The following is a 122,443-nucleotide window of genomic DNA, read 5'->3' on the forward strand; positions in this document are numbered from 1 at the left end:
TTAATTGGGTTAAAAAAAGAAAAATTGACTGAACTGCTTTTGTTGTATTTTAATATACACAACTTTAATATTCTTAAATACCCTGTATGCCCTTATAACATTGTGTTTTGTTCATATATAGATTAAAGGGTTAACATTAAAGCAGCATGCCTCCAGATGAGCCAAAATATTTCAAGAGAAACTTGACAAAAATGCACTAAGAGTTTAAGAAAAGTAAAAAAATTAAAGATTCAAGAATCTAGAAATAATTTACATGTTATGTGCCATAACTGACAAGTTTTTGCAGTGTTTATCACTATATTTCTACTGCATGACTAACACAGAAAAGGCTATTTTTGCATATTTAATCCTTTTTTGGTAATTTAAGCAGATTATAAATGCCACTTGTGATGCTAAAGTTATTTTCTTTGTTTATTTCAAAAAACATTATCAAAGTTAGTATGAATCTCTAGGCATGCTGCTTTAAATCACAGATTACTCAAGAAATAAATTACTCTATTTACAAATTACATAAATTGGCCTTGCTTTGTACATGACCAGTATTTAATATAGCTTTGGATAACATTATGGTACTGGCAGCTACAACAATATCACTAATTATAATCATATTGTTATGACATATTTCTCTGGAGGTCATTATAGAGTTACTGGTCTAATACTCTTATAACAGTTATATTAATAACTTGATGATTATGGGTTTATAATATTCTTAGTTCAACTTTCCGAATTTCAGCAGACCAAATGTCTATACCAATTTCATTATACAGGATAAATGTCAATACCCATCTCAACAGGTGAAATGTCCATACCCATTTTAACAGGTTAAATGTCCATACCCTTTAAAACAGTTCAAATGTCAATACCCATTTGAACAGGTTAAATGTCCATACCCATTTCAACAGTTCAAATGTCAATACACATTTCAACAGGTTAAATGTCCATACCCTTTTCAAAAGTTAAAATGTCAATACCCATTTCAACAGTTCAAATGTCAATACACATTTCAACAGGTTAAATGTCCATACCCATTTCAACAGTTCAAATGTCAATACACATTTCAACAGGTTAAATGTCCATACCCTTTTCAATAGTTCATATGTCAATACCCATTTCATTAGTTCAAATGTCAATACACATTTGATCAAACCTCAATGCTCATTTGATTCATTCAACAGTCCCGTCAGTTCTGTTGACTTGCTATTCATAATCTTAATAAATCTTTCACAATCTTTATGAAACAGTTTGGTTGGTTGTTGGATACTTCATAATCATTTAGCTTAATGCAAAATAATGGACACATGTAAGGATTAAATAGAGAAATTGTGAAAAAGTTACAGGAAAATCAAGCTATGATCAATCTCATTTATAGCATGTAATATTTTTTTGCCAATTTAGATGAAAGGAGCCCTGTTGTCAGGCGTTCAATCCTGACAAATCTGAGATTAAATCCCTATCGCATTCATACATTTTCACTGTTAACAACTATTCAGCCATTAAATCATTAAAGCTTAATATGATTGCAGAAATATCACGCAGGTATACAAGTTTTTGTGAACTACAACAAAGAATAATGAAACTGGTTCTTTTAAATTTTCTATTGTGACATTAGTCATCTTTACTAGCATTGTCAAGGTCGCAGTTAGTGTTATCACTGTTAAAGTCACAGTGAGTGTTATCATTGTCAAGGTCACAATCAGTGTTATCACTGTCAAGGTCCAATGAGTGTTATCACTGTCAAGGTCACAATCAGTGTTATCACTGTCAAGACCCAATGAGTGTTATCATTGTCAAGGTCACAATCAGTGTTATCACTGTCAAGACCCAATGAGTGTTATCACTGTCAAGGACACAATCAGTGTTATCACTATCAAGGTCACAGTGAGTGCATATATATGAATATACCTCAATAAAGCAGTCATCGTTATATTTTAACACAGATTATTTGTTAAAAAAGACTCATATCTTGCTTTAAGTGGCTACAATCACAAGTTTGACTGTAAAAAATAATGACAAACATTTTTTTATGCAACTTAAAGAATTTTGAAACCTCATTTGGCTTGCCCTCCCGGATTATTTTTTGCTATTTATAAACCAATTAACACACTTCAAGAAGGCTATTTCCTTACAGGCCTGTAATAATATTACAATATCAATTGCAGATTAGCATTTATTTAATATCACTTGCAACAAAGCCTGCTCCAAGCTAGCATATTACTTGCAGTTAAAATGCATAATTTACGCATAATTATACTTTTTTTGCACATTGTATTTATTGTAAGATGTAAATAGTTTCATTATTTAATCATGAAAAATGTTATGTGATCTTAGATTTGTTACTGTGAACTATTTTTGTGACTGAGGCTTTAATTGTTTATCTGTTGTATGAATAAACTATTGTTTAAAAAAAAAATAAATGTACTTCTATTTTATTCCCTTTAAAACTTCCATTAAAATATGAATAATAATTATGGTGTCTTGCTTGATAATATATTATATCTTTTGTTTCTAAAAATTTTTTATTCCAAAATCCATATAATTCATTATTACCCAGTATGAGATATGATTTTACAGTAATAGGATTTCAATGTGGATCATGTATTCTAATTAAGTTGATTTTGTAAGCCATAATCCTATGACCAATCAACTCCTAAATAATCGCAACTACAAATGTACTACTATGTTTGAGCATCTGCATGACAGTCACTAATAAGAGGTCAACTTCTCATGACCTTTCAACCACTCCAGCCAATCAGTGACTACTATCGCATTTTTGAAAGTGGATCAGTTTCTATTCCATTATTAATGGCGATTGTGATTTTCATGAATTCAATATATTATGGATGCATAAAATTACTCATAAAGTTTTTGTGGTGTCTTAAAAATAAAACAAACTAGAACTATCACTAAATGTGATTAATACCCCCACAAGACTGCTTCGGAAATGAGGATGTTACTAGTAACAGAATACCTTGTAAAAGAATTGAATATAGAGTTAAGGATGTGGGCAATTAAAGATAGTTGTGGTTCTTGTATATTGCATTTCCTTTCAATGTGGTTGGCCATTTATGAAGTTTTATTGAATTACTCTGTAATAAGTCCAGAAAGACAAAGAAAAGGAACAAAGGGCAATAACTCTATAAATACTGAAGATGGAGTTATAGTTCTTGTGCACTGCACTTCCTCTTTTTGTGCTTGACCATTGTATGAAGTTGTTTTGAATTTCAACCACTATGTTTTAAGTTATGCTCCAGACAAGGAAAAGTATCAAAGGGCAGTAACTTTGTATTTTGTCAAAATGGAGTTATGGCTCTTATGCACTGCACTTCCTTTTAATGTCCTTGACAACTGTATAAAGTTGTATTGAATTCCAAACAGTAGTTTTCAAGTTATGCTCTGGACAAGGAAAAGTAACAAAGGGCAATAACTCTGTAATTTGTCAAGATGGAGTTATGGTTCTTGTGCACTGCACTTCCTCTCAATGTACTTGACCATTGTATGAAGTTATATTGAATTCCAACCATTAGTCTTCAAGTTATGCTCCAGACAAAAAAAGCAATGGAAAAGTAACAAAGGGCAGTAACTCTGTAATTAGTCAAGATGGAGTTATGGTTTTTCTGCATTGCACTTCCTCTCAATGTGCTTGACCATTGTATGAAGTTATAATGAATTCCAACAATTAGTCTTCAAGTTTTTCTCCGGACTAAAGAAAGCAATGGAAAAGTAACAAAGGGCAATAACTCTGTAATTACTTTAGATAGAGTTATGGTTCTTATGCACTGCACTTCCCCTTACTGTGTTTGACAATTATATGAAGTTGTTTTGAATTCTAACAAGTAATTTTCAAGTTATGCCCTGGACAAGGAAAAGTAACAAAGGGCAATAACTCTGTAATTAGTCAAGATAGAGTTATAGGTCTTGTGCACTGCACTTCCTCTCAATGTGCTTGACAATTGTATGTAGTTATATTGAATTCCAACCATTAGTCTTCAAGTTATGGTCCGGACAAAAGAAAGCAATGGAAAAGTAACAAAGGGCAATAACTCTGTAATTACTTTAGATAGAGTTATGCTTCTTGTGCACTGCACTTCCCCTTATTGTGTTTGACAATTGTATGAAGTTGTTTTGAATTCCAACCAGCAGTTTTCAAGTTATGCCCCGGACAAGGAAAAGTAACAAAGGGCAATAACTCTGTAATTAGTCAAGATAGAGTTATGGCTCTTGTGCACTGCACTTCCTCTCAATGTGCTTGACCATTGTATGTAGTTATATTGAATTCCAACCATCAGTCTTCAAGTTATGGTCCGGACAAGGAAAATGCAACGGACATCTGGACCGCGACCGACCGACCGACCACCGGGTGACTCCTATATAACTTCGTATTTGGGGGTATAAATATTGAGCAAGTGCAGGAACAGACAGCATGCTACACAGAGATGTAATTTTGTTCAGGTATCTTTATGACATTTAATGATGTACAAACTTGACTGTCTTAATGATCTAATCAATGTTCCTGATAATACAAAATTAATGAAAGATTAGCATCAATTAAGCTGGAATAAAACTGTTATTGTACTTGTCATGAAACTGGTCCTCTCTCGAAACTGGTTCACAGTCAGTATATATATCAGATTATATATATATATATATATATATATATATATATATATATATATATATATATATATATATATATATATATATATATATATATATATATATATATATATATATATTAAAACGTGATGAATGTTCCTTGTGCAGTGTTGAAATATATAAAATTATAATGTTTAAGAAATAACAAACTCTATATGTATATATATTACATATAGAGTTTGTTATTTCTTAAACATTATAATTTTATATATATATATATATATATATATATATATATATATATATATATATATATATATATATATATATATATATATATATGTATTTAAATGATACATTATAGTCTTTCATCTCTTAGTCATTTTTTTTGGTTAAATTTTTACTGGTGGAGATGACCTCAGGTACCCCCTCTGTGGATTAATTCACCAAGAATTCAATGTCCCTTGCAGGATTCTAACCCACCACAGTCAGGGACATGTGGTTTGAAGTCAAAGACATTAACCACTTAGCCACAAACACCCCATCTGTAAGTTATGTCATAGTTATAAATTGATATAGATCAGTGCCAGTCTTATAACCTTCAAAAGTCTTATCATAGAACAAAAGGTTGAATCAAATAACAAAGCTGATATCACAGACTAAAGGTGATATCACAGAACAGAGTTAATATAATAAAACAAATAAATATCAGAGAACAAAAGTGATATCAAAGCATAAAGGTGATATCACAGAATAAAGCTGATGTAACAGAACAAAGGTGATATAACAAAACAAAGGTGATAATAAGGCATAAAGGTGATGTCACAGAACAAAGCTGATATCACATACCAAAGTTATATCCAAGAACAAAGGTGATATCACACAACAAAGGTGATATCACAGACCAAAGTTATATCAGAGAACAAAGGTGATATCACACAACCTTTTCAAAAAACAAAGGTGATATTACACAACATTATAAAAGATCAAAGGTGATATCACTCAACATCATTAAAGAACAAAGGTGATATCATACAATATTATTAAAGAACAAAGGTGATATCATACAACATTATCAAAGAACAAAGGTGTTATCATACAACATTATAAAAGATCAAAGGTGATATCATACAACATTATCAAAGAACAAAGGTGTTATCATACAACATTATAAAAGATCAAAGGTGATATCATATAACATCATCAAAGAACAAAGGTGATATCATACAACATTATCAAAGAACAAAGGTTATATCACACAAAATTATTAAAGAACAAAGGTGATATTACACAACATTTTTAAAGAACAAAGGTGATATCACACAACATTATTAAGGAACAAAGGTGTTATCAAGCAAAATTCTTTAAGAATAAAGATGATATCACACAATATCATTAAAGAACAAAATTTATTAATGTGTTATCACACATTATTCTTAAAGAACAAAGGTGTAATCACAAAACATTCTTAAATAACAAATGTGTTATCACACAATAATATAAAAGAACAAATGTGTTATCACACAACATTCTTAAAGAACAATTGTGTAATCACACAACATAATTAAAGAACAAAGGCATTATTTCACAACATTACTAAAGAACAAGGAATTTATCAAACAACATTATTAAAGAACAAAGTTAATATCACACAACATTATTAAAGAACAAAGGTGATATCACACAACATTATTAAAGAACAAAGGTGTTATCACACAACATTATTAAAGAACAAAGGTGTTATCACACAACATTATTAAAGAACAAAGGTGTTATCACACAACATTATTAAAGAACAAAGGTGTTATCACACAACATTATTAAAGAACAAAGGTGATATCACACAACATTATTAAAGAACAAAGGTGATATCACACAACATTATTAAAGAACAAAGGTGATATCACACAACATTATCAAAAACAAAGGTGATATCAAACAAAATTATTACAAAACAAAGGTATTATCACACAACATTACAAAAGAACAAAGGTGATATCATATAACATCATCAAAGAACAAAGGTGATATCACATAACATTATCAAAGAACAAAGGTGATATCACACAACATTATCAAAAACAAAGGTGATATCACATAACATTATCAAAGAACAAAGGTGATATCATATAACATCATCAAAGAACAAAGGTGATATCACATAACATTATCAAAGAACAAAGGTGATATCACACAATACTATTAAAGAACAAAGGTGATATCACATAACATTATGAAAGAACAAAGGTGATATCACATGACATTATGAAAGAACAAAGGTGATATCATACAACAATATCAAAGAACAAAGGTGATATCACATAACATTATTAAAGAACAAAGGTGATAGCACAAAACATTATTAAAGAACAAAGGTGATATCATATAACATTATCAAAGAATATATGTGATATCACACAACATAATTAAAGAACAAAGGTTTTGTTTGTTTGTTTTGGGTTTTATGTCACTTTGATACAGCATAGGTCATAAACCGAGATTCCAGCTTTACTGGTGGAGGAAGACCTCAGGTGCTATTCCGTGCATTATTTCAGGCACAAAAGGGCACCTGAGTAAAATCACCGACGTTTGGTAAGCTAGCTGGACAGCTTCCTCACATGAAAGAATCCAAAGTCCATGTAAGGATTCAAACCCACAGCGGTGAGGGGCAAGTGGTTTGAAGTCAACAACCTTAACCACTCAGCCATGGATGTCTTAAAGAACAAAGGTGATATCACACAACATTATCAAAGGACAAAGGTGGTATCACATAAAATTATCAAAGAACAAAGGTGATATCACACAATATTATCAAAGGACAAAGGTGGTATCACATAAAATTATCAAAGAACAAAGGTGATATCACACAACATTATCAAAGGACAAAGGTGATATCACACAACATTATCAAAGGACAAAGGTGGTATCACATAAAATTATCAAAGAACAAAGGTGATATCACACAACATTATCAAAGGACAAAGGTGGTATCACATAAAATTATCAAAGAACAAAGGTGATATCACACAATATTATGAAAGAACAAAGGAATGATCACACAACAGTCTTAAAGAATAATGGTGATATCACAGAACATTATTAAAAAACAAAGGTGATACAATGAAGAATGGTGATATCAATGAACAATCATAGGATGGAATCACAAAATTAAGGTGAAATCAAGGAAAAAAGGCAAAATCACAGACCTATAACAATTTAAGACAGGTAAATATTTCTCAAGAATTAATTAATCCCTAGAAGCCCTTGAATGTGGATTAGTAATGAATAACATAGAAATTGCTCTTTAAACATTCCTCCTTTAAAATTATATTATACTATGTAAGTGTATCAACCTTTATGCAATAGCTATTTATGTATAGGATATCGACCGAGTACGAGGTCTTTCTGTTTAGGAAAGACCTGGTCACGAATTTCATGTGACACCGAGAGCGCGAAGCGCTCGAGGTGTTTCATGAAATTCGTGACCAGGTCTTTCCTAAACAGAAAGATCGATGTACGAGGCCGATATCCAACTTACACACCGTCAAACTATTGGCTTGAGCAATGGCTGATCCGAAACATTTGATGTAATGCACAAAGATAATTTTTAACACAGCGCATAAACAGGTAAGCTTTTATCAACGTTCTGCTTTTATATAGTATATATTTTGCATTTAACTTTGTTTTTCAAAATAATAATAAAAAGGCTAAATGTGTAATTTGCCAATAATAAAGTGAATGGGTCTGTAATTGAATTTATGTAAAAGAATGAATAATTATATGTTGATAGTATTTCGTATCAGACATTTCAAATTCTAGAACATTTGCTCCCCCCGAACAGTTGCCCTCTCGGACGTATGCCCCTTTTTTTGCTTGTAACTTGTCAGAGGTCATCTCGTGTATATATTTTATGTATTTTATTTTTTTATTTATGGATGCTAATTTTAAGTTTTCACAAATTTGCGCGAGATTTTTTGTTTATTGAAGCAAAATGGAATTTCGACAATAGGCGATGAATTTTAATTTTTGTAACAAACAATTCAACAATTAAATTTTTTAACATTTTTAAAACATGGGGGTGATGGCAAATGTCCAAACCTTCCAAGGATATGGGGGGGGGGGCAAATGTTCGCCACTGCAAAAAGGGAGCAAACTCCGAGGGGGCAACTGTCTGAGGGGCAAATGTCCGATACCCAGCACACCATGAAAGACTTACATATGTATATTGTTGCATGACAAGTGTAAGATGCATGATCCGAAATTATATTTTATATAGCAGATTATAAAGTGTTCTAGAATAAAAATAATGAAAATAAATTTTTAAACTAAATCACTTATAACTTTATATTAACATTTCTTTTTCAACATTTCTTTTAATAATATTCTAATCGTTTTTGTTGATATTTTAATAACTAATGGGAGATGTGTGTCCATTGTAGACCAATCCACTTTGAGTACTTGTATCTGCATGTCACAATAAGCAAGGTTTGGATTATATCTTTAACGTTCTTTGAACCTAAGCCCTGGATTCGAAGGTTTTAGTTTAAACATATTTATTCCCGAAAGTATATATAATGTACATACAAATATATAACAAACAAAACATTTATACACAATGGAAAAGGATGAGAATGAAAGACAAGTCTTATAGAATTCTTCTCCTTTGGCGAACTATATGGTTTGTCTTAAATAAGTTTATAGTAAGTATATACTAGACGAGGGAATAAGTATTAATTATACACACATAAAAATATATATTAATAAAAGAAGAAAACAAAATAGTGGGAAAGAGAAGAAAGAGGGTGAGAGAGGATTATAGTCTCAATTAGAATGGATCTAAGTAAATCATTTCGTTTTTTCTATATAATTTTGTGCATTTGTAAATATAATAACGTTGTCCTGGTATGTAAGAGATGGGTCACCATAGAGAAGTTCATGAAGGTTTATGCTGAAGTCTTGCAAGTTAAGGAGGAGTGTTCTGCGGACGGCATCGTATGCACAGCACTCGAAAAAGAAATGTTGGGTAGTTTCAATTTGCCCACAATTACACAAAGGGGTAAGAGAAATGTTTTTCAGAAACAGGTGGTGATTTAATGCGCTGCAGTTCGTTCGAAGCCGAGTGTGAAGGACCTGCAGTTTACGACTACCTGTATAAAAGTATTTTGGTGTATATTTTCTGTCCTTGTTTAAGAAAGTTTTAAATGAAGATATTGTAGGGCTGTTTCGTATTATAACAGGCAAGTTGTTCCAATCACGAATAACTGATGGCAAGAAAGAATTGTGGTACATGGGGAAATCAGTTTTGATTTTTCGCGGGTTGAATAGAAAGGTAGGATAAAGCCAAACTAAAAGAGGGGGTGGGGACGGGTTAACGGGGATTTAACAATCTGATTGATCCTGAGGGTTGGAATGTAACCAGGGACTTTGCTATGAACTGTCGGTAGCTGCGGTTTCCTAGGCAAAGCGTATATCAAATGGACGTAATTTGAATCACAAATGAGACGGACATATTTATGTTATATTTTTTCGATATGAAAGTTTGGTACAATTTTTATTTACTATGAATTTTTTGTGGATTAGATGATTTAGAATCGTGATAAGTATGCGGTCAGTGATAACTGTTATAGTTTCATAGAAATGAACTTAAAGCACCCATTTTTGTTATATAATATTGTGAAATTAATGACAGAAGAAGCGCTTAGATTACTATTATTTTAAAAAAATGACGCGATTACAAAAATGTTAAATGTTTCCTAACTTTGATATGCTATCCATTTATTTCATTCAAAGATTTAATATAGAAATGTTGGAATAATTATAAACATTTTCTTGTTTAAAAGAATGTATCCAGATTTTGTCAGACAGGAATATTATGACAATCATTTATTTACATTTTATTTTCATTTTTTGATTGCATTTCATGTTTTCTTTATCTACGCATAGGCAGGTCTATTTTTTCACGTGTTTTTCATGACCGGGTCTGTCTGACTAGAACAGACCTGTGCACGTGCAAAAGATAGACCTCATAACGGACTTTCTTTTGTTAAAACAGGTCTATCCGAAAAATATAGACCTGTCACAAACAATAAAGGAGGTGTGTAAGTAATGTTTCAAAACTAGTTTCTTTTAAACATTTTCATGAAAAAGTCAACAACAACACATTAATGTAACAATACTGCAGAATGAGGAACTAGTTTCTGCTCTGGTTTTATCTGGAACAATTGATGCTGTTCACCAACCGATTCTTGAAATATAGCTATATATCTGTGTACATTGCAATCAATGTAAACAAAAAAGGCTTAACACGGAAGAAGAATGGTAAAAATTGAGGAAATGTTAAAAAGTCTTGACAAAATTGAAGTAGACTAGAAAAGTTACCAATTATTTTACTCCAGCTGATTTGACAGGGAAATTTGAGATTTATCCTAAAAATGTCTCCCCTTAATGTTCAATCCATTCATTTAGATATGAACTTTCAACACTTAATTACTTTGTCTTTGCTATATATTTCTTGAAGATTTTCTCTGCATCTTGTTTGCAGAATTTTACTTGCAATGAAAATTGTCAATGGTTGCAAAAAGCCGTTGACTGAACAATTATATAAATAAAATGTCCACTTTCCAATAGCGTACATTTGCAGGGGGGAGTATTAAAATTCAGCATTATGTAAAATGAAACATCATTAAGTCTTTAGGTGTAAGGTAGCCCCAGAATTTTTCCTTTGAAGCTATGATTTAGTGATCAGGTTTTACTACAAAATTCAGGAATTATGATTCCTCTCTACCTCTTTCCAACTAAAATTACTAATAGTTTTTCAGATGAAACTTACAACAACAATCATATCTTAAAATAAACAGAATAGTCTGTCACCTCTATATATGATTATTGTAACCTTTCATTTCCTGTTTTTGTTTTGCCATTGTTACACTTTGTACTTATATGACAGGATGCATTTTAACCTTCAATTTTATTTTGGTCATTTGATTGTCCGTTATCTGGTTTTATTGCTGAGTTTTACTCAATTATGGTCAATATCTTGGCAGTCAACCCACCTAACCAGATTTCGTGGACAACTAATGTCTCTGTGAGTGACTATATTTTTGTTTTAACAAAATCACACTGTTTTTAAATTTTCTAAAAAAATAGCTTTATGTCAAAGAGCTTTAAGGGATTAGAAGAAACATTTAACTGAAGTGATAGTGCCATGTTTGATTATCATATTCTTTTTATCCATGTTTGAATATCATATTCTTTTTATTATTATCTAATTTTGTCTACATAATAAATAACGTGCCAATGAGCCAGTCTATAGTCGATCGTTCTAAAACTTAACCGTTGAGAGAGGTGACAACTGAGGCAGTGCCACTTACTTCATTTGCTTCGCCTTTGTTGAAGTTCGGCTCTGCCTTAAATTGTCATATTAAATTTGATATTATGCTCCATATGCTAGCATTTAATCTTCGTTGACGGGTAGAAGGGAACCAGGACAACTTTGATCAATATCACTTGTCGAATCATTAAGTTACAAGTTACAAAGCTTAAACCACGCTCACTATCAGAGAGGCCGTTCTCACTCAACCTTTAAGAATGTACAACAAAACAATACGCTACGGCCTGTAAGGGGAGATCACTGCAGAAAAGTTTGTCCTCAAAATCAATCGAACATTATGCAATTCTTACCAATATTTAAATGGGTATATTCTCAGCACATATTGTCTTGAATTTATTTTAAGTATACCAATTTTTTCAATTTTATTTGTTATCCAATTTATTTTGATTCGACCATACGTTACAGTCTTTGTCGCAGCATACAAACATTTAAGAATTTCAGACCTGGCATTATTTTGTGAATTTATGCATTTGGTTCTACTTTTTCACAAAAATATGCAACTTTATTATTAAACAATGAGCATATACCAAGAACATGGAGAAAAAATTGATTTGTGCTTCGGATATTCAACTTTAATAGAGAACGATTTTCAATGCTGATTGACTGTTCACATCATTTGGCGGCGTCTTTGATGTGCAGCATCAACATTTAACTTGTTTTTACTGGTTTTTGTTTTCATGACATGACTGTTGTATAGGAAACAAAAATTACCATTCAATCAGAAACAACAAGGGAAAAATTAAGGTGTGAAATTAGACCAATGGGTCTTGTAAAAAGTGGAGTGGCCAACTTTATAAGCAATCTTTATTTAGGTACCTCCTCAGGCTATTGTACTAGAAAAAACCGTTATCAACACTTCTTGGTAACACCTCTGACCATTGCCTGATGACCACCTTATGTAAATCAAGGTTTAAGTAATTAAAGATTTATAGAATTTGCAGACATGTGCAAAAAGCACACAAATATGTAAGGTGCTATTACTTGTCATCGTTATAATGAATAAAATGTAAATCTGTAAAATGTGTCATATTAATCAAGATTAACTCAAAGCATCGGGGAGCTAATAATCGCAATGTTCTCAGAAGGGATAATAGTTCCCCAAGCTAATTATTTTATATCAGTTGAACTCTTTATATTGTGTCCGGTGGGTCATCTCGACATTGTATTGTACATTCCTATTTAATGCATGTGCACTAAAAGACAACTACATGTAAATACAGATGTCACTGGTAGTCCAAATCAGTTAACATTTAGAAATTAAGCTGCTTACTGTATCCTTACATCATGATCCAGCGCATTTAACAATATTATTTCTTTGTAATTGTATCTTTGATAATTAAAATACTTTCTTTAATTGTCATCCATTGTTATGATCTCTGAAAAAATGAAACCATAATGATGAAAAGTTTAAGAATGACGGTGAAAAGTCAAAACCATGAATGAAAAGTTGAAAGTACGATGATAAATAGTCGAAAGTATAATGATGAAAATTCAATATAATGTTTTGAGGAATCTGTGTGTTCTGATGGCCCTAAAGGTGTCGCAATGGCCACAGGACTCCATTTGTTATCCCTCTCACTAATTTTAATTTCTGGCTTGCTTACTATTGTAACAATTCTACTCTGAATCTATGGCTTTCCATACTTTAGAAAACAAACTGAGAAGGGAGTGAGTGTTTATTGCTCTAAACAAATTAAAATGTTGCCTGACAAATACATATATATAGAAATTAATACATGTCACATATTTATCTTTTCGATATTTTTTTCTGCTATAGTGATGTCAACAATGAATTTATATTACATTAAAATGCCAAACTACCAATTTATATCAGAGTTTACCTCAATTCAGCTCATTAGTCTAATTGTCTCATGAGACAGTGAAATATACATTGTACGAGCCCACAGTCATGTCAATATGCTGAAGCTCACACTTTTAATACAGTCTCGTAGATTTCCCCGGAGCTCTGTTTCTCCACAGTTGCTAATAAAGTTAATATAACATGAACTATTGTGAGTTTGAACTATTGTTATCTCATTCGGAATGACTATGATAACATCGCAGTAGTAATTATATAAAAGTAGTAAACAAACAAATAACAAAAATAGTACGAACTTCAGAAAATTAAGGATTTATTTTTGGTTACAAAGCTCAGCTTAGCTATTGTTAGACTGCTCCTGCCGGTGACTAAATAATTGTAGACTTCATTGTTGAACAGAAAATTTGAAGTATATATGTAGTTATTTCCTGATTATTAAATAAAATCTAAAATTTCAAATTAAATTCAAGGAAAAAATATTATGTTTTTTTTTTCTGTTTGTGAAACTTTCAAAAATTTTATTCAGATACCAATTTGTTTGATACATGTTCTGTCTATCTACAACACAAAAGTGAAAATAAGCAATGTTTCTCTATTTGAACTATCTTGTATGTTAAATGCAAGTTCTTTTAATTAAGAACTGTATGGTTATGGTATTTGATAAAGATGCCATGAAAAAACAACACATGTTGAAATTCACTTGTTTCACCTATAAATGTTTTTTCTGTTACCTTTGGTAATAAACACACTGATAATTACACGTGATTTGACCTTTTTGTTCTTGAAACAGGTGTTGAAAATATAATTATGAACTTCAAAGGCATAAGGCAGTTAACAAGCACTCCTGAATACCCATGTTTTTGTTTTCTTGTTGTTTTCGCTTTCAAATTCCAGTAAAAAGTGTAGCAAATCCTTTCTGAAGCATGACTGCTCCATAAAAATTCACCTTGCCTCATTACACCCACTGTTAAAAGCTTTTGTTCTTTGGTGTAAGAAAATTATACAGGAATTTGTTTATTTAGATATCAGACATTAGGTATTTATTTGTATAGTTTGTTATTTTCACAGACATTTTTTTCTTATGATATGCCTTTACATTTATGCAATAAACTTGCCCAGCTTTTACTTTGGAACTGTTTATTGTAAATTTAAAGTAAATAGGTCTATAAATTTGGAAGGTGTCTGTTATACAATAAATAATTACATTGATAGTATTTAGTTAACAAAACAGGGAAGAATAATAAAATTATGGCAAGTGTGAGATACTTTTACAATATTACATAAATTATACCGGTATTCATATAGCAAATAATTACTAGTAAATGTTTTTGAACAAAATATTATTATTCCTTATATAAATGTTCATTCATACTACATGTACATTGCTTAAAACTTTATCAACATTTTCATTTCAAACATATCCAAAAGATATATCTTCAATTTCTGATCGAAGATCAGTAAATACAAAGCTAGCATTCAAACTCTGACACAGAAGTTTCACGAAAAACCTAACAACAAGTAGTTCTCAAAACAGCTTAAAACTAGCGATTTAAAAGAAAGACATATTTTTATTTTGTTACAAGTATCCAACAGATTAAGAACACATTCAAAGTTTAAAAGTAGCGTTGGCTTATACAATTGTCAATATATGCACAATCACAAATTACGCGGATGAATATGATTTTTATCAATGAAAATGCTATTTTTAGCGATGTCGATTACCGAATACTACACAAATAAATCTGACTGCCGAGTAGTGGAATATATAGATTGTACATGTTTACTTCAATTTTAAACAACAGGTTTAACCATGAACAAAACACCTTGAAATTAATAAGGATTACAAACCCGAAATGCAATGGAAGTTCTAAATTTAGAATGACTTGATTTTATTCAGGCGTTGTTTGTATAACTTCTCCGTGGTGCAGGGGTAACACGCTCGTTAAGTGTGTGAGAGGTCTGGATTTCAAATCCCAGTCGAGGCAACTTTTTTTAAAATTCTTTTTTAAGTGTCTTTGTTAAGGAAGTAGCCATGATATGCAAGGATAAAGTGTGGCTGTCATAAAAAAATGAACATTAATGATTTTTTGATGCAACATAGTTCCGTATGTATCAAACTCTGGTGCCTTGCAAAATGAATTATAGTACATAAAATAAACTTACACAGGAAACTACATACATATATACAGTATGTTTTAGATTGAAAAGATCAGAAAATACCACAGAGCTTGCAGCCCTTTGATTTTTTATTAATATTTGAAAAACTTATCGAAAACGTGCCTACAGCAGACCAATCCACTTTAAGAGATTTCAATAATTGTTCAGCCAGCAGTCTATATAAAAGCTTAGTCTGAAACTGCAAGAATGCTCAGGAAAAAAACTGTTGTCAAGGGAAAGTTTTTGCTCAGATTTAAATATTGTCATATATGTACATGTATATTTAAGACTTATTGTGACAGTTTTTGAAACAACTAGCAAGTATAAATAAATCTTTTATTTGAAATACATAACAGTAATCTAAAATTTAAAACCTCAGATACCCAAATGCTTTTATTAAAAAAACAACAGTTTGTCCAACTTTGAATTTGATACTGTCAGAGACGTTATGTATTGTATGTCACGTGGATCCCTGGAAGATGCTTTGGTAGTTTAGCGCGGAGGAAGGTAGTCTAGTACTGGTGTAACTCTCCAGGAACGATGGTTAGGATACTACCCGCCTATATGACTGAAATACTGTTGGGAAAAGGCGTAAAATGAAACAAACAAACAAACAAAAAAACGTATTGTATGTATATGTCTCTGATACTGTCCATTGTAAATTGAGGGTACTTTAATATCAAAAGAAGCATGATCTGCGGAATTATAGTAATGTAACACTCTTATTTAAGGTACTTATATACTTCCTGAATAACAAAAATTGTCTGACAGTTAAAATGGCTTTGACACAATATATTTATTTTAATTAGTCATGGGAAATAGCATGCCCTAAATGTTAACACATAAAATGATAATAAAACTTGGTCATTCATCTTAAAAGCTGTTATATAGATTTCCCCCATGCACAATTTTTCTAAAGGCCTGTTAATAATGTATTAAGTTTGTAATTCATGTATATGACTTTATTGTCATTTCTGAATATGTAGTGTCTGTTAGCTAATAATGTCATCTAATGGACATGTAATTTTTAGTGTATGCTTCTAACTGTTGTTCCATTTACATACCATCACATTTAAATATCTGTCATATTTACATACCACATAAAGTAAATATATTGTCAGTTACATACCTGGTGACAGTTACATATCTGGTGATACATGTAGTTACATACCTAGTCACAGTAACATACTGTACACAGTTACATACCTGGTCACAGTAACATACCTGGTTACAGTTTCATACCTGAACACATTTACATACCTTGTCACATTTACATACCAGGTCACAGTTACAATCCTGGTCACAGTTACATACCTTGTCACAAATACAATTGCTGGCCATAGTTACATACCTGGTGACATTTACATATCTGGTCACAGAAACATATCTGGTGACATTTACATTCCTGGTCACAGTTATATACCTGGTCATAGTTACATACCTGGACACAGTTACATACCTGGTCACATTTACATATCTGGTCACAGAAACATATCTGATGACATTTACATTCCTGGTCACAGTTATATACCTGGTCATAGTTACATACCTGGACACAGTTACATACCTGGTCACATTTACATATCTGGTCACAGAAACATATCTGATGACATTTACATTCCTGGTCACAGTTATATACCTGGTCATAGTTACATACCTGGACACAGTTACATACTGGTCAAAGTTAAATACCTGGTCACATTTACATACCTGGTCACAGTTACATACCTGGTCATAGTTACATACCTGTACACAGTTACATATCTGGTCAAAGTTAAATACCTGGTCACAGTTATATGTCTGGTCACAGTAACATATCTGGTCATTTGTCATATTTTAATTCTTGTTACATTTACACTTTTATCTCATTCACACATCTGTCACATTCGAACATCTGTCAAATTCACACAATCTGTCACATTCACATATCTGTCACATTCACACATCTCTCATATTCACACATCTGTCACATTCGTACATCTGTCAAATTCACACAATCTGTCACATTCCCATATCTGTCACATTCCCATATCTGTCACATTCACACATCTCTCATATTAACATATCTGTCACATTCACATATCTCTCATATTAACATATCTGTCACATTCACACATCTCTCATATTAACATATCTGTCACATTCACACATCTCTCATATTAAATTAACATATCTGTCACATTCACACATCTCTCATATTAACATATCTGTCACATTCACACATCTCTCATATTAACATATCTGTCACATTCACACATCTCTCATATTAACATATCTGTCACATTCACATATCTCTCATATTAACATATCTGTCACATTCCCATATCTGTCACATTCACACATCTCTCATATTAACATATCTGTCACATTCACACATCTCTCATATTAACATATCTGTCACATTCACATATCTCTCATATTAACATATCTGTCACATTCACACATCTCTCATATTAACATATCTGTCACATTCACACATCTCTCATATTAACATATCTGTCACATTCACACATCTCTCATATTAGCATATCTGTCACATTCACACATCTCTCATATTAACATATCTGTCACATTTAACACCAGTCAATTTTACATGCATGTTACATAAATGTAACATTTACTTGAAGGTATGTCACATTAATGTTAAACATCATGTTCATACCAACATACAGGAATGATGCTGTTTTCTGTAAATGCATGTAAAATAACATCATGGATGGCCAATCTGCCAGTTCTTTTATGATATAGAAAAATGGAAAAAAGGAGTTTATGGAATCAGATTAAAAAAAACTAACCGATAGATCAAGGGGAATGTTCGTTTATACAAAACAGTGGTAATTAATATATGACTTTTATTAGCATAAAAATGTCAATGACTTTTAATTCCATGAAATAACAGAACTTATGCTTATTTAAGTAACAAATACATTACAAATATACAAAAGTGTAAATAATGCTAATCTTTATGAAATCATTTAGGTGTTTGTTTGTCATCATCTGTAAATTTTCTGTTAGCGCCATGTTGTCATCGATTAATTATTATTATTATAGTACTGACAAACATGTTCAGGTAAAATCCGGGTCCATCCAGTTCCAAGAGAGAAACAAAACAAAAATCAAAATAATTCAAACATTAAAAAATTACCTTTACATTTTAATAAAAAATAATGTATATGATTATTCACTATGCATGAATATTCAAATATTAAAGGGACTCCACTGAGGTTTTTTGACATGTCGGTGCTGAGATTTGTGTTCCAATTCTGATGCAGATCTGGACCAATAATTTAAGTACAAATTTTCAGATTATTTTAAAATCACTTAATTTATGGACTTTAAAACTTTTTTTATTTAACAAATACAACATATTTTAAAAATTCATAAAAATAAGCAGCATTTCTGGAGTTGTGTTGCTTTAAGGTTTTGAAAGAAATTTACAAATTAAGGTTTCACACATGTACAAAGTTTGTTTTTCACAATTATTTTAATGTAAGTAACCTAAATGTGGTTTTTTATATTAATCCCATATTCACATATGTTTTATATTAATCTCATGTTCACATATGTTTTATGTACCTTTCAAAACAATTTGTTTCATAATTACCTGTAATTTAAACTCGTTTGTACTAAGATATTTTGTTGAAAATATAAAGGAGATGTATTAAATGAGTTTGACATTAAACGCAGATTGTGTTAAACTTGAAATAAAACATTGAATGTTTCTGTTATGAACTACTATTATCACAGATACATAAGAATTTAATGTTTCTTTATGACTGAAGAATCATGTCTGAAGAAACAAGCCAGTTTGTAAAAATGTAAAAACAGTATCATTTATTATAATTGATATTAAAAGCGATTTTTGTTTTTTCTGATCGCAAGATCAGTAAATACATAGCTAACATCCACGGTCTAAGGCCGTGTCTACACCTATTCAAGTTTCTTACATGTCACATTTAGATAAGCTAAATAAATGGCCCTTTGAACATTTTTTCAGGCACAATTTTTACTGAAATGTCTCATTAAGATAGCCCAGGATTTATACCTTTGTCTTTGCAAGACTATCATGTTTCTGTAAAATATGTGAAAAAAGCGGGAAAATGATGCAATTAGCTAAAACAGAATGGAGTAAATGAAATGCTTTGTTCATTCATTTTAAAATTGAAAAAATGTGACAAAAATTTATTTTGATGCAAATTCTTTATTTGATGAAAGTTATTCACTTAATGAACAAGATCATTTTAAATCCATTTTGACTCTACTTGAAAAAGAGCTCTTTTTTATTTTTTTACAATGTACAGTAGAACTTCTATGAGTCGAACTTCGATTAGTCGATTTTCTCGATGTGTCGAATAAAAATGAAAGTCCCGACTCTCCTCCCTATATATTCCTTATAAAAACCTATTTATGAGTCGAAATTTTATGTGTCGAATTTTTCGATGTGTCGAGGTTTTTTCGTGGTCCGTATAAAGTAAATCTAGTGCAATTTACCACAAATAAGTCGAAGTCGTTGGATTGTTTTGACACCTTTGACCTCGAGACATTTTTCACACCTTATCTGGCTGCGAAGACGATTTCCAATCAACTTGTGTGATAGGTGTTAATAACACAGCCGTGTGTTCAAACAGCCTTTGTTTGCGATAAAATATGTGATAAAATGCTTTAATCGTATCTTTTTTAATTGCCGTAGTGGTATTTGAAAGTAAACAGTAAGAACTACTTCACTACTTTCATTTGAAAACATCCTTGACCCGGTGTCGCGTGAGAATAACACGCGAAATATTTACTATAAGCTGGTTTAGTTATCGCCCTTTCGTAATCATACGCCTTTTGTAACTCTTTGGGTAGTCGTGAAAAACGTAATTTGACATGCTATATTTATCATTGTAAAAATTAAAGATAAGATTAATGATGGAAAAACATGAAATATGTTTCGTTATAGAGCTTATAATTAGGACTAGCCACGGGTCGAAATTTTGTCATGGAATTGAGAGCGATTCATGAGTCAAAGTCCCGATGTGTCGAAGTTTTTACGCAAGTCCCTTCAACTTCGACTTACCGAAGTTCTACTGTATTTATTTTTATTTATTATTATTATTTTTTTTGCTCTTCTTTGTATCAGCGTATTGATTTGTTCGTTTGACCAATACATTGTAATCATTTACTGAAATTCAAAGGGCAAGTACACTAAATCAACAACAAAAAGTCGGAAAATAATAAAATTAACAGCACTATCAAACCTTCGGGCACATGTTTTGTGTCAAACTGGTGTTATCAGTGTCTTGACAGCCAAAAACTTGTAGAAAAATAGAAGTGTTCTAACTTTCTTGCAAGGAATTATCTTCTTGGATGTCACATAATTTCTCTTTAAAACTCATTCAAGTAGGGTGTCTACACTATCCAATACAAGAGAATATGATACTTGCATTCAAGACTTGGATAGGTGTAGACGGGCTCTAACACAAAATTTCCTCACAGACCTAACAACGCAAAGTAGTTCTCACTCAAAACTGCTTAAAAACCAGCAATTTAAAAGAAAGAATAATTTTTAATGTAGACATTTAAGGAATTACAGTGCATTAAAAGTTTAGATTAGTCAATAGAAATATGAGGTTACAATCACAAATTTCGCGGATGAATATCTTTTTTACCCAATGAATAATGTTCGACTATTTCCGTAAAGCTTAATCAATGAAAATGATATTTTTAGCTATGTCGATAACCGAATACTCCAGAGCGTAGTACACAAATAAATCTGACTGTCGAGTAGTGGAATATATACATGTCGGACTGTTTTGGCGAGAAGATTTTCGCTAAATTATTTTCATCAGTGTTTAACAACAGGTTTATCGTGAAAAAAATACCTCGAAATTTATAAGGATTACAAACACTAAATGGAAATTCTCAATTTTAGAATTACAATGTATTTGTTTTTATTCAAGCTACATACGTATTAATTCACCCTGGTCGCAGAGGTGGCGCGCTCGTTTAAGGTGTGAGAGGCCTAAGGTTCAAATCCTAGTCGAGGCAATATTTTTTTTGAAGTGTCTTTTTTTAAGGAAGTAGCCACGATATGCAAGGATAAAGTGTGGCTGTCATAAAAAAATGAAAAATGATTTTTTGATGCAACTCTAGGCATGCAAAATTCCATATGTATTAATCTCAAACTGTTAAAGAAATAAATCTAAACGCAGTCGCTGCGTAAGATGAATTATAGTATATAAAAATAAACTTATACAGGAAAGATCAGAAAATACCACAGAGCATGCAGCCCTTTGATTAAGTTTTATTTCTGTTACATTATGTTGGTTGCTGTGACCACAATATTAATAGGTTAATGGCAAAGGAAGGGCTGAAATGGATTTCTGGTTATCATTGATAAGCTTACTATATAACTTTAAAAATCCCAGAATTGCTTACATTGGTGAACATCAATGTGATACTTTCTGATACAGAAAAAAAACAACAGAAAAAATATTGATGAAAGATGAATTTTAAAGAGTTCCTTTAAAGCATATTTTTACCAGCAGACAAATTGATTGATTTCTAATAATATTAAATGGATGTTGAGTCATTTGTTATTTTATAAACATCAATTTATTTTGTACAGGACTAAATATTCATAGCTAAGAAAAGCATTTGTTTTTATTGAATGATAATAATATAAATCATTAGCAAATACTATATATATATGATTATTCACTATGCATGAATATTCAAATATTAAAGGGACTCCACTGAGGTTTTTTGACATGTCGAGTGCTGAGATTTGTGTTCCAATTCTGATGCAGATAACTGGACCAATAACTTGTGTGCAAATTTTCAGATTATTTTAAAATCACTTAATTCATTCACTTGAAAACTTTTTTTACTTAACAAATACAACATATTTTAAAAATTCATAAAAATAAGCAGCATAAGCAGCATTTCTGGAGTTGTGTTGCTTTAAGGTTTTGAAAGAAATTTACAAAGAAAGATTTACTATTACAGTTTCACACATTTTTTCACAATAACTTTAATGTAAGTAACCTAGATGTGGGTTTTTGATATTAATCACATATTCACATATGTTTTTCATTTAATCCCATATTCACGTATGTTTTATATTAATTTCATATTCACATATGTTATATGTACCTTTCAAAACAATTTGTTTCATAATTACCTGTAATTTAAACTCTTTTGTACTAAGATATTGTGTTGAAAATATAAAGTAGATGTATTAAATGTGTTTGACATTAAACGCAGATTGTAAGTGTTAAAATATATGTTTATTACTTGAATGTTTCTGTTATGAACTACTATATCACAGATACATAAGAATTTAATGTTTCTTTATGACTGAAGAATCATGTCTGAAGAAACAAGGTGGGATGCCAGTTTGTAAAAATGTAAAAACAATATCATTATAATTGATCTTAAAAGCTACTTTTAAGTTTTATTCCTGTTACATTATGTTGGTTGCTGTGACCACAATATTAACAGGTTAATGGCAAAGGAAGGGCTGAAATGGATTTCTGGTTATCATTGATAAGCTTACTATATAACTTTAACAAGAACTGTCGGAGGACAGTAACGCTCGACTATTCGAAAATTTGTCACAAGGGTGTTTCATTGAGTATAATAATGCTTACCTATATGAATACATAAAATTGTCCGAAAAGGTACAAACCCTTCAAGTTTCAATACATTCCCTTCAGTAGTTATGGAGAAACAAGCTTACACACAAAAACTTAACCAAGAATTTCTAAGTCGAAAAAGGGGCATTATTATGTAAAAAAGCAAATCAGAATTATGGGACTTGTGTCAATCATCTAAGAAAATCACAGAAAACAAGTGTGTGAAGTTTCAATCCATTCCCTTCAGTAGTTATGGAGATACCAGCTTACACGCAAAAACTTAACCAAGAATTTCTAAGTCGAAAAAGGGGCATAATTATGTAAAAAAAGCAAATCAGAGTTATGGGACTTGTACCAATCATGTTAGATAATCACAGAGAACAAGTGTGTGAAGTTTCAATCCATTCCCTTCAGTAGTTATGGAGATACCAGCTTACATACAAAAACTTAACCAAGAATTTCTAAGTCGAAAAAGGGGCATAATTATGTAAAAAAGCAAATCAGAGTTATGGGACTTGTGCCAATCATCTTAGATAATCACAGAGAACAAGTGTGTGAAATTTCAATCCATTCCCTTCAGTAGTTATGGAGATACCAGCTTACACGCAAAACTTAACCAAGAATTTCTAAGTCGAAAAAGGGGCATAATTATGTAAAAAAAGCAAATCAGAGTTATGGGACTTGTACCAATCATGTTAGATAATCACAGAGAACAAGTGTGTGAAGTTTCAATCCATTCCCTTCAGTAGTTATGGAGATACCAGCTTACATACAAAAACTTAACCAAGAATTTCTAAGTCGAAAAAGGGGCATAATTATGTAAAAAAGCAAATCAGAGTTATGAGACTTGTGCCAATCATCTTAGATAATCACAGAGAACAAGTTTGTGAAGTTTCAATCCATTCCCTTCAGTAGTTATGGAGATACCAGCTTACATACAAAAACTTAACCAAAAATTTCTAAGTCGAAAAAGGGGCATAATTATGAAAAAAAGCAAATCAGAGTTACGGGACTTGTACCAATCATCTTAGATAATCACAGAGAACAAGTGTGTGAAGTTTCAATCCATTCCCTTCAGTAGTTATGGAGATACCAGCTTACATACAAAAACTTAACCAAGAATTTCTAAGTCGAAAAAGGGGCATAATTATGTAAAAAAGCAAATCAGAGTTATGGGACTTGTGCCAATCATCTTAGATAATCACAGAGAACAAGTGTGTGAAGTTTCAATACATTCCCTTCAGTAGTTATGGAGATACCAGCTTACACGCAAAAACTTAACCAAGAATTTCTAAGTCGAAAAAGGGGCATAATTATGTAAAAAAGCAAATCAGAGTTATGAGACTTGTGCCAATCATCTTAGATAATCACAGAGAACAAGTGTGTGAAGTTTCAATCCATTCCCTTCAGTAGTTATGGAGATACCAGCTTACATACAAAAACTTAACCAAGAATTTCTAAGTCGAAAAAGGGGCATAATTATGAAAAAAAAGCAAATCAGCTTACATACAAAAACTTAACCACAGGGACGCCGACGCCGACGCCGACAAATGGGTGACTGCATTAGCTCGATTATTCTGCGAATAGTCGAGCTAAAAATCTCAGAATTGCTTACATTGGTGAACATGAATGTTATACTTTCTGATACAGAAAAAAAACAACAGAAAAAATATTGATGAAAGATGAATTTTAAAGAGTTCCTTTAAAGCATGTTTTTACCAGCAGACAAATTGATTGATTTCTAATAATATTAAATGGATGTTGAGTCATTTGTTATTTTATAAACATCTATTTTTTTGTAGAGGACTAAATATTCATAGCTAAGAAAAGCATTTGTTTTTATTGAATGATAATATATAAATCATCTGACTATACATGTAATGTAAGATCTTTTTATGAATAAAGATAGGTTTAGACATTCAAAGTTTTCCAGAAAAGCCATAGGTTTCATAACCAAATCAATTAATCTTTTAAAATCACTTAAAACTACATGCCTCCAGATGAGTAAAAATATTTCAATAATATCAAACTTGAAAAAAATGTTGTAAGATGTAAGGAAAAGAAAAAAATAAAGATTCAAGTAATATTTTACATATTATGTGCGATTAATGACTGATTTTTCAGTATTAACAACTATATTTCTACTGCGTTACTAACGCAGTAAAGGTTATTTATGCATATTTTGACCACTTTTTGGTTATTTACATGGATTGTAAGTGCCATTGATAATGTGTTAATTGCTTTCTTTTGATTACATGTTTAATAACTCAATATATTGTATAAACTTATTTAAATTATCAAAAAAAAATCAATCAAGAAAAATGCTAAAAAAAAGAAGAAGAATAAATAACATCATCACTGGCTTGGTATATTGGTATATTGCTCACCAGGGCTTTTCTGCTCTAAATTTTGTCAGAGGAATAATTGCTATTGTGACCAAATGACCTATTTTCTATTTCTCAAAGAAAAAGTTGCAATCTAATAAAAGATATAAACAAGTCAAACATTCTGGTTAATAGGATATTCTGGAATTTTGAGACATAATTTGTTAATGCAGCTGAGGTAACAAGCCTTTCATTTAATTTGACAAAGTTTATCCATTTTCTGACCACATTGACCAATATTCTATCTTGAAATGAACTATATTTGATCAAGACAGTTCTGACTTACTTTCATTAAATTAAGACTGAATGTGTTAATGAAATGTTTATAAAATTTGACCTGATGACCTCATTGTAGTTGGTATATGACAAAAAAGTAACAGTCTGAACAAGTTTCATTTAGACTGAGTCAAAGCTTTAACTTGTAACCTAATACCAAGGTTTTCACATTGTTTTACCTTGAAACCTACTTTTTGACCTTAGATCTTGACCTATATTTAATCAAGATTGGCCAATGGTTGCCCTTGTGACCTTGACCATCTTTGAATTTGACATATAACCAAATAACTCTAGCATTCTGACAAAATGTCAATAAGAAATTGTAAAGTATGTCACCTAAGATTATTTACAAAGCATTTTATAGGATTTGACCTAGTGTCCTAGATTTTAGATTTAGGTGATAAAATATCCAAACATACAAATTGTGATCTTGACCAATTTTTTTAAGGATTCATACAGTTTGTGACCAACCTATGGACAACCTAGCACAACACTGGATGCTGGACATGCTGAGCAATCCTCAAGGTTCAAGTATGTTGTACATGTATATTACTAAAATCATATTTTCTCACTGCTGGACTAAATATATTTATTTTTACAGCATAACAAGTGAAATATTTGATGTTTTGTGATACATAATTACAAGAAAATGCAGACACACTGGTATCTACCTGATTATAAAATGTCACAAGAAGACTGAGAGCATGGTCACACAGACAGTATAATCACACCAAGATTACTTCTACAATCAACATAAAAATGTTCATATAAGTAGTAGACTTCTATTATTAACTATTTCTGATTATACACTTTTTAGCGAGGTGTGTCAGCGACTGCTTTTAAATTATATTTCATAATTTTTGAACTCGAGGTAAGAAAAAAATATCTCTTATTCTACGAATGCCAGTGACAATCTAAGTACTGAAGTACTGATGGAAGGTGATGTTCGGATTATGTAAAATTACCTATTGCTATATTTAGCAATAATGTTAAGCGGGATATGTCCAACTGAACTCATTAAATAAAACTTCTTGATTAACTGTACAGATCAGGGGAGTTAACCGTTGTGAATTGAATATATTCTTTATTTGACTATAAAACTCACATAAATTTGTTTAAGAACATATATTTTTATGCAACAGCTTTAAAGAAATTGATGGATTTGTACTTATTTATGAAAGATTTTTGTTCTGACTTTAAATAGCATCAAACTATATTGTTACACATATGCTGTATTGGGCAATACAATATTTCTTATGAGGTGAAAATAACAAAATCTCTTCCTGCATTCTTAATTAGGCCTAATGTCATGAGTCTCACTATGGAGTAACACATATCTATGAACTCTGAGGAGGTAATCCAAATCTTAATTATTTTTTTTTACCTTTGTTATTACTGAATTACTGAAATTCAAAACGAGGCAAATGTGCCATATCAATTTAGCAGTGTCGGGGTTGAATAAGAACTGAAACTCCATGCTGTTGTTTCTAATAAAATTTTCACATCACATAATTTTTTAAAGTTTAATTCAGTGCTTGCCAGTGGATACAGTTTGTTTAATGTTTATCTGTTTATGTTTATAATATCCCTTACGTAAAAACAAAACAAAAACAAATTTGCTTCCTGTGTTCTTAATTAAAACACAGTTCTCACTAACTGCTATATTACCAGGAGTATCATGCATAAAAACACCTTAGAGGAAGTATTCTAAAACTTTCATTTTTTGTACCTTAAAGGAACTCCACTGAGGTGCAAAGGCATAAAAACATAAAATTTTAAAATCTTACAAATATCAAGTGGAGCATGCATGTAAAATCAAAAAATCTACAAAGGATAACAAAAAAAAATTAAATTGAAAATCAATTTTTATGCAATATTTAGCCGGATTTGAGTGACAATGTTGCAATGTTTTTCATTTGTTGGTCCTTTTGCATGACAAAAATGATTGTTCTGGAAAAACGAGGTAAAGGAATAAGCTGAAAATGTGAAGACCTTTATCAATTTGTACATTAATCTCAAAAAAAATAAATTTTCCAATCCCTTCATGTCAAAAAACCTCAGTGGAGTCCCTTTAACAATTCAACACTTGTTATAACTAAAATATTTATATTTATAGCATTAAGGTTTACTTTTCAGCTCAACTGGTGGTGAAAGATCTCTGAGTAAGGTGACACACCATGCATGGTATAAGGCACACATTGTCATATGCCGAGTCTCAACCACCAGCCGTCAGGAAATCTGCTTGATAGCTTCCCAAAATTAAACTATCCTTGATCCATCATAAGATTCATACCACAGCAATGAAGAGCAAGTGGCAAGAAGTCCTTAACCTGAACAACTTCCAGTGACTTTGACCTTTGACCTGAAAATCAGTGTGGCAGGTAGAACTCATCAAGGAGCCAATTAGTCAATGTAGGTAAAAACAATGTGCGTAAGATTGGTACTCAAATGTTCACCTATAATACATTTAACATACAGAATTTTTTATGAAAATTATTACAAACAAATCAAAGATTTGCCAGATTATGTTTACGTAATACAATAATTTTATTGCTTAGCCTCCAAACACACCACTTAAATATCTATAATCACTTTTTCAACCCTCATTTTTAGAACACAAGGGTCATAGAACACAGAAATTATTTTTTTATTTGATAGATAAAAGATTAATCTACCGGTAATGTTAACAGGTGAAGTCGTGTTTATTAATATATGTTTTATGGCAAATTTATCAATAAAAAGTCAAGCAGTTAGGATGTGTTATAAGGAATGCTATAAGGATACATGTAAAATCTCTATTTACTTTCTATGTAATTCTTTATTGATAATCAAAGCACTGAAGGCACTAAAGTTATCAAGTTCAATAAAGAAGACTTTATGTTTAAATGATAACCCTTCTGAATATAACAAATACTTTTATTCTTTAAAAAATATAAAAACCATAATTATGTAACTATAAACATGTACATACATTCTAGATTATTACAGAAAAAATAAAATACCAAAGTTAAACACATCTCTACAATATTGAACCACAAATGAATATCAAATCTGTATTGCTATTACTAGCAGTCTCAAGAAATAAATTGTGCCACTGAAAATATTACTATTCATCATTTTTTATAAAAAAAACATATTACTTTTTATGTTTATGTAATTATGAGGCTTCAAGCAGACATGTTTGTAGTTTATATTAAACAACATGTTAGAGCTTTGTTCTGTTTCATCTACTTAATTTGAATCTACCTGCTATTCTTTAAAGTGGTTCTAGCTCTGAAATATAAAGCTAAAATACTTTTTGTAGTTTGAAGGTTACATACATGTACATATCTGTTGGCAATTGGCTGAATGTTGAAAAATCACCATAATTTTTTTCATACCAAGCAAAAAAAAACCTTGTCAAAGATGATAACAGATTTAATGGTTTGATATTACAGGAGAAGACATAGAGAATAACCATTGAAACTTTACTGAGGCAATTACCACAAAAAATGCCTAGAAAATATTACCGCTATCATAGATATATCACTATTTTCAAATCTTGGGTTTGAACAAGGTCACTTATTCTGTGCTATCCAGCTGAAATGAAAGTACTATTTTACAGTTTAAAAACATATAAAACTAGAACTATCACTAAATGTGATTAATACCCCCCGCAAGACAGCTTCGGAAATGAGGATGTTACTAGTAACAGAATACCTTGTAAAGAATTGAAACAGAGTTATGGTTGTGGGCAATTAAAGATAGTTGTGGTTCTTGTATGTTGCATAAATTTCCTTTCAATGTGGTTGGCCATTGATGAAGTTTTATTGGATTACTCTGTAAGAAGTCCAGAAAGACAAGGAAAAGGAACAAAGGGCAATAACTCTATAAATACTAAGAATTGAGTTATGGCTATTGTACACTGCACTTCCTCTCATTGCGCTTGACCATTGTATGAAGTTGTATTGAATTCCAACTACTAGTTTTTAAGTTATGCACTGGACAAAAAAGTAACAAAAGCAAAAACTGTAATTAGTCCAAATAGAGTTATTGTTCTTGTGCACTGCACTTCATCTCACTGCCCTTGACCATTGTATAAAGTTTCATTGAATTCCAACCATTAATTTTCAAGTTATGCACTGGACAATAAAAAGTAACAAAGGGCAAAAACTTTTAAATTAGTCAAAAAAGAGTTATGCTTTCTGTGCACTGCACTTCCTCTCAATATACTTGACCATAGTATGAAATAGTTTTGAATTCCAACTAGTAGTTTCAAGTTATGCTCTGGACAAGGAAAAGTAACAAAGGGCAGTAACTGTGTAATTAGTCAAAATGGAGTTATGGTTCTTGTGCACTGCACTTTCTCTTATTGTGCTTGAACATTGTATGAAGTTGTTTTAAATTCCAACCAGTATGTTTTAAGTTATGCTCCAGCCAAGGAAAAGTATCAAAGGGCAATAACTCTGTAATTTGTCAGAATGGAGTTATAATTCTTGTGCACTGCATTTCCTCTTAATGTGCTTGACAACTGCATGAAGTTGTATTGAATTCCAACCCGTAGTTTTCAAGTTATGCTCCAGACAAGGAAAAGTAACAAAGGGCAATAACTATGTCTTTAGTCAAGATTGAGTTATGGTTCTCATGCACTGCACTTCCTCTCAATGAGCTTGACCATTGTATGAAGTTATATTTAATTCCAACTAGTAGTCTTTAAGTTATGCTCTGGACAAAAAAAGCAATCGAAAAGTAACAAAGGGCAATAACTCTGTAATTAGTCAAAATGGAGTTATGGTTCTTGTGCACTGCACTTCCCCTTATTGTGCTTGGCCATTGTATGAAGTTGTTTTGAATTCCAACCAGTAGTTTTCAAGTTATGCTCCGGACAAGGAAAAGTAACAAAGGGCAGTAACTCTGTAATTAGTCAAAATGGAGTTATGGTTCTCATGCACTGCACTTCCTCTCAATGTGCTTGACCATTGTATGAAGTTATATTGAATTCCAACAATTAGTCTTCAAGTTTGAGTCCGGACAAAAGAAAGCAATGGAAAAATAACAAAGGGCAATAACTCTGTAATTACTTTAGATAGAGTTATGGTTCTTGTGCACTGCACTTCCCCTTATTGTGCTTGACAATTGTATGAAGTTGTTTCGAGTTTCAACCAGTAGTTTTCAAGTTATGCTCCGGACAAGGAAAAGTAACAAAGGGCAGTAACTCTGTAATTAGTCAAAATGGAGTTATGGTTCTTGTACAGTGCACTTCCTCTCAATGTGCTTAACCATTGTATGAAGTTATATTGAATTCCAACTATTAGTCTTCAAGTTATAGTCCAGACAAAAGAAAGCAATGGAAAAATAACAAAGGGCAATAACTCTGTTATTACTTTAAATACAGTTATGGTTCTTGTGCACTGCACTTCCCCTTATTGTGCTTGACAATTGTATGAAGTTGTTTTGAGTTTCAACCAGTAGTTTTCAAGTTATGCTCTGGACAAGGAAAAGTAACAAAGGGCAGTAACTCTGTAATTAGTCAAAATGGAGTTATGGTTCTCATGCACTGCACTTCCTCTCAATGTGCTTGACCATTGTATGAAGTTATATTGAATTCCAACAATTAGTCTTCAAGTTTGAGTCCGGACAAAAGAAAGCAATGGAAAAATAACAAAGGGCAATAACTCTGTAATTACTTTAGATAGAGTTATGGTTCTTGTGCACTGCACTTCCCCTTATTGTGCTTGACAATTGTATGAAGTTGTTTCGAGTTTCAACCAGTAGTTTTCAAGTTATGCTCCGGACAAGGAAAAGTAACAAAGGGCAGTAACTCTGTAATTAGTCAAAATGGAGTTATGGTTCTTGTACAGTGCACTTCCTCTCAATGTGCTTAACCATTGTATGAAGTTATATTGAATTCCAACTATTAGTCTTCAAGTTATAGTCCAGACAAAAGAAAGCAATGGAAAAATAACAAAGGGCAATAACTCTGTTATTACTTTAAATAGAGTTATGGTTCTTGTGCACTGCACTTCCCCTTATTGTGCTTGACAATTGTATGAAGTTGTTTCGAGTTTCAACCAGTAGTTTTCAAGTTATGCTCCGGACAAGGAAAAGTAACAAACGGCAATAACTCTGTAATTAGTCAAGATGGAGTTATGGTTCTTGTGCACTGCACTTCATCTCAATGTGCTTGACCATTGTATGAAGTTATAGTGAATTCCAACCATTAGTCTTCATATGCTCCGGACAAGGAAAATGCAACGGACCGCTGGACCGACCAACCGACCGACCAACCGACCCACCAACCAACCGACCACCGGGTGACTCCTATATACCCCCCCCAAACTTCGTTTTTGGGGGTATAAAATATGTCTATACAAGCAATATCAGTGTAGCCATTCCACATGGTATACAGTGTTATTTTGCAAACTGCAATGATAGGAAGGAAAATTTGCTGTTGATATTTCATTTCTTTATCAAATTTAATGGGATACAGTGAGTACCAAGTAGAAAACAGTTTCTTGCTCAGCTGTCGTGATAACCTGATTCTCAGATATCAAAGCTACATGCCTCCAGGTAAGACAAAACATTTCAATAAAATTAAACATGAGAAAAATGTACTAATATTTTAGGAAAAGTTAAAAAATCCTGAAGTAAAAACAAAATTAAGGAATAATGTGGGTTTTATGTGGGTTTTCAGTATTTATAACCATATTTATGTTACACATTCAATATTGGCTCTGCCATCTTAAAACAATTTATCACACACCCGTGCCGATTTTGCGACTCCGTAAATATGGTATTACACGGCCGTGCATATATTTTGACGTGACGTCATTAGCGTTATACAAACATAGTGTAAAGACGCGCTAAATATTAACGTTATACTATAGGCGCGTCAGTGAAAAATGATTCCTTTTCATTTTAAACAGTCTTTATATGGGGTATGTGATAAATAGAGTTTTATATTGGTGTAGATTCAGGACTGAATACTGAACTCGTTTAATAAAATAATATTATGCTCGCCAGAGGCTCGCATAATATGATTTTATTCAACTTGTGCAATAAATTCAGTATTGAACTTACACTCATTCAATATCCTCTATTTATTATACCCATACAGCTTTGAAAAAATGATATTGCTGTGCATATGTTTTGATGTGACGTCATTTGTGTTATACAAACATAGTGTTAATACATTACATGTTTGCTTTTTCAGTGAAAAAATGAACATTTTTTTCCACTAAGTGTGCATGTAATAAATATAATAAAATTATTATTATATTTTTGTATCTTAAATACTAAATTTATTGAACTCTTTGAATTAAATTATATTATGTTGGCCAATGGGTTGCATAATATAATTTTATAAAACTCCTTTCATGAATTCAGTTTTGAATCTACACTTATTCCTCTGTGTTTCTAATTCAAATGTTTGTTTTTTTTAAGTTGAAGATGTAAAAGTCTCTTTATCCATCAAAAAATGTCAATCAATTTCTAAATGAGATGAAGAAAATGCACTTTTTTCAATAAACCATTATAGTACAAATAATGTGCCAATATATTTGTACTAGTTTCACTTGATGTCAAAACTGATTCTTTAGATAATCTGGATCAATGCATTGAATTAACTTGTCAATTTACTTGTGGTTTATATCAACTTTACAGCCTTTAATCTTTGCTCTTTTTTATTATTTACATCAATTATTGTACAGTCCCAGATTTTCCAATCAAATCAACAATTATCATTAATTTCATGGTGTACCATGGATTATTGAAAATATAACTTCAAGATCATATCTTGGTGTGCTAACTGATGTGGGAATAAACTGGAAATTTGATAATGCTTTTGATTAAGACATTGAGGGAGAAAAAAATCAGATAATTATGTAGAACATTGGGTATATTGTTGTAAATCATATTGAAATTCAGGTTGATTTGGTACAACATTTTTGCCTCATATATATTTATATCAAGTGGATAATCTAGTGGTCACTAAGGTTTGGTGATAGTTCAGATACAAAGATTTTTCTATAGTCTGCATTATAACAAAGATTTTAACCTTTTAAACCTCAAAGGAAATGATAGGTGAACTGAATACCAAAACTCATTTTTGAAATTCAGAATTACACTTCCCATATTAATCATGTACCTTTTCAATAACTTCAATAATGTAACCAGTTTCAGTTAGCTCAATAGGTAGAGAGTTGGACAAAGAATCAGGTGATCCAGGTTCGATTCCAGGACGGTGCAGGTCACTTTCATTGTGATAGATCATAAAATCCTTTCTACAGTCATTCACACCGTACCTCTGTCCTGGCATGTACAGATGTTAATATTTCCTTGCGAAAGTGAAGGGTTAACTGCTTGACAGCCTGCCCAGGACCAATGCGGTGGCTGAACTGTGCTTTGGTAAATTCAATGTGACTTAATGCCGTGATCCAGATTGAAAACTACCAACACCACCACCACTACAATAATGTTCAAAGTAAGCTATAATGACACATGGAGATAATTTCATATTGTAGTTCTACAGTCTGCTCCGGCAAACAATTTCCAGATTAAATTCTAATCACAACATCAATGAATACGATAGACTATCAGTCAAGCACCAATTTACATGCAAATTCAACAGTAATTGAGCAGATATTGCCTATATCAAGTAAACATAATCTAGATCTAATTTCTGAAAATTGATTTCATATTATTCAATAAAATCTGGATACAGACAGGTATGAGCTTGTGGGGAAACATTATAGTCCTTACAGTTTTCATAACAAGTGCTATAAAAGTGTTTTCCAATCTTCAAAAACAAATGATAAACAGAAAATGGCATGTTTTTATATTCCATTTTAATATTGGCAAAGAAGCCAAATCAGGCACTGTGACTGTCATCAAAACCGATAAAAAAGAATATTATCTATTATTCAGAGTTAAAGCTGCAAGTTAGCCAATATATTTCAAGTAAAATGTACTAAAATTTTAAGAAAATTTTTAAGATTCAAGTAATAATTTAGAAGTTGTGTGTGATTATGTGTGCCATATTTCTACTGTGTCACTAACACAGTAAGGCCTATTTTTGCATATTTTCCTCCTCCACCAGTAAAGCTGGGAAGTTGCCATTTGACCATTACAGTGTCAGCACAGCTTTAGAACTCAAAGTAACTATTACCTGGCATGACCCTTCTTTATAAAAGTAAAATAACTTTATATACTGACAAAAAAAGATTGCCATATTACTTCCTAGCTTTAAATCATAATAAACACACATTTACTTGGGTTCATATATAGTTTAATCCAGAAAATCTTTCTCCATTTATCTATTGCAATAATGATTAAATATTGTCACAGGTGTAAAATATATGAATGAAACATGATTTGTTATTAGTCAAGCTAACCTTAATGACTCTCACAAGGGAAATACTAAAACAGCATTTACTAGCGACTACAGGACAAGATAGAAAACCTCACTGAAACTCCTCTCATGGGACACTGGCTAATTAACTACAAATCTAGTTAGAGCACAACAACATTGATGACATCAATGGAATCTTCTTGTAACCACTTTTTTACAGTTAAACTATAAAAAACTTGTGTCACTGACCAACCTTTCAATCTGTAGACTAATGCATAGTTTGACAATCAATCAGACAAGCTTTTTGAGGTAAAGGTCACAGTGATCTTGACCTCAAATCATTAAGGGGTCACCTTCTACTTCTGACCAAGCTCTCCATCATATGTGAGAGCCATTGGCCATAATGTCCTTCAAATACTGATTGGATAAGCTTTATAAGGTCAATGTCACAGTGGCCTTGACATTAAACCAACTGGACTCAAACTAATAAGGGTCATCTAAAGGTTCTGACCTTACCTTCAAATCTGATGACTGCCCCCAAAAGCATTCTCTAGTTATTGATTGGATCAATAAAGGTCTGGCATACAGACCAACATTTTCAAAGCAATTAATCCCCATCCAAAATTCCTTGAATATGGCATAAAAGATAATGCCAATTAAGGGGATAGGGCTTGTGGAAGTTTACAATACATATGGAGCATCTACAAGAACAGTCTTTAGTCCATTTATAGCTAGAATGATTTTTTGTTCATTTAATTTATATGGCTGTCTAAATGAAGACATGTACAGCTATCAATTAAGTTACACCAGATAAACTAATTGCTATATGATATCCTAAATTCTCGAAATACAGGCTTTTAATTGATTTGTCTGGTTATCAGTAATTATTGTCAATATAATTGTTGATAATCTCTGATACTTCAATCAATTACATCATTATCTTACAGTGGCAGCACCCATCTCCATAATTAGCAAAACAATTAAAACATGTCAATTATCAATAAAAAAAATCATAGAATTATTTAACTTGGGAGATATGTCAAAGAAATGTTGAAATGAAGTGATGAATTGTTAATTGCAATATTGAGAAAGGATATGTCAACATTTTACAATTGAATAAAATGTCTTGACACTAATGGTTTCTTTTTGTTTTGGTTGCTATGGAAACAAGGGGCAATGATGAGGTAAGTCAGTAATTAGTGCAAAAAGTAAATATAGACGAAATTAAACAAAGTTGTGCAATAACCATCAAGGTTGGTATAGATAATGTAATATGAATGGAGGCAAAGCCTTATGAACAGGGAAGTCATATAAAACTAGAAATGTGTCCATAGTACACGGGTGCCCCCACCGCGCCACTGTTCTGTCAATCTTATGACTCTGGCTCAAATATTTTTTGAAAACTAAAAATCTTTTACTAAGTAAAGGGCAAGAACTTTTACAAATACTGAATAAATCCACAAGCAAACCCCAAGGTGCATAAGTACACATGCTCACCAACATTCTTGTAAACTTTTAGGCCTACAAGTGAAATACTTTTTGAGCTATGCATGAACAAGTTGAAAATTGCAAATTTATACTACTGTAAGTCAAGGGCAATTACTCTTATAAAACTGAAAAAAATCCACATGCAAAGTCCCAGGTTCATAGCTTCACAGTGATGTGAATCATTATTCCTGTAATTTAGTGATGTGGATCATTAGGTGGCTTCAATTTCAAGTTCCAACTATAACACCCCAAACAAAAGGTGTAGTAAAATAATCTGTGATTCAGTATTTCAAGACGGTCATCCCAAAATTCTACAAACAATTTTTCCTTAATTTTCATTCATTAGTTTAAGAAAAATATCATGTCAAGTGTTGTTTTATTTTTCTTAATTTAAACTCAGGTGCAACTTAATTTAAACTCAGGTGCAACTTAATTTTAACTCAGGTGCAAAGATTGTGCTGATGAGAGAGCACTATTCACAATTACTACACAATTACTAAGACAAATATCTTGTAATAGAGCCACCAAATGTTCTTACGAAAGAAGTTTAAATGGAAGTTCAGAAAGGTGCTTGTTATAAGTGATACATTTGACAAAGGACAATCAAATGCTGCTAAAATCAAAATTGATGAAGATCCATCATATAAATCTGGAAAAGATGACATTTTTAAAAAGTGTCCTGTAATTTTAGTGAAGATGCCTGGAAGGGCAGGGCTTCAGACAAGGAAGAAGAGAACTGTTTCACTATTATCTTGCTTAATATCTTAAAGGGACTTGTCAATCATTCATCATTTTTAAGAAAAAATTCGAAATGTTTACTGACTGAAAAGTGTACAGCGCAGACAATAATAAGATGGCACGGATGTTCTGCACTGGTCACATGGGTAGCAGCAGACTTCCACGGGTAAACAATGTAAGCCAAATTTACAGTAACCTCTGGCCCATGGTAATTAAGAAAAACCTTACCCCATAGTTATGATGGATGAAAGATCCAACAACCTTTAATGCTCACCTGATTCATCTACTTCATTTTCTTAAGACTAAAATTTATTTTAATTAAATATTTTCTTGTATTTGTTTCTGAAAAAAAAAATTTGGAAAAATATTTTTTTCTGAAATTTATACCTTTCCATCATATCTGTATCAAAATTGCAACAATTTTTAAAATTAGATAAACACATTTTTTTTTCATAATGTAACAATTTTTAATAATTTTATTTTAGGAGCAAACATTGGAAAGCAGACATTTCTTAGAGGTTTTCAGATGGGAATTTCATGTTTTCAAAAATAAACTTGATCCTGATTAATGATTGATCATTTGTCACATTGATCTTTAATCTTTACAGGGCTTGTATTTTTACCTTGTCAGGATTTATGGCACTAACATTTTAAACAATGACAGTTAAAGCGGCCTACAGCTTTATTTTTTGTTTGAAAAACAACTCTGTGTTGTTTCAAACTTGGTAATTTTTCAGTATCATTATCTCCGCAAAATGCATCATTTTAGCCTACTTCAAAACAGCATACCAAGAGTTATTTATAGGGAGCCAGTGACGCTTGTATCTAAAAATAAAAGATCGGGAAAACGAATGGTCTGCTTTACTAACTTACATATAGAGAACAGACCGGTAGATTAGAGGTATTAAGAGGTTTCCTTATTGTTTATGTATTTTATCTACAGCAAATTTCAATTTCCATCTTAATTTTTTTTATTCGACAATTACATGAAATGATTTATCTAAAAATAACATATTTTAACCTTTAGTAAAGCTGAAGGCTGCTTTAATAATGAACATGTGCATCACGTGACTGATCGCCATAGATAATCATGGCTTTATTTAGGGTAGGCCATGTGGCGTCTTTACTAGTTAAGGTAGACATCATGTGCTCCTTCATACATTATTTCCAGCACCCTAGTAGAACCATCGGGCTTCTAAAAGCTAACTGGATATCTGCCTCACATCACCCAACATTAAGTCCCTGTCCGGATTTGAACCCATATTGGTGATGGGTAAGTGATTGTTAGACAGCACTCTCGACGTCAGACTGACTAAGCCATGCAAGTTTTGGCTTCAATTTTTAGTTGGATTTTAAATTAAAGGTAACAACATAGCAACTTTCTGCTTTAACTGGTCAAAGAAGACCTCTAAAGTCCCTTTTTGACTTTCTTCAGGCACCAGCAAGCACTTAAGTAAAATCACTGACCTAACATTTTTGCAAGCAAGTTTAAGATAGAAACTAAAGTCTCTTAAAGGATTCGAACACACAGTGGCGAGGGACTAGTGAATTAAAGTCAGCAACTGATACCACACTGTCACAGAGGCATTCCAACAATGTATGGTATGATATGGAAGATAATATATTGAAGAAGAAATAATAAATTATTTTATAATAATGATTAGGGAAGGTACAGAAGGATGGTCTGGAGTAACATTATGGAAGTTAAAATGGGATTACACAGCGTGAAACTTCTGCAAATATAACCAATGCTTACCAGTCTTAATCAACTGCTATCTTTTCAACATTATAAATATTTAAAATGAAAAGGATTGCCTTAATAAAATTACGATCAATTTAACATTACATAATTTGTGTAATGGACTTTCCCTGCTTGGAATATGGAACAGTCCATTCATTATAAAAAGCAGGTACTGTATAATTCTCTAATAAATGCACCTTGATGTGTTAACTTTTACAAAAGGGGGCTAATTTTAGTACAAAATAATGTCAAAATAAAAAGGAATATTTATTGTTTTTATGTTAATTTTCTGAATTATATATACTATATACACCAGCATGTTTAAATTTGTCCTTGTTTCCTTAACTAGAGTTATGTCTAAGTACATTGTCACTTAGTTTTATGTCAAAAACAGTGCGGGAGGAGAGGCCTTTATTAGGGGAGGGGCATTTATAAAGAAGTTCATGATTGTGGCTAGAATTAAAAGTTTATCACTTTTCAATAACTTCAATAATGAACAATCTAAGCAAATGACAGATTGGGATAATTTCATATTATAGCTGCAGCAAAAACCCCTCCAGAATAAAATTCCAAACACCACATCAATGAATACTTTAGACTATCAGTCAAGCTGTAATTTACAGGCAAATTTAACAATAATTGAGCAGGTATTGCCTATATCAAGTAAACATAATCTAGATCTAATTTCTGAAAATTGATTTCATATTATTCAATAAAATCTGGATACAGACAGGTACGAGCTGGCACAGTAACAATGCTTAGTTTTCCTTACTGATGCTATCAAAGCTGAATTTGCTACCTGAAGGAAAGTTATCTTCTGATTTGTTATTATTGCACCTAATTGTGATATAAAATTTATGTTTTGCTGATTTGACAAAATTTATAGGTATAGATATGGATTGTAAGACTGTTAATCTAACTTTTTGGGGGAATTATGGGTAAAACATTATCTTTAGGTTTCCTGGACAGACTTCTGCAAACAGCTGAGGACAACATTATTAAAGTTGGAAAGTTGATCAACCAAAGTCAGGCTGCATGCAGTCTTTATACTGGTGGTGTAAGACTACAATACTGGTGGTGAAAGACTACAATACTGGCGGTGAAAGACTGCAATACTGGTGGTGTAAGACTACAATACTGGTGGTGAAAGACTGCAATACTGGTGGTGAAAGACTGCAATACTGGTGGTGTAAGACTGCAATACTGGTGGTGTAAGGTGGTGAAAGACTGCAATACTGCTGGTGTAAGACTGCAATACTGCTGGTGAAAGACTGCAATACTGGTGGTGAAAGACTGCAATACTGGTGGTGAAAGACTGCAATACTGGTGGTGAAAGACTGCAAACTGGTGGTGTAAGACTACAATACTGGTGGTGAAAGACTGCAATACTGGTGGTGAAAGACTGCAATACTGGTGGTGAAAGACTGCAATACTGCTGGTGTAAGATGTGAGCGGTGTAAGACTGCAATACTGGTGGTGAAAGACTGCAATACTGGTGGTGAAAGACTGCAATACTGGCGGTGTAAGACTGCAATACTGGCGGTGTAAGCCTGCAATACTGGTGGTGAAAGACTGCAATACTGGCGTTGAAAGACTGCAATACTGGTGGTGAAAGACTGCAATACTGGCGGTGAAAGACTGCAATACTGGCGGTGAAAGACTGTAATACTGGCGGTGAAAGATTGCAATACTGGTGGTGAAAGACTGCAATACTGGCAGTAAAAGACTGCAATACTGGCAGTGAAAGACTGCAATACTGCTGGTAAAAGACTGCAATACTGCTGGTGTAAGACTGCAATATTGCTGATGAAAGACTGCAATACTGGCGTTGAAAGACTGCAATACTGGCGGTGAAAGACTGCAATACTGCTGGTGAAAGACTGCAATCCTGATGGCAATGAAAGACTGCAATCCTGATGGCATAAAGACTGCATAAGCATTATTCATTTGAGAATTATTTGAGAGGAGCCAATTTTTGCTTTTTTTGCTCTTGAATGTACATTGTAATAAACATTTTAGGGATTTTTATAGTGTTTTATATTGTTGTCCAAAGCAGAAGATATTGAAGCTTTATTGTCTGGGTTTGACATTGACACTGTTAAGGTTTATATGGCAACTTTGTAGCTTTATATGTCAAGGATCACCTTTGGTTCTTCCATTCATGCATTGATTTCAAAGCAAAAGCAAGCTCCTGAGTAGAATCGGACAGCTTCATGTTAGCATCTCACATAAAAAAATACAAAGTAACCTCGGTAGGAATTCAAACAAAGGTTAGGGTTCTAGCGCATCCTTCAGTCTAGCGATCCCTTCAGTCACCGAGGCTTTTACTGAAGAATCTAGGTATACATTGTACAAAGCCCGTTATAAACAAATTCCCTCATAGAAATTTGACTGTTTGAAAAAATTTAAAAAGATTTTTACACTGGTAATTTTATCATGAACCTGTTTAATTTCAAAATAAAAAGGAGGGAAAAAAAACTGCCCCCCAAAATTTTTAAAAATGTTTACTTGGGCATGGCCCAAAAATAATGAAAATTTAAATGGGTTTACTTTCAAAAAAACAAACCAAAGAATCAGAGGGAAACCCTAAAAACTGGATTTTTCCATTTTTTTTCCAGCCAAAAATCAACAACATCAAAAACAACCTATTCAAGAAGATCAAGACACTTAAAGTATAATTACATGCAGGTGTTTCAGATTCTGATTCAAAACTAAGAATATAAATTAAATATAATGAGAAATTTATGAGACATTTTCCAGTTTAAATAAATTTAAATGAAAATATTGTTACAATTATATAGACTATTATCAAAATCTGTTATAAATGAATATCTAACCATATCTGACCCATCCCTATATCCAGATTAAATTAGATCACCTAGAATAATATCATTATTTTTATGACATGTCGTAAGTGGTGAAAAATGGGGGATAAATTCACAGAAAATGCAAATATCAATAAATTATATGAGAAAAGTGATATTAAATTGTCAAATATTCTCCAAATGAGTTACAAAAGTAATGTTTTATTAATGTTAAATGTCTAGAAAATATTTCCATAGATATTTGACATTTATTTACCAAAGATTCTTGAGCTATGGGTGTAGAGTAATATATACATATCAATTAGTACAACATACAATGTATTTATTATAGCTCTATAATACAAAGGTTTTAAGAGATTAGATTTGGATGGGACTGGATTTTTTGTTGCTGTTGTTTCTTGTTGTTGTTGTTTTTTGAGATTTGCTTACTATTATCTGATGGAGGTTTTTAACTTTTAACCAATACATGTACCTTTGTGCAAAATTTCAGATCATTCACTCACTCTTTTTTTTTCTAGAATAATATTTTTTTATGTAAAATGTAAATGCATGAAATGAAAAAGTGTATGTTTTTTTTTTTAAGTATTAACCGGTTTTAATGTTTTTCACTCAAATTGGGCTATTAAATGCACTAAGTATCAATTTTCAATTAAATTCTTAGTATCTTTTAGCCTGTTTTACCAACAACCAAAAACAAATCTTACAAACTTCAAATAGTTAAAAAAAAAACAAACAGGCTCTTTCTTGTATTATGGCTGTATTAAATATAATAGGAAGTTGATATTAACAATTTTCTGACATGCAGGAAGTTGAAAATAACAATTTTCCGACATGTAGGAAGTTGATATTAACAATTTCTGACATGCAGGAAGTTGATATTAACAATTTTCTGACATGTAGGAAGTTGATATTAACAATTTTTCAACGTGTAGGAAGTTGATGTTAACAATTTTCCACGTAGGAAGTTGATATTTACGATTTTCCGACATATAGGAAGTTGATATTAACAATTTTCTGACATGCAGGAAGTTGATATCAACAATTTTCCGAAATGCAGGAAGTTGATGTTAACAATTTTCTGACATGCAGGAAGTTGATATCAACAATTTTCCAAAATGCAGGAAGTTGATGTTAACAATTTTCTGACATGTAGGAAGTTGATATTAACAATTTTCCGACATGTAGGAAGTTGATATTAACAATTTTTCAACATGTAGGAAGTTGATATATTAACAATTTTTTCGACATGTAGGAAGTTGATATCAACATTTTTCCGACATGTAGGGAAGTTTATATTAACAATTTTAACATGACATTGCAGCAGATTACAAAAGATTGGATTCTTATCTAATTACTTAGCTAATTATGTATTCAGCAGAGCATAATTAACAGCTCATTTATAATTAATTATAGTCAAGACAAGTATATTAGACTGAAGCAGTAACAAGCTTTTTTCTCTAAATAACCCCCCCCCCCCCTTCTTTTTAACTAGTACAGTCCTGTTGACCTAAGAAATAAGACAAGAATACTTGTTATACTACATGGTTCACTTCAGCTGAGCTAAACAAGAGGGAGCTGTAGCTATAGGGTTTGGTCTCTTCTTGGAATCACACAAACTTCCAGGGGATCAAACTCATGCTACCTTTAAATGAGATTCCAGGATTCAACAAAAATTCTGGAATCACACAAACTTTCAGGGGGGTCAAACTCATGCTATACAGGATTTAACAATAATTTTGGAATTACACACATTTAAAAGGAATGTAACTTCTGCAACAGTTATCAATAAATCTCACGCTTCACTTATTTTGCTAAACATTGGGTCTGCCATGTCAAATATTCACAGATTAAAGATAAGCAACTGCGATTTTAAATCTGGATTATCAGAACCTTCAACACATAACTTAAATTCCTATACATCAAATAGACTTTTTTTTTTCACTGGTAACCACAGTGCATATCTACATATAAACTAAAAAAGTTGAGCTGGAATGTGACAACAATGTGGATAAGGATAACTGTTGCAAAATAGCCAGAGCCTGTACATTTTCATTGACTTTTTGATTTTTCTAAATCAATTCATCAATTGTTGAAATAAAATAATACTAATTGTTTGATTTTTTATACGAAGAAACAGTTCTTTTTGTTCATACAAATGTTACTGGTATATCTAACACAAAGTCTGCTGGAATTGTTAAGTTTACAGGTATACAATTTATTTTAGTCTGATCGTGTTGGAAGCTATAAGCTTATAGAAACACTCTCGAATCTGTTCCTGGAACCAACCAATACTAAGCAATAAATGTAACGTTTCTTGCTCAAGGAAACAATGGCTTGCCCCTGACATGCTGAAATTGTCGTCAATCACTCTTACTTTCTAATAATATAATAACTAATAAGAACTTATAAATAACCAAATTCTTCCACATAACAGCTTGTTATTTGAACTTCTGCTTTTGAGTAAGGCCCCCACGATTACACGTTTAAACGGGTTCGTTTCGATTTTCATTCATAAACGTTTACGATATTGTTTACCGTTTAATCGAAATGACCATATTGTCTTACAAAATTTCTTAATCATTGCCTGTAATCATGGATTTTATCAATTCTAGTGGTTTATTCCAAAGTAAACAAACGGAAAATATGTGTTTACAACCCTCCACACAGCATTACGGTGCAAAATTGCTCGTGACATAATACATTTTTGGTAAAAAATGGGGTTACAATGCAAAAAATGTGTGCTGACTCAATCGTGATGAGCCCTGCACATTCTTTATTTGTACATGTATAAAAAATAGAAAGAAAGACATCATTTGGCGACTTAAATACATGGTGTGTATAGTACATAGAGGTACCACCGTTTAAACGGTATCGTTTCGGTTCTTAGCAATCGTGTAAACGTTTACAAAAAATTGTAAACGTGGGAGCCTTACTTTTGAGTCAATACTATATACATGTACATGTATAGCGCTTATGATTTGTCAAATACAATGTATAAAAGTTCTTCTACTTTCAACATCTACAAACTGTGTTTTTATTTCTAAAACGAAATAAAACTGAAATAAAATTTACCTGGTTCAGTTCATCACACTAAGATTGATATACTGATTGATTGATTGATTGATTGATTGATTTAATAAGTCAAGTGTATGTGTGATTTGGTGAATGACAAGAAAGTGTGTGTGAGTGAGCCAGTGTGTGAAAGAGTGAGCCAGTGTGTGAAAGAGTGAGCCAGTGTGTGAAAGAGTGAGCCAGTGTGTGAAAGAGTGAGTAATTGTGTGAAAGAGTGAGCAATTGTGTGTAAGAGTGAGCAAGTGTGTGAAAGAGTGTGTGACTGAGTGATCTTGTGACTGCATCAGTGAGTCAATGATAAACTGTTTTTCAGAAATATAAAAGCTTTAAAAAACTTTTGGAATGAGCAATATACAAATTTACGTTCAGTTCAAACATCCCGTTAAAACATGACATTGCCCAGACGAGTAATTTATTTCATATTTGAAACACCAAGAACAACTCTCACTCAGCAAATAATATATTTCATCTGATTTAAAAATTATGCCAGACAATTTGAATCATTTCAGAGACCACAGAATGATAATACTTAACTTTACTAAAAAAATTATCACAATATTTTACCTTCTTTAGACCTAAATATGAAGGTTATTGATAACATAGCATATCTAACACTAAATGAAACACCTAATTATCTGAATTTTGATAGTGGCAAGGCGTTCTGATAAAAACTCCATTAGCTAATGTTAAACAAACAATCCGACTTCTTGAAGACTTTATCTGATCAGGATAATTGATAACTTCCAGAATATTATCATCGTCAACATCAATATAATATCTCTAATATAACATCGGCACTTTTAATGTAAAGATAATAACCACTTGAAAACTAATGCTCATTAAAACCTTATCAATGTAAGAAAACAAAGAAGATTTTATTCGAAGAGTAGAAACAAATTAAAGTTTCTGAGAAATTGTGCGTACCTGATAAATTTCATTTGAATAGACCCTGTGACCTTTACTTACTGTTTGTTCTCATTTTTGGACGCAAGGGATGAAGAAAATAAGGCAGATCATGACCTTTACGAAACGTTTGATCTCATTTTTGGACGCAAGGGATGAGAAAAATAGGACAGATCAACCTGTCAGTACCAGGTAGCCTTTTTCTGACATGAATTCAAGAATATCATACAATATTATGTCATAGTTACCGGACAATAATTCCATATATATTCATAAAGGCAATAAACACCTAGCTGCTCACGTTTCACCACCATATACTTCTTATTTTGTAATACATTACGCAAAACTAACTTCCTTTTTTTAACTACATGTACCGTATATAAAAAACGTAACAGAGATCTTAAACTCAAGTTTAATTTATTTCATGTTACTTATTCAGATATAACCTTGTCATAGATTAGTAAAAATGTCAATAAGTTAACCATCACTGGTGCGATATAAGGAATCTCCAGTTACGCTCGTGCCCAATCAAAACAAACTAATAGGCTACTCTCCTCTCTCTCTCATCCCCAACCCTTTAATATTACTAAAAATGTAATACGAACATTTTTGAATGGCATAAAAATGACAACAGACTAACTTAACAAGGTTCAGAAAGGTGCCCCCACTATTTTGTTACTATATATAGTAACAAACATAAGAAAATATGTTCTTATTCATCTACATGCGTTTGCGACCAGCATGGATCAAGACCAGCCTGTGCATCCGCGAAATCTGATCAGGATCCATGCTGTTCGCTATCAGTTTCTCTACTTGTTATTGGGTTTGTAAGCAAACAGCATGGATCCTGATCAGACTGCACGGATGTGCAGGCTGGTCTGGATCCATGCTGGTCGCAAACACATTATGTTAGTTTTGTCATGGCGCAGCTCAAATATTGATGATAAATCAATATAACAAATACTCTTCATTTACATTCTACTTGCACACAGACACCTGTTACTCACACATTTTAGTAAAGTACATGTACTGACTGCATAAAATTATAATGTACAGGTATAAAATGGCGTCTGCTGTTTTTTTTTCTTCTGATCATCCCTTTTGTCATCAGTATTACTATAGTTTTACATATGTCCTTTTTCAGAGGGGATGCATTTCTGTTTCAGCTTAAGTGAAACTTTCGTCAATTTCAGTCATATGGTGTTCATATGAGAAAATTAAAGATTAAAATAAATATCCCTTAAGAATTGACCAACAGGAAAAATATCATTATTATCGAACTACTTTCAAAAAAACCCAACAAAACCAACGAAAAAATGCCAGCATTTTATCTGAGGGAGTTAACTTCAATTGACAATTTAGAGTAAACTAAGTATGAGTTATCTATAGTTGAATTTACACTAAACTGAATATAAAGACCACTGGTCACTCCTGAGCAGTTATTAAATTCAGTACAGTATTGCAGCTCAAAACAGTGATCCATATCAATTTCCATGGTGTATATAAAATAAATATTAACACCAATGAATATATAAATATGTTATTCTACAGACTGGGATTGGGTTTATAATTTATACCTGAAATGTTACAAGTCAATCTAGACCATATGTTATTGTTGATATTTCCTACAGAGCTGTCATTTGCATGTTATGACATTTAAGACATAATTTATATATATATATATACATATGACACAAAAATATAGCTCTAAAATAAAGAGGGCATGTAATGATTCTGAGAAAGTCATAAATAGAATAAAGGTTGGTTGGAGCAAAAGTTAACAGTTCAAAATAGAATCCTCAGTAAACAAACAATTTAAAATTCACAAAACTGATGCCCATTCAGTGATTGTAACAGATTCTTGCTACATTCAAAATTGCACAACACTATTGAAGGCAACTGTTATTGTAATTACTGGAGCTTGTAATTGCTCATAATTATTTCAGTGTACCATGTAAAACACGGCAACTAACATCATAGAGACAACATCATGAATGTTGCTTCAAAGAAATCCAATGCTTCATTTAGCTTTAAAAGTAAATAATAACTTCATCACCAGGCAAGACTGTACCTGATGACATTTAGTGTTTTTGATAATATCTCAGTGCCCTCTGATGTTCTGAAATAAAATTTTTATGTCAACTTCTGATACAAAATTTTATTAAATGGATATACAGTACAACCTCTGCAAAACAGCAACCTTTTGGGAAGCAAAGATTTTGGTTGTTGTAGAGAGGGGTTGGTCTACAGAGGTTAAATTCAGTGTTTAATCTTAGCGTGGGAAGATTTGATTCTGTTGCTATAAAGAGGTTCTTTCTCTACAGAGGGCCTGCTACAGAATCATGTGTTGTTGCAATTATAATCAAACCTTTGATAAAGACCATGCTTTTATTCAAAGCAAACATTTCTACATTTATGAAGAATATTCAACAAATATAGCAAACATTCAACATTTTAAGAGAAAATTTCAAAATATATACAGACTGAATAGGGGACAGTGCAGACCATGATCAAACAGCACAGATGTGTCACCTGATCTTGGTCTGCACTGGTTGTCCTCAACAGGCTAAGGGGTAATCATTAAAGGCAAAGTTCAAAAATGAAGGAACTTTCATGAACATGTCTAAACTAAGATTTTTTAACTTTACCAGCTGTATTTTACAACACATCAACACAAACTGGTCATATACTGCTAAATTGAACTAAGGTCTCTAACAATTGAGTCCAAGGTTACAAAGAAATTTTCTAAGCTCAAACTCAGATCTACCATATTTAATTGATCAGAAACCAGCTCAGGATGTACACTGACCAATGAAAATCAAGAGATTTGAGACTGAACTCATGAAAATGTCTTGAAACCTTGAGGACTGGTGTCATTTATTGTCCACCTACCTTCACATGATATCACAGGTATGTTAAACCTTTTTATCATCCTCAGCAATTGTTCTCGAATCTCTGTAGCACGCACCAGGCCTTTAAAATTTAGTAAGTTCTCATGACACCATTTTGCTGATTTATCATACTGCAATGGGAAATATATGAATATTTATATGTTGATGTTTAAAGTCACAACCATACTGTTACAGACATATGGTGACTGTTAGCTGTTAGGAGAGCAGAATAATAAAATATGATCTATTGTGCAATATTCAGTATATTTACTACAGTGGGTATCTTTCTAAAGAAGAAGGCACTTGTGAAGAAGCTAATAAACACAGGCACCTTGATAGGAGCTAGTAGTAGCAGTTAAATTGTAGCAGGGTAGTAAAAGGCATATTGGTAGAAGTTGTTTGAACTAGGCACCAGGGTAGAAGCTGCAGAACCAGGCACAAGGGTAGAAGCTACTAGAACCTATGCAGAAACAGGGACCTGGGAAGAACTGGTAGCATCAGGAACCAAGATAAAAGCTGGTAGAAGCAGGCACCAGGGTAGAATCTGGTAGAAGCATGCACTACGGTAGAATCTGGTAGAAGCAGGCACCAGGGTAGAATCTGGTAGAAGCAACACTACGGTAGAAGCTGGTAGAAACAGGCACCAGGGTAGAATCTGGTAGAAGCACTCACTACCGTAGAAGCTGGTAGAAGCAGACACCAGTGTAGTAACAGGTAGAAGCATGCACGAAGGTAGAAGCTGGTAGAAGCAGACACCAGTGTAGTAACAGGTAGAAGCATGCACGAAGGTAGAAGCTGCATGCACGAAGGTAGAAGTTGGTAGAAGCAGACACCAGTGTAGTAACAGGCAGAAGCATGCACCTAGGTAGAAGCTGGTAGAAGCAGACACCAGTGTAGTAACAGGCAGAAGCATGCACCTAGGTAGAAGCTGGTAGAAGCAGACACCAGTGTAGTAACAGGCAGAAGCATGCACCTAGGTAAGCTGGTAGAAGCAGACCCTCGGAAAAAGCTGAAGTCTAGGCAGAAGCTGGTGGAAGCAAGCACCAGGGTAGAACCTGGCACCTAGGAAGAAACTTGAGGAAGCAGCAGCCTGGGAAGGAAATTCTTTTTGTAATCTAGCTGGATATTTCCTTTGGAAAAACAATCTATATAATATTGAAATGCAAAAAAATTTAGAAACTTGAGAATTTTTAAAAAAAAAGTTATGTAAAAAAAACATATATTTTCAAAATAAAACATAATATATCTCTGTGTTAATCATGGTAAGTATTAATGTTAAATCTAGACTTATTACAAAAACTCACCTTAATAAAAGCTCTGTATACATTCACTAATGATACATGGTCCCCTTCTTCAACTGAAAACTTTCTTCTGATTCGATTCTATATCAAGAAATAATATTACATACATAATGCATCAAACATATATAAATAAGCGTTTCATATTAAAACACCTTTCCTTTGTCTGGGACCGATAGCAAATGTGTTTGTTTCTTTATTTCCCTAACATCCTGGTAGCACTCCTTGATGAGTTACATACTCAAGAACAAAATTTCTTTTCATTTAAATCATTAAAGTCTTTTCATGAATTAATAACTTCATTTTTATGGCAAATCAACACAATAATATTATATGAACATGGTATTGAATGAGCCAAACAAAAACAATATCCTTATGCATAACAACATATTTTGAAGCCATTTAAGTAAATCACAACAATACACTTCTAGTAATACTAAAAAGTATACAATGTAAATATATAATCATTCAAAATTTAAAATTGCCTTCCATCAGTACTTTAAGTACTTTGATTTTATTTTGATATTCAAATCCCGTGTTACAGAGAAAACTGTGCTGTCTGAACTTGAGTAGAACCCAGAACCATCAGAACACTGTTCCTCCACTCTACCAACTGAGCTATCCAGCCACTTACACATTTTCCCCACTAAATAGCAAACAGTTCTTATCTATGACATACTCCTCCCTGCATTATTGAAAATCATCCTTAAATTTCTCAGGGTTACAAAGCAATGTGAAATAAACCCTTGAGCTATAACTCAAACCCGGGACCCTCAGAATACTGTTCTGCGGCTTTACAGACTGAGGTGACCAGCCACTTGCACATTTTTTGCTCTTTCACTGGAAAATTCCATGTTCATAACAGAACAAATCTAATATACAACCATGGCAAAGTAAGGACTATCAATAGCCAATGGTTAAAGCAACCAAAGTCACATGACCACTGAGTACCATATCAAAATGTCTAGGAATAATCTTACAGCTGTATGTTTCTGTCCACTAGGTGATACAAACACATTCTGTATCTGTGACATGGCCGCTATGATAACCGCCTCCTCTGAACAACCAAACTCTCCTGTAAACACAATTATTTATATATGTTAATATTTATTCATAACTACAAAATAACAGTCAGGACAATATAATTTTATATCATGAATGAATCTAACAATTTGTTTGTGTTGTGAATACATAAACTCATCAAAATATCTGCTGAATATTTTGTTATAAAATATGTTATTTTATCATATTATTTTATTTATAAAGCCTTATGTGACATCAAAGGAAGACTTTCTGTAATGAGTCATGGAAACAATAACTAGTGTTTTACTGGTTCAACTTACCTGAGACAAGCAACATCTTAGAAAACATTGGTGTAAGAGGAAACTCCGCCATTCTAAGACCCAGCGGAGATGTTAGATTGCCATTGTCATCTAAAGCTGAAAAATTATGTTTGGACAATACAGAATTCTAACATGGATTACTATGGCTGCAGTGACCCTTGAATACATGTTTTTATAAAAGACTATTTAAATAACTGTTTTAGTTTCAAGAATAAAAAAATAAGAACCCTGCACCTGATGTTAACACTTATCTGTTCAATATCCTCTTTTGATAAAAAATTTAAGTTAAAAATGGAATGTAACTCCTTGAACTATGCTCCTTGTCTAACAACTGCACCCTGCCACAATAAGAAAACATTTCAAGTTTCATATTGATACCTTTAAAACTTTTTGAATTATGGGCTTTATTAAAGTTCCAGCATAATGATGACAATGATGTTGATGCTGTAGCGATCATAATTACTCAACTTTTTCTCAGAAACAGACGAGGTAATAATACTCCTTGAGTTAAATTAAACAGGAAAAACAACTCAAGAGAGGAAATGATTATACATTGTTTATAAGAATTTAATGCAAAAATTCTTCTCTTTAACCTGGATTTTTATGTCTTACCTCCAAGTGCATACAACAGTTCCAGGCCTCGCACCATGTTCTGAGCTGGGGGTGCCTGTAACATTAAATTTAATTTATAACCATTATCATTGAAGAAAATACAAAATTAATTATCAAGGTACCATATGCAACAGCTCAAAAAACATTTTGTTGAACAGTTATTTAAACATTGCCACATACAACCTGTCAAAATTCTTTATAAGTAACATTGTAAACATAAACTATTAGTGCGAATGATAAAAGAAAAACAAGAGCTGTCCGTAAGACACTGCCCTTGACTATTACAAGTACTTGCCTGGGAGTGGACATGATGGTCACTAACAAGTATTTAAGTTTCAAAGCAATGCCTGAAAGTGTAATAAGAAATAAATATTGTGGAACGAAAAAATTTAACCAAAAGTGTGGTCTGGACGCCAGTGCCCGAATAAGTAGGATAGCTCTCCCTACAATATAAATATAATAGTCAAACAATAAAAGAAAAGAAACTTTCAATATAATATTAATAATTAAACAAATACTTTGGCTTACTGATAGAAAATGGAACCTTAACACATTTGCAATACCCAAAGCTTTGAGCTGGAGTATAACAGGAGCCAGGTCTGATCTCTGCATCTCTGGCACTGTGGCCTCCGGTAATTTATCATAATCAGCCTCTGTAATAAATACAACCAATATTTGATGTAAGAAATTATATCAGGCTTTATACAGCAAAATCTGTTAGATATGACACAGCCTACAACTTGACAATAAATTATTACAAAATAATTAATTGTCATATTAAATGGGTTTTATGTCACACTGGTTTTAAGTGTCGCTACACTGTTTTTAAGTGACACTCTGGATTTAAGTCACATGTGTTTTATGTCATCCTGGTTTTATGTCAGAATGGTTTTATGTCACACTGGCTTCAAGTCACACTGATTTTATGTCACACTGATTTAAATTACAACAGTTTTATGTCATCACATTGGTTTTAAGTCACACTAGTTTTAAGTCACACTGGTTTTATACCAATCCGGTTTTAAGTCACACTGGTTTTATGTCGCATTGGTTTAAAGTCACAACAGGTTTATGTCATCACACTGTTTTTAAATCACAGTAATTTTAAGTCACACTAGTTTTAAGTCACACTGGTTTTATGTCACACTGGTTTTATGTCATACTGGTTTTAAGTCACAGTTGTTTTTATATCAATCTGGTTTTATATCAATCTGGTTTTAAGTCACACTGGTTTTAAAGTCACACTAGTTTTATGTCACACTGGTTTTTAGTCACACTGGTTTTATGTCACACTGATTTTAAATCACACTGGTTTTATGTCACACTGGTTTCAAGTCAAACTAGTTTTATGTCACACTAATTTTAAGTCACAATGGTTTTATTTCACACTGGTTTTAAGTCACATTTGTTTTTATATCAATCTGGTTTTAAGTCACACTGGTTTTATGCCACTCCGGTTTTAAGTCACACTGGCTTTATGTCAAATTTGTTTAATGTCACATTGGTTTTATGTCACAACAGGTTTATGTCATCACACTGGTTTTAAATCAAAGCAGTTTCAAGTCACACTAGTTTTAAATCACACTGGTTTCATGTCAAACTGGTTTTAAGTCACATTTGTTTTTATATCAATCTAGTTTTAAGTCACACTGGTTTATGCCATCACAATTGTTTTAAATCAGACTAGTTTCAAGTCACACTGGTTTTATGTCACACTGGTTTTAAATCACACTGGTTTTAAGTCACACTGGTTCCAAGTCGCACTAGTTTTATGTCACACCGGGTTCATGTCACACTAGTTTTAAGTCACAATGGTTTTATTTCACACTGGTTTTAGGTCACATTTGTTTTTATATCAATTTGGTTTTAAGTCACACTGGTTTTATGCCACTCTGGTTTTAAGTCACACTGGTTTTATGTCAAATTTGTTTTATGTCACATTGGTTTTAAGTCACAACAGGTTTATGTCATCACACTGGTTTTAAATCACAGCAGTTTCAAGTCACACTAGTTTTAAATCACACTGGTTTCATGTCACACCAGTTTTAAGTCACATTTGTTTTTATATCAATCTAGTTTTAAGTCACACTAGTTTCAAGTCACACTAGTTTTAAGTCACACTGGTTTTATGTCACACTGGTTTTAAGTTATATTTGTTTTTATATCAATCTGGTTTTAAGTCACACTGGTTTATGTCATCACACTGGTTTTAAATCACACTAGTTTCAAGTCATCTTAGTTTTATGTCACACTGGTTTTACGTCACACGGGTTTTAAGTCATAATTGTTTTTATATCATTTGGTTTTAAGTCACACTGGTTTCAAGTCACACTAATTTTTTGTCACTCTGGTTTTATGTCACACTGGTTTTATGTCACACTAGTTTTATGTCACACTAGTTTTATGTCACTGGTTTTATGTCACACTAGTTTTATGCCACATTAGTTTTATGTCACACTAGTTTTATGTCACATTAGTTTTATGTCACACTAGTTTTATGTCACACTAGTTTTATGCCACATTAGTTTTATGTCACACTAGTTTTATGTCACACTAAATTTATGTCACACTGGTTTTAAATGAATATACAGCTTTACTGATTGAGAAAGACCTCAGGTGCCCTTCATGCATGAGAAGGTAGATATTTCTACTCAGGTGCCCTTCATGCATGAGAGGGCACCTGAGTAGAAATATCTACCTGATATAAGTTAGGTAAAAACCATCCTAACATACAAGAAAACAAAAATTCACAAGGGATTTAAACCACAGCCATTAAGGACAAATGATACAAACTTAGCAACCTTAACCATAAAGTCATATAATACAATTTAAGTGCTAAATGTAATGCTCTTTGATGTCCCTTGTAAACATATGATCAAAACTACATGTTATATTTTAGAAAAGATGAATATAACGAGAAGCACTTTATACCAATAAATTACCTGTAAACAGTCTGTAAGCTTTGCCTGCCCGTACACGTCCTGCCCTACCAGCCCTCTGATTGGCAGATGCCTGTGACACTGGTACAATCACTAAACTTTCTAAAAGGAGGCAAGGACAAATAAACACAATATAGTAAACAAATAGATCTGAAATCGCAGCCGCAGACCATTATCAACATTAACTTGGAAATATTTTTATTTAATGAATCGGAAATATTTTTATTTAATGAAATACAGAGGTTGAAATTAAATATTTAATGACAATACAGAGGTTAAATGACACACTTTTTTATGAAAATCTATCTCATTTATTGTGTAATGGTTAGTTCTGATGTTTTCTTATGCTTTAGCATGCTGTCAGTGACAAGTTCTAGCAATGCCAACCGTGCAGACCATGATCAGCTGACAAATCATTGCAGTCTGATCATGGTTTGCACATTTCATTTGACACACAGTTGTAATTTAAAAGTTTTCCCTAAAAATGATGAACGGTTTTGTCCAGATTTAAAGATTTTTGACAAATATATTAAAGATATTTAGCATGGTAAGTGTTAATGAATGGTCTAAAGTCATACACTAGAGATGCCATCATAAAATCACAGCTACTACAAAATGAGTAGCCAACAATTAAAACACCACACCTGGCTGCTCGACTACTGATCTAATGCTGGTAAAAAAAATATGCCAACTTTGTCACAATTACTTACAGCAGAAAGACAACAGTAAATATCTAAGTATCATTCTTTTAAACAAGAAAATGTACTGACCTATGCCTGTTTTTGGATGGTATGTCCTTATTTTCACAAACCCACAATCAACAACTGAAAATGGATGAAAGTAAATGATATATTATATGTATACTTATAATGATTAAGCACCACTATTACTGACATTATATTCTAAGAATTTCAAGTAGAAGAAACAGATATTATCTTAAGAAATTTTGATATACATTAACAACCAACAGTATCAAGCCTGGTTCGACTACGCTAAGTGCACTGCTGGTGGCATAGAAAATTTAGTAACGCCACTAGTAAAATTATGGTTGAAGTCATAACGCCAACACTATAGGGAAGGGTTACCTGATGCATGAGCAGACTACTCAGGCTCTGCACTGGTGAAATACGCCTATCATTTATTACAGTTTTATCTTGAAAGTTACAAATAAAGACTTACTATACACTATGCCATTTATTGTGATAGAAGTTTCCGCTATGTTGGTAGCTACAACTATTTTACGACAATTCTTTGGTGTCCTTTCAAAAGCCTTCATCTGAAAGCAGAGAAATATTCTATTTTATTAAATCACATTACCAAAACTCTATTATCAGAAGGTATTACTTGGCTGCTGTTTGCTTTTATGCTACTATAATGACCCAAAGATGTCCACAATGGCCGGGGGGGATGGGGGGTGGGGGTGGAAAGGGGGCATAGGCTAAAAGACATTATGGTTCCAATGCATTCACACACATGTTGGAAAATTGATAACTATGTTACTATATATAGTAAAAAAAAAAATATACCTTTATACTCTTTAAGTTAGATGTTGCTAAAATATATGCTGTCATAAAAAAAATACAATAAATAACATTAAAAATTGAACCTGTTCTGCAGCAGGCAGACTGCCGTGCATTGGAACTATTTTCATTCTCATTGCATCTGGTTTCTTCAGCAACTGCTTTGCTTCTTCTCTGAAATATAGATCATAGTTTATATTTGGTCTCAAAAAATCACTTTTGAATAAAGCACAAATCATGTACAATAATGCTCTGTCGGTGTTTATTTTCATAAAGACAGACAAAACAAATGTTTTACTGGATATACTGATCTACTTAATGAAGTGGACCTACAGGCTGTTGCATAATGCAGGATATATGACTTTTCTCACATAAAGTTTTTTTTTTTTAATTACCGATGTGGTTTTTTTTTTCAGTTTTGCGGAGTCATACCAACACTTTAAAGATCATAATGTGACTCTCCAACTTTAGTGGTGGAGAAATACTTCAGGTCCTTCTCCATGCTTTATTTCAGGAATGAGAGGGCCTCTGAGAAGAACCACTGACAACTCATATTAAAGCTAGCTGAATAGCTTCCTACTGGAAAGAATACAGATTTAAAATGAGCCGCATCATGACAAAACCAACATAGTGCGTTTGCCACCAGCATGGATCCAGACCAGCCTGGGCGTCCGCGCAGTATGATCAGGATCCATGCTGTTCCCTATCAGTTTCTCTACTTGTTATAGAGTTGGTAAGAGTCTGATGCGCAGGCTAGTCTGGATCCATGCTAGTCGCAAACCCATTATGTTGGTTTTGTCGTGACGCGGCTCAAATATTCTTACATCAGGGGCGTAGCTTGAAAGAAACCAATGTGTTGGCACTTGTGTTAGGGGGGGTCCGGGGGCATGCTCCCCCGAAATTTTTTGAAAATCTACATTGCCATAGCTGCATTCTGGGGCATGTTAAGGCATGTTCTGAAGGAAGAGTATTCATAATTTTGCTGAATTTTGGTTACATTTTTTCCATCAATTTAAAGATGAGTGACCATACTTATATCTGACACTAACTCAACGCAAAGCTACTGTGACATTTTAGCAAAAAGAGCTTTTTTCCGTATATAGTTTTGGGTAATAATATATGAATCCAGAACTATACATTTAAAAAGAACAAATTTATGTAATTTTTGTAAGCAATCATCAAAATTTCAAAAATCAAAATAAGGTTGTCTAAATATATAATTAGAAAATAATGAAAACAAAGATCAACAAGATCGAACGCCATTAACTAAATGCACCCCTATACACCGGACAATCGGTATTTAAATACCAATTGATGATGAAATATCTAATGTCACACAAACAGCGTCGAATACATTTTTTTCAATAAGATTTTATGCTCCCATAATTCATGAATGAAAGCCTTAGTGAAGCATATATAAAACATAGAATAGACTGTTTACGTGAAGTCAAACATATAAAGAAAGTAAAGACAAAGCAAACTTACACCTCCAGTACGTTACCTACAGTAATGTAAGAAAAAGAATTCCGAAGAGCTTTTATTATCAAACATTTTTGTAATCTGAATGAGCTATTTCGCACGAAGTAGTGTTAGAATGTTCAAAAATCTATTTCACAATTGTAAGAATTACTTTCAGTGTGAATGAATTTGGCATGTCAGAACGCTCATATTCATTTACATGTACATGTTTATTTTAAGAACTAAAAAATCGGATATTTTCAATCATGTTTTTCCTTACATTCTTCCTTTCTTCTAATATCTCCATAAGTTACCTAAGTCTCTTTATATTGATAATTCAACAATCAATTATTCTCTAATTTTTCGTTGTACATTCAAAGAGCTTACATCTATCCGCAACTTTTTGTATCTTTATTTTGAAAATTACTTTAGCTGGAGAGGTATTGTATTACATGTTTTCCAATCCAATCTGAAATACATTGTTGTGAAATGTTTGTAAATGTTACTTTAAGTGCAATTTAATGAATAAAAAAAGTTTCATTAAAGTATAAAATTGCATCGCTAGCGTTAAATGTACTTGTATATGTGAATGACGATGAACCGATGTGTTCAAGTCAATTTTGTTGAATAAATTTAACTTCTGTTCTGTTCTGTTAAAGACAAACTCTCCACCACTATGCTATTTAATGCAGATTTTGATGTGTATTCGAACACATTACTTGTATATATTATAAATAATTTAAATACATTTAAAAAAAAATGTAATAACACAGATTATGTTTCACGTTTACTTCAAATCGACTTTATGAACTTGACGGAGATGCAGTTTGAACAGAATAACGAACAAATAATTAAATCATGAATACCTTAAAAAGGGAAGAGAATATAAAAGACAAGATGTCTAGCCTTCAGCTTAGCTTCCTCATCAGTTGTATAAAGCTAGCACTACCGATATCTGGATATGGCCGATCATTGTCGTGCATACTTGTAGATTCTAATATTTATATTTTGAATCGAAGCGTTCAAAAACTTCATCCGTCTCTGATAGGTTTTACCACAGAAAAACTTTATAACACGGCAACACTTTCGTTATGAAATAAAACTCGATATTAAGAGTAAAAAACTCGATTCAAATAAGCAAGGTGACAGGTCATTTTCTAATATTAGGACCTACACATGATCTACCGCCCTTACCTTAAAATTGTAATAATTTAATTTTTCATTTTTGAGGAAAAAGTGTAGGCACGTGCCTACAGTGCCTATAGGAAGCTACGCCACTGTACATATTCATTATCTCAGCTGTGAGAGGCTAGAGTCTTGACCATAGTAATTATGTACATGCATTAAGATATTTGATTTGAAAAGTTCATTTTGATCCAGCCCTTCATCTATGTCAGCATTGATCAAAGTCATAGGGTAAAGTTCAAAGGTCAGAATCAGATTTATTGCATGCTTAACTTAATTCAATCAGTAATACTCACATCAGCATTCTTGTGACTGTGCCAACTTCATCCTATAAAGTATGAACAAAAATTTATATTGTAATTTCACCTAACATCATCCATAGTATACATTGCCTTGCTCTATTTACTATTTGTAATTTTTCTAAAGTGTAGAAACGAAACTGGCAGATAACAAATTACCACCAACAAAACAAGAGACGATGAGTTGTTTCCCTTCCTTCAATTCTGGTCTTATATACTTAACAAGTTTTCAAGACATGAGGTTTCTTGTGTGGATACTAAGTATTCCATACATTCCATATTTTAAATTTCAATACAAAAAGTATAACATTGTATCAGTTCCATGACAAATGCCACCTTATATATATCTGATGGTATATTAAAGCTTACCATTCCTGTGAGGAAAGCGAGAACGTCTCCGGGTTTCTCATTACGATGAAGCTTCACAATTGTATCTACAGTTGCCTTGATATAATCTGGTACTGGACTGAAACAGAATAGAAAATACAACTTGTATAAGATCCTGTATAGATCTTTTACTTAATATTACACTGTTAGATAAATGTTAACAATCAATCTATAACATATAAACTAGCACTAAACTCATCTTGCTTAAGACTCCCTATATAACACTTTTAACATAAGTCTATATGAAAATACAACTTTTAAGAATCTATATAGATCTATTACAGTCATGATATTATTACATTGCCAGATATATGTTTAAAATCAACATGTTACTTACTCTATGGTATAATGAATATCAACAGGAAATGCTCTTCCTTCTATACTTAGAATAGCTGCCGTGTCTAGACTGAAAATGTTAACATACATCTAGATTTTTAGCTGATTACTATAGAATAAACCATGAAACCGAACACAACAAATTATAAATATATAACTCATCAAAGGGAAGTTATTCTCTGTTAAACCCAGAGTTGTAAGTCTTGATCACTTTCTATATATGTCATGTGTAGATCTTGATCACTTTTCCTCATATGTGAAGTTTACATCAAATACTTTCAGTAGTTGTTGCGAAAGAAGTTGCAAGTCAAAATTTAATCAGGAATTTTGCAAGTTCATGAAGGGGTATAATTCAATTAATATGTTAACTCCATGCCAGAGTTTCTTGGAGACTTAAAAACCTTAACTAAATACATGTTTTACCAATGTAAACTCAAGGGTGAGAAGGATTGCCCCTTTCTCCAATACTGTAAAATTCATCTTTGTGAAATTTTGGTGACATCAAATTATTTCTTTTTTCAAAGAATGGGCACACTGCTTTGCCAAGTACTAACAAATATATTTAAGAGGAAGTGAAAGATTTTCACTATCTTCAATTCTAACACAACCTGCATTTTTCTCTATTGAACATACACATACCGAAAGTGTGTGAGAATATGCAATAAAATCACTGTTGATGGTCTATTGTTAGACATGTGACGTCACAATTAAAATGTGACACACTAAAAATAAGTACAGAAACAAATTAGGCATAATTTAGCTTGATATCAGGTAAAGCAGCATTTATTTGATGATGTTGTGTTAGAATCAAAATAATATGTCCAAAGCAGTGATTTTATCACTTTATAAAATCACTGTTTGTTTGCTACAACCTTGTGATATAATTCCATCTGAATTCCAAGAAATAATATATCCCAAACTGTGATTTTATCGCTCAATAACATCACTGTTTGGAGTTCGGATGCGAGGAATTATACAGTAAACTCCGCTTATAACGAACTCACTGGGACATTCAAAACCTGTTCCTTATATCCGGAGTTCCTTGTAAGCATATAGCGATTTAGTTCGTTGTATCAGGAGTTTATATAGCGAACAGTTTTACATATAACGAACTGATTGTTTACCATTGTCCGCCATTTTTGAAGATAATTTGATTAAGAAATAGAAATATTAGTCATTTATTTATATTTTAGACACACTACCCGAGAGCGTACCTTTTGGAATTCGAAAATCATTGCTATTTCAGTTTTAGTTTTACTCCTTATCTCAATTTCACATAAAATATATTATTTAATTTTACCCATGAAATATGGTGCTATATCAGTCAAATATATTTCATATTTTTTAAAAATAAATATGAATTATAAATATGAAAGTGGGCGGAGTCAAAACTCATATTTATTTTAAGGGACTTCTTTCGCCGGTTTGTTTAAAAAATCTGATAAATACAAAACAACTTTTTCTTGAATTTTGTTTTGAAAACTATCTAGCATGATAGAAAATGGTCTAACTAAGAAAATTAATCCGCACACCAATATCTTTAATTCAGTAATTAACGCTGTACAGACGTTTAAAGAGTTGTTTACATGACGTCACAATTTAGCGCCAAACAGCACATGCTTACGCATAAATTACTGCGCGCTGTACAATTGCAGTTGGTAGCAAGCAAGGGAATTCGTTACCATTTTCTTTGATAATGAAATTAAATAAAAAGGTTATTTTTTCGTTTTTCGTGAAATATGGTACATATTTTCACTCAACATGATAAAATGCCACATTACAAAATATGTGGCATTTTATCATGTTTCGTGAAAATATAAACCATGTTTCACGCAAACGAAAAAATATCCTCTTAATATTTTGTTTCTAAACTATTTTCGTTTTCTTTCCATGATTGAGAATAAACAAGATTTTCGATTTTTCCTTCCTTTTATATTGAATATCTTATAATTTAAGGGTGACTTTACTAATGTAAGATATATATTTCTTTTCATTTAAATCAATCGTACTTTGCAGTTTGCAATGGATCATGCTTGCAAGCATGCATGATTATGTTGAAAACCGATTATAAATTATTATAATTATTTTACTCGAGCAAAACTATTGAAGAAAATAAATAAATAACCGTTTTATCTTGGTGAAAAGAGCTCATCCTAAAAATATCCAAAATAGAAAACTATAAAAATTCATTTGAATAGATGCATTGAAGTACATACAACGATAAACGGTACATTCGCCCGAGTTTTAATCCGTGCGTTGAAAATGCGGGATCTATTTACGGATAGCCAATATTTTGGAGATCGCTATATAGTGTAATTTTCTGTACTATTAACTAAATTGGGACTAAGAAATGAGTTCCTTATAAGCGATAATTCCTTATAACTGTGTTCGCTATAACCATATATTTTTATATTAAATAAAGAAGGCCAAAATTCGGGCCAAAATAAATTGTTCCCTATAACCGGAAGTTCGCTATAACTGTGTTCGCTATAAGTGAAGTTTACTGTATAATGATGCGCATCTGAACGACAAACAGTGATGTTATCCAGCGATAAAATCACCGATTTGGATATATTATTTTGATTCTAACACGACATTAACAAATATATGCTGCCGTACCTGATATTAAGCAAAATCGCGCCTGATTTGTTTCCGTACTTATTGTCAGCGCGTCGGATTTTATAGTGGTTATGTCACATATATAATGATTACGTCACATGTCTAAATATAGAACGTCAAACAGTGACTATATAGCATAACACACACTTTCGGTTCTTCTATGTTCAATAGGGAAAAATGCGGGTCGTGTTAGAATTAGCGATAAAATCACTGTTGGGGATATATTATTTCTTAAATAAAGTGAAATATTTTCACTATCTTCAAGTAAATGTAAAATTTCACTTTGTACTACCTTTTGTCATCTGTTTCATTTCTGTTGAAAAAATCCTTGATTTCCTGAAAATCAAAAAACACAACAGAATTTTATCAGCTGTTACATTAAAGTATATTACTGCATCTATTGTCTCAAAAAATACCTATTTCTATAATCCTTTGAAACACACTGAAAGATAATATTCAACAAGATTTCGTTTTAATTGTTTCTCTGTAAATCTTTCTGGCTCAGCTTATATCTTGCAGCGAATTGCAGGCATTTTTAAAATATAAAACCCCTGTTTTCCTTGTATGAACAAAAACCTTCATAAAAACAAAGTACAAAATTCAATGAATTTTTTGAACTACTAAATTGTATTAATCATTCATTTAACTGTGGAATTAGATAAAAACTTGATAATTTCAAATACCTCAGCATCTAATGTTGCAGACGCCACTATAACATGTAAATCTTCTCTCTTCTGTTGAATCTGCATAATAAACAGAGAATATTGAATTAGTGTAAGTTCAATGCAAAATTCATTTCACAAGTAAAATAATAAATTGCTCACAAGTCTATTCCACAAGCGCAATAAATTTAGTAATGAAGCTATATGAATATAATACTTTATTGATCACATATCCACAATTAAAAATTAAAACAGTAAATAAAACATTTTTTCATTGATGCACTTACAGTACACTGTATTATTTAGCATGTATTATGCTGTTTGTATAATGCAAATGATGTCAAATCAAACTAGAACTTTCACTAAATGTGATTAATACCCCCGCAAGATTGCTTCAGAAATGAGGAAGTTACTAGTTACAGAATACATTGTAAAAGAATTGAAATAGTGTTATGGTTGTAGGCAATTAAAGATGGTTGTGGTTCTTGTATGTTGCATTTCCTTTTAACTATGGTTAACCATTGAGTTTTATTAAATTACTGTGTAATAAGTCCAGATAGAGTTACAGTTCTTGAGCACTGCACTTCCTCTCATTGTGCTGGACCACTGTATAAAGTTCATACAACTGAATTTGCATTGAATTCCAAACATTAAAGTTATGCACTGGACAAGGAGAAGGAACAAAGGGCAATAACTCTGCAAATACTTAAGATGGAGTTATGGTTATTGTACACTGCACTTCCTCTCATTGTGTTTGACCATTGTATGAAGTTGTATTGAATTCCAACCACAAGTTTTCAAGTTATGCACTGGACAATAAAAAGTAACAAAGGGCAATAACTATGTAATTAGTCCAAATAGAGTTATGGTTTTTGAACACTGCATTTCAATTCATTGGGCTTGACCATTGTATGAAGTTGTTTTGAATTTCAACCAATAATTTTCAAGTTATGCACTGGGCAAGGAAAAGTAATGAAGGGCAATAATTCTTTAATTACTATAGATAAGAGTTATGGTTCTTGTGCACTGCACTTCCTCTTATTGAACTTGACCATTATATTAAGTTGCTTTGAATTCCAATAAGTACTTTTCAAGTTATGCTTTGGACATGGAAAAGTATCAAAGGGCAATAACTCTGTAATTATTAATAATGGGGTTATGGTTCTTATTCATTGCACTTCCTCTCAATGTGCTTGACCATTGTATTAAGTTGTATTGAATTCCAACTAGTGGTTTTCAAGTTATTTTTTGGCCAAGAAAAAGCAATGGAAAAGTAACAAAGGGCAATAACTCTGTAATTACTTAAGATAGAGTTATGGTTCTTGTGCACTGCACTTCCTCTTATTGTGCTTGACCATTGTATGAAGTTGTTTTGAATTCCAACAGTAGTCTTCAATGCTCCGGACAAGGAAAAGTAACAAAGGACAATAAGTTTGTAATTAGTCAAGATGGAGTTATGGTTCTTGTGCACTGCACTTCCTCTTAATGTGCTTGGCCATTGTATGAAGTTGTATTGAATTCCAACCATTTGTCTTCAAGTTATGCTTCGGACAAGGAAAATGCAACGGACCACTGGACCGACCAACCACTGGGTGACTCCTATATACCCCCCAAATTTCTTTTTGGGGGGTATAAATATATGCACCATGGTGTATTACTGTTTTTTTTACGAAGTCGTTGGACCTTCAGAGGTATAAGATAAAGTAATACAATAAGGTTTTGGCAATGAACAATTACAGTACAACCTCTGCTAAGCAACCACCTTTGGGAGATGAAGATTTTGGTTGTTGTAGAGAATTGTTGCTCTTGAAAGGTTCAATTTATTGCAATCTTTCTTCAGTAATAACTGAAACTGTTGTTGTACAGAGGCAGTTGTTCTACAGAGGGCAGCTCTGTATATCTTACATATTTTACATGAATTATAATTATTTTTCACACTAAAGCTACACACTACATATATATTTTCTGATAAAAACATAGTTAATACCTTTCTTATAAGGCCAAGAATTATATCTGTATACAATGTTCTCTCATGCACCTCATCTAACAGTAGCACACTGAAATATAACATTTACATTTTTTTATTTCATAATTATGCATGTGCAAATTTAATTTCCTTTCCTTTTTATTTTTTTTCAACAGTTCCAAAAGCTACATACTTGTATGTATATTCTGAATGACGAAATCTAAATTTTTTAAACACTTAGTTTGTGAAAACATTACAAAATACAATTTCAAGTAACTATAGAAACATGCTATTAGTCCCAGAATCTTGATTTCAAGCAAAACTGGATATAAAGCTCAGTGAACTATAGCAATAAATATTAATTTCAGATAACTATGAAATGAATAATGAAGAATGATATTTTTTTTGGGTTTGGTTTTACATTGCATCAATACAGTTCAGGTCATATGGCTATTTTCCAGCTATACTGGTGAAGGAAGACCTCAGGCATCCCTCTATGCATTAATTTAGAAACAAACGGGCACAAGAGTAGAACCACCAACGTTCTGTGAGCTAGCAGGATAGCTTTTCTCAGATGAGAGAATCTGAAGATACTTGCGTGATTCGAACCTTCAGCAGTGCGAGGCAAGTGGTTAAAGTCAATGACCATAACCACTCTACCATGGACACTTTAGTAGTTTAATAGCTTAGAGCTAAGAATCTGTTCAGACTAAGCGGGTTTTCCAACTAGCATAACTTTATGACTATGCAGTCGCAGGTTAAGCACAGAAATGTTAATTAGTCTTAAAACCAACCTGTATCTTGATAACAATGGGTCTTTCATTATCTCCCTTATCAACATCCCATCTGTCATACACTGAAAAATTCATACAAAAATGATCAAAAAATATATTTCGATCATTCTACTGCATATTTATTTGTGTTTGTAGTTATTCTTTTAGAAACAACTTGCTATATGATGTTTAAGTCTAGCTTCTATTGACAAAAGAACAAACAAAAAAACTACAAAAACAATTGTATTTCTTTTATTTATGGCTGACATTAGAAACCAAAATAGAAGACCACTCTGAAACATGGCCATCAAGATCAAATCTATTTAAGAATAAGATATAAAGTTTTCCTTTCTTAAATACCAACTAAGTGAACATTCACAGTCTAATCTAAACAAGTTCTAGTAATATAAGTTGTAGAAGTGAACAATTTCTGTAAAATCATTTTTATTTGCGGGGCGACTTTTGTAGAAAGGTCAATCTACAAATTTACAATCAAACGAAATTTCATTTCATCTGCTGCAACATTATTTTGCATTACATTATTTGCATTAAACTTCTTTTGCAAGAATATATTATCCAAGAATTTTAAAACCCAAGAAAATATCCTTTGTCAAATTGTGACTAAACCACAAAAATTTTCATGCCCATGAAATTTAGTAAATTCACAGTAGTTCAGTTACATTATATATTTCATTTCAGTTTACTTGTGATTAAAGCTAGTAGCTCAAGCTTACCTCTTGTTAGTCAGCTGAGGACAAATGGTTTAGACCCCAGGTAAGATTCGAATCCATGATCCATGGAGTTGAGAGGCAGACACCTTAACCACTAGGTCAACTCCCTTACATATGAGGAATTAGACTTGGAGTCAAACTGTGGCCAAACACAATATGCCATTCCATAATCAATGGACATAAAAACTTAGAAATGAATCAACATACTATCAATATTAAGAGTTTGAATCCTTTAGTAGACTGACAAGAACAACACATTTATTACTATACTAGTTAACAAACCTTTACGCTAGTGGTTTCATCACAACAATCATCAAATCTGATAAGATAACCAATTTCTCCACCCAGTAATGTCCCACGCTCTTCTGCTATCCTGCTGGCAACCTGAACACATAATACAAGAATATTTCAGTACATCATAATCTAATTGTGGGAATTGACTGCAACAACTTCAAACACATAAAAACTAATGGATGGCTAGAAGAGTGGGTTCATACATTGTTGTTTCCTTGAGCAAGAAACTTAAAACTTATTGCTCAGTACTGATTGATTCCAGGAATGAATTTGAGAGTGTGTCTACAAGCCTACAACATCCTTCACAATCAAACTCAATTAAAGTCTGTTTAAACTAAAGAACCAATTCCCTATGGAATTGTAAGCTGTTTTATCTAAAGTAATGCAGATAGGTGTTCACCCATACATAAAGCAGATAGGTGTGTGCCAATAGGTAACACAGATAGGTGTTCACCCATACATAATGCAGATAGGTGTGCACCCATACATAATGCAGATAGGTGTGCACCCATAGATACACAGATAGGTGTGTGCCAATATGTAACACAGATATGTGTGCACCCATATGTAACACAGATAGGTGTGCATTCATACATTATGCAGATAGGTGTGCATTTATACATAACACAGATTGGTGTGCATCCATACCTAATGCAGATTGGTATGCACACATACGTAATGCAGATAGTTGTGCACCCATATGTAACACAGATTGGTGTTCATCCATTCATAACACATATTGCTGTGCATCCATACCTAACACAGATAGTTTCATTTATCTAATTTTAAATACTAACTGTTATAGCTGCTACTCTCCTAGGCTGTGTCACACCAATTAAATGGCCTTCCTTACACCAACCTGCCTCCAATAAATACTGTAATAGGAGATAAATAACTGTAGAGCAATTTATAAAACGAAAATTTAACACAAAAACTTTTCTACATGTATCTTTTGAGCAATGCTTATCCTTTAAACATACCGTAAGTAATTTAAGGACTTGCCTTGCCAAGAAATTCAAATGACCAAGTTTTAGAGACTTGCCTTGCCAAGTAATTCAAATGACCAAGTTTTAGAGACTTGCCTTGCCAAGTAACTCAAATGACCAAGTTTTAGAGACTTGTTTTGCCAAGCAATTCAAATGACCAAGTTTCAGAGACATGCCTTGCCAAGTAACTCAAATGACCAAGCTTTAGAGACACATACCTGAGGAATCTGAGTGCTTTTACCACAACCTGTTGATCCAACTATAACCACAGTCTGATATTTCTCCACAAGGTACAAGATATGGTTCCTCACCTGAAACATGTGAACTGTAAGTAACATAATTGGCAAAAATTGTAAGATTCTGGTATATTCAAAGTCAAATAAAATGAATGATCTTTAACCCTAATACTTATCATCTTATCACACGACACCCTTGTTTTCTATGTAATATAACTTTGACAAAATTTCTTTTTATCAAATGTTATTGCTTGTTTTACAAGTCATATATCAACTATTTCTTTATATAACACATGGATTACATTATGGATGTAATGATGTATGTCATGTATATAAATACTTTATGAATATAATTACGTCGTGTACATGTATATACAAAGTAGTTTTTTCTTATATTTCAATTGAAAGCTGAAAAAAGCTGTTAAAGAGTTAAATTAAATTAATTAAAAAATACACAGACATCCCTTTGACATCTTACTTTAAATATGGGAAGTTTTTGTCTCTGCTGTTCAATGGATAGTGATACATTGGGATTATACACAGCAACCTGGCTGTCAGTCTCTTTTCCAGACTTTCTTTCTTCTTCGAGACTTTGCCCTGGAGCTGTCTCTCCTATGAAACAAAGAATTGTGGTTGAAAACATAGGATCAGCATGTAGACCAAGGTAACATTGTAGGTAAGCATTAGTAAACAAACATTTAATTTGATGAGGTAGTCTAAGACATAAAATTACAAACCTTTATTTTGTAGTCACAGAATCATGCAATAAATAAATACTTATAGAGCAGTGACTGTATGTTTTTTTGTTTGAATTGCAACATGTTTTAGTTCTGCAATACACACAGGAAACGATTAACCTAAAAATTGTCGAGTCATGATCAACTTACAACTTTTCCTCTTCCTGCCTAACTTCTAATTAGATAAAATATGTACATTCTACAGAACAGTATACAAATAATGTCAGGTCAACTAGACCCTTGGTCAACTTGTCACTATTTTAGTAAATTTGTTCGTAACTTTCAGTTCACTCATCACTATTAAATATAAAAACAAGTCAGAATAAAATGGTTTAAAATCGATTTTTATTTTCAAGGTTTTATATTAAAAATGTACACTGAAATCTTACTGAATTGTAATTGGTTAAATACATTGATAAAATAATGTATGTAAATTGATATATTATATCAGTGACACTGTATTTGCAATACTTTCAAATTATACAAATTTAGGTGACATGCATTTTAACTGATCACTAAACACACATAGCATAGCTTTGATATAATATTACAAAGACTTCCTATCTAAAAAAAATAAAATAACAACAAAGATACTTTATCCATTCTATTCAGTAACTAAAACAAAATCAAAACACTTCTTTGGCCAGGGCATTTTTAAAAAAAAAATATGAAGGGGCCTGGGCCTGTTCATTTCGTAAGAAAAGGGCAATATGTCATAAAATTGTAAAAAAATGACATATAACTTGGCAATTCGCGACATTTTGAATCCGGAAACGGTTAATCATAATTTCTGACCTGTAAGTCAATACATTAACACGGTTAACATGTGCAAAAACCATTTAACTTGATTAAAACTATTTCAGTGTTATTGCAAATGGAGTAAATCAAGTTTTACCGGAAGGTAAACAATGTATTTCGAAGACAAAGTCCAAATATTTTGTGAAATTGCTTTTGAAATTGTGTAATTTTTTCTGCCACTTTTTGAAAAAAATTGCAATTTTGAATTGTGAAGGGGCCTTATATCGGCCCCTGTTATAGAAGGAAAAAATGCCCTGTTGGCAAATTCATTCTAAAAGAAATCTGTATTTAACGGTAAAAGTAAATCGAGCTCGCTTTAAGGATTTGCCTTTTTCATATTAGTTAAAATTGATATATATAAATGATATTGGTACACGAGGATAGAAAATAGGCCGCATTTAGTAAGAAGTAACCATAAATATGATGAAACTTCAATTTGAAGTTCAAAACAGTCGCGAAATCTAGTTGCAGATAAGATAGAAAGGAATAACCAACCTGGTTTCCAAAATTTCGGCTTCTTGATCATTTTACTTGAGAGATATTTTAACTTTCTGCCCGTTGACAATTCGAACCTTTCTCATAATAGCTATTTTATCCTTGTCAAATGTTGTTTTTGTGTTCAAAAACGTTTCCCGTATTTTTTTGAAGGTGCGTGTAAAAATAATAAACGTGAAAATCACTCTTCATCCCGCAGACCAATTAAAATCGCACCTGTCAAAATATATGAAAAATAGTCCTTAACTCAATTGCAATACAACATTCAATACGTCCATCAAAAAACTTCATTATATTTATTGGATGTCAAAAATGTAATTCTGTATTGAATTTTAGGCAGAGTTTAGTTATTTTTATTCAATGATTTGAATTGAAATTCAAGAACGCGGAGGAATAAATACATTGTCCGTACAATATTCGGCTTCATTTGGCCTGGAGTTCAACAAGGAAAAGTGATTCACGAATATACAGTGTGGAATTTGTTTACATTTTTAACGTTGTCATTAAAACAAAACAAAGTTATCGGTCAGAGTTTATTCTTTTATTTTAATATTTCAGTTGTAGTGTGTTATATTATACTCTGACTTTAGTTAGATCTTTAAATTTATTGAATTCTGTGGAAAAACTGGAAATTAATTATGAGGGGTGTTCTCAAAGAAGGCGACAGTGATAGAGTGTTTCTATAACAATGGCAAATATGAAAAATCAAAATATCAGTGGATATCCTTTACAGGGCTCTGAAAATGTGTTTGTAGGATACGGCAAACATCAGGTTAATGTCAGTGTTTCTGAAAACAAGCCTCCAATACCAGCTGGAATGAGTAACTCAACATCTCATATGTTAAGAATGTTTGATAACAATGTGAATCAAATGCTTCATGTGCAGCAACAACCCCAACTTCAGACAATTCAAGGCCGAGAGATCATGATAGGGGGGCAAAGACTGGCAGGTCCTGGCATTGCCAGTCAAATTCATAGCCAGGGCAGTTACATTACTATTAATGGAACTCACAATCCAGTTAATGGAGGGTCTGAATATTCAAGTCCAAGATCTAGTGTAGGAAGTGCTGGAGATTCAAAAAATTCAAGTCCGCGTTCCAGCTTGATACATCAATCACAACAGGCACCCCCACCCCCATATGATGCAAGATTTAGGAATAGTATAGCTAGTAATTTATCAAGTATAAGTCTCGATTCAAATAGAAGCTCTCCAAGAACAAGTTTAGCAGGAGGGATTATTTATGACAGATTTCCAAGTCCTAGAAACTCTGTTGTTTTTCCACATGATGGTGGAAATATAAATATGAACATAACTCATCAAAGTTTAAATAATCGTAATAGATTCAATGAAGCAGCGCCACCATTTCAGAGTTACATTGTGCGTCCGCCAGTCATGAATGGTCAGATACTTATAAATCCAACTGCCGGAACTGTAAATGTTCATCATATTCCTATTACTCAAAATGGGAATGTTCAGGCAATGGTAGCAAATACCACACATCTTAAACCAAGGACTAATGCGTCTCAAGTATCACCACCTCCAGCAATTCCAGCTAGAGTGCCAAAAATTCAACCAGGAATTCCACAATCTCAATCAGAATCGGAAATAGCTGCTTTGACGAAAAAGCTGGAGCAAGATCTGCTCATTTCGATGAGTCCGTCATCGTCACCCTTGCCTCGGGAGCCCCCGCCACCATACCATGGGCCACATAAGACGGAACCAATGCCAGGTCTTCCACCAAGAAATACAACCCCTAATTCTTTAAATCGCAGTAATGCACAAGTTCATATTATGAGTGGAAGTGTTCCAAGGACTCAGTCTTCATCATCAGTACATCCTTCAGTTGTTAGTAAACTTCAATATCAAGTAACACCGCCGAAACAAAAGGGACCAACAGAAGCTGAGCTGAAATTAAATGCTCTCACTCAGCAACTTGAAGATGAAATGGAATCCTCCTCTGCTCAAGGGGAATATTTTGGTAAGTTATTAAGCATAAATGGACAGAATATAAATATTGCCTGCTGCACAGTAAATGGGCCAATTTTTCAAAAATACATGTAATGCAGGCTTTTTCAAAAAATATATTGCATTTTCTATTATTTTTTTGTGTTTTTACAAAGGACTTATTGTAAAGCAAATGTGCCCAAAATTTTTTTGGGATAGCATTACCCAAAATAAAGATACAGACATTTTTATGCCCTAAAAATGTCCATTTTTACATGTAATGTGTTAGCATCTGTTTTTTTGGTGTTTTTAGAATTAACACCACTATTATCTGTTTTAATTTATCACTTAAATTTTTTTTACATGCACATAGAAAATTTAATAACCTTTCCAGTGATATATAATACTTGGTATACATCATCCTGGTTTTTATCGTTAAGATGATTTTAGTAAAATCAGACTTTTGTAATGCATCAGTTTTTTCAAAATTCAGTTGTTAAGTAAACAAGTATACCTTTAAGCAGTTACAAATAAAATAGTACTTTATTGTCTAAATCTAATGAAATATGAATTAAAAACATATGTTAAGTGCTTTCAATTGAAATTTTCAAACATTTTTACCATAGTAGGCATTATAGTGGTAAAAAAAATTTTGTGATGAAAAAACTGTAACATCCGTCCCCCTCTCATAAAATATCCAATTTTAAAACAATACTCATACAAAACAATGTTTCTGGTGCTTAATGATAGCCTTACAATGAAAATGTTACAAAAATTGCCACTTTCTATGTTTATGAGAAAAAAAAATACAATAATATAAAAGTTGTCTGTAACATCCGTCCCCGTAACATCCGTCCCCCTATATAAGGTGCTTATTAAATCTCATATAAACTGTAACTGAAAAGGGAATTTTACACTAAAACACCAAAGTTACATTGAAAAATGAAGAAATAACAGAAATAAAGCACTGAAATGATGTATTTATGAAAAAAAAAATATTTGTGAACACTTAATTCCTTAATTTTGAAAAAAATCAGTATTTTTTGCTCTGAAATCAAAATTATTTACTTTGAAATAATATTTATATGTTATATTTTAACCTCAAGTGGACCAATGAGTTTATTAAGATAATATTTAAGCTTATATGAATTTATAACAAATATAATCTTTTGTCATTCTGTGTTTACAAACTAAGAGTACAGAAGGGGACGGATGTTACAGAATTGAACTAAAAATTCTTTTTACAGTAATACAAAACTTATCTTGTTCTTATGATGCATGATAGAGAAGTAGTAAGCTTTGCAACTGTATAGGAATGTTTCACACAACAAATAAAATACAATTTTAAAAAAAAATAGAAGAAACAAACACAAAATCCATAACAGGATATATAGAAAAAGGTGCAAACGATAGAGATGTTGAAAGTATCTTTGTGATTAAAATTGGTCAATTGTTTAAACATAAACTCTTTAAGCCTTAAATAGTTAACAAACCATGTATCCCAGCCCCTCATAAAACAGTGGGATATGGATTCTAACTATATACACACAGAAGGGACTGGCACTTTATTGGAAGTTAACGAGCTGTATATTGGGAGCTGTGTATATCGTATATTGGGAAGTGTGATATATTACAAAACAGTAGGGGTGCCAATTAAGGGTGATATATATTATGCTTAAAAACTGTGGGAGGGACTACCATATCTTATTCAAGAATGTCTGTCATTAAGTATTGAAGTTGAAGATCAATTAAGTCAAAGGATTTATTAAACTTCAAAAATTTATAGGCTAAATATGTAGTCAATGAAAAATAAACAAAGAAATATAATTCAACACCCTGATTAAATTTTTTAGATTTTTTTCCCCCAAAAAATCTCAAGCACATTTTTATACAATTTGACCCATTTAATTATTGTTAATAAAGTGAAAGAAACTTGTAAGTAAAGGATAAGGTAAGGATTCTTGTAATGAAAAAGTTGGAATAATTGTGAAAATTATTCTGTAAAAATTATTTTGCACCTATAAATTTTATTGAATGACAAATTAGTTTATTAAGTTAAGCAGTTCATGTACACTGAAATGTTTACACAGAGAATTATTAAAAGTTAGAAATAATGAGATTATGATACTGAATCATAATGAAATCTTTGGATAATGCTGCTAACATTCCACATTAATTTACTTAAAATTTCATCAAATCGATAGAACTTAATTGCAACAATTTAAAATCTTATAATTTTAATGAAAATTTTTAATTGAGTATAATTAATTATTTATGCATTTAGTAATGAGAAATTCAAGCTTGCATATGTTTCAATCTGAAAACTTCTTATTTACTTCACACTGTATCATATCTTTTACAAATATATATCTTATTATTTAACTTAAGTAATTTGTAAATAATTTCATGTATATAAAGGTACCGTTGGTATGACATTCTCTCTTTAACGTTAATGCATTATCTGGAAACAAAGATTCTTTTATTTAATTAGCAATGTTTTTATTATATTCCAAACATTTCAATTTCATTCAAATGGAAGATAAATGGAAGAAAACTAAGTCAATGCAACTTTTCATTGTGAAACACAAATAGTAAGAAAATACATAATTGTCAGGTATATTTCTATATTTTTCTCATAATTTGTTCAATTATTTTACATTTATTGTACCGTACAAAGCATATACTCTTATAAATTTCATTACTTTAAAATAAAACCAAAAAAAAGTATGAACTAAGAGCTTTAAACATCGATTGTAACGTCCGTCCCCCCAAAAATGTAACATCCGTCCCCCTGATATAATTCATTTTTGGATTATCTGACAAGAAATATACATAACAAAGTCCTATAATTTCTACTGTTTTATAAGAAATGTGTTTGCATATTTGATTTAAGTATGATTTGGTGTACCTATCCTTGTTTTTTTCTCTCTGTTTCTAACATGTTTGAAAATTTAATTTTGTGTGAAAAATACTGAAAATTTGAAAGCAAATATTTTTATATCCAAGATGAATTTTCTAGATTTTTTTTGTAACATTTATCAGAACACATAATATTTTAATAAAATAAAGAGAAATAATACAATTTTTATTATAAACTGTAAGATATTCAGACTTTTAGTATATATTTGTAACATCCGTCCCCTACCCGCACAGTCTGCAAGAGATTTAATATTTTGAAAAAGGTATTCAAAAAGTTATCCTTTCTTTCCAAAAATATTGTTATAGACACCCTAAGGTACTTAAAAAGAGCAAATATTGTCTTGTATGTTTAACTTTATTTTTTGACTTAGATGCTAACACAATTGGCCCATTTACTGTGCAGCAGGCAATATGACAGTTTCAAAAAAATGATATGTGATTGAATAATATGTTTTATTTTATAGTATATACTGTTATAGGTGGAATGTATTGAAAATTAGTTATAACTAAATGCACACGTTTTGTTAAGCCAGAGGCAGTTTTAATTGATCAGATCTGGTTCTCTTTTTTTTTGCACCAGGGAAGATATTTAAAATAATTTTAGATGAGTCAGCTTGATATATATTGATCAGAATAAATTATTTGACTTGGTCTCAACCAGTACAATATATATTATTTAAAGTTTATACTGTGTATGCACAAGTATATTTCTGATGGTAATAGATTAGTGCCACATGCTTTTTTTGCTAGTCTAGTTATATGATCTAGATGTGGGATTTATCTTTATAAAGAATCAGTCCTACAATTAGCCTCTTGGTATGAACACAAGTGGCATCTTTGTAAACTAGATCATACCTGGAAGTTTACAGGCAAGCTTGGCAAACATCTTTAGAGTATGTTCAGTTCATACATGTTTTGGTCCTTATCTATCTGTGAGTTTTCTTTTGGAGATTAGTAATTGCCTGTATCCTGGATAGTCTTTTATGAATGATAATAAGAGCAGTTTTAGGTATAGAGCAGACACACTAGCAATAAATGATACAATCTTTGGGTATTAATATGATTAAAGCAGCAAGCAGGGCCTATATTTAGAAGCTCCTATGCTATACATGTTGGTCGAGACTAGATCAGGATTGTATATTTCATTATTTGTGTTAAAACATGTTAAAGAATAAGTCTTTTAGTATGGTCAGTGAAGCAGTTGAATCAATTATTTCCATGTGTTTCTTTCATGTAGATTGTATATATATAGTTGTCTGACATTAAAAAGCTTGGACTCAGACAAGTGTGCATTCATTGTTTACAGGTGCTATGCAAAGTTGGAATTCCTTTGTGAAGCGTATCTCACATTTTTCTGCTTGAGAGGTTGTTGATTGTTTGTCACATTGTGTTTTAACATTCCAGTTATGTTCAAACGAAACTATTTGAACAGAAATCTATTCCGGCTACCATGATTGGGCGATCAAGCATTTTGACACATACATAAAAGCGATCTGAAAGATGAGACGGGAACAAAGTTCCCCTCGATTTGAATAAAAACATCATCAAAATGATCATTTTGTTCAAATTACTATGTTAAACTTACAAAAAATAGCCATTTGAGAGGTCTTTAATGAAAAGTTTATGATAAAATAAAATGAAAAGCTGCTATTTTCTTAAATGAATTTATTTCATCAGAAAAAAAGCATGTAATTTGATCAGGAAATTAATTGAATTACTGGGTTCTCTTAAGATTGGATATGAAATTTAATAAAAGGTTTTGGATTTTATTGAAATTTTAATACATAATAATGTTCACAATATAATAAAATGATTATAACCACAATGTTAGCGAAATTATTTACGACTTTCAAAGACTTGAAAAATTTAATCCTTAAAGGGTGAATTAGTACAAATTTTATAGTTAAACCGAAAATGAATAAGTAGGGCCATTGCAAAAGAATTTGTTATACAAAATAAAATTTAAGGTACAATTTTTGTGACGAGAACACAGAACTTTCCTTTGTAAACCTTCAGATAATAATTGAACATGTTTCTTTATTCATCGGAAATTTACAGTAGGTTAAGCCTCTTACCAGAATTGGCCGGAACTGGAAGTGACAGTGATATACTGAAATTGGTCTACAATTTTGTTTCATACATGTATCTCGTTCATAAAAAACTATTTCATATTTAATATTTTATAATATGATGTTAACAAAAATTAATACTGTCTCTCACTTATTAGTAGTAATTACATGTATGCAAAGGCTGTGATTTCTTTAAAAACTTGTGATCGGAGAACTCAGCATTTATTTTATAAAGGCCTTAATAAAGGCTCATAAATTCTTTCATAATGGTGGGTGGAGAAAACATACTCATGCTATTTAATTAAATTTTGAATACCTGAAAATTCTTGAATATTAGTTATCCTCATGTGTGGATGATTTGTATGCACATGGCATGTGGAACCCCTGGAATATTTCAAGATTTATGATAGTTTATGATTAGTAATTCATATGCATATTTTAATGTCCAAAATGCACATATGTTCTCCACAATATTTGAAAAAGGAATACATGTAATTTTTAAAACAATTTAACTTTGATAACATTTTAGACTTAAAAGATTATTTTTATTAAGTTTTAAAGGTTTTTTGACATGACCACACTGGAAATAGTTTCTGAAGATTAAATTGATTAATGTTCTATTTGATGAATTTTGCTAAAGCTCCCTCCGTTTTTCCAAAACAGTTATTCTAATTGTGGAAAATGATCCAAAACTGAAAAGTGAAAACAGGTTGTAAATAGCACAAAAAAAATGATTTTCAGTGTATTTCTGAGTATATTTCTTAATTATCTTTTGCATATCTTTTAAGGAATTAAAATAGTACCGGTATGTTTTAAACCTTTTTGATCTCAATGGAGTTCCTTTAATTAAAATATTTTAGTAAAATTATGTGGGTTTTTTTTTGCATCTTTGTCGTAAATCTTTTATAAAACATAAAGTGATAAACCTTTCACTGAAGTGTTCATGGCTTTGTTAGAATTTTTATCATTTTGTTCATGTGACAGCCTGTGTTTTAGAAATGAATTAGCATCCTACATACCTGTTACATCTTATATTATGTCATTTACATACATTTATTGGTTGTGTGCTTATATATTATTTCAAATGGTGTAGGGCGGACCATGAATATTTCTGGCAGTAGAACTTCTGATGATAATCTCATAGTGTCATCAGATATTTACTGTGTTTAATGTATACCTGAAGGCAACAAGTAGTTCTTGCATTTATATGATACACATACACCTCTCAGAAAGTAGTTCCTACACTGTTAACTTAATGTAGTCTCTCTTCCTGTATGTAGTTGGCAGCAATCCCCTATGTATGTTTATACGAAAAATATATATACAATATTATACTAGTGGATTTTTCTTATAAATAGAAACTGCCCTAGATTTTCATTTGTTATGAGTTGATGTAAGCAACCATCTCGGGATATGATGCAGAAAAGTATATAGGAATTCTCCTGTATGGCATTTAAGACTTCTCACCCTTCATTACCAAGAAATACCAGAGATATTCATTGTATGAATTCATATAGGAGGCAAAGCTTTTTACATAACACCTGCAGAATCCCGACTGAGTGATAGGTTTACACTATACACTAAGTTATGTTTGTTCGGAAAAACAAAACAGCTCTTTTAGTAATAGGAAATCACATAAATAATATTAAAATTTAAAAACGAGTCATTATTATAAAAAAAGTTGTGTTTCCTTATAAATATGGGTTTTTTTTGCAAAAATGTATCAATATGTCCTTGAACTGTTTACATGTATATCATTTGGTACATGTATAATAAAGTATATGATGCACATGTACCTGTATGAGTATAAAGTCTACAGTAACATGTAGCTGAATTTGTATAATGGATTTGCTCAGCTTTGTAAATTTAGAACAGTCTATTCAAAGTTTGAGGGATTTTAGTATTAAGAGCACAACTGGCTTGTACTGCTCGCAAATCATTTACTGTTGTAGCAAGTTTAATGCTTATTTCTTAGTACTGTGACATCCTTTGTCCATTGAAACATTGTTGTAGAATTGCAATCAGTCTGAAAACAAAACTTTTCTATTGGTCAATTTATTTGAAAATTTGCTTACTATTTAGTATTAACCAATCCCATAACACTTGTTTGCCACTGGTTTTTAATCTGAAGATTTTGGTAATAAAACATTCTATTAAACTATTAAATAGGTCTATATACATTTATATCATATACTAGTACTTAAACATGTTACATCAAATGGACAGTTTGAGTTTGAAGAGTTTCATATGGCAGAAAGGTTAAGAAATTGTAAAATTTAAAACATACTAAAAATACAAGATTCCGGTTTTCTGTTACTTTGTATCTTATCAAACAGTTTAAATGCTTTAAATTTTTATCATCCTAATTGATGTTTGCTTTATTTCTACATTCTTTGTATTCCACGCAGACGTGGCCTTTTGAAAAACAAAATACTTCTTTTGAAGAAATATGACTTTATCCCATGCCAAACTTGTTCAAATAATTTTGACAATTTAATGTTTAGGACTGTTTGCAAAAACTCTAAAAATTTTCCTCTATCTAAAGTTTTCTAAACGTTTATAAATACAGTTTCTAATCATGGATAACAATGAATCATTTCACTGTGTTAAGTTATGTCTTTATTTCCTTTTCTCTTGCTTTAAAGGCTTTCAATTTTGTACATAATTTCAAGTACTTCATGATTCAAAGGCGACTGTTTAAAGCACTTACTATTGAAAACTGATTAGAGTAGATGGGACGGACTTTTTTAGCCGTAAAAGAAGAAATTATATGATATTATTGTTGAAGATCAAGAATGTTTTGTAATAAAAACCGATTACAGTTGTAATAAATCACAGGCGTCGTTATATATATGCAATTTATTATCAACAAATCTTGGCGACTCCAAATTACAAAGAAATGGCTCGGTCTTGAAATCAGCTGTGTTTTTATAAATACAAAGATATTTCGTTTTCATATTGTCATTGTAAACGGGCTTTTGTAAAATTCTTGAGTTACAACATATATATGAGGGGCCACCAGCCAACCTATTCTGTATTTACTTTTTATTTTATTCACTTTGCCTGCTAGCCAGTTTTTCAGGTAGACAGTCCCATATTATCTCTTTATTAAAAAGGTTTAGATTTGCAAAGCTAGTCAACATTTTGCTCATTGCGTCTGCATATAAACCTGTACTACTGTATAGACACAGAATACTGCTCCTTTCTCATGAATGAAATATCCCATGATGATAAAAAGCACTTGTAAAGATTAAAGCATTAATATAACTTATAAGACAGTTGGATACAAATGCTTGACCCCTATATTAACTGATGTTTCTTTATAATACAGCACTTATCCATGTATGAAATCTCCCACATAATGACAGACTGACAGTAACTGAAGAAAACCGTTTGTTTAAGAAATACTTGCCTACGGAAGACTTATTGTTGGATAACGGCCATTACAGGAAATGTCAACTGCTCCCTGCCAGCTTCTGTCATTCCCTATATCTCTTCAAACAACATCTAACAATAGTTCAGCATGGTAACGCAACTGTTCGGCAACATTTTTATATCTCAAGACTTATTTGTCTCAAAGAAATTGGAAAGAAGTGTAATGGTAGCTATCTATCTGAACAAGCAACCATGTTCTGATGCTTAAATAGTTGTTAAAAAATTATAATGTGTTGTACAATTTTTTTTCTAAAAGCTCAATGGTATTCCTGCAAATGCTGCTGATTTTCCTAGATTAATATACACACATACATGTATTATATTTGTAAATTACTAAACTTATGTTGTGAAGGAACATATTATTTAAGCTAATTTCAAGTCCTTCATAAAATTGTTTTTTGATCAATATAGAATATCTGATCAATAGATTATCTCCAAGCTCAGTTTGTGTTATATATCTGTTACTTATTTCCTGCGATCTGGTAGATATCTATAAAAATGTTTCAGACTATTAAATCATGTTTTGAAGTGGGCGGAGACAGGAATAAACTATTTTTGATATAAAAACTTCACTGGTTTACTTTGATAACGAGTAATTTTCAGCAGCAAATTGAGTGATTGATTATTTCTAAAAATACAATAATGCGGCAACATGCGGATCTGAAAGGGTACACAGTTAGTGCACATGCTAACGTAGTTCTAACGGAAGATCATGTTTTCGTGTCTGTTTGCTGTCGATATAAGTTGTATCTTAAATGGTGCGTTACAAATAAATGTACAGTTAGTCTGTTATAAGAAATGGAATTTTGGCAGAACAGTCAGACTTCTGGCATTGTTCTAGGTTGTTGATGAATTAATTCCTCACGAATGAGATGTTTTGTATACTTCGCAATTCCCATAAGCACTGGACTCTCTTTGTTTAACTTCGTATGAAAACAACAAGCAGATAAATGATGTCATGTTTGAGTGCAATTGATGTGCATCTATATTAAGATAATTGTTGTAACGTTACCACGCTAAATTTGCGTAGTGAACTGAACTTTCTTTGAATTTGGAACAGTCCATTATTGAATTTAGGGGTATTATAATGATAATTTTGAATTTGGTCAGACAACATGCAGCTATTGTAGAGCCTGGTCAGGTTCAACAGAATTTGTCAACTTAGTGCAATAACTTGTTAACTCCTATTAAATTTAGGAGGACTTAACCTGTTACTGCACTAAGGTGACAAGATGTTCAGTAGGGTTCTGTAGTATTTTTTTCTGAAGTTTCGGTTTCATCATTGTAATCATAGCTGATTGTTACATTGTTTTAGCTGATCATATCTTGTAGACACAGATAAGCTGCTAACTTCTGGTGAATCATCGATGATCTGCTCTGGCCTTTTACATTACATACACATTTATATCCTCCCCACAACCTATAAAGTAAATATTTTACAAGGAAGATTGGAGAAACAAGTTTAGCTGAAGTTTTGCTTGTAAAAAAAATCAAGTTTTTTAAGGTGAACAAAATAGTTTTGTAATAAATTTTTCTTGTCATTAATTTTGCATAGGTATGTAGATTTAGATTTACAAATCTTTTCCCTGACATGATTGAAATGATTTCTTGTTATAAAGTTTAACATATATCATAAGGTTTTTAACATATCTTTAAATATACATAAAGTTGATGAGTTTGAAACTGTTGGGGAAGGGATAAGATAGCTAAGAAAGATCTGATCTGTTTATTGCCATGACATGATTTCTAACCATGTCAAAGAATAGGCCTTCGTGATTGTTTTCTTCATTGTGCAATTCAATTTCCATGAAAATTCAGTTTTTGCAAGAAATCATTCATGCTATGTTGCTATTTCTGTAAAGAGGTAAATTGTATCCAACCCTTTGTAAATTCAAGAGCAGGAACTATTTTATTTCTGGAACTATTTTTTTCTGGTCTTTATTAAGTGGTCAGTATATATGGGAGAAAATGGCTAGTGGTATGTTGTTAGTGTTATCAGATTGTTGCCCATTATCTAACTGTGGAATGCCTGGAATTTCTGACAGATCAATAGATCTGTTTGCACTCTCCATTCCAGGCCAGTTGTATGGGTTATCTCTAAGAGTCTCTTTATGGACTGTTTAGATTATACAGTTAAATGGTTTTACTGATAATCTCTCAATTGTCCTTTCTAATTCCCCCAACATGTCAACGGTGCTTTAAATATTGTTTAGGTAGGTATCCTTTACTGGCCTAGATTATTATATATTAGAGAAATATGTGGAAACTGTACCAACAGATGCCATTGAATAAATCAATATTTTGATGAGTGAAGTAAATTAAATAGCAGTGATTTTTTTACAAACTCATCAGTGTGGGTCCTTAGTACTCGCTGGGCTATAAATCTATGAGTCCCATAATTTAGCCCACAAATCCAAGTTACAAATCTTAATACTGCTTAAGTGATATGACAGGTATATTAACAATGGAATGGAGAAAAAAATGAATTTGATTTCTATATTAATTACAATGCTTCTGATACTGAAATTATTCAAAACTGTCAAATAAATTTAATATGTTTATTTCCATTAATTTAGTTTGATATTAATCAAAACTTCATTTTCCTTAATATTTTTAAGCTTACCTATAGTATAGCACATTATTATATCTTAGCTGGACCTAGAATATGATTGACATAAGTTGAACACTATTTGGTATTAATTTTAATACCAAATTTCTGTCAGACAGGACTCCCTACTTAGAAAAAGTATGCATCCAAAATATGCACATTATTTGAAACTTTGCATCCATAGCAAATTCATTGAGTTCTGGACTCAGGATGCAAAGGTAAAAAAATCACTGAAATAGATCTTGTTATAATATACGATGCACCAGAATGGCAGATGTTTAACAGGGGAGGGAGTTAAAATTCACTTGTATATAATTTATATTAAATCTTTCCATCCCTGACATCATTTTTAATTGTGACTTAGTACCCTTGCTTGAATTTTGAACTTTCTGTCATGTCCCTTTTTAGTTAGGACAATTAAAAAAATCTGGGACATGTATATGTATTTCTCAGCTGTTCATTTTTTTAATCATCAAAAAGTTTCAGAAATAATATTTTCTATCAAATGTAAAAGCTAATATTTATCCTCTCACCATTATTTTGCATAAAATGAATTTGCCCTTCTTTGAATTTAAAAATGCCCTCTACAGTAGTGGCATATAGGCACTATCATTAAATCATCCAGTGTTTAAATTGATAAAACGGTGAAGTGAAAATTATTTGACTATTAAATCTGGCTAATTTTTAATCAGCTGTAAATTAAGTTAATACCTGACTTCAGTCAATGATTATTATTGTCTGTTAATAATAAATTGAAGCTTGTAACGTTTATGTAATGCTGTCTTCATGCTTTGTACATGCGGTAAATTTATTGATTCTGAAGCCATGGTTTGAAGATGTTTCTTTTCAATTTTACAGTGCTCTTTGTGCTAACAGGTGTATTGAGCATTTTGAGATGGCCCCCTCAAGTGATGAGAGCATACAGCAAAAAAATTAATCATTGAGGGAAGTCAGTGGGAAAAAATGTTATGTTGTCATTTGTTTTGTAAATTATTGTGTAATTAATTGTTAACACTAGGTGCATAATAAGTAATAACTAGCTACCCTCAGCCAGCTGTCAGTTCTGGTGATGGATTGAAATTGACACATTTATTAATTATCAAACAATAAAAAATGTATATACACTGTATATGTAAAATAAAAATCCCTTGATTTAAAACTGATTTGACAGATAAAACAATGTAATACCTGTCTTCAGCATTTTTGAACAGTGACTCTTGATTGATTTAAAAGGTACATGTAATAGCCAGAGGGGTTTTTCGTTTGTTGTAAAAAGTTAAGGTTGTGTAATGCTGGCGGTATTTAACTTTTGTCATTTGTCGATCATTAATTTTCATTCACTTTATGACTCATTATTAAAATACCAGATTGGGATGATAAAATTTGTCTCATGAATGATGAATAAAGCTTTTATTATCCATTGTTAGCTCGACTATTCGCAGAATAATCGAGCTAATGCAGTCACCCATTTGTCGGCGTCGGCGTCCCTGTGGTTAAGTTTTTGTATGTAAGCTGGTATCTCCATAACTACTGAAGGGAATGGATTGAAACTTCACACACTTGTTCTCTGTGATTATCTAAGATGATTGGCACAAGTCCCATAACTCTGATTTGCTGTTTTTCATAATTATGCCCCTTTTTCGACTTAGAAAATTCTTGGTTAAGTTTTTGTATGTAAGCTGGTATCTCCATAACTACTGAAGGGAATGGATTGAAACTTCACACACTTGTTCTCTGTGATTATCTAAGATGATTGGCACAAGTCCCATAACTCTGATTTGCTTTTTTTTATAATTATGCCCCTTTTTCGACTTAGAAATTCTTGGTTAGTTTTTTGTATGTAAGCTGGTATCTCCATAACTACTGAAGGGAATGGATTGAAACTTCACACACTTGTTCTCTGTGATTATCTAAGATGATTGGCACAAGTCCCATAACTCTGATTTGCTTTTTTTCATAATTATGCCCCTTTTTCGACTTAGAAATTCTTGTTAAGTTTTGTATGTAAGCTGTTATCTCCATAACTACTGAAGGGAATTGATTGAAACTTCACACACTTGTTCTCTGTGATTATCTAAGATGATTGCCACAAGTCCCATAACTCTGATTTGCTTTTTTTCATAATTATGCCCCTTTTTCGACTTAGAAATTCTTGGTTAAGTTTTTGTATGTAAGCTGTTATCTCCATAACTACTGAAGGGAATTGATTGAAACTTCACACACTTGTTCTCTGTGATTATCTAAGATGATTGGCACAAGTCCCATAACTCTGATTTGCTTTTTTACATAATTATGCCCCTTTTTCGACATAGAAATTCTTGGTTAAGTTTTTGCGTGTAAGCTGGTATCTCCATAACTACTGAAGGGAATGGATTGAAACTTCACACACTTGTTCTCTGTGATTATCTAAGATAATTGCCACAAGTCCCATAACTCTGATTTGCTTTTTTACATAATTATGCCCCTTTTTTCGACTTAGAAATTCTTGGTTAAGTTTTTGCATGTAAGCTGGTATCTCCATAACTACTGAAGGGAATGGATTGAAACTTCACACACTTGGTCTCTGTGATTATCTAAGATGATTGGTACAAGTCCCATAACTCTGATTTGCTTTTTTTGCATAATTATGCCCCTTTTTCGACTCATGAATTCTTGGTAAAGTTTTTGCATGTAAGCTTGTCTCTCCATAACTACTGAAGGGAATGTATTGAAACTTGAAGAGTTTGTACCTTTTCGGACAATTTTATGTATTCATATAGGTAAGCATTATTATAGTCAATGAAACACCCTTGTGACAAATTTTCGAATAGTCGAGCGTTACTGTCCTCCGACAGTTCTTGTTTTAGTTTTCTGGTCATGATATTTTATGATATTTTGACGGTTTTTACAGCATGTAGGGTGTAAAAATCAACTTGGAAGGTATTTTGGAAATGTTCACATCAAGTATTTGTTTTTGTAAACCAACTGTAATGTTTTCATTATTGATGACAGAAAAGCACAAGCAACAAAAAGTCATTGACAAAAGATAATGTTAAATCCAGCTCAGCTATGCAAAATTATTCTTTATAGTGCAGAAAACATGTTTGACAAAATTAGGCACTTCTTGGGACTGAAGGGGGAAAAAAATGTATAAATTAAATTTTTTGCATGGCTCTGCAAAGATTTGTTCCTATAAAAATTGAAAAATAAAATCTTGTCACTTGACTTAAATGATATAGCTTGCCAAGAATTGCAACATTCAGGATGCAACATTTAACTATTTATGTGGGTAAAAATATTTTAAATATTTATATTTTATATTGAAATGTGTGAAATGTTAAAATCATAAAACTGTTTATGTATGACTGCGGTCTGTAATTTGCATATTGTTTCCAATTTTAATTATCCTAAAAAAAATAAAGAAGTTAACATCAATGTTTTTTGCCATTTTCAATCTGATTTAAGGGAATAAAATTAATTCTCTGTAAAAATGGGGAAAAAAACACTTTTCTCTTTTTGGATGGTGGGGGTTTGGGGGGGGGGGGGGGGCGGCGGCACACAAATGCGAGCCTTTTCCAAAACATGCACCCTCCTTTATTATTAAACCTTAGTTAAAATATCCAAATATCCGGATTACAGGCAATTAGGAAAAGGAACCCTGCAGTCTGACCCTACCTTGTTTATGACAAAAATAACATTGAAAAATGTCAGGCTGTTGAACAGTGTATTCAGGCATACCTGCTATTATCAGAGTCACAAGTTAATATGTTATAATTAGTGTGACAAACAGAGGTCAAAGTGCACGTTTAATTGAATTTTTTGAAATAAGTTCGCTTTTCTAAATGAAAATAAATGATCCTTTTGACATTTCTTAACCTGCCATTTCTGAAATGATAATTATTGTGAAAAAAAAAAGATAAAGGAGGGGGATGTTGATATAGAAGCAGTTTCTACTAAAATTTGTGTTCACTGACGCTGATTAATCTATTATAAGTGAAGTTTTATTACAAAGGTGACAAGAGGTACAGGAAAAAAAATATTGTGGTAATGTTAATTTATGCAAATAGAATATTTTTATCACCAGTGTGAAAGAATGAGTATGTTTATTACAATATTTTTAATGGATGATGTATAACTAAATCCCGTATTACCATATTTCCCCTATTGAGGACAGATTGAAATATTTTCTTGCTCAAACATAGAAAAGTGAATTAAAAATATGAATTACATTAATAGTATAATATTAAGTTTGTAGTTGATAAGGTATTTACATGTATAACCCTTAAGCGGCTAGAACAAATAGTGATTAGTCTTTTCCATCAATAAAGTGCCTTGTTGGCCTCAGGTCAGTCCCAGGTCGGCCAAACTTTGCAGTCTGAACAGGTTCTTTACTATTGGCGGAGTACATTATTAGTTTTATTATATATCTAAATTTACATCTGAATATTCCCTAAAATTGATGATGGACAGTTCTGAAAATTGAAGCTGGACGAGTCCATTTAAGAAATTTGGCAGCAAAAGGAAGGAAATTTTATTTGTTAAACATGCAATGTGCAGAGAGAAAATAAAGTAAATAAAGTTAATAAACCCACTCAAAAGCAAGCATAGTCTGTATGTTATTGAACTATAGTACATAAATGGAATTTTATGTTATATACTATTGACGTTTAATAGATGAAGTTTAGAGATTTTGTAGAGGGTTTAATTTTAATACACACAAAAGAAATAAATGACTCAGTCACATGTCATAAATATTAAAATGGTTGAAAAGCTTCAAAGAAACCTGTTGAATACACTTGATCATTTTATTTTAGCTGTATTAGAATGTACGGAATGCTTATGATAAAAGGGAATTTTCAACATATTAAAATAAAGTAAAAAAATGTGCACGATTATTTGATGCATTGAAATGATATAGATGCAGTTTTTGCTACGGTTGAGTAAACATAAGGTGTCAACATCTTTAGAGTTTCATATACCCGATATTGTCATCATTATGGTATTTCAGTATATGTTTGGTTTTCAAATTTATTATTTTGTAAAGAGTTTGGTGGTTTAAAAACAAAAGGGGTAAACGATACTTGAAAATTAAGTATACGAGGGATGATCAAAAATTACCCGGACTTTGTAAATGATTATTTACCCGTTAAATGAATTTAGATAAAAATACACGGACAATAAATCGGAATCTATCCCCTGAATGATACAAAAAATACCAACAAGAAATATTAACAAAGAAAAAAATTATGACGTTATTGGCAGGTACATGTAAAGCAATGCGGCGCACGATTTAACTTTGAAATTGACGTTAACGACGTCACAGGCGTATTTCCCTTAACGGATCAGCTTTTTACTCATTACGGAGTTGGCCAATACATGGTACAGTCATGTTGTGATGCAGCGGATCCACTGCCTACATATATATTTCTATACAAGTGGGTATCATATTGTATTGTAAAAGAATAGATGATGATAAAGAGCTCCTGTAATGACGCAAACTTCCGTTCTTTCCTTGTTGGAAAAATCACACATGCAATTAACTATATTATGTATTACAAATAATGTAAAATAATGTTGCTGAATGATAATATATCATACATAAGATAAAATAAAAGAATAATACAATAATGAATAAAATTGTCATTATTTTAAAATAAATAAAACGCATAGCCAATTTTAAACAGTGACTGTCTAATTGTTGACACGATATCTCCATAAAACTACCGCGTAAAATAAGAAAATAATTGATACAATTGTAAACCAAGAATGCAATATATGTAATTAATGCATTAACTATTATCACTTTAAAATCCTTAGAGTTGTTTGTATAGTCCCGTAGCTACTGTCGAACATCGTTGACAATGTCCGCAGTCAAGCGATTGTCATTTTTCAACGTCTTGGCGATTGACGTCACCAACGTCCTTGAAAATTTATTTTTTCTGTCTCTCCATTACTTGTTTTCTATTTCTTTATTACCCTTTCTCAATTCTTTCTGCTAATAAAAAAATATGCTGTGGCTTTCTGGAACTTTTCCCTTGATAGCCATAATCTTTTTCTACGTTTTAAACAGTTTCTTGTCTAACTTTTGACAATTTTTTTTATTGATCGATTTTCGAGACATTCCGACGACATAGTTTTAACGGGAGTATTTCATTAAACATGTGACGTTTGAATTGTGATTGCAAATATAAATATCGTTTAAGTTAAGTCATTTTTACTTACAACGTCATAGATATGGTTCATGACGATTTTTGCGTAATTTGAAATCTAAATGTGCCATTTTGTAGAATATACGCAGCTTAAAGCGCCTGATGTCAAGGCGAATTTACGCACTGCGCCGGGTGTACGTTACCATGGTTTTTGAATTCGCTGTTACGGACAAGCTTTTTGCGTTATTAGATTAGAAAAAGCATCAGTTTACAGGTATTGTTTTCCGATTAAGTGTGATATATAACAATATGTGATAGGCAATCACAGTCCGGTTTATTTTTGATCATCCCTCGTATATGTGCTGTATTTTATTTTTTAAAGTGAATTGGTCTTATTATATAAATTGGAAGGTCTGTATCAAATAGAATTTCTAGAACAAAATATTTATTATCTATTATATTAATGTCCAAACTAAAGTGTTTAAAACTTTATCAACATTATCTCTCTTTCAAGTAATATTTTATAAGAATATCCAAATGATATATTTCTATTGTTTAAATCGATGTTTGAAGTAAGTATTCATGAAAAATTTGCCCATTGTAGACCAATCCACTTTAATCCTTGACAATTATTATGTATATATACCCCACAGAATGATGTGTCCTGTCTATATATTTATATATGTTACAAAAATGATGAATCAATCAAATATTTTGTCTAAAAAGTTTTCAAAACCTCAGTGTTATAAGCGTTATTAATTTAACAGTATGTGAAAAACATTACAAGCTCAGGCAATGAAGGAATACTTGTGTTTCAAAAATGTACCATCACTTGGTTACGAATTTAATAATAAAAAGGAGTCATTTTTTAGTCATACATTATGCATATATGGGCATGGAAAATTTAAGATTGTTTACAAAAGTCGCCCAAAATTCCCTGACAATAGTTTGCATGACAGTTACTCATTTTGTGGTCTGAGTGTACCGTTTCATTAACCATGGATTTTCACACTTGTGAAAAAAAATGTCCAAAAAGTTGAGGGAAAGGCTATAGATATATATAAATGTATGACAAACTGTTCATTTACCTGCGATTATGTGGCATTTATGCAGATTTAAGCACTTGATGATACTTAACTTATCTACATTTTATCAGTTTTTCAAATACGAAAAATCAAAATTCAATTCAACATGACCTCATTATTGTAATAGGGAACAGATTTGAATTTATCGTCACTTGTCCCGAAAGCTTGAAAGTTACCATTGAGTGTGTACACAATGAATCATTCTCGTTGGTTTAAAAAGCTTCGCTTTGTAACGTGTGTTGCTATAGTCACCAAAGCATGTCTTTATTCCATGTTTAACCAACTAGACAATTTTAAGTCAAAGTTTATCGACTCTCGCCTCTTTAATACCTGTTGGTTGAAACCGTACAATTATTTACAAATAAATTACTATTATATTTGTAAAGAAGCGCCAGTCACCGAATGTTTAAAATTGTTTAAATTTGATGAAGTAAAGTGGACGTTTTGAATTCTGTCTCGTTTCGTTCAAACTGTCTACGATGGAGACAAATCACAAGATTTATGCTTAGCTTTTAACTTTAAATGTACGCCAGGGCTTAAAAACATCATTTGCCGTGGACAAATGAAATATTTGTCTTCAACAAAGCCACTGTCTTTATTTACAAATTTATGTTAATTCTTGAAACAAAGTCTGACGTAATACTTTTTTACCATCTTCAATATTTTATTGATTCAGAGATGACCTGGTTAAAATGAAAGAAGTCAAAGCATCAGCTTAATATGGACAATATTTTAATAAAGGTCTACCAATTTCGGACCCATCAGTGGTTCTTCATCAGGATTCAGATGAAGTTTGTATCTGTACATGAAAGACAAAATTTAAAATACGTCTTTTCTTCCTTTATCTCTGTCAATTTGGGACATTTGTTACGGAATGATACTTTTTCTTTCTTTCTCTGATGAACTTGATGAGCTGAAAAGATCTGACTGTTAAGATGAGCAGCTAGATAAAGTAACTGAAAAGTTTTGTTGTTTCAGTTTTTTTCTGTGTTTTTTTCTGTTTTTGACACATCTCATTTGAAAGAAAAACGTTTGAATTTCAGTACCTTTAATTGACAGCTTTTATGTTATGTATCAAAGCTTGAAATAAGTTTTTGTTGGCTTTTATTGAAGTTAAAAAAAAACAATCCTTTTTTTGTAGCTTTTTGTTTTATGTTTTTAGAAAATCTCTTTCAACAACTTTCTGCATTGCAAATTGCCATTGGAATTGTGCTACAGAGGCAGAATTTTTTTGCGTACAGTCTTGTCTGTCAAAGGAAGAGGATGATATTATTCTTTTTAGTGGCAGTTCTCATTTGCTGTCAGCAGTTTAAGGGCTAATACTTTGAGCTAGCAGTGTTTCGACAAGCTTGCACATTTATGCTGTTGGACTGCCAGCAGCTCAACTTAAGCCTTATGTTCCTTAAAACTTACAAGGAACTGTTTTTTTTATTCAAAGCCCAGCAGGTCCATGGACCATAATACAAATTATGTGTTTACCATTCAAGACTTGTATATCAGGGATATAATTTTCTTGAGTTGTCTTTAATTTTTTTAAAGCTTACCTGATTGTTTTCTGAATATTATATCCATGAATCTGTTACACCTTGCTATAAAATGTGCAAAAAGAAAATAAGTGTGTCAATACTTTTTATCATTCCTATATATTTATGCATGCAAGGCAATTTAACAAAAATTTTAATGTGTTTTTTCTTCAACATTGATCATTTAATATCCTCATTTATATATCATTTGTGTTTGATGTCACATATCTGCAAAACTTCAACAAAGGAAAGAGTCTGACGGATCTGGATGCTAAGATAACTGGTTAAAAGCTATTCAGCAAAAGGAGAGGAGAGAAAAAAAGATTTTATTTTGTGATAAACTGAAACATGCTTTCATGCAGTATTGAATGTTTTGTTGAGTTGATACCAGTTGAAATTTAAACTGCACGATGTTAACAGTGTACATGTAGACTACACCCTTTGTAATTTAAAAGTTGCACTTGAATAATAAACATGACTCGTTAAAAGTGTAATTTTGTTTATTTAGGGAACAGGTGTAATTTGTAACTTCAAGACTGTTGAACCTTAGGTTATAAGCCATGATGCACTATTTTGTTGACTCGTTTAGTTTTGTTTTCTAAAAAAAAGAATAACAGCAAATGCTGTTTAAGTTCTTATGGTCATTTTCTATGGTCAACTGAACTGCAGTTTAATCGGTTTATAGATCAAATTTTACTCTTTATAAGAAGGAAAGTTTTAGAAATAGATAAGAAAGTCAAATTGTAACCTGAAGTTTAGAGATTCTTGTTTTGGGCAGTACTGTATGTATGTCACAACCATGTCAGTGGTAATATCCAGAGAATAGTGTGGACTTCATCACATCTGGTTAAAGCCCTACCCTGTGATAAAATCCCAACTATTTGTCACTCTAACTGAAGATTGAACAATATAGCTACAGCTATTTTGGCTACAAACCTACAGGTACTGACAGAGGGGAAGAACCTTAGTTCATTCTCCCAGCATGTCCCAGCTTTGCCCCATGTGAAAAATGTAATCAGATGAACAGACAAAATGCACATGTATACTGGGTATATGGTATATAATTAGTTCTTTCATTCATGAAGTTAATCATTCTTTTGTTTTCTGTATCTACAGGTCAGTGTTTCAAGTGTTCAGAAAAAGTGACAGGTGCCAATGATGCGTGTCAGGCTATGGGGCATATATATCACACAAAATGTTTTACTTGTTGTTCATGTGGTAAGTATAACCTTCACCTTTATATATATCTACTCAGGAAATTGATTTTGATTTGGAATGTGACGATAAAGGATGTTGTTCAGTTTTTGAGTTCTGATGCACTTTATAACATCTTCACATGATCACGAGGACATGAAACAAAACTGAAAGAGAATTGGATTAGGGTTATGAACATCAAAGTTCCTATTCAGATATTATAATCTGTTTTCATTTATGACATGCACAAAATTGTAAGAAGAAATGAAACTGGAAGTTAATATTATTGATGTTCTATTTATATATAAATATTACTTCCCTTTAATTTTGTAACATTGCTTTGATGACAGGATAGCTCATTTGTTGTCATCAAGTTAAAATTATGTATAATTTAAGCTTTGTTAAGACAACATTAACATATTATTATTGAGGTCAAAGTTCAGATAGCTTGATCATATGACTTGTTTAAATGTTAATGTTAATTAAATGTTGGTCTCTCATGTCAGGGACTGGAGGCTTAAGCCTTGTAACAGTCACAAGCTTTCTCGATCGACATATGACATTTGTTAGTTGATAGAAGCTGAACCAGTGTTATGGGTAGCTGATAGCATTATCCGAAAATGTAAAATGAACATTGTTTAATTTTGTAAGCCCTTCCACTATTGAAGGCACCTTAGGTCTCCTTCCACTAGTAAAGTTTGAAAGTCACTTTATGACCTATACTGTGTTGGTGCAAAATAGGACTCAACCCCATCCTCCCCCTCTACCACCATGGCCACATATTGGCCACAATGACAGTCTGACTAGGCTCTATAATATTGGTAGTTCAAGTTTAATATTTTGACAATCAGTACTCCCTGAAACTTCTAATGAATTATTCCAAATTCAAGGCAGGGCAAGACCATTGCACACATTTCAGCAGTCAGAGTTAATAAAGACTTTTATAACCTTATTTAACTTGAGGAGAATTTTCTTGCTATTTACATGAATATATGATTGTAATGTCTTGTTGAGATGTGTACAAAGAGCAGGAATAATCACTTCATACAAGGTCAAAGATAAATTTGATAAGTGAAACATTGCCTTTTTAAGTACTTTAAGCATTGTGAAGGGTTATTTGTAGATGCTAGATAAATATTTAAACTTCTTACAATGGTTTTGTATAATTTTCCTCAGATAGAAAACATCCATCTGTGTTACAGTTGCTTATAATCTGTTAGAAAATGTGTGTTTTCTTAATTACAACACCTAATGCCATTGAACAGTTTAAACCGTTACCTATTTTACCAATCTGCTTACTTTGAAGGGTCAAGTTGATTTCTGTTTCAATAAAAATATTTTTTCTCTTTTCAACTTGCGTGGTTGAAGTGGTCTCTTTAGAACATTCTGAAAGGCTTTGATTCCCCTGACCTCATTTTAAGTAGCGTTTTTCTAGCGTCCGGTGCCTTTGATGGGATTTGTGAAATCTGTCTTAAATGGTTCTATTTAAATGGATAGTTTTTCGTTTCTTAATTGAAATGTAACGGCTATATTTGAATAGCATGTACTTAAAAAATAGTATAGTATGAATTAGAAATGTATGTTTAAAAATGAAGGATAAAAACAAACAAAAATGGTTTTCTGCGTAAAAGTAATTGAAAATTTTCATAAAATACTGCGAATATTTTGATCATTATTTTCCATGATACATTTTGTTAGTTATTATAATTACCAAATTCAACATATATTTCTATTAATGCATGGAATTTCATTAAGCACATAAAATGGTGTCAGATGCCATTCTGCACAGTAATTTAAAATAAAATAGTGGCTAATATGAAATTTTTATCATTAATTATAAGTAATAAAATCTGTTATAATAATGGTAAGAGGAATAATTCTGCTATATTTAATAACAGAAGAAAAGAATTTTGGCAGTCTAGGTTGACAGGTAGCGATTATCTGTCTGTACCGATTAACACGAAACCGTTTCGCAATTCAGTTTTGTCTTGGTATGTTACGGATTAACAACTCGGCTAAATTATTATATACATTTTTATACATTATAGGCTATTGTATAACAGAAGTCTTTAATTCCGCGCATTCCTGCCCGTTAAATGGTTAGAGATCAATTTCGTAATGCTTGATTTTGTATAAGATATTTTTTTGAAAACGGAAACCTTGTTTAACGCATTAAAATTTTTAGATTTTTCAATAATGAAAAGATATTTATATTACTTTTCAAACAATTTTTTAATTTTAGATCTTAAATTACTTCTGTTAATACATTTAATTAAAATATTTGATTTAAGAAATAAAAAGAAAAGTTCTATATTTGAAATTTAATTTTCGTCGTATTAAAAAGGTTGTACCTAGTTACCTTGGCTAATGACAAATATACATAATGATTTAATGTAACAATTATGTTGATTATTTTACCTGTTCACTTTACATTCAAAAGTTGTTTGTCATCTGGTTATAATGTTTTCTCCACAAATATTGACTCAATATTTCCAGATTATTCATTACCTAAAAGTTGGAGCATAATATTTGACTTTTTGTAATTGCGAAGGTCCAAAATACTGAAATTTAATGTTCCTAAAGTAGTAGTTAAAGTCTGTTAGCATACACTTGATAGAAAGAAGTTGAGGATGAATTTCATCAGTATTAGGAATAGCTCTCTGATCTAAATTATTACTTTTTGATTGGGAAAAAAATGGAGTCACCTTTTGGGGCAAGGAAGGCAAAGGGGTGGGGGGGATGGGTGCTTGAAAAAATTTGTGTTCCTGTTGTTCAATGACTGTTTTCAAGTTTTAGTTAATTTGACAATAGGCAGTGCCCATCAATTTAAGACTGTTCAATTTCTTAAAATATAGATAATCATTGATAAGACTTGTGTCAAATGAACAATTATATAGAGAAAATTAAAAGTAAACAGTACAAATAAGTACAAATAATGGCAAACAAAAACCCCCCTCAGCCCTTTTTCTATTGGTGGCAGAACATATTGTTCAAATTAGAATTACTTTAACATGAAATAAGTGTGTAATTTGAAATCTTTTTGTTAGTGTAATAGTTTTTGTTTAACAAAACTTAATATAAGCTTTTTTTGCCGTCTGCTGTAATCTTATTGTCTCTGTTCAATACATTTTCATGATCTTATCATATTTTTTGAAATACAAAATTTGATTGATATGAAGTCATTTTCCATTTTTGACAAACACATTTTCATTTTTTCGTAATTTCTTATCTTTAAATAAAGTGTTTTGTCTGTGAAAGAAGTTTATTGTAATCATAGGAAGAAAATTATTTAATTATTAGTAAATAAATGTTTACAAAAGAATGAAATATACAATACAAATTTCATGATGTGGTAATAGGTATAAATAGCCTTGTTATTGAAACTACAAAGAATTCCATTTGTTTTGTATAAAAAAAAGAACAATTTTGAATTAAGGAAGATTTTATTTTTATAAACCATGGAAAATGAAGCGTAGAACATCTTGGTGTTAAAAGTGTTAAACGGACCAAGAAAACTAAATATCCCAAACCAAGTGCAAAAAAATTTAATTTAGTTTAAAACATGACTTATACCGTAATTTTATAATTTAAATAATTTGAAAAGTAAGTTTATACTCTCCATACTGCCACATTTAAATAATGGACCTGTCCCACAATGAATTTGGAACTGTCCATTGTTGGTTTTAGGAATCCAGTTATATATCTGGAGGGAGAGATAGCCTAGTGGTTGTCAGTCTCTTGACCCAGGCATCTTGGGTTTGAGCCCTACTGACATCACAACCATATACTGGTTAGTTCCAGAAAATGGACTCCTGGGTGGTCCAAATAAACTCTATGAACTTCCATGACAATCCAGCTAATTTGAATATATTTAAACAATTAAAATTAATAACCAAAATGGTTAGATTGAGTAGTCAACAGTAAAGTATCTGGTAAGACTTCAGGAGAAAGTAGGTGTCACTGCTGGAAGTAAAACCAGGTTTAACCAGAAATATAAAATCCTGATTAATGTATATATATGGTTGTCTAAATGTTCACACTCACAATAAAATACTACTGTTTATAAGAAGAAAATATCAACCCAAATACGGCCATTAACATTTTAACATAAGAGTCCTAGATCTAGTCTCTGTATACAAATTACTTTGTTTATTTATTAATAACCGTTTTGTTATATATAATTATATGAAGTACTTAATATAGTATAATTTGTTGTTTTCAGGTCGCACGTTAAGGGGGAAGGCATTTTACAATGTTCATGGGAAGGTTTACTGTGAAGAAGACTATTTAGTAAGTATTTTATATATAAATACAACTAACAGTCATTCATTACCGATTTACAGATGGGTTTTTTTTTAAATTGATCAAAAAGAAGTGTACAATTCATCAACTGAGCGCAATAACACACTAACTCCTATAAAATTTTAGAGGAAGTTAACTGGTTACTGCACTAAGGTGATGAATTTACTAATTGGCAAGTTGATGAGCCATTGTTATATTTCCTTATGAAAGTGTCATTACCCTGGACAAGCTGCTCATGTCCCATTTATGCCAAGACTTTCTGAAAAATATTTTATTAACTATCACTAGGCATAATTTTATTTAAATAAAAAATTCCAAACAAGAACTGACTGAATAATGAACAGTGTAGACCATAAACTTGGTGTAGACTGTCATGGGAATATTTAGTTGACGCCATCAAGCAAAATAAAAAAAGGAGTGATGACATTTGGGTAAATTTTTGTATTACATGTGAGCAACATGTTTATCAAAGGTGTTAGTTTTACTTTAGTTCAATATGTGCCTTAATAATGGAAGGAAGTATTTGCCTAGAAAGGGTCCCTTCCTGCTCATGGGCCTTGATTTATTCATAAAGAAGCTTTGAAGTTGGAAGGTTGGATATTTCAAAAGATAGCCTTTAATAATTATAGATTTTTCTGGAGTACATGGCAGCTCCTGATAAACTGTAATACACAGGTTTGCCACAGATTTTTTTTCAATGCTTCATAATGTAATCACTGGTTTTAAACCAATACATGTTTATAATATAAACTTTTAATATGATCTGAAGAAAATTCTCATCTCCTTGAAATGAAAAGTGTAACATAAAGAAAACAACATTTTACACCATATTTGCAGGCAACCAAATTTAAGAAATGGTCAAATTTTTGTCAACTTTACTGGTGGCTATGCTTTTACATGCCTAGAGTGTTTTGTTATAAACTTTTATATGATTTAAATAAAAATTGTTTGTTTTGTTCTCTAAAATTCACGGGGATGGTAATAGTGAAAAATGTCCTCGTTACAAAACAGGTGTAAAGTGTGTTCAACATTTCTATATACTTAATAGAATAAATACTGTCTTAAGTGCATTCTTATCAAGTAGTGGAAATAAATTTCATACAAATAAAAAAAAATACCTTTATTACAGTGTTAAAAGGGGAAATGTCTTATACGACAGGAAACATTTATAGAAATAAATTAATCCGACATGATAATATAATAAAATATGGAGGGACATTTTAGTGTTGTGAGGGTTCGGAACTGTCAGCCTCTTATAAATAACTGATAAAGTAAATGAACTATGTCCTGACCCTATTTTGTCAGCATAATTAACTATATTAGATTATTAGTTCCACTACAATATGCATTATTTTAGGGTTAAGGAAAGTTTGAATCACTGTTTGTAAAGTCTGGAGCAACTTTGCGGGCAAGTTTTGGCATGTCAATTTAGAAAAGTTGAATGGTTGAACAGTATTGAGAGATGTGCAACAATATTCTGTTTCCACCATTAGAACAATTTTGACCAGACTTCAGGGGAAATTCCATCAGTTGCCTTCTTTCTCTCTGTGGTCCTCTCCTATAAACCCTGGGTTGACTGTATTTAGAAATTTACTAAATTTTGCAGATGAATTCTTTTAGAAATTTGTAGGAATATGTTGATTTTCGGAATATTTTAACCCAATAACCATTTTAAATATAAAAAATGGACTTGTCCAACATCCAGTCTGGACTAAACCATTTATAGTTTTTGGGGATAATTTTAAAACATGAACTTCCTGAATAGCGAATAGAGAAGACCATGATCAGAAGACACAGATGTGCCGCTTCAGATCTTGAAAACATGTTGCTATTAGTAGAATAAGAGTTAATATTTATATGTTAGAATCCCAAGAATATGATTTTTATTTTGAGTCTCAAATGAGATGAGATTAAATCAGTTCTCAAGATAAATTAAGGAAGTGGTTTATAGGAATGTTAAAACAATGCTGTGACATGGTAGGGGTCTTGACATGTGTATTGTTTTACTATTGGACGGGAGGGGAAAGATACAGAGTTCAATCTCACATCTTCTAAGTTTATTGTTTATTTTATCACTTTATTATCACTGTATTATAGGAGATGAACTTAATGATAAAAGTTTATACTTATTTCCTTCCTTAATACAGGACATGGTTTTCGTGTTGTTTTTTTTAGGCTAGAAATATGTAATTGTTTGTACTTTTGTTAAGTAATCTAGGATAAACCACAAAACGTGACACATTGATCCTAGGGAATATAAATAGTTAAAATATATTCAGTGCTAGAATAAGCTAACTGAGATAAGATTTCATATTAAGATGAACCGTTTTAAAAAAAATGTCGGGTTGTTTCGTTGATATCTTAAATCTTTCAACATGACTCAATATCGTAAAAATGTATGAAGTGACGTAATGATATAGTGTTTCCATGTTTCTAGGGACCTTCTAACATTGAAATAGCTACAGTTGTAAATTAGTTTGTTAAATTGTATAATAAAATATTTCACTTTGTCAATGATTTATTGAAAATCTTTATTTTTATTCTGAAATGATTGAATAATCGCTTACAATTTATGTCCGCCTGGGTTATAGATTGAAGTACAATTTGCCAGCTTTTATTGTTATTTTATAGATCAATTTTCAGTTAATGCACCTTTCATACTCTGGTATGAATAAGCAAAAAAATCAAGGTAAAAATGATATTGCAGGAAGATTAATTTATCTGGATTAAAAAATGTAATCGTTTTTTTTTACATTAGTCTAAAGGAAAAGTGTTATTTAAATGTTTGAAATATAAATCTTTATGGTTTCTTAATCTAAAGATAGGTTTTAAAGATATGTAAGTAGGTAAGAAGGGTTGTTCAAGAGGCAACGCAACTTCATCAGGGTCGGAGTCACACATGACACAACAACTTCTTTCTGTGGCCATTTAAGGTTCACAAAAGGCATATAAGAGATACTGTAGTGTATAAAAAGACATTAGTTTTGAGTGAAGATGTTTTTCAGCATAAAAAAAATTTAAATAAATAAATAAAAATTATAAAGAAATAAGGAACTATGCCTCTGCTTATTTCTATCTCAAGAATAGTGTGCTTAAAATGGCTGCTTTACGACATCAAATTCTTGTCTCAAAATTTAATCAATGTCACTTTGTTGAAATTGCATAAAACTTAAAAAATACCTTGTATTAAACATGAATTTAGACATTTCCAAAGGATTGTATACTGATACCACAAAAACACATTTAAAGGTAGCAGTTTGCTTAATGTTAAAGCATCTGCCTCTCAATCCAGGAATCCTGGGTTCAAAGCCCTACTGGGGTCATGTAGCAGGCTTTAGAGTGGTTAAAAAATTAACCTGAAAGTTTTCTTCACTAATGTGATTGTATGAGTCATGTTTAAACTTCAGGCATAAATTTCAAAATTAATATTCCAACACTTTCGGTGATTTCCCTTATATAAACAAAAAAGGCCTTGTGTTTATATTACGGGCATATGAACCCCATACTGTGTATTTTAAACACGGGTCACTCAAATCATTTTCCCCTAAGTACTTTTATTATTTAATATTTTTTTTCTTTGTTTTTTTTAGTTTCGGTTTTTCCAAAAAACAGCGAGAATGTGTTTTGGGGGCACCTTATAAGGACCCATGGTAGAAAATATCTAAAAAACAAACAAAAAAAATCATTGTTTTTTTTTAGCCAAATTGCAAAAAAATAAAGGAAGAAAACATTATTATATTTCACAAATGAATGTGACGTCATTTAGATTACAGATGAAGCAGAAAGCGACAGTAATGATGGGAAAATAGGATGTGTGCACATACTAGAATTGCATGTTGATATTATAATTCACTGAAAATTGCGTAATAGAATAAGTGCATAACTAGCTTGTCATGAAAGATAAACAGCAAAATTTAACTGATGACGTTTGTTTAATGTTGATTTATACAGTCGCAAATTGATGCCCTATTATTCTGGATACTGGATACTTTTCAATTATTTCATCATTTATACGGATAGTGACCCAAAATTACATTTCGGTTATGTTTTACGAAGTTACGATATCTCACAAGCATTTAAGGTTTTCAATTGCCATTCTGTTCATTGAATTCTTCTCTTGATGTCCTATAATGATTTCAGAGTGCAAATACCTTCAATATTTTTATTTATGATTCATCAGCTAATAAATATAAATTGATCAATAGTTTTTTAAGGCGCAATAAACCATTTTAACAATATAACAATCCTCAAGTGTAATGTTAGACATTTTATTCTATCTAGTACAAAAATGATAATTAGGGATTATAAATGTTTGAAATATACATTTTACTTTACACTGTACAGATCCTGCAGGCGATGGGAAAGTCATATCATCCTGGATGTTTCCGCTGTTGTATGTGTAACGAATGTCTCGATGGTGTACCGTTCACTGTGGACATGGAAAACAAAGTTTACTGTGTCGCAGACTTTCACAGGTATTGTTATATTATATATACATGGTTTATCATTGATACAGTTTCATGGAGACTGTTATTGCACCACAACTTCAAGAAAAAAGGTGAAGCTTTTGACATTACCCCCTCCATCTGTTTCCAAGGGCAGGTAACTCTGGCAACTGCTCAGCACTGAAGAAAAAAGGAGCACATTGCTCCATGGAATTTAGATTTTTGTTTTCACAGTAATTGATTACAGTGGTAGAGACCTAAATTGGTCAGCAAAAAAGTTATCACCAGTATCTAGAACAAAGTTCAATGCCAAGTTTTGTTTGGTTTAAAACTAAAAAAAAAAAACACAAGCAACAACAAAACCAATGAAATATGTATGTGTTTTTTTGACAGAGATTAACTTAAAAAAATGATAATGAGAAAAAGATTTGAATATTTATTTTTTATAAGTTATCAAATATGATGAGAAAAAAAATGAAATTCACTTGTGACAAGCACATCAGATTTAGAATTATTTGTCCATTTTTATCACTGATAAAATATAAGTAATAATTCATTATTAGCAATTCTGACAAATTTAAGATAAAAAAGTTTCAAGAACTTGTCTAAGTCAGCTTAAGAAATTTAATTATACAGTCAAACCTGTATTAAAGGCCACCTCCAAATAAAGGCCATCCTGTAAATAAATGCCACTCTAAAACAAACTGTCATTGATTATATAGAACATTATTAACTCCATATGACCGCTTGTCTATAAAGGTCATGTTTGGTCACTGTTCACTCCTTTGGATGGCCTTTTTCCACAGGTTTGACTGTACCAGATATAAGTTTCATAGGATAAGCAATATGTTGCTTTGCTGCATGTTTATCATAGACGATTTAAAAATGACAATTGCTATTAATACAAAAACAGCTTTGTGTGGCTATTTTTGATTGTGCCTTCAACAATCTAAGGGTGTGTACAAATTGTGTTGTTTGTTTTTTTAGTGGGAGTGTCATTCAGAAAATGGCATTTTATATCATAGACAAAGTCTTGAAAGGTTTTACAGTTTTATAGCAACTGCATTTGAATCAGATTAGTTTTTTGTACATCAATAAATTATAACATTTTTGTAAATGACTGGTGAAGTTCCCTGGCAACCAAATGCTACTTCTTGCATAATGATGCAAAAATAAGACTACTACTTGTACAGGTAAATGGATAAAAAATTGGAAGGGCACAATATGTGTGTGAATTAACGTTTTTATTCAGGCCACATTACAAGGTAGTATTTACATTTTTGAGATAAATTGCTGTAAGATGACTTTCACCTTTGCATTTTCAAGACATATTTTCACATATGGATTAGTATGGTCTCGACCTTTGTGATATTTGGTTTGCAGTTTGTCCTTGACCTTAAGTGTATGGTTGTTTACATTTGGATTTTGTTGACTACATTATTTAACTTTAATTAACAGCCAGATTATTGTACCACCAGCATACTTTTCAATACCTATCTGAGGGCATGTTTTATAAATTTCTTTGTCTTGACTGTGAATACAAGTCACAGAGCATGTAAGGGTAAACAATTCTAGAAATTTAGAAATTAGATAAAAAAAAGAAAAAAAGATTGATACCTATTTTCAAGAGGTTAAAATTTCCTCACTTTGAGGTTCTATCCATGCTATCTGACCAATCTATAAACTATTGTCAGCTTAATTATAGTGTTTTAATACTAACACCCCGAAAACTAGCAATGGACTGCTCAGATTTCAAGGCAGGGCTAGTCTATTTTACATATTCGATGTAAATTGAAAATCGGTTTGAAATTGCAAATATAAAGTTCTGATTTGTGATATTCTGATAAGTATATTTATCTTATAAATTGATTGTATATTAGAGGTGCTATAAAGTACAGTAATTTTCTAAGTTGATTGACAAGTTTATCTGTGGGCATATCGATAACTAGATTAAGATGTGATTATATTGTGTCACTGTTCAGCTATAGAAGTAATTACAGTCAATTAAATTGTGAAAATTTGCAATTTCGTATAACCCTGTTTGAAGTTTTTATTATAGATGTATGATTAATGTGGTTAAGAATTTGTTCATGTAAGTATTATACAAGAATGCTTCAGAAATATTGTAAAGAAACTTGGACAGCTTTTTATATATCAATATTTCCACAAAGGGGTTCACCATTTTTTCTCTCAAATCATGTCAATAATTGATGAAATTATATTGTACAGTAATTTCCAAGTGCAATGTTCTAGTAAGGTATTTTACGATTTTGTTTTGTTTCTTGCAGGGTATTTGCACCAAAATGTGCGGCATGTGGCCAAGCCATTACACCAGTTGAGGTATGTACATGTAGTATAAATTAAGAGAATACAGATTTACTTAAACTGAAAAACTTAATGATTTTGTAACTGTCTATTCCTAGTTAAAACCCTTTCTCTATAGCTAGAGATATCCATATGGAAATTTGAGAACTTGGCTATAAACTCAATAATACAATTTAATGTCAATACTTGAGATTTGACATCTGCGTAAAAGCTAAAGAATACATCTTCAGAGAAAATAAGTCCTAAATTTCTCAATTAATTGAAAAGGTATAAAAATTTTCAAATTTTTTACAATTGAGGCTGACTTAAAGTCCCCTTCCTGATATTCACATTTCATCTGAAGGGGGTTCTGGAAAAAACCCCAAAATTTTCCAAAAGGGTTGCTGGACATTTTCCTCATGCAAGCTAATATTTAAATCCCTTACCCGAATCAGACCCACTTAAGTGTGGGGCAAGTTATAGTTAAACAAGGAGTTATGTTTTTGTGATACTGAATAAATTTTTATGTTTGTCTAAAGTGTCACCTACATTATAGACACAGATAAAGTTGGAATTATACATGATCTAATATTGATCTGTATTATATCTATTAATGTATCAAGTGGATAACCTCCAACTGCTAAGCGTATTTTCATAGAGACAAATATGTCAAAGATTATCTAACTGTATTATACAAAATTGAAGTAAATATTTGTTCACCAAATACATTTTGTTAATAAAACCGTACAATTTACTATGTCCATAATGACATTGCATAACATGTTTAGAAACTCCAGGTTTGCTAAGCTTATAGCTTTGTTCAGGATCAGTGTTATGAAGAAATTCATAATTTGAATTGTTCGAAACTGTATTGTTTATGATTGTTTATGAACTTTATTCTTCCTTGTTTATATACCGGTAGTGGTAGACATATTTGTATGAAAAATAGTTATTATTTATAAGATGACGTAAGAAACAAAGAATTTCGAAGGAAGTGTAAATTGTTAGTGTTGGCTTTGTGTGTAAGAAGTTTTATCTAGGAATTGTGGACATAACAGTATGAGTCTCATTGCAGTTATGTAACATTCATGGTTATATACCACTGGTATAATTCAGTCAAAGCAAATTTGGTCGCTACTCCCTTAGTTATCTAAGATAAATGTTTTCATGTGTTTGAGCTAGATAAAATAAATTTAAACAGAAGTGTTTTTATTCCATTGCATATAAAGTCTTGTTTCTAATTATATTATTTTAGGGGACAGAAGAGACAGTCCGTGTAGTTTCTATGGAGAAAAATTTCCATGTGGATTGCTACCACTGTGAGGTAATTGTGTAACCTTGACCTTTATTTATAATATCTTTATAAAGTTCACTCTGTAATTCTATATGATATAACAGTAGATGACTATATACAGTACCAACACAATTTATAATGTTCTTTCTGCCTGCCAGATGAACCATACAAGAGATGGGGTTTTTTTGAGTCTCAGGTGTGGCTAAGCATTACCTTGCTCAGTTGAAGGTTTAAAATTTATTTAAATATCAATACCATATGAAACTCTGGTCTGACTTCACTCATGTGCAGACTTGCCTTGCTCTGTCCTTTTGGCATCCTCCCTAATAAAGCCTTCAAAGTGTTAAGGGAATTCAATATCGAAATACAAAAATCAAGCTACCAACAGTATCAGTGCAGGATGCCCTGGCTCTATACTGAAGGGTAAACTAATAGGTTTTGGTTCCAGCAGGTTATGTTGAGGGTTATGTCTATATTACAAGAAGCTTGACATGATATCTTCATTTGCAGTGCATTTTTGCCTATCTTTCTTGATTCATTTATCATAAGAAAGCAATGTATTGTCAGTATACTTCAGATCTTGTCATAGATCAAATTAAGGCTTTACAAGGTTAAAGCCCTTATGAATGATTATAGTTTATATTTTTTTAGAAATCTCCTTAATCTGCAAAAAAGTTCTGTCAATAAATTTTTTAATTTAAATATGAGAGGAAATTATACGTTCTTTATATATGTTAAAATGGGAGGGATTTCTATAAGAAATATTTTGCTCATTTTGAAATAGAGGTGGCATCTGTCTTCATACTATCTGTGTAGAAATAAGTATAAATCTAAAAGGTATTAGAATTTTTTAAATATATTTTTTAAAAACAGCTTAATTGGAATACTTTTGCATTAAACTCTTGGCTTTTAAAATATTCTCAATCATTCAACAGTATGTCGTTCAAATTGGTGCTTCTACCTTTTAAGCTTTATATTATGATTTTGTTTATCTGATAAGAAGCTTATCTTCCTCGACTTTTTTACGCTTGAATTGCTTCACATCACAATTTTTTTTCAAGATTCACTGTTTTTGTTTGGTTGTTAAGTTGTAGACTGTAGTCCAGAACAAATTGTTTGAATTTCAGAATCCTATACAAAGATGAAATTAAGTAAGAAAATCAATAATCTATTTTTGGGTTGGCATGTACCAAATTACAAGCTGTGCATTTTGATTGGTTGACATAGTATTTAGGTCTTAATCATCTCTACATTTCTGATTGGTCAATATTCAAAACTGGTTTTTGAACAAATAAGAATTTAGTAAAATAAATAGAGTGCAAGTACCTGTTAAATCTACTGCAAGTGAATAAAAGGCAGAGAATTTAGAATGTTTTTTTTGCTGACTTTGATTGAATCAAACTTGTAGTTTGTATTTTATTTTGTTTTTATTTGTTTTTGATTTTCTGTGGCAGATAAAACCAGTTTTGAAAGCTTTCTCTCTAGGTGCTGCAAACTTCTAAACATATTAAAACTCTAAAACCTTTCTGAAGCCTTCTTTTTCCACCCTTTGATATGGCGTGAAATTTAACAAACTGTTTAGTTCAGTATTTATTAATATACTTTGTTTTATGTGTAAGTTATGTTTTATACCAAATATTTATACGACTACACAAACTGTGACAAAGTGTAAATGTGTTGTCAAATATGTAAAATACACCGGGAAACCCTCAGTGGCTGTATTGTATACAACCAATTTGTTTAGCTGGAACTATTCAGTCAGTTTAAGTCACTAGTCTGCTTAGTTTGTGAACCAGTCAATTTAACTGGAATAATCCAGTCAGTTTAGTTAATTTGAGAACCAGTCTGCTTGGTTTGTGAACCAGTCAATTTTCCTGGAATAATCCAGTCAATTTAGTTAATTTGAGGACCAGTCTGTTTAAGTTGTATATCAGGCTGGAAGAAAATACTGTAAAAAACAACAACAAAAATAAAACAAATAACCTTTGCATTGAATTGGCTTTATGTGCTTTGTTAGTCTAGCCCCATTTTCTTCTATGTATGCACTTTTAGAAAAAAAAGAAACAAGTATTCTGGGACAGGGTTTTATATTATCTGCCATTACCCTCAAAGACTTTATTTTAATGAGATTTTTGGTTTAGAAAATGTTTGTTATTATTGAAATAGTGTTGCATAGAAAAGATATTCTGCTAACATAATAGTAATGTTTTAGAGCATCAGTTGTAGTTGAAATTAGACAATATTTAAATTGAAATGCTGACAAGAAAATTGAGCCGCCTCATGACAAAACCATCATAATGGGATTGCAACCAGCATAGATCCAGACCAGCCTGTGCATCTGTGCATTCTGATCAGGATCCATGCTGTTCGCTTACCAACCCTATTACAAGTACAGAAACTGATAGTGAACAGCATGGATCCTGATCAGACTGCGCGGATACCCAGGCTGATCTGGATCCATGCTGGTCGCAAACCCATTATGTTGGTTTTGTTGTTACGCGGCTCAATTTATTTTATCAATGATCTATTTTCGTTTGTCACTTTGATATTCCAAAATGCTACCAAGGAACATATTTATTGAAGATCGTTTATAAATTCTTTCCTGTTTCCATCAGATATTTTCACAGAAAAAGTGAAAGCACATGTTTGAATTGGATATGGTTAAGGGTAACAACTAAGTTGTGATCAGTGTATTTGCAGTTTTGTGCACTATTTAGTTGTTTGTTTTTCTTATACTTCAGTGAGAAGAATAACCAAGTTTTAGCTAGCTTTTTTATTTCAGCAAGATATTAACCAAATATTAGTTAGCATTTTTATTTTCAGCAACAATTTTAATCAAGTCATTGTGAGCTGGCTTGTAAATTTTAGCATTTGTAATTTTAATTTTATAAATGCGATGTGTAGTTGATGTACTTATACCTAGTGTGATTTTTTTCTGTACAGGTCATTTTTATAGGTTTTTGATTTGTCTTCCCAGAAATAAACTCTTGTCTGCCTAGGTATTGACCTTCTTGTAGGGGTATTAATTTGCTTAGTTTCATGTTTTCTTATCTACAAAGGTACAGACCTTCTCAAGTTTACTAAGTTCAAGGCCTTGTCCATAGGTGATTTGATAGGTATAGGCCTTTTTGTAGTTCTGCAATCGATAAATTAAAGGCCATTTGCATAGGTATCATTTTATCTGCCTATGTTTAGATGTATGGGTTTACCCTATGTTACATTTAAAGCATTTTTATATTGTTTTCTTTTGTTAAATTATAGTTGTTCTTTTCTCTGTTTGGGCATAGGCCATCTTTATTGTTGTTTCCTGTGTCCAAAAATAGGCTGTCTTGAAAATTTCATATCCCCATTAATGAAGTCAAAATTCTGTCTTGCCTTAATTTAAAGGCTTTGACTAAGGTATAGACTTTTTCAGCCTACCTATAGGTTTTTTGTTTTTTTTCTATGTTAATATCAGTAGAATCCTGAATGACTGACAATCTTGGAGTCATCTGAAGACATTCATGTTACCTTGGTTTTACGGTGTCTCAAGATTTTTTATTCTGCTAGATAAATGTAAAGGCCATCACAGGTGGTTTTCTTATTCCGGTCTTTGTAGACATACAAGAATAAATTCTAAATCATTGGTTTAAGTGTTTGCATGCAGACTTGATGAACAAACGTCTTTCTGACCCAGATTAGTGGCATGCAATAACTAGTACTTATATATGACAAAATAAATGTTTTACAAATGGCAATATCAAAGAAAAATGGGTATTATTGTTTTAAGTTGTATTCATTTACTGTGCAAGTAAGTCAGTTGAAATTTGTGGTTCAGTATTTTATATATTTTACTTCTGATATATTTGAACATGGCAAAGAATTCTGTATATATGTTACAGAATGAAATATCAGGAACTTTATTGAAATGTTATATAATTAACAAATTTGATTGTGCTACTTAAATAGATTTAAACATTACATATATTCGCATTTTTCTTTGGATATACTTGCACAGTAAATGAAATTAAAAACAAAAAGTATTTGTTTTATTTGCTTAATAATACAAAGATTCTTTTGTCAGGAAAAATGATAGCATCAAATATATAGTAATTAACAATATAAATTATTTTGGGGATGAACATAATTTTAACACCATTAGATTTTGTCCTTTTTATATAAAAAAGTTTTGTTGAAAGGACATTTTCTTTAATCAGTTTCTTTAAATATTGAAAAATACAATGTCCTGAATACGGTAGAACTTAAAAGATAAAAGTATGAACAACATTTGAATGCTATTTTTGTGTTATGTTTGCAGGACTGCCATATACAGTTGACAGATGAGCCGGACAAGCGATGTTACCCATTAGACGATCACCTGTATTGTCACATGTGTCACATCAAACGTCTACATCTCGAATATCCAGATGAACAGTTCTACATCGACCCGTACACGTTCAATATTCTCAACAAAACAACGGGAAATCAACGAGATAGCATCGCTATCATGCCAGCTCCTGTCTCAGCTTATCCAAATTATACGATGCTGCAGACAATGGGCAGCCAATCACATGTCTCTGGAGGCGGCATGGCTCCTCCCCCGCCAACTTCGATGAGTGAGGCTCCTCCCCCTGTTCCGCCTCACAGGAAAATTACAGCCAATGGGTACGATTCTTCTAGTCTGTATGCAAATAAACCCATGCCACAAGTACCCCCAGGTGCACATAATGGAATGAAGAAAACTATAACTGACTTGTGATAATGTTGTTATGTGAATCAGTCATATTGATTTTGTTGCTTTCTATTCTTTTTTTTTTTAAACAAAAAGTCATGGACACTTGTTTTGTTTCTTATTTTCAAAGTGCTTGTTGTTTGCCTTATTTATTGTGACTCACTTGCAATACGATTCATGACATTTGTTGTTAATTTTGTATTCTGTGTTGGAAGGGTAAAAAATAATACTGTCATAGAATATTTAAACGTTTTAAGGTGCAATTTGAACCATTATAAATATATAAAACTTAAAATGATTTGAGAATATAAATACATATTATTTTTTGAAGTTGATCAGTTGAAATTGAGTATATTCCATGTGTATGCAAAAGTCATTAGATTTTTGGGTTTAGCTCTTCTGTTGTTTTTTTTTACCAAAAAATATGATGAGGGGATGGTGTAAAGAGTTAAACAGCTAGCAGTACTAAGTGTGGTCAGATGGCACTGACATTGCAGACTGGCCTAACTTTATACTGATGGCATAAACAGTTTATTCCGATAGTATAGGCACTTAATGCCAGCGACTTATACAATAATACTGGATGCCTAGACAGTATTTACTGGGGTTATATATTGGTGGTATAGAAATATTCTTTTCATCTCTACAAAAACCATATTGATATGTTGTTGATGTACTAGTCATTGGACATCTTCATTTATGCAAAACATCAAAAAAATTCAAATGTAACAAAGTGAAGAAAATCAAAATATTTTTGTTATTGTTTTTTTTTCGATGATTCATTCTTTTTATACCATTGCTGTATTTTACCTACAGTCAGATGAATTTAAAAGTCATAGTTTCAACAACAGTTTATCAAAAGATGCTGCAATATCCACAAGTGTGAAACGTGTAAATGCACATATATTTTACCACCAGCTCACACAAGACATCTGGCATATTAAGTGTTGTTTTTGTTGCGAGGGTTACATTGTGTTTGTATTTATACATTGATATGAAATTGAAAGATTATGTTATAAGGCATGCATGTTGTTAACATTTATTGGTATAAATTTTCTAAAGATTTTGTAAAAAGTCTTCCATTAATTTATAATTGACATTGTCATAATATCATAAAACCATGATTACCTTAGGAATCACCAAATTTATAAAATTTATTTTTCATTTATTTACTAGATTCTTTCAAGAACTGGCCACCATCCCAACCCTATACCTTATCAACTACCCCACCCCTTAACCACCTGCTGGAAATTCTTGATAATGTTCTATATCATTGAAGTACGAAATTTATAAAATATTTATATCCCAAATTCGCAAAACTCCAAAAGAAAAGAAACAATACATTAAGTTCATCTTCACATTATTTTTTACAGGGTATATACATTCTATTTATTATTACATCACAGGCATGCAAGAAACATTCATTTAATTTATGTATTTTAATTCTAATTCCATAGTATTGTAACTTATCTATGACTGCCATGGAGCAGCCCTTTTGTAAACTAGCATTGTTTAAAAATCCAGTGTTCAAAAAGTATTTTTAGGTTATATTTTTTCTTCTCTGCATATATTGTTGCTGTGCAATTGCTATTTTTGTTAGGATGTCACATTTTATAAAGCTCTTCTTAAAAGTTCTGTGTCCTTTTTAACTTGCCAATCATTGTCCCATGCTAAATAATGTAAAATCTCAATTATTTATTTTCAAGAACAGTCTTAAGGTTTCATAATAATTTTTGATGTAACTTTTTTTTTTTAAACAACAGTTTTTAATGATATATTTAAAATACTAGAACACTTTTTTCCACACCTTTGATCAGTTGTTATTTTTGTAGAAACCATAGAAAAAGTGATTAAACTGAGGTTAAATCTTTTCTATAGTAAAAACTGTTGTTTGTTTTGTTAAAACACGACAATTGTTCTAATTGAAATCATTGATGAAATTTAAAATTACTAAAAATATTTTTAAGTATTGTACATTTTTCTTTTTTTTTTTTGGACTTTCAGAATTTTATATCCCTCAAAAGTGCAAGCACCAGGTAATATGCTACAGTTTTTGGTATAAAACTTTATAAGTTAAAACCGCTGGAATTTACTTTTTCTTCACAACTTTACTTTTATACCTGTTTATTGGTATGGTGAAAGTTGATAAATGTCTCTAGCTTGAAGGATATACCTAATATTCTATTTATAATTGAAGTTTGAAAATATTGGAAGAAAATCATAAAAACCTTATCAATCACATTTTTCTGCCCTATATTCAAACAGTTTGAATGAAGGCGTATTTGAGAATCTACAGTTTTTTCTGTATATTTGTTGTTATGTTGTATGAATTCTTAGATCTGTGCATATTTAATTTAGAATTTTTATGTAAATAAAGAAATGCTCAAATGATGAAATAGTTTCTTCTTTTTCAGATCCTTTGAAATTTTTTCAAAGGGAAGTAACTCAAATTTTCATCAGATCTGAGTAATTTGTCTTTCTATTAATGAAGTTGGTTCTATTAAGTTATGATATACAAAGTTAGGCGTTGTCTACAAATTAAAGTTATTGATAGATTATATCCCACTTGTGCTAATGAGTCTTACCTTGTTTCCTCCCCATCATTTACTTCTACCGGTAATTAGTTTTTAACAACAAAGACTGTTAAATAATTGTTCTCCTTATCAAATAAGTACTGGTAATAAATAAGAATCTTTTGTATGGAAACCTTAGGTTTTCCTTTAAAGAATGAGGCTTTTTCAAACTGGTGAAGTACAACATCAATTCTATTGATTCAATAATAATTCTGTAAAACATACAACTACTTAAAAGTAAATAACTGTGTGCTATGTTAGACAAATGTGTTTATGGCAGGCACATTAGTGTATATCGAGCAAGTGTTAAAAACAAAATGTGTAAAGCAGAAAAGAGTATAAAACCAGTTAATGAAACGTGTGTAAGGCAGGTAAACAGGTTTCAAACAAGTGTAAGACAGGCAAGTACTTAACACAGACAAGTAAGGGAGGTAAACATGTGTAAGGCAAGAATTTAAGACCAGCAAATTTGTGTGTAAGACAGGCAAGTTTTTGAGACAGACAAAGATGTAAAGACTGGCAAATGTGTGTAAGGCAAACCTGTTTCAAACAACCAAACCAGTGTAAGCCAGACAAAAGTGCTAAAGACAAATAAGTATGTGTTTAAGGTAGGCAAAAGTGCTAAAGGTAGGCTAATGTACATAAGACAGGCAAACATACCGGACAGGCAAATTTTGACCTGTTATTACATTGTGGGGATGTATATTCTTTTATATATGGGTATAAATAAAAACAGGAAACTCACTTTATAGTAACAATTATGCAATCTGTGCGTATATTTTTGTAATATTGCTTATAAAACATATCAAACATAATAGAAAAGAACTAAAAAAGACTAAAACAATGATAGTATGAACCTATTTACACTATAAAACATGTACCTTACACTAGGAAAAGTGTATGTTTTCTACTTTTGTACATTTATACAAGTAAAGGAATTGGTGCAAAATGGTTGTAACTCGTATAAACACTGTTTCACTTCAAGCTCTCCTACAAGACAACCCAAAGGTTACAATAAATCAACATTTTACTTGCCCAGTGTTGAATAATTTGAAAATGTATGAACTGTTGTCATTTCCAGATTAGGTTTCTGCAGTGGCCATATTTTGTTGATCTTTCATAGTTTATCAGAATTTCTGAACAAATTGAAGCTTAAGGTATCATTCTACAAATACATGATGAATAATGATTCAGCAAATTTTCACTTTTTCATTTAATGCCGCAAAAAAGTTATAAAAACACTTCACAGCCTGCTAAAGAAAAGGCAGAACATGAGTGAGTGTCACTTGAATATTTACAGAATAGATAGTCTTCTAAAATTTGGTGATGATGATTTCTAAAAGTACCTTGTAATTCTTTTCAACTTATCACCACATACACATTTCCATCAAATAGGCTCCAAACTCGACTTTTGAAACATTTTACAAAAACAATAGAGCCATGATAGACCTAATTACGCCCACCTGGAAACTGTTGTTAGAGAAGTTTCATTTGACATTTTTTAAAGAAAGATTTCACTTTAAAAATGTGTTTGTAGCTCGTGTGACACAGATATGCAGTGGACAAAAACCCTCTGAATTACTTTGGTATAGCTTCATCCAAAGAACATGCAAGACAAATTTCATCAAATCTGGGCAAGAGATGTCATTTGAAATAATTGTGAACCCAGACAGCCACCAATCCTCGAAGCTCACATGGTGCATACAGTGCACAGGAGAGCTAAACAAAACATCTACTTACATGTTGGAAATGTTAAAACAATGAACTAATAATAATAAAATTGCAAATTGATCACTGAACTCTGTTCAATCAGAACATGAAAATAAAATCCTATATCACAAACATACAGCCTACTTAGCACAAAATGAACTTAATCAATTAAGAATATGTTAATTACATTTTTTCAGGTAATTGAAACAAACAAAATGTATATAAAAACAACTTTCGTGTGATTTAAGTCACACCAATGCAATTAAGGTTTATAATACCATATCCTAGCTTTGACTGTTGAGAAAGATCCCAAGGCAGTTGTTGCACTCAACTAACTCCTCCGTGTAGGAATCATACCCCACAGCCTGCTAGGAATGTGGTTTTAGAAGTCAACGCCCTTAACCGTTTGGCCAAAAACAAACAAAAATGAACAAATTATGAATATACAAAGTACATGTAGTAAACAATCTGTTTGAGTATTTGAATGATTAACTAAAAATCAGCTTACCTAAAGTGACAGTATGCTCATTTTTTCGATGTCAAGTTGAATAGAACTGACTATATATTTCAAAAGATTGACTATCAATGAAATTGGTAATTGACCAATATTTGATACTAAAAATTGTTTACATAAAATATTAAAATTTCTTGAAATATAAAAAGACTGCCCCACTCTTTTCATAAATTGAACATCACCCATACAATCCGCAAGATATTTTTAGATTTTTTCGTGAGTCACATTGGTTACTAGATAAATGTGTGGAGTAAAGTATTAAATTGAAAACAGCTATGACAAAATGTTAAATTAATTCGACTTTTACCTGAACACTTAGTATTTTCACATGGATATGCAAAATGTCACTTTAAAGCAAATATGAAGTTAAACAAATGTATTCCAGTCACAACATGACTATTTTTCCACACACATCATTTTCAAACAGTATTTTTCTATGTACAAACATTTTCAATAATAAAAAAGCAAATAAAAAGAAAAATAAATGATAATTGTTGGAAAAAAAACTGGATTTCCACCAATATATCATATGATAACACAACCAACAGAACAACAACAAACAAATGATAATAATGCTGTGATAATAAAGCAAATCACAATATCCCAAAACTAAGCACCAGTGTACCGGTTGACAAACCTTGTAAAAATCCCTCAAGAAATGTAGGCGTTGCCCAAACATAAACTAATCTAGTAACCCAAGTTTTCTGTCGGAAAAACCTGGTTATAAACTATGACATCAAGAGCCATGTCAACATGGCTATCCTCTGCCAAATGTGTTTGCTCATTGAAAGGATATGTATATGTAGTAGAGCAGAATAATTCAATTTTAAGAAGTCTTTACGGTAATGAAAACTGATGGCTGAAGTGATTACCGATTTTAAACCTATGTGAATACTGATGGCTGAATATAACAAAGGGCAATAACTGAAAAATAATGCAGGGTAGATTATCATTCTTGTGTGCTGCACTCCTCCTCAATGTGATCTATCCACCTATGAAGTTTCAAGTTGATACCTCAAATACTTTTTGAGATATGCTCCGGACAAAAATGTGGGACAGGAACGGACAGAGATTATTTTTATATCTCCTGCCGCCTTTTCGGCGGGGGATAAAAAGGCATTTTCTATGCAAAAAAAGACAAAATCAATCATTCAACATTGAAATTATTGCATCAAACAGATTAAAGTAAATGATTCAAACACTACACCTTACACTTCAAGGTATACAAGTCATTCTATTGACATCTTGAAAAGACATGAAACTTTCAAGTAATAATGTAAGATTGAAAAAAATAACTAGAACTCCGCGAGTCGGATGTGTCGCCTTGTGAACAATGTAGTTTAGGAGAAATGGCCAGGACAAAAATGAAATATGTAATAACAAAGGGCAATAAGTAAAAAAATAATAAGTGCAGAGCAGCAGTTTCTGTGCACTGCACTTCTTATCAATAAGATCTATCATTCTATGATGTTTCAAGTCCATAGCTTTCATACTTGAGGAGAAATGACCAGGACAAAAATAAAGTAAGAAAATCAACAAAGGGCAATAACTCAAAAAATAAGAAATGCAGAGTATCAGTTCTTATGCACTGCACTTTTTCTTGATGAGATCTATCATCCTATGAAGTTTGAAGTCCATAACTTTTATACTTTCCGAGAAATGGCCTGGACAAAAATTAAGTATGAAAATTAACAAAGGGCCATAACTCAAAAATTTAGAAATGCAGAGTACCGATTCTTGTGCACTGCACTTCTTCTTAATGAGATCTATCATCCTATGAAGTTTCAAGTCCATAGCTTTTATACTTAAGGAGAAATGGCCCGGACAAAATTAAAGTATGAAAATAAACAAAGGGCAATAACTCAAAAAATAAGAAATGCAGAGTACCTGTTCTTGTGCACTGCACTTCTTCTTAATGAGACCTATCATCCTATGAAGTTTCAAGTCCATGGCTTTTTATACATTAGGAGAAATGGCCCGGACAAAAATAAAGTATGAAAATTAACAAAGGGCAATAACTCAAAAATTAGGAAGTGCCGAGTACCGGTTCTTGTGCACTGCACTTCTTCTTAATGAGATCTATCATCCTATGAAGTTTCAAGTCCATAGCTTTTTTAGTTGAAGAGAAATGGCCCGGACAAAATTAAAGTATGAAAATTGACAAAGGGCAATAACTCAAAAAATAAGAACTGCAGAGTACCGGTCCTTGTGCACTGCACTTCGGGTTATTGAAAGAAGCATACATACCAAGTTTGAAGTCAATCAGACTTATAGTGACTGAGTTATGCTCCGGACAAGCTTTAGGGGACGCCGACGCCGACAACGACAACGACGCCGCCGACACAGACGCCGCCGACACCGCCGACAAAAGTAACCCCTATATGTCACCTTTTCAAGGCGACACAACAAGTGTACTGTAAAATTATACATTTTTTCAAGGCCAAAATTTAATACAATGAACATTTCAGACTAACTGTCTAGGTTATATATTTGCAGTGTCTAATTTTTGTTCTGTTAAAATTTATTTTATACTTCTGACACTTTGCAAAATATTAGTGAATATGGTATAAATTTATTATTGCATATATCTTCAAATCATGCATACAGCAAAATTTAATCACTCATAAAAATCTTTGATTTTACGTTATAATAAATGTATATGAAATTTGGCTGGTGATTATGGCATATTCTCTCTAATTGGCATATCAAAAGAAAAGAAAAACACAAAAACACCATAAAACATTTTACATAACCCTACTTCCTTTTGGCCTTGTTTTCAGACAAATTATTTGAATTTGAATTATTTGAGCAATCTTAGTATACTGACAACAAGAATCAACACTATAAAATACATGTAATACAAAAATCTGATGAAAAACTAAATCTTTGTAAAAAATACAGTGTACCCTGTACAGAGCGACCTTCTGTAGGACAATAACCTTTAAACATTAGCAGTTAAAATACTTCCCAAAGTAAGACAATAGATTCAACCTCTCCAGAGCAACACCTCCCACCAACAATCAATCTCTTTGTTTTCAAAAGGGTGTTGCTCTATACAGGTTGTATTGCTACATCAAAATAAAAAATCTATATACATATATGGAAAATAGACTAGGCTACTTTGCGATCACATTCCATGACCACTAAAATACTCAATCATGATTAAGGCTCCCGCGTTTACAATTTTTTGTAAACGTTTACACGATTGCCAAGAACCCAAACGATACCGTTTAAACGGTGGTACCTCTATGTACTATACACACCATGTATTTGAGTCACCAAATGATGTTTTACTTTCTATTTTTAATACATGTACAAATAAAGAACGTGCAGTTCTCATCATGATTGAGTCAGCACACATGTTCTGCATTTTATCCCCATTTTTTACCAAAAATGTATTATGTCACAAGCAATTTTGCACAATCATGATAGATGGTTTCATAAGGAATGTTTATGTGAAATAGTATCAAAATTTGATTCAAATTTTTTCCAAGAAGATTTTAAGTTTTTCCAATATACAAGAGCTAGAACAGACAAAACACCCAAGTGGCCATGCTTCTTAAAGGACCAGTATCCCTCAGAAATGCTATCATTTCTATTTCACAAAAACTTTAATTTTGGTATCTTGTTACAATTTCCAAAAATACTCTTTTGCCATGTATGTTAACTATCATTGCTTCGTTGGCAATTGATATAATTATAGTGAAAAAGTATATTTTGTATGGAAGTCAAAATACTACTTTGTTTACATTTTGCTACCTTTGTGACATATTCAGCACTACTTTCTTCAGCTGTTAAACATCTAACATACTTTAAATCCATTATTAAACTTACTTTTGACTTTTCTAAAGAATTTGAAATATTCTGAGGCATAATGTTCCTTCAACAAATCAAAATTGTCTGAACAATCTTGGTAGTTGGACACTTGATAGAAGGATCATTATTGTGAATATTTAAAAAAAATAAAATTAACAACTTTTTTTGCAAGAATGCTTCCAAAGATTTCCCTACATGCATTATTTATATTTTACATTTTCACTAGAAATCTCAGAAAAATAACCAAAAAACTCCATTCTGAACGAGAAATAGTCCATATTTACATATATACAAACAAGATAACTTTTGTGAAAAAATGCTATGCCACTGCATTAATACAACACTAAATAGTAGGAACATAAGTAGATTGGTTTGTTTCTATATAATTGAACTTTGCCATAATGCAGCAGTGTCTAGTGAATTTCAAGGTCATATTTCAGTATGTCAAATGTAAAGACAATATGCAGATGTGTCTAATGTTCAGATACAAAGGCAATAGTATAACAATTGATTCAAAATAGATGTATTCATACGTGACATAAAATTTAGGTATTTACTGTATGACATAACTGTATTAAACTTTGAAATACAGTTACAGTTATTTCTCTTAAATACTATCTTTTCAATTAGGCATTACCTATTTCTGAAGAAAACAACAAAAAAAAACAAAAACAAAAAAACATTTATAACTTAAAATCAGCATTACATTTTTTACTTTTTCATGCTTTATATTTATGTTATGTGCAGAAGTTCTTTCCATTAACTTGAAATCAGTAGAAAATATTAAAGAAATACATATTAAACAGACTGATACATTTACTGTCACAGTTTGCTGATGAACAGCAAAATCTTTAAATGCCACTCTTGATGTTTTATCAGATGTGAATGATAATGTCCTTAAAATGTGCTCAAATCATTTTTATAAATATCTCTGTAAAGCAAACATCTCTCTTGCTAGAGGTCATGACTTTTAGACTAACTCCCAGCTAATGAATCTTTTTTTTTGGAAAAAAAATTGCATAACATATACACATGTGTAATAGACATTCCAATATGAGTTTTTTCCCTTTCATTATTCAACTATAATTTGAAGAAAAGCCATGACCTGGGGCCGGGCCAATTTTGATCCCAAATCTATAATTTGAATAATGTTAATAGAGAATCATGCTATATCTATGCTCTAGCCCTTGTAATTGGTAAGAAACAGATTTTTGAAATTTTTTACTATATACATATAAGGAAAACATGTTACCCTGGGGCAGAGCCAATTTTAACCCCATACCTAGTTTCAATTGCAACAAATGTTTCTAAATTCCATATCAAATACCCATTTTTATATCCAAATGTTAAGTTCTACTTAAGCATTAGCAAAGGGCGTGGACTGTAGCTTGCAATTACCACTGCCATTCATGAACAGGCTCAATCAAACCTAGTCTGCAACATTTTCAATTCAGATGTATATTTAATGACCTTTTAGGTTTCAAATAAAGAAAATTAGCATATATCTGTTGGTATTTTACATATATCTGTGGGTTTTTCACAAACAACTGTGGATATTTTACCTAAACCATAGATATTTTTTCACCAGTAAAGCTGAAAAAAATGCTGTAAGACCTATACTGTGTCAGTTTGACTTAAAATCCAACAAAAACAAAGTAAACTTAAGTCAGTTGATATTTTATCTAAAATCAGTAAATATTTTAACTAAAACAGTTTATAATCACCAATGGCAAATATCAATGTAAATCTTGATAAACTATTCTTTTTAAAAAAACACTCTACTGTTTGCAAAAAATGACTTTTTGTTGCATAGATGTGTCAATGTCCAACGCTTTACAATCTTGATGTGAACTTGTATGAGAGGGGATGTAACTCTTGTATGAGAGGGGAAGTAACTCTTTCAGAGGAAGTTTTCATAGAGAGGCTCGTCCCTGTCATCTTCATTCTCTAAACTATCTGACGTACTTATCTCATCGGGAAACTCCAGTCTCTCTGGCGGTTTGCCGCCTCCTATAAAACCTTTACCACCTCGCTGTTTTTCTACAATAAATAGATAAATAGATAGATACATAAAATCTGCATCAGAAATGAACTGGTGTTACACCCTATATAATTTATATGTATTATTGAAATGTTTGGGAATTTGGTCACTTTGGCAAGCAGCCTCTAATCAATGGGAGCAGTGGTCTTGTAATTAAAGCCTTTATCTACCTCTCTATCAAGGACTCGAAGGTTCAAGGCCATTCTGGGGTCAAAACAAATGTTTCCATATTAGACAACATTACTGGTTATATCAGGGAAACAAACTACAAAATAATACAAGTTGAAATAAAAATTTTCACAATCAAGCCTTATAAATATAGTTTAATTCCTGCAGATCTGTTTTCTGTTCTTTTCCATGAATGAAAATTAACATAAAGGGTGTAGCGAATTTGTTTGACAAACCTATAAAACCACAGACCAATGTTCAAAATAATGGATGTAGGAATGATGTAGAGTACCAGTATAGTAAATGGCACAGGGTTTAGCCACTAAGTTTAAACCGCCCTGGCATTGACCACTGACAAAACAAAATGTGAAACAGGTCCATGTAATGGCTAATTTAGAGTTAAAATTTACTTACTTTTCAGAACAAATGGTTGATCATCATCACAAACTTCAGAGTCAGAGGAACTGTCTACCAAATTCTCGAAATCAACAACCAAGTTTGGGGGCTGAAAAAATCATTAATAAATAAAAAAATTGATTTAAAGAAGAGATAATAAATAACTTGATAAAAAGTAAATAAATGAAATAAATAACTTGATAAAATTTGAAGATGAACATAAAGCCATATAACAAAGTTAAGTATGTATATATAAATTAATTCTCTATAATGATAAGAAATATATAAACACGTAGAACATGCAGTGGTTGCATTGTGAGACAAATATGGGGAATCCTCCTGATTCACAGATAATCTTTCTATAC

The 122,443-nt window shown here is 31.7% G+C and overlaps 2 protein-coding genes across 2 annotated transcripts; one reads left to right on the forward strand and one right to left on the reverse strand.

Moving 5' to 3' along the window:
* Positions 1-49,172: 49,172 nt before the first annotated feature.
* LOC132738924 (probable ATP-dependent RNA helicase DHX35) lies at positions 49,173-71,082 on the reverse strand. Its single transcript, XM_060726543.1, has 22 exons — positions 70,899-71,082; positions 69,347-69,480; positions 68,851-68,943; positions 68,444-68,521; positions 67,635-67,736; positions 66,643-66,704; positions 65,870-65,939; positions 63,904-63,963; positions 63,513-63,556; positions 60,603-60,671; positions 60,248-60,344; positions 59,876-59,907; positions 57,023-57,110; positions 56,596-56,692; positions 56,187-56,240; positions 55,420-55,518; positions 53,006-53,130; positions 52,478-52,532; positions 51,866-51,961; positions 51,503-51,597; positions 50,529-50,606; positions 49,173-49,355 (listed from the first exon to the last, which is right to left on the reverse strand). The coding sequence occupies exons 1-22, from the start codon at positions 70,927-70,929 to the stop codon at positions 49,173-49,175; spliced, it is 1,842 nt and encodes a 613-aa protein (XP_060582526.1). The 5' UTR covers positions 70,930-71,082.
* A 214-nt stretch (positions 71,083-71,296) lies between these two features.
* On the forward strand, positions 71,297-112,611 carry LOC132738909 (Wilms tumor protein 1-interacting protein homolog). Its single transcript, XM_060726521.1, has 7 exons — positions 71,297-72,877; positions 93,727-93,828; positions 98,027-98,151; positions 102,451-102,581; positions 104,840-104,891; positions 106,111-106,179; positions 110,447-112,611. The coding sequence occupies exons 1-7, from the start codon at positions 71,587-71,589 to the stop codon at positions 110,885-110,887; spliced, it is 2,211 nt and encodes a 736-aa protein (XP_060582504.1). The 5' UTR covers positions 71,297-71,586; the 3' UTR covers positions 110,888-112,611.
* The last annotated feature ends 9,832 nt before the right edge of the window (positions 112,612-122,443 follow it).

The sequence above is a fragment of the Ruditapes philippinarum genome, unplaced genomic scaffold (assembly GCF_026571515.1).
Source record: "Ruditapes philippinarum isolate M1 unplaced genomic scaffold, ASM2657151v2 ctg1785_1_1_1_1, whole genome shotgun sequence".
Lineage (NCBI taxonomy): Eukaryota > Metazoa > Mollusca > Bivalvia > Venerida > Veneridae > Ruditapes > Ruditapes philippinarum.

Coding starts and splice junctions, on each gene's coding strand:
- LOC132738924 (XM_060726543.1), bottom strand. CDS start 70,929: ATGATCAAGAAGCCGAAATTTTGGAAACCAG. Junction 63,964..65,869: donor TTCTTGGCCTTATAAGAAAG/GTATTAACTATG, acceptor TTTATTATGCAG/ATTCAACAGAAGAGAGAAGA. Junction 57,111..59,875: donor ACAGTCACAAGAATGCTGAT/GTGAGTATTACT, acceptor TCTATATTTCAG/AGAAGAAGCAAAGCAGTTGC.
- LOC132738909 (XM_060726521.1), top strand. CDS start 71,587: ATGGCAAATATGAAAAATCAAAATATCAGTGGATATCCTTTACAGGGC. Junction 98,152..102,450: donor CATTACCGATTTACAGATGG/GTTTTTTTTTAA, acceptor TACACTGTACAG/ATCCTGCAGGCGATGGGAAA. Junction 102,582..104,839: donor TGTGTCGCAGACTTTCACAG/GTATTGTTATAT, acceptor TGTTTCTTGCAG/GGTATTTGCACCAAAATGTG.